Raw genomic sequence first — 144,179 nt, 5'->3', positions numbered from 1 at the left:
TGCTAGTGTTCATCACAAATAGCAAAAACCAAGAGAAGAAAAGAAGAACTTGACGGTCAAATCTCCTCCTTGCCTCTTGTTTCTCTATTTCTTGCACTAGACTATGAAAAACCTCCTCCCTCTTCCTTGGGCGAGCTTGAATTTATATAGGTTAAGTGAGTTTTCCTCCAGATTTCCAATTCTGCCCCTAAATAACTCTTCCCGGATTTTGGACTAGCGCAACCGCGCACCTGGACGCGCTAATTGGCTGAGGTTCTGTCATCGCGCTAAAAGTAGCGCGGTCGCGCATGTCCAGTTTTGTGTTTCATCACTTCTGTTCCTCGTCTTCAAGCGTACTCAGCTCTGAAGGGTCTTTCTTGCTCCAAAATGGTTCCAACCACAACTGTTTAAGGCATCACCTAGGCTCCTCATCCTACAATATATACAATTCATAATTAGAGCCTATTTTTCATCAATTAACCATATTATGATATTGGAATATAATCAAATGGGAGCATAAACAATCGCCAAATTACCTAGATTTAACCTATTATCACAAGCCCCACACTTACTTCATTGCTAGTCCTCGAGCAATCAAACTATACATTCTAAAGGTTCCTTCACTCAACCATTTCCCCTAACGCCCTACACCCAGAACAATTTACATACATTACGCCTAGCAATGAACAATCCTAGCCTCAAAAGTCGACTCTTCAAGTGCCATGCAATATTCATACTTCCTCAACGTACTCTACACAGAAGTCAAGACTTGCTTTTCCGTCACGAATCATATGCCCTCACAATCACATCAACGAAAATTGAATTCAATCTACACATTCGCATCATATGCTCACATATATCCAAGAAATCACTCACCCTCACAAAAGAAGTCACATGCATGCAATTGGTACCATAAGCTTGCCCTTAATGTAAATCTCTACTAATGTAGGCTTACTCGACCCAAAATCAATTAGGACTTTTCCTGGTTGTAATGTGGGCTAAGGGACGGGTAGAATATATTTCGGAATATGGACTAGCCCTCCTAAGCACTTTAACACATCACATGAGCAACTTTAGCGCAATTTCTTCAACCCACTTCACTTCCATAAACAATATCACCCTACAAATACTCCCTTCTTCTTTAATCACTATATTAATTCATATCCATTAGCTGGAACATGACACAATATATTCCTCTCTCTCTTTTTTCCAGTTTATTCTTCTTTTCACTCAATTTCCGCTAGTGGTGTATTAGTTTACAAAACAAATGCACCTTTCTTCATTTTATTGGTTCCACCAAAAGCCACCCCATACTTAGTTCCTTCTTACTTCTTTTAGCGCTCATCTCACAATTAAAGTGCTTTAAGAGGTAAAAGGATCAAAACAATGTCAATTAAGAACAAAAAGGGTATAGGCTCGTAATGCGGGTGTCAAACAAAAGTCCATAGGCTCAAAAGGGTTAACTAGGGACAAATTTTATTTGTGACAAGCAATTAAGCTCAAAAAGATCAAAGAAAGCCTAAAATCATTTTTCAAACCGAGCATCACCTAAAATTCCGCTTCAACTCACATACCGGGCAAGTTCTAGACACAAGTACAATACATGGACTACACAAAAACCTCACCACACATGGCATAAGACTCATTCCAGATCAGCTCATCAAGACGCTCCGTTACGAGCATTCAATTCAGCAACAAACATACAAATTAAGGCACTTTAGTTAAATTCAACAAATAAGACTAAGCGTTAGACTCTAGGGTCTATTGTGTTTAGGTGTGTCAACGCTATGGGTTCTCTTTTAATTCTCTAGTTTGTAGCCCATTAACCTAATCTACAAAATAAAAAGAAAACTACCTATACCCGGTTCAAGTTAAACCCTTGGAAAAGAACTGTGGCCTAAAGAAAAATCAAGGGGGAGTTGCTACACTATCTAAGAAAAAAAAAATCTTTTTGGTGTTTTCTCTAGACTAACTTCCCTCAAGAAAATTGTCTACAAGATCCGTCATCAGGAGGAGTCTACGTATTTGCCCCTTTTGTTTTCTCGACTCAGTCCCTCAAGAACCCCGTCGACAGGGATCCATCATCGGGACGAGCCATATAACTAATTTAAACCAACGATTCCTACTTAACAACATCAAAATTATCAAAGCAAAATGAAACAAAACAAAACCAACAGTCAATTGATACAATCACATACATACAATGAAGGAATCCCCACCCCACATTTAAAAATGAAGACATGTCCCCATGGCTTAAAATTTGAAAGAGCAGTGAGGTAAAGGAACTTCCCCGAAGGCTCCCTCCTGGTCGGAGACGGTGTCTGGGTTGACGTGGCACGCACGACCCAGAGCTCGCAACTAGCCCATGAATTTATTTTCCGACTTCACTTGTCGGTCAGCTACCGCGTCTACTTGAGTGCCCAAATCTGTCATGGAGGTTCGCAAACCAGCCATCTCCGCCTCCATCGCAGTAAAACAGGACACCCGGGCAACTCCTGAAGATGTTGCCATCCAAGATGGTCCTGCTGCTACCACATTTTGCTCTTGAGCCTGCGGTGCTGTCCCCATGTTCTCCTCAGCATCCTCTCCGTCATGAGAATCATCAGAGCTACTACTCGCAGACCGGCCACCTCTCGCCTCCTTCTCTACTACTCCCGGCTCCTTGCCCGTGGTCACATTATCAGCACGAAATTGGCCTTCCCTTTTCACCAACCCATCCACAGCTAGATTTTCGGGCACCTGAGCATCCCTGCATAGTTGAGTAACTAAAGAAGGGAAAAAGAACCCATACCTTTTGACTTGGTTACGGACGAATATCTCTTCATGCATCACTTTGGCCACGTTAAAGTCATGACCATTTACAAAGCACCAAATCAACGCAGCGCGAGACCCATTGACCTCTGTAGTATTGTGAGACGGAATCAAGCGGTTGTTTATGAGGTACAACCAACACTTCCCTTCAAAGGTGAGTGCTGAGGAGTGAAACTTCTCCCCATAGTTCATCTAGACCACTTCTTTCCCGGGTGCACAAATTGTCTCAAAGAATCGTGCCCATTTTTCGTTCGTTGGGTTGCGGTCGTATTCATAGAAGTCATCATAACCAACCGGAGGTGGAGGCAGCTGGTAGGCCATCTGTATCGCCTCAACAGAAGCACTCACTGCCCTTCGGCGCACCATGGCTACTCCATTATCATGCTCCGCCACATTCGCATAAAATTCCCGCACAACCATTGCATTGCCTTCACCGGGCTCATTGATGAATGTGTGCAACCCCCGCCTCACCAACTCCTCGTACATGTGAGGGCAGTGTCTTTGGAGCTGTCTGACGTTAATACCTCTCTCCAGAATTGGCATTTTACGAGCCTTTTCCCCAAAATGGGCCTGAGCATTGGCCGAAACAAATTTGGAACTATCAAAGGAGCGTGCAGGTGCAGCCCCTCATGACCTAGATGAACCAGCTTGGCTGCTCGACGAAGCCTTTGTGGCGCGTCATTTCCTAGATGGAGTCATGATGCCTGCAAAACGGAGACACATTAGCACAGCAATACAGAAATTTTGTGACTCAATGCGGTTACTCAGACTTCACACGCATAAGGGGTCACAAACTATATAATAATGATCATTGGGACCTTTCCACAAACACCTTGTGGGCATTAGCCTTCACAACCCCTTTTTAAACTTTTTAGAACAAGAATCACCCACTAACACTCACCAACATTACATATCAAGTGGGATTCCACCCTACACTTATCATCCACCAACACTACAATATTTTGCACCAATTTCTCTACACAATCTAAGTACAACTACTACAACATAGGCATAAGAATACAACCAAAAAATCTGAAAAAATAGAGAGAGAAATAAAAAAAGAAGAAAGAAACTAGGGCTCATACCTGTGGTGAAGGAGAATGGGGAAGATGCTAGTGAACTGGGGGGGTCGTGAGATGGGGGACGGGTGGGTTTGGGATTTGGGAGTGTTTGGAGGAAGGTTTTGTTTGTGTTTGAGTTGGAATGAGGGAGGGGTTTTCTTTTGTTGAATGGAGGGTTCAGGTACCGGGGGAGGGGGGCGTTTATTAGATGGGGAAAGGGGTAATTGAGTCTAAACAATAAACAAACAAAAAAAACAAAAAACTGAAAATACACTTGAAAACACCGGATTTGTTTTACGGAACTAGCGCGCCCAGATGCGCGAGCGCACTAGATTTAGCGCGTCCAATACAGAACCCAAGAGCTACTAGTGCGCACAGATGCGCATCCAGTAGCGCGGTCGCGCTAGTAGCGCGTTCAATAGCATGATCAGGTGTGCGGCCAAGGTAGAAACTTTGCAGTTTAGCGTGCCCAGTATCACGCACCTGGGCAATTTTTTTCTTCAACTTTTCACCTATTCTTACCCCGTTCGATGGCCTTAGCACCTGCCCTTTGTCACCTGCATTGGTTAGCTCTTCCTAAAACACAAAATTAACACTACTATCGTTGGGTTGCCTCCCAACCATCGCCTTATTTAACGCCGTGGCACGACGGTTACAACAATTCAATGGGTTGTCTCCCATCTAGCGTCTGATTTAACGTCGCGGCACGACTCAACACATTCTCAAGCATCCGTCAAGTTCACCGAGGTCTTGTGACGTGCAAAGTCACCACCCCAGTAATGTTTTATCCTTTGACCATTCACCAAGAAAATACCAGTTGAGCTCATATCCCGCAACTCCACAGCTCCATGAGGCTTCACACTTACCACAACAAAAGGGTCTGACCAACGAGATTTAAGCTTTCCTGGGAAAAACTTCAACCTTGAATTGAACAAAAGAACTTCTTGCCGTGGCTCAAACTCTCGATGTTGGATGTGCTTGTCATGCCACCTCTTAGTCTTCTCTTTATACAATTTGGCATTTTCATATGCGTGCAAACGAAACTCATCAAGCTCGTTGAGTTGCAACAACCTCTTCTCGCCAGTCAAGTCCCCATCCGTATTCAGCCTTTTAATTGCCCAATAGGCCTTGTGTTCAAGTTCGACGGGCAAGTGACATGCCTTCCCATAAACTTCCCATAAACTAACTTATACGGAGAAGTACCTATGGGATTTTTGTATGCAGTTCGATATGCCCACAATGCGTCTTCTAACTTCCTTGCCCAGTCTTTTCTATTTGCACTCACTGTTTTCTTAAGAATCCGCTTTACCTCTCTATTTGACACTTCCACTTGACCGCTCGTCTGGGGGTGATAGGCAGTGGAAACTTTGTGCTTGACTCCGTACTTTGCAAGAACATTATTCAGCAGTTTGTTGCAGAAATGCGTTCCTCCATCACTGATCAACACTTTGGGAGTTCCAAAGCGTGTGAAGATGTGCTTCTTAACAAAGCTTACCACAACCTTTGCATCATTAGTGGGAAGAGCAATGGCCTCCACCTACTTAGAGACATAATCGACTGCCACCAAGATGTACCTATGACCATTGGAGTATGGAAACGGTCATGAAGTCAATTCCCCAAACATCAAAAAGCTCCACTACCAGAATGTTTTGCAGTGGCATCTCGTGCTTCTTTGTGATCGTTCCGGTTCTTTGGCACCTGTCACACATTTTAACAAAGGCGTGTGCATCCCTAAATAATTTTGGCCAATAGAAACCTGATTGTAGCACTTTCTGGGCGGTCATGTCTCCACCATGATGACCTCCGTATGGTGAGGTGTGACCGCTATGAAGTATGGCATTCATCTCTTCCTCAGGAACACATCTTTGCACCAACTGATCTGCACAGAGCCTGTATAAGAATGGCTCATCCCACATATAAAGCCTCACATCATGCAGGAACCTTCTTCTATTATCGGGTGTTAATTCTGGTGGTGTCACCCCACTTGCAATAAAGTTCACATAATCTGCATACCACAGGGCTGTGCTTGAGGTGATTGCCAATAACTGCTCATCAGGGAATGTTTCTTTGATTGCACCCCCTTCAGCTACATGGTTCCGATTTTCTAATCTGGACAAGTGATCAGCCACTTGATTCTCTATTCCTTTGCGATCTCGGATCTCTAGGTTAAACTCTTGCAAGAGGAGGACCCACCAAATCAGTCTCGGCTTGGCGTCTTTCTTATTAAATAGGTATCTGATAGCTGAATGATCTGTGTAGACGATGACTTTGGTCCCCACTAGATATGACCTGAACTTGTCAAACGCCCACACCACGGCAAGCAACTCTTTTTTAGTGACTGTGTAGTTTATCTGAGCTGGATTCAGAGTTTTGCTCGCATAGTAGATGGAATGGAAGATTTTATTTCTCCTTTGCCCCAAAACAGCTCCAATAGCCAAGTCACTCGCATCGCACATCAACTCAAATGGCTGCTCCCAATCCGGAGCAATTATGATTGGTGCAGTCACCAACCTTCCTTTCAGCTCCTCAAATGCCTTCAGACAGACAACATCAAATTTGAAGGCGACATCCTTCTCAAGAAACTTGCACAAGGGAGAGGAAATTTTTGAGAAATCTTTAATGAAACGACGATAAAAACCTACATGGCCCAAGAAACTGTGAATGCCTTTGACAGATATCGGTGGGGGCAATTTTTCAATTGCTTCCACCTTTGCCTTGTCCACCTGCAAACCATCTTTGGATACCTTGCGCCCCAAAACTATACCTTCACGTACCATGAAATGGCACTTTTCCCAGTTTAGCACCAAGTTAGTTTCTTCACACCTAGCAAGTACTTTATCAAGGTTCATCAAGCAGTTATCAAAATAACATCCAAACACAGAAAAATCATCCATGAACACTTCCACAAACCTCTCAACCATGTCAATAAAAATGGCCATCATACACCTTTGAAAAGTCGTAGGTGTATTACAAAGACCGAAGGGCATTCTCTTGAACGCATATGTGCCATAAGGACACGTAAATATGGTCTTCTCTTGGTTCTTTGGGGCTATAGCAATCTGATTATACCCTGAGTAACCATCTAAGAAGCAGTAGTACTCCTGGCCAGCTAATCTATCAAGCATTTGGTCAATAAAGGGGAGGGGAAAATGGTCCTTCCAGGTGGCATTGTTCAATTTTCTATAATCAATGCAAATTCTCCACCCGGTGACAGTTCTTGTAGAGATTAAATCATTATTCTCATTAACTACTACAGTCATCCCCCCTTTCCTGGGTACACATTGAACTGGGCTTACCCATTTGCTGTCTGAGATAGGAAATACAATACATGCATCAAGCCACTTAATCACTTCTTTTCTTACAACCTCTTTCATAATTGGATTGAGTCGGCATTGTTGCTCTACACTGGGCTTGTGTCCGTCCTCCATGAGGATTTTGTGCATGCAAAAGGCTGGGATAATGCCCTTAATGTCAGACATCGTCCACCCAAATGCTCGCTTGAGCTCATGTAGCACTCTCAACAGCTTTTCTTCCTGCAATTTAAACAAGTCAGAAGAAATAATAATGGGTAAAGTGTCAGAGTCACCCAAATAAGCATATTATAGGTGAGGTGGAAGAGGTTTAAGCTCCAATTTTGGGGCTTCCTCAATTGACGGCTTTGGAGGAGGTCCCTCTGGATTATTCAAAGGCTCAAAGGGGTGTATCCCTTGTATGTACGCACAAGATGTATCTAGGATGTGCATCATCTCCTCAGCCTCCTCGTCAGCCCCCAGGCTATCAAGCAACATAAGTGCTTTATCTAGAGAATCGTCTAGATATACACTCGAATAATGAATCTGCTCATCAGCCTCAACAACAGATATCATTGAGAGCTCCTCATAGTGGCGGGGAAGTTGGATTGTTTTGTAGACATTAAAAACTGCTTCCTCATCATCTACCCTCAAAATCATCTTTCCCTCTCTCACTTTGATAATTGCATCACCAGTAGCTAAGAAAGGTCGCCCCAATATGATTGGAACCAGTTCATCAGCCTCATAATCGAGGATAATGAAATCAGCAGGGAAGATGAATTTCCCAATCTGCAGCAACACATCTTCAATCACCCCTTCAGGGTAAGCTATCGATCTATCAGCCAGCTGCAACGTCACAGTAGTGGGCCTTGGAGCTCCCAGGCCCAATTGTTTGAACAAAGACAAGGGCATCAGATTTATGCTCGCCCCCAAATCGCAAAGAGCATGACCCACATCAATATTACCAATGCGCACATGAATCGTGAAGCTTCCAGGATCCTTAAGCTTTTGAGGGAGCTTATTTTGGACCCTTGAAGTGCACTCCTCAGTAAGTGCCACTGTCTCAAATTCAGTTAATCTTCTCTTGTGAGCCACTATATCTTTTATGTACTTAACATACTTTGGAATTTCACGAAGCACATCAACAAGTGGTATATTCAATTGAACCTGGCTCAATATAGAGAAAAATTTTGTGAACATGCGATCATCATTTTTTTTCTGCAATCTCCGGAGGAAAGGTGGTGGTGGCCTTGGGGCCTCCACTGGCTCTGTAATTTCAGCAACATTCTTTGGCTCGTGAGTCACTTTGGGGATCAACTCTCCCTCAGGTATGGGCTTGTCTTTCTTTTTCTTTGGCACTTCCTCTAGCTCCCTCCCATTTCTAAGTGTAATTGCATTCACTTGAGGGTTCTTTTCTATATCACTGGGGAGAGCGCCTGCAAGTCTAGTGTTTTGATTTGTTGCTAACTGCCCCATTTGCCTCTCAAGATTTTTGAAGTCGGTCTTGAGTTGCTGATTGTCAATCAACAACTTCTTTAGCAAATCATTGGTACTTTCTTCCATTTGTTGGGGTGATCTCTGAGGCTGATTAAACTCCCCTAGGGTCTATGCTGATTCTAATTCTGCTGATTTCCACCCCATGAGAAGTTGGGATGATTCCTTCAATTTGGATTGTAAGAATTCCCGTATTGTGCATGCTGATTCGGTGGACCTCTATTTTGTTGCCCCACATAATAGATGGATTCTGGATTTTTGGGGCACTTATCACTCATATGACTGTCGCCATAGAGTTCGCAGTAAATAGTCCTTTGTTGTACATGTTGCATTGTCTGTGGCTGCTGCATTGTCATCCTAGTCATCTGATTGGCCGACTTTGAAATATCGGCTCTCATGGTTGATACTTCGTTGAGCTCAAGTAACCCAACTGATTTTTGCTTAACTGCCTTTCGTGAATACCATCACCTTGCCAGTTATTATCATTAGCAGTGAAGTTATTCAGCAAGATTTGGATTTCACTGTACGGTCTGGCCATGAAACTACCCCCACAAGCTGAATCAAGATTCATCTTTGAAGCATCATCTAACCCATCTACAAAAGTGTGACCCAATACCTCGTCCGTCTGGCAATGATGAGGACAGTCTCTAAGCATCTTCTTGTACCTTTCCCATGCTTGACGAAGTGTGTCGCCAGCTCGTTGTTCAAACCCAAGAATTTGACTCCTTAATATCTTTGTTTTCTTAGTGGGGAAAAACTTGATTAAGAATTTCCTTGCCAGATCATCCCAAGTGCGGATTGAATTCGCTGGCTTCTTATTCAACCACTCCTTAGCTTCCCCGATCAGTGAAAAGGGGAAAAGTGTCAGCCTGACATAGTCCTTCGAAACGTTCGGATAATTGTAAGTGTCCGTAATTTCCAAGAAATTCTGAATGTGCCTCTGCGGGTCTACATGAGGAAAGCCCACAAATATCCCTGTGGATTGGATCAGCTGCACCATGTATTGTTTTAGATCAAAGTTCCTAGTGATATCAGGCTTCACAATAGCCTGAGTCATATTAGCCAGACTGGGCCTTGCGGCTTCGATCACCGCGCGTTCCTTATTACCTGCCATCACAATTGGCTGTGGTTGAACTACGATGTCCAACTCTCTTTCAATTCTAGTTCTAGCGTCCACCTCCCTCCTCAATATGTGAAGTGTTCGTTCAATTTCGGGATTAAGAGGAAGGAGATTGTTTGCGCTTCTACTTCTTCGCATTCAAGAAAAGAAAACATGTATTGGCACAAACAAAGTGAATTGAAAATTAAAACTTGAATAAATAAATAATAAAAGCTCAACTCAGTCAAGTAGCTAATTTCTAAGTCCCCGACAACGACGCCAAAAGCTTGTTGCGACCAAAAACACTCACGCAAGTGTACGTGATTGTCAAGTAATAGAGTAGTGAGTAGAGTATCGTTCCCACGAAAACTTATGATTAACTGTTGACTAATTCAAACTCAATTAATTTGTCTATCCAAGAGGTTTTTCACAAAATAGAGATGTAATTGTTTTACTACCTAAACTACCAAGCAATAATCTAACTAGAACAATTAACCAAACAAATAACAATTTTGAGTAACAAACAGTAGGAGGGGATATTCCAGGGTCACGGGCTAGTTAACAATCGTGTTATGTTCTTAGCTTAAAATGACTAATCGATTTACCTGGATTGTTGATTGACAGGGTTAATGTTACTCATAAGAATCTGTCGAGTTCTTACTCGCCTATTCAAGTTAACTCAATGCCTATATGTCTATGGAATTACGATTAACAAGAATGCATTTACAATTCCTGTATTTCAACCAAGCAAGACAATTAGGTATATTTCTATCCCAATTGTTAATCCGTTCCCCAAGGCCCGGGTTCAACAACTTGCCCTATTTAATTCTATATGCAATCTAAAGTTCTCACTTTCGAGTTCAACTAAAGATTCGTAGATAGTATTTCACTGTTAGCTACTCAACAAAATAATTAAAAGCAGAATTAAATAAACAACCCAATATGATAAACCAACTTTGTCAAATTGAACTTCAAACAACAACATTCATGTTTTACCTATGACCCTAGAACAATGAGTTTTAGCTACTCATGCTAGTGTTCATCACAAATAGCAAAAAACCAAGAGAAGAAAAGAAGAACTTGATGGTCAAATCTCCTCCTTGCCTCTTGTCTCTCTATTTCTTGCACTAGACTATGAAAAACCTCCTCCCTCTTCCTTGGGCGAGCTTGACTTTATATAGGTTAAGTGAGTTTTCCTCCAGATTTCCAATTCTGCCCCTAAATAACTCTTCCCGGATTTTGGACTAGCGCGACCGCGCACCTGGACGCGTATTTGGCTGCGCTAATTGGCTGAGATTCTGTCATGGACGCGCTAAAAGTAGCGCGGTCGCGCACCTGGGCGCGCATGTCCAGTTCTGTGTTTCATCACTTCTGTTCCTCGTCTTCAAGCGTACTCAGCTCTGAGGGGCCTTTCTTGCTCCAAAATGGTTCCAATCACAACTGTTTAAGGCATCACCTAGGCTCCTCATCCTGCAATATATACAATTCACGATTAGAGCCTATCTTTCATCAATTAACCATATTATGATATTGGAATATAATCAAGTGGGAGCATAAACAATCGCCAAATTACCTAGATTTAACCTATTATCACAAGCTCATCCAAACGGCTCTATATTTTGCTTGCATAAGGAAAAAAAAACACAAAAAAAGGGAAGAAGGTTGGAATGGACGTTAGTTTTCATGTCATTAATAATACTTCTACCGTAGCTTCTCATGATTGATCACTATTCCTTTTTCATATGCATTTCTCAGTGAAAAACAAGAGCTTAAAGAACAAGTTGATATTAGGGCCATAACCAGCTAGCATCATGTTCTTGAGCAATCATAATGGTTTCGATTGATTATATTGGATTTGGTTATATTCCCAAGCCAAACAAATTTCCAATTGAAGCAAAATGGAATAACTTACAACATCACTTATAAGGCATGGAGTTCCCTTAACTCACAATTAACTTGTTTAAAAAGTATGTGCTCACACATCCAAGCTCCAAACTACCTCAATATTTAAGTTGGATGTACTTATTGGGCGTGCGTGAATAAAGTCCTATATGGAAAGTAGAAAAAAAAAAGCAGTTAACTTGTTAATGATGTAACCTAATTTTTGGGTTTTGTTAGACTCAATATCCATAAAATCGGATCCATCTCAATTCCTTATTTCACTGATGTTGGGCCTTCCAGCTGGCAAACCAAAGGGGGGGGGGGGGGGGGTGAGGCACGAGCATTTAAACTGTCATATCAAACCTGAAATGTTAATCCCAAAATTATAGCAAAAATTAAACTTGCTATAACCAATTAACTGACAGTCCAGCACTGATACCGTAAACAATTTTTATACTGTTGATTATATAACTTATTTTTTAAAGAAAAAAAATAAGAAACAAGAAAACGGCAAAAGAGAGAAGAGAGAAGCGCTCTCTCTTACATACACATTTATATATGTCAGCATGTGCACTTGTTTGTAAATGGAGTGCGGAACCATACTATTGTTAATTTTTACTAAAGTTACTAAAATAAGTGTAAAAAAAAAATGACCAAAGTATATATAGCGCTACTAATAGTGGCGCTATATAGTAACGTTAACTGTACCGTTACTGTATAGCGCCACTATTAGTGGCGTTATACTGAGAAACTTACATAGCGCCATTAATAGTGGCGCTATATGTCTTTTATCTGAAGACATAACGTCATTAATAGTGGCGCTATACCCTTTAATACAAATCCCTCATCTTCTTCTTCTTCGTTCCATCTCCGTCTTCCATCTCCCTCTTTTCACTTCTGGTCCCCCCCCCCACACACACACACCACCGATCTGCCCCAATTTTTTTTTAAAAAAAAATTTGGGTCTCCCGTCACATAAAAGTTTAATATTTGAGGTCCCACTGTCGAGTAGAGCTTCGTGTTTTAGTGGATTCATTCTTCCGGAGTCAAAATTTCGATCTATCTACATTTCAAAAATTCTAAATCGAGGTATTTCGATTTATTTTAAGTTGAAACTTTTATAACAATGCATATTACTTGATTTGTATGTGTTCTATTTCGGTTTGTGTTTATTTTTTCCGAAACTAGCATGTTAAATTTTATCCGAATTTAATTTTAGTGTTGTATAAAAATATGTAAATTAGTTTAAAAATGTATTTGTTAATATCCTCAAGTATATTTATGTGTTTTTATGCCGTTTAGTTTAGATTATTTTTTAGCGTAGTAAAATGTATACTTTATTAGCGTAGTAAAACGTAGACCCCTTTAGCGTAGTAAAACGTAGAGCCTTGTAGCATAGTATTGTGTAGTAATTGTTTAATTATATTATATTCTAGCACGAAACCCATATATATCTAATTATGGTGCCACTGGGCCACAGAAAATCTAGCACGAAACCCATAATTATAAATATAAATATATATATAATTGTTACAATTAAGTTATTAAAAAATATGAATTTAAATTATTAAAAAAACATAAGATTATTAATGATAGTTTTGTACCACTGGGCACGAAACCCATAAGTTTATATATAATTTTATACAATTAAGTTGTTAAAAAATATGAATTTAAATTATAAAAAACACACATAAATTTTAATGATAGTTATTAAAAATTATGAATTTTCAGTTGACGACATGGATGCACCTATACATCCCGGCCCTCGGACGTCGGAGCTACTACCCCTACAGCCCCAGCATAGATCCGAGCATATATGGGGGGGGAGAGTTGCTTACGCAGACTTTTCGGGGGAGGAGAGTGGATTTATTGTGGGATTTTTTGACTCCTCCCCGCGTTCTACATCCCCGTGTGGTCCATCACCTGGAGGAAATGGGATTATATAGGTATAACAACATATTATGAAATTCATGTAATCTATCCCTGTAGCTTTCCTGATAACATGGTTCCTCAGCCCATTCATCAAATTCACAAGTAGGTTCGTCGGGTTGCTTGTACAACTTGTTCATACAACACCAATAGCGGCGTCCAACATTAGCACCTTCCCACCCACAATCCATCATGCATGGTTTTCCACAAGAGCAAATTGGTGGACGACCATGTTGAGCCATTTGTGAACTATTTGCTTATAATAAAAACCTTACTTACTTTTAATGAAATATTTCTTGGGGAAATTTTTAGCACACAAAATAAATACAATGACCCCGTTATTTATAGGCTAAACAATACACATATAACGTCATATCTAATGGCGCTATATTAGATAGCGCCATATCTAATGGCGCTATATTACATAGCGCCATATGTAATGGCGCCATATCATGATGTTGACGAGACGACTTTATGTCAGCCGGTCACACATATCTAATGGCGCCATATCATGATATTTTCAGCTTTTTCAGTTCGACAAGACAAGACACACATAGCGCCATATATATAATTTGTGTATTAAATATCGTGATAGCGACAAGACAACACACATAATAAATATACCGATAATTAAGTATAAATTATTATTTAAATAGGTAAAAAGGGAAAGTACAAATCATAATTAACAAACAAAAAAATATTTTTTCATAAATACTTAAATCTTATACATAACAACTAATTATTACAACATGAACTCATGGGTAGTTAGGTACAATAGAAGAACACCCGCCCTGAGCTTGATTATTGTTGCCACCCAAAGGACATTTTCTACGGTCGTGGCCTGTTTGCGAGCATATACCACATTTGCGTGCATATACGATATCACTAACATCCATTTGGTTCCGTATACGCGTTCTCTTCTGCACCTGTCTTTTACGCAAATAGGACTTGTTACACACCATTTTAAATGGTTCTGGGGGCCAGTAATGCTCAGAACCCACTGGTTGCAGCTGACCACTATATGTGTTTACGTATTTGGAAACACTATATTGTTGATCAATATAGTTGGTCTCCGCATAACCAACACGTTGAAAACACTTGATGGCATGTGAACAAGGCATGTGGTATATTGACCATTTCCCACATGAGCATAACCTTGTGGATTCATTTACAGTATGTACATTATTACCCCGATTATTATGGATAGCGGTGCGAACTTCAAAAATACCTCGTTCGTTATCATATTGCAAAAAGGAATGCCAATGTGCTCGCCGTCTGTATTTCTCTAATCTCTTCATAGGCACTGGCATAAATTCAACACCCCTTTCCATCAATTCCGTTGCAGCTGCAGACCGTTGTACAAACCTCTCCGCCATCTGCTTAAACGACATACGCACCATGGCTGTGACGGGCAATCCTCTTGCCGACTTTAATAACCCGTTGAAGGATTCTGACACGTTTGTAGTAAGAATTCCCCAGCGTCTGCCACCATCTGCATGCAACGTCCACTTTTCAGGATCATGTCGCATTAACCAACGATATGCTGCATCGTCTTCTTGCCTGATAGAATCCATATGCCTCCGGAATTTATGTTGTTGGTGGTCTGTTGCTGCCATCCACATCAAATCATGTAGATCTTTTTTGGGATGTGCCTTCTTGAAATTGGCCTTAAAGTGCCTCACACAGTAACGGTGGTATGCATAAGGTTCTTGCCAGGCAGGAAGGTTCTCCACAGAACTTAATATACCCCCGTGCCGATCAGATATTAGACAAATACCTGAACGATGTTTGACAACGTGCTCTTTCAAGTGGTTCAAAAACATTGTCCACGTCTCTGTGCTTTCATTTGCACAAATAGCAAAGGCTAGAGGAAATATCTGTCCATTTGCATCCACAGCCACGGCTATCAATAGCTTGATATCGTACTTTCCATAGACATGAGTTCCGTCTATGGATATTACGGGCCGGCAATACGAAAAACCATCAATTGCTGGATTAAACGCCCAAAACACGTAATTGAATATATATTCTGGTTTACCCGGACTCCGCTCAAGCTTCCATTCAATAACTATTCCGGGGTTAAAGTGTTGCAGTGCAGCCATGTAGCTAGGCAGATCTGCAAATGACTTATCCCAGTTACCATAGACTATTTCAAACGCTCTTTTGCGCCCAAGATATGCCTTTCTTTTAGTAATTGTGTGGCCATATTCCTGGTAGACTGCTGTAATGCACTCTTTGATTTTATACCTGATGGACGCTTCGATGTGCGGAATAAGTACAAGAGATATCAAGTCAATATCCAAGTTGAAGTGATTCCCGTTGAAAGTGTCCATTTCGCATGTGTGGGTGGGAATGTATTTACCCACTTTCCACATACCTGTTTTCTTCTTCGACGCACGCAACATCCAATTACATGGCCAAAACCACCTGCGGCAAATAGCCTTGTATACCGTCGGACTTGACTCCGATACTTGCATTTCACGACACTGTTTAACATTGTGCATTTTACAAGCCCTGCTTACGCGTGCTTTATCAGGAAAAAGCATCCCCTTTGCAAGCACCGTTGGTCTAGACTCATCCCACATTGCTGTCCGGATTTCATCAAAATCTCGTGTGAGAGCTTCCACATCCGGTACGGCTGGCAAGTTATCAATATAAGGAATCTCCCTTGAATGAAACGGCACTTCAGACTCGTTCACTTTTCGTCTATGAGGGGCTCTCTTCAAATCCAGTTCTTCCTCCTCGTCCTCTTCATCACCATCCTCACGAGCAAATGGTGTCTCATCTCCCGATTCATCGGCATTGTTATCGTAATCGCTGTTCTCTTCCTCACTCTGTTCATCTGCCAGATCCTGATGTAATACGTCATTTTCGGGCAATTGAGTGAGTACGGGTAGTTCAACTTGCTCGTTTTCACTGCACATTTCAACAAAAATATAAGCTACTAAATTAATAAATGTTTTATATATGGTTGTAGTTTTTCACTTACAAGTTGTAATGTGATGACATTCCATGATGGACGTTTTCAGTTAGGTGATGACTACCGGATGGGTCACTTGTAAAATTCATATCCGGCCGGTACCCCCTATTAAATAAATGAGCGTTAAATTTTATTCAATACGCAAAAATATACATATTAACACAAATGAAAATTGTAGTTTACCTCTCTTCTTGTGAATTATGGATAGCAGGGTATAAATTATTTTCTCGCTGCTCATTCGCCGACGGTGATAAATTTAAATCAAGAAAAATTCTTTCATATGAAACATGTCCAGCAAAACCTGATCCAGAATAACCACCCGATGACTGGGGGTTATCTCTACTACGCACAACCTCATTTTTTGGAACGTCTTCGACCTTCACGTACATCTCCAACATTGTGATTACAAGAAATTCCCGGCATTCGTCCGGAGTCCTCAAGAAATCACTCAAAGTGTCATCATCGTCGATGTTAAACTCTGAGTAAAAAGCAACCCCTTGCGGCGTAACGGAATACGGTTATCTTCCGGTTACTTTGAGTATCACTGAACGTTTTCTCACACTCATTTTTTTGCATAACAACGACATCAATGTTTCGTACTCAATTGAAAGTGGCAATTTAACATTACACTTAGCAGGTAAACTGTAGCCCACAGAGTTATTCTCCATCACAACCTCACCCCCCAATATAATGATACTCTTATTCTACGTTCTTCAGACATAATGAAAAAATGCTGGAGAATTTAACAACAATAGAAAGCAAGAAGAGTTAAAAAATAAATTTTGAATGATGTAGGAGCGATTATAAGATGTTTATATAGAAAATGGCTAGCCGATTTTTTTTTTTTTTATATAGCGCCACAAAAAGTGGCGTTATACACATTTAAATTATTGAACCCGGACATTATTGGTGGGGTCAGGATAAAAGACATATAGCGCCACTATTAATGGCGCTATGTAAGTTTCTCAGTATAACGCCACTAATAGTGGCGCTATACAGTAACGGTACAGTTAACGTTACTATATAGCGCCACTATTAGTGGCATTATATATACTTTGGTAACTTCTTTTTTTTTTACATTTATTTTAGTAACTTTAGTAAAAATTAACAATAGTATGGTTCCGCACTCTTGTAAATGCAGTCTTGTAATGTATGGGTGAGATGATTAAAAATGCGTGGGGCTTACGAGCTATATATTTAAGCAATGAAAAGATGTTCTTATACATCCAAACGGCATATATGCCTTTTCTATTTTATCTAAAGAACTTGGACTATATATAACAAGTTTCCAAATAGACCCCCGACATCCTTCCCTCCAAAAACTTCCCACCTTGCTCTTGAGGAGACTCGAACTCACAACCTCTCGGTTGGAAGTGGGGGTTGCTTACCATCAGAGCAACCCCTCTTGGACTATATATAAGTGCAGGATATTTTTGAACAACTAAAAATTGCTACACATGGTGAAAAGGTCAAGACTAGTAATTACGCCACAGTGCCAAAAGTATAGACACTTTGATACGAAGAATTCTTGATTTGTCGCAGTGCTTGTTTTTTTTTTTGTTTATTTGTTTGGTTGCTTTATTTTTCGTCAAAGTCTTGAATCTTAGGTTGAGGATTGGTTAATTAGTAGCACTGATAGCTTGGAAGACCCAAAATGGATGTCAAAGGAGATGGGTGTGCTTACATCAGAAGTGATGGAATGCTTACACAAGCAGCCACACCAGTAAATCCAAGGGAAAACAAAAAATACAACATGGTCCTTAGCTTGGTGACACATAGATTTCCTAGATCATACTCCTTCGGGTGCGACCTTTACCGAACCTGCATGAACGCGGAATATTTTGTACACCAGACCGCCTTTCGTTAACCAAGAATTAGCTTCTTGGAATTACTCTTTACTCTTCTGATGTTCGGTATTTATATCATAAGTAAACGAGAGTATTTAAGGGAGTAATAATTTGTTTCGGAACCTAATGACTTGCTCCCAGATACAATAACTATCACGACCAAAAATTCACTAAAGGTCATAATGGCGCCTAACGCCACCGTCAAACAAGCCAACGGTGGTTGATGAACTTATTTGCTCATTTTATTTCCTTTGAAATTATAATTATCCTTGATTAAATAATATGTAATGAAATATACACGGCGAAATGATAATATTTACGTGAACTACAATAGTGAATAACTAGTAGGAACCCCCCGAAAATCCGGTGTCACAGGTGCATGTGCATCTACTAAGGAGAACAATAGTAATACAACATCCGTTTGGAATACAAGTGAGACAAAAGAATATAAATAACTCTGATGAAGACTCTATATGGTGTGAATCGTAACATGAAATGCAGTTCACCATAAAGTCACCGCAATAGCCACGCCTCTATACCTAGAGGACCATTGGAAACATATATCTACCTGCACAATAAGTGCAGTATGTGTAGCATGAGTACGTAAATCAACGCGTACTTAGTAAGTATCTAGTCTAATCCCAGAGAAGTAGTGACGAGGGTAGACATCGACACTTACTAGAGGTCCAATAAATCAAATACAGTAAGACGTAAACAGACGTGAGGCAGAGTAAACAAACGAAATAATCAAGTATAAATACGTAGTACAAATCCTCCTCTGAACAATGAACTCAAACTCTCAATTAGCAGTTCCCTCCTCAACCGAAGTATATATATAATGGACCTCACAAATAGGTGGTCACAATTCAAGTCGGGAGAACTCACAAATTCACTGGCTTCTTGTCAAATATTACGCACGATTCCATAAGAGTATTTATAAAAATGTTGAGGCGTACAACCTGATCCCATTATATTGTGTGCACTGTCGAGGGTTGAATGACACGAACCATAAATACATTTATTATGCTGCCGAGGAAAACGGCCCGCTCCCATTAAAGTGGGGTACATAATCCTGCCGATGTGAAAGACCAGATCTCATCATAATGTGCGCACTGCCGAGGTCGAACGACACAAACCATAGATGTATTATACTGTCGAGGCGAACAGGCCGATCCCATTAGAATAAGAAGCTTTAGCGGGTCCTTGACCCCACTCAGGAATAACCGTGTGAGTTATGGACTTTACGAAAGCTTTTCGATAAAATGCACAACACGGGAGAAATTCGTAAGAGGAGTTCAATTATTCTGTGGCTAGCCATGAATCCCGTCAAATCTCTACAACAGCAAGTTTATCACTCTACGCAAGTCTAGTCTCAAATCGTAATACGAAATAAAGGAATTAAATGAGCGAAGATAACTCTTACAGTACAATTATAGCATGGCGTAAACCTAAGTCTACCTGGACGATAACAAGAGTTTAGCTACGTACGGACTCTCGTTACCTCGTACGTACGTAGCCCCCGCAACAAGTAGCACATATCAAATACATCACCTAGGGGTAGTTTTCCCCTCACAAAGTTAGACATGAGGCTTACCTTGCTCCGAAGTTCCATAACCGGCTCCGATTCCACTCTAATTCCTCAAACTGATACACATCGCTCCAAAACTAGTCAAACAATGCACAAATAATTAAAAATATGCTCTAATAATCATAATAAATTAATTCATAATAATTTCCAACTCCGCTCGAAAAGTCAATAAAGTCAACTCTCGGGGCCACGTGCCCGAATTCCAAAAAATTTCGAAGATAATATTACCCATAATATTATGAACTCAAATATATAATTTATTCTCAATTCCATGTCCAATTTCGTGGTCAAAACCCAAAAATACCAAATTCTAGGTTTTCTTCAAAATCTCATAATTTCCACCAATTTTTATGTTCAAATCCATGTATTTAACTCACAATGTGAAGAAATCACTTACCTAGTCATGGGTGACTAAGAAACGCCTTAAAAAATCGCCCCAAGTTCAGCTCCCATGGAAGATTTGAGATAAAATAAGCCAAAACTCATTTTTGCAAACTTATACACTGCCCAGGCTACTTTCATCACGAAGGCGGCACTGCCCTCGCATTCGCGAAGCTCAACAAACTTTAGGCCCAGAATTCCTTCTCCGCGTACGCGGCAAGTCCCTCGTGTTCGCGAAGTACAACTTGTTTCATCCCCCAGTTCCTCTACGCGAATGCGTGACAGGGCCCGTGAACGTGAAGCTCTGCCAGCCAGCCCTTCGCGAACGTGTATGCCCAATCGCGAACGCATAGAGCAAAAAGGCCCAGTCCAAACTTCCTTCTTCGCGAACACGTGAGGCCCTTTGCGTTCGCGAAGAACAAAACCAGCACCAGCATCTCAACCAAAATTGGTCTGAAATCACCCCGAAACACACCCGAGGCCCCCGGGACCCCGTCCAATCACACCAACCAGTCCCAAAATATGAAACGAACCTGCTCGAAGCCTCAAATCACACCAAACAACATCAAAACTACGAATCAACGATCAAAATCCTTCTTTAACTTTAAAACTTCCAAACTTCGACGAACACGTCCGAATCATATTAAAACATTTCGGAATGATGCCAAACTTTGTGTGCACGTCACAATTCATGATACGAATCTATTCCAAGGCTCAGAACTCCAAACGGACATCGATAACACAAAAATACACTTCAAACCAAACTTATGAAGTTCTAACACTTTCAAAATACCAATCTTCCATAATGAGCGCCGAAATGCTCTCGGGCGACCCGGTACTCAACCCGAACATATGCCCAAGTCCGAAATTATTATGCGAACCTATTGGAACCTTCAAATTCCGATTCCGAGGTCGTTTAATCAAAAGTCAAACCTTGGTCAACTTTTCCAACTTAAAGAATCAACTCCGAACTTCCCGAAATTCAATTCCGACCATGCGTACAAGTCATAAAACATGAAGTGAAGCTACTCAAGGCCTCAAACCGCCGAACGACACGCTGAAGCTTAAAACGACCGGTTCTACAAGTGAAACCTCTCTATCCATCTCAATTATGTATTTTGGTGACATATATTTGATGCTTAATTTGCCAATATTTTGTATTCAAATAAAGATTTCTTTATTTGACTCTTGTTGCCATAAAATCACAATTTAAACTGCAATATTATGAATCGAATCACAATAACCTTCTACTATTACAATTTCATTAAATCTTTCATATATATTCTCTGTTAATTATGTAAAAATGTTAAAAAAGAAGTTTCTTTACTTAATATTTTCTGAACAATTCAACTCATTTTGGGATTTTTTTGAAATTACGACGAACGATTTACAAGGAAGGAGGGGGGGGGGGGGGGGGGTTGCGACAAAGAAAGAAAGCACTAGGCAATCACGATAATTTAGAGTTTTAGTCATGAGAATTAAGTACTACTTATAAATGTAGTATTTTATCTCTTTAACATATTATCCTGATACAAATGCATGTTCAAATTAATTGAGTAAGCAAATTTTGAATGTCATCGAATGCTAAAGAATAAAGAAAAACATAAAAGAAGGTAAGAGGAGATAAGAGAGCGAGGGTTACGTTGTTCAAGTAGCGCTAATAATTAGCATTCTTCACCTTCAACCCTAAAGTTGTGGGTTGAGTCACCAAGTGCAGAGTTTGGAAGCAACAGCGGAGCCAAAAGAACTGCCATTCCACGTATGGAATGGAGTCGCATGATTTTGATTCATTTATGTTACTTATTAGAGCTGTAAAATGGGTTTAGCCTGTGAGACCAGCCCAATCTAGCTCGCTAGTTAGGTAGGTTGGGCTAGGATTTTTAAGTCCATTTAAAATTGATGCTTATAAACCCGGCCCATGTCAGCCCGCTGGCCCCTTGAGGCTTGATCGAGGTTGGGTCTGGGCCAGCCCGTGGGCTAAAAATTAATAAATTAATTAACTATTTAATATTTAAAGATGTAAAGACTAAAAAAACTATTAATTATAATCCCCATTTCTCAACCCTAGATTGCTCATTTACCCTTTCATATTAACTAGAATTTACATTTTTGACATGCATGTAATATGGCAAAATTAGTTTTTCTTTTGCTTAATTAATAACGAACTCGAAAAGTTTTACTTGGCCAATAGTAATCAATTTTCAAAAGAAAATATTACTTTAAGTGGCCAATGATCAGTTTGGATTACTTTAATATATATACGATTAATATGTAAATTGCTCTTTAGTATAGAGAAAGATCATTTTTGAATACACACAAAAAAAAAATTGACCACTAGCAAATTTCAGAAATTTTTAAAAATTTATGGTCTATAATGATGAAATCAGCAAATGATAAGCATTTAAACTTATTGAAGCAATCCTTGAATCTGAGGAAAATGAAAGAAAAGCATTAAGAAAATATTCATGTAACTTTAAAAAAGAAGAATTAGAAATATAGAGAATTTGCATTTCAATTACGAGACTCCTCATCAATATCAAGTTTTTTTTACGCTCTAAGCAAACAGAATTTATTTACATGATTAATCGACTATGTCACGAAAAAACATTTAAAGAAATTCTTTTTTCTTAAAAATAATTGAAGGGCCGGCCCGACCTAGCCCGTGGCCCTCTTAGGGATGGGTTGGGCTGAGCATTTAAAGGCCCGTTCATGCAATGGGCCGGCCCGTCCAAGCCCTCCAAATTTAAAAACCCGCAAAACTTGGACTGGGCTGACCCGTTTTGACAACTCTATTACTTATTATATGCCATATGGTTGGTCATGACTCAGATTTCTGAATTTCTACCACGTGTCATAATTTCAACGTACTAAAAATGATTTTTTTTATGATTAATTACATAATACATTGAAATAATTCTTAAACAAATTTTTGTTCTGAATTAGAAACTGCACTATATATAAGAATTGTCATCCAACTAGAGTAAAGATATACATATATAAAGACATCGCATTGATGTTTATTTTGTTACATCAAATTTCGTTCACCGCGGAAATTAGCAAATAAACTTGGAAAGTACTATGATCGATTAATGCCCCCAAGTAAAGAAATTAAAGAAAGAGAGAAGAAAGCTAATCAACAAGTCTGAGTTTAATTAGAAAGCTAATCAACAAGTCTGAGTTTAATTAATTGACTAATGTGGCAAACTAATGTTATCATCATCAAGATCATCTAGTGAAAGGAATACTTCATCCAAACATGAAAGCTCCGCGCTATCATTTTCGTCATTGTCAGAGTTGCTTTCGTATACACGACAAATTACCCATTTACTATAGTACCCCTGAAGAAAAGCAACAAACACAAAAATAAGAATTTAACTTATAAGTATACATTTATAATACACTGATTTTTTTAGTATCATTTAATCTGTTATAATAGATTATCTGCTTAAATTTAAGGTAACTAGTTCCAACCATTTATTAATAGTTACCTACAGTTACTCTCGCTAATCGGCCATTTTAAAGGTCTTTTTAACCTAGCTTTTACATTTGGTCTAAAATAGATGTCATCTTAACATAAATATCAAGAAGACATTATTTTTTCCTTTCAGATTTACCCTTATTTTGATAAATGATCGGTATAACTTTCTGAAAATTCTTCTCATGTTTGAAGAGAAATAAATGGTAATTTTGTCAAATAATTTCTTATAATTAATGTTATTAACTAATTTTCTTAAAAGGCATGTTAAAACGTTAAAATGGACGGGAGTGAGTATCTTTTACGTGAGTTGCTATATAAAATTTTTAATACTTATATATCGTCTATAGAAATTAAACTCCAAAAATAATTAAATTTCATGAGCCACATTATTATTTAGTATGTCAAAGGGGACATACATTTGTGGAATGAGTTGTTGATGTTCTAGAGGATGATCTAGTTGCTGAAGCTGAAGAATGAGAAAGCCTGTATTCCTGCATTAGCCAATTGGTTTTATGGCCTTGTGGTGGCTCATCACCCATGTAAAATGCATAGTATTTCTTCGTCCCAATAACTTTGTGATTGGAACTTGACATTATTGATTCATCAACTCCTACAGGTTGCCAGTATCCATTCCCTGTGATTCTGGTCTCATTTGTTGCCCTACTATAGAAATACCATTTGTTTCCTTCTGCCATTGCTTTTCCTGCCAACACCATATCATGCATGAAAATTAAAATTATAAGAGTTTTAACTTGTATAAGGTAAATTATTTGCTAACAGGTTACGGTGAAAAATACTCTAATAGACGTGACAGTGTTAAACAATATTTTTTCGCAGGCACGTGTATACAAGCGTGCGCGCGCACATATATATATATATATATATATATATCCAATTAAAAACAAGTGTAGGAAGTATTTACCATCCAAATCCCAAGGATCATAGGGATAAAGATGAAGATCGGGAATGACATCAGGATGGCAAGGTAAGAGAGAAGCTTTGCGTTGGAGAAAATGAACAACCAGCTCCTCATCTGTTGGGCTGAACCTAAAGCCAGGTGGTAGGTTTACATTATTATCCCCCATTAATTCAACTATATATGCAACTCAATTAGTACGACGTTCGTGCTCGTCTTGGACTTGGCCGTGCCCTTTGGATTGGTCAGGCTCATGGGGCGCTGACGTCAAGAGGAAGTACTATTAGAAAATTAGAAAGAATGAAAGATTGATGTATATATATCTATGCAAATATATATGATGCAGGAAGAATACAAGAATAGTAGAAGGATATATATTGGAATATATGTCTAATAATGATAGGATTAACTGAGGACAAAGGAATGATTTTATAGTGAGATAATGGGAGGACAGAGAAAGAAGAGACTATTGACGTGAGAAAGAAGGTAAAGTTTAGGATCATCAACACCACCACCACCATACTGACCTCATTTCTCAAATTTCACGCACTCTCTCCATTATATTTTCTGCTAGCTTCAATGCAGGGTTTGCTTCGCTTTTGTTTACTTAAATGGTTATCGTTGGCTGGTGGCTATCTAAAGGTGAGGGGTGATATACCTTTTATATTAGGAGCACGGGTGTTAGGATTGAAATAATCTCGTGTCATGCAGAACTTAGTAAAGCAAACCTTGAACAACGATAAATCTGACAACAAAAGAGAAATATTACAAAAGAGACACAAATATTTAACGTGGTTCGGTCAATTGACCTACGTCCACTGCGGAGATGAGCCAATCCATTATATAAAAGAGAGTACAAAATATCAAGAGAACAACCTCAGGAAGAGGCAAACATAAGTGGCATACTAACACTTGTCCTGTAAAGTTCTCTCCCTAAATACGACTCTGAAACCCCATATGGCTACATTAATTGTGGATGCTGATGAATAAGAAGAAGCCCTCAATTTATAAAAGTACAAACATTTTCCTACAAGAAAAAGGACTAGCAAAACACGGAAGAATTATATTTTCCTTCTAGGAAAAAAAAATTCAATTATAGTAAACATGTTGCCCTATCCTTCAACAGATAGAAAAAACAAATATGGCAAGAAAATTGTGGCAAACACCTAACAATTCTCCCCCCTTGGCTTGAATTTTCTGACAAAATAAACTTGATCCACCTTCTTCTCATAATCTTCAACAAATCGCATCTCCAAATCTCCACCGCGAAGTTTGTCTCAACGTGAGTAGTACTCTGGTCAAATTTCTCATACAAAAATCATAATTATCGTCAATAGGTTATGGCTAGAACTAAACCAGGCAAGATAAACTTGTCTTGAACCTCGATCTGATACCACTTGTTAGGATCGAAATAATTAGGTATCATGCAAAAGTTAGTAAAGCAAACCTTGAACAACAATAAAATTTGTTGGGCACATGCCCATGTTGTCTAGCCAAATGTACAATGGCCTAATCCTATTCTCTTTTGGTTTCCATTCCTATTCGGAATTGAATTCGGTTTTTATTCATAATTAAAGTTGGTTTTGGCTTTAAGAGAAAGCAGTAGTCATTATCTATAAATAGGACAAACTTGGAGAATTATTCTATGCTCATTAGTACAAGTCTTTGAAAGACTTAAGCACATAAGAGTGGTTTTTGAGAGAGCATTCATCAATAGAGAAGAGAGAAGAAAAGTATTTGTTTTGCTGCAAATTCTGATTCCGACCAGCCAACTTCAAATCACGTTTTCCGATTCGCTAACTATTGGATCGGGCTGAAATTTTGACTGAGTGTTCGTAACATCTTGGTATTGGAATGGTGAAGATCGTATTTTGAGACTCGTAGCATCTGATTTCGAGTCCCGAATAGTAGCTATAGTCTTGTGACTTCTCCTCATTCTTCAATTGATTTGTCGTTGCTCATGTTGTTGTTGTTGTTTTGTGTTTTGCACTTGTTGTGTAGCCAAATTGGAGAATATTTGTAACCCTCTTATTGTTATAATGGAACTTTTTAGATCTTTGTGATCCCGTAGTTTTTACCTTCGATTTGAAGGATTTTCCACGTTAATATGAGCAATATGGTATGTTTAAATGGGAGAAATCATAATGTTTAGAGAAGCAAGATGAAAGATTTGTTATTCGTAAAGAAGATGTATCTACCCATTTTTGCAACTCATAAACCCAAGAGTATATCTGATGAAGATTGGGATTGCGAGCACCAACAAGTATGTGGATATATATGACAATGGGATGAAGACAATCTTCGCAACCATATTGTGAATAAGACACATGCGAGACGTTCTGGAAAAAGCTTGAGACTCTTTATGCTTCAAAAACTAGGAACAACAAGTTATTCCTACTAAAGCAATTGATGACCTTTAAATACAAGGAGGGCAGTCCTATCCTTGATCATATAAATAATTTTCAGGGTGTCTTTGATCAGCTGTCTGGATTGGGAGTTAATTTTGATGATGAGATACAAGGACTTTGGCTTCTTAATACTCTGCCAGACTCTTGGGAAACTCATTGTGTTTATTTAACAAATTCAGCTCCTGGAGGTAAGGTGACCATGGAATATGCCAAGAGTAGTGTATTGAACGAGGAAGTAAGGAGAAAATCTCAGGATTCGTCCTCACAAGTAGATATCTTGGTTACAGAAGACCGGGGAAGAGATAGAACAAGAGGTTCGAAGAATAGAGGTAAAAGAAGAAGTAAGTCAAGGTCCAAATACCATAATATTACATGCAACCACTGTGGCAAGAAAGGACATATCAAAAGGTTTTGCCACAAGTTGAAGCAAGACATTAGATAAGGAAAGAAAGTTGAAAATAATGAAAACAATGTTGTTGCTATTGTTCGAGATGACCTTCTTTTTGCGTATGATGAAAACATCATCAATTTGGTATCCCATGAGACGAGCTGGATAGTAGATTCTTGAACTACCTCACATGTCACACGAAGAAATGACTTTTTCTCATCTTATACTCCTATTGATTTTGGAGTATTAAAGATGGGCAATGCCAGTGAAGTTAAGGTGTTTGGTGTTGGCATAGTTTATTTGAAAACTAATAATAGTTCAACGTTAGTTCTTCAAAATGTCAAGCATGCTCCAGACCTTTTTTTCAATTTGATCTCCGCAGGAAAATTAGATGATGAAGGTTACCATAATACCCTCTTTAATGGCCAATGGAAGCTCACCAAGTGTTCATTAGTGTCACGTCCCAAAAATCGTGGAACGCGACCTGCGCTCAACCGAGTAAACCCGACTGAGCAAGCCTGTTAGATTTCATTATACCCAAGCTAGTTCATGAATAAAGAGGGAATGTTGTCCAATTTATCAAAACACTAAGCAATCTTCCATTAGCAACTTTCATTTCATTTCCGTTAATGACTTCATTCATAGTTTACAAAATATTACAAGTTTACAAGTTAATGGAAAACATGCTTATCAAGTACCAACTTTTCTAGTCTGGACTCTCAACATCAACCACCACCCACAAACAGTCTATAGAACCTCTAAATATAATAGAAGAGTAATAGGGAAATGCCGGCAACAAGGCTCCGGCTATACCTCAAAACGTGATGAGAAAATGAACAAAAGATACATGACATGACCCCGGGATGGAGTGGGACTCACCAAGACTTCTGGGAAGAGAGTACCGCTATCATTAGCCAATGCCGCTCGCTGTAGAATCACCTATATCATTAAAAGATACAGCGCCTCCGGTAAAAGGGAAGTTAGCACCGTCGAATAGCACTAGTATGTAAGGCTAAAAGTCCTCTTTGAGAACAGAATAACTATACAAGCAAAGAAACCACAAAACAGTAAGTCAAAAGCAACAATACACTAGCATCCAATTTGAAACATGTAAGTCCTCTAGTTTACGAAAATAATATATATAATTTTTGGTTGGGAGATCATTAGCACTGATATGAATTATACCACCGTCTTTGTTAGCACGGAGTCCGATCACAACCCGATCGGCTAGGTTGTCCCTTTGGAGACATATACCACAATCACGATTTCCAGTTTTGAATTCCCAGTTTTGATTCCCAGCACAATACCACCATGTGTGCGGCATGGCATCCGATCAAGGCCCGATTGACTAGGCTGCCTTCCCACATATGTCGTGTGGGTTGGCGTTACCAATTTACAAATGTTACCAAGTTCATCCCAATTAAGGGGAATAACCCCGATCCATCCCTACACCAGCACGTGTAGTTTCAGGTGTGAGCCTTATGACCCACCCTTCCTCGGTTTTGCTAATGATACTCCCAAAAATATTTTTGATTTGATTTGATATTACACACAATTGTAGTATAAATACAAGTATACAAATATAGCATAAACACCCATGCTTACCTCAATACCTTTCACATTTTATAGTTTTATTAATGTATTCAATCTCTCTCGATATCAGTATTTCTTTGGCCCTTTGGGCCTTTCACAAGATTCATCTTTTTCATGGCACGAAGGCCGCATTTGGTTTTCCACATTTCCATCTCCTTTAATTCCAAGGATCACCAACCAATATCAATGTACCGAATATTTCGGGAATCATATATTTTCGAGTCAATAGTGATAAAATCATCAAACACAAAGGATTCTTTCCAAAGGGGAACATGCCAACCAACAATTGAAATATACATTGAAGTCATAAGCAAGCAATCACCTCAACTATCCTTGAATTATCCCTTTTTCCATCGTGAAAAATGCACAATTTCAACATCGGAATGTGTAAGGACTAACATTACATTGAATGTATTTATAAGGCAAAGCATTATCTAAAACAGCCACTTATGGGCATAGTTCAGGTACAAGGCCTTTAGGCCATTCTATTTTTAAAGTTAGTTCATAAGAGATGAGTCGAGGCTTATTACCTAACTTGTTTCACATTTTCTCATTCGATTTATTTCCAAACATTTTTACAGTTTATCAACAAATAGTCACATTCAACCAAGGCATTTAGTATATATAAGAGCAACTAGGAGCATTAAACAGATCGAATTCTTCTCACATGATTAGTATACTAACCTTCATTTAAATTTTGACTCAAGGCTATACCATTTTGGTAGACAAACCACACTTAAACTTACAAAACAATATGGAATTCATTTCCGAGAGAGAAAGTTTAGCCTACATACCTCGATTGAGCTTTCCTTAAGTCCTACTATACTCAGTGACTCTTAGCAATGTCAATCTCTTAGGAACATGACAAATCGAACCACAAATTAGAGAAGTGATCATAGTTCTAGCTCATTTTAGCATATTTTCAAACACTAAGTGGGCGTTATGCTTTTAAAACTATTTGTGAAAGATCCTACCATCCCTCATCCCATCATTAGCTCAAAACCTCACCAAATACTTTAAGAACTCATGCATGATATCCACTCTCATCCTCATGGATTACCTTTCTAATGGTCTATCCTAGTTATATCTAGTAATTAAGAGCTTGTGTTATAGAACCTTACCTTTTAGGAAGAAGACCTAGGTGCCTTTCTTGACAAATCTTCAAGGTTTAAGCAAGATCTTAGGAGAAATGTTGATGAAGAACCCCTTCTCCCTCTAGGACCCTCTTTCTCTCTCTAAATATATCAGGAAATAGGCCTAAAATGAAGGGTAGCATATAATATATCGACATGGGGTCGGGTCAGAAAATTAGAAATTTGGAGCTCCGAAACAGATCTGCGATCGCATAATTGATATGCGGCCCACAAAAGGGACTGCGAAATAACTCCCAAAACATAAACAAACTGCTCGGGTATGCGACAAGAATGCGGTCCGCATACCTATTCTCGGTCGCATAATGCGCCGCAGAACTGACACTCGCAAAATTCCAAGGAGATTATTTGATGACTATGTGGCCCGCATATTGATTATGCGATCGCATAATTGGCCGCATAATTGACATCAAAATTAGCCAACATACTGTCTCACTCTGCGGCAGATATGCGGCCCGCATTGCTGTTATACGGTTTCATAATGGGTGGCAGAAATGCACCCTTCTAAAAAATATTTTCCTTAACTTTTTAATGCACAGATCAATCCAAAGGTTCCGAACCGCGGTGAGCTTTACGAATTTCTAACACATATTCCTAACTTGGCACTACGAGATCTCGGGTTTTGAGCAAAAATTTTCACGGGGCCTTACAATTAGAAATGGCTCAAGGAGTCAAGTCTTCTCAATTATAAGTGACACAGGGCTCTATTCTTAATGAATCCAAAAATTTGGTGGAAAGTTATACTTTATCAGAATTATAGCACAGAAGATTGAGGCATATGAGTGAGAGGGGGATTATGTGTTTAGCTAAAAAAGGTTTGCCTTTTGGAGTGAAACAAGCAAAACTAAAAAGGTGTATCCATTATTTAGCTTGCAAACAGAAAAGGATTTCTTTTCATATCCAATCCTCCTTCAAGAAAGCCCGATTTATTGGAGCTAGTCCATTTTGATTTGTGCGATCCTTTTAAAGTAAAGTCAAAAGATAGTGCACTTTACTTTGTGACCTTCATTGATTATCATTTTCGTACTCTGGGTGTATCCTTTGAAATCTAAATCAAAAACTTGGCATGTTTAAGGAATTTCAGGCCTTAGCTGAGAGATAGACGTGGAAGAAATTAATAATAATGGTGGTGAATATTGTGGTCCCTTTGATAACTATTGCAAGGAACAAGGAATTCGCCATTATAAAACTCCACTCAAGACACCTCAATTGAATGATTTGGCGGAGAGGATGAATAGAACTCTAGTTGAGATAGTTAGATTCTTGCTTTCAGAGGCTAAAGTTCCAAATACATTTTGGGCGGAACACTTAATGTTGTTGCTTATGTTATCAATTTGTCTTATGCTGTTGCTTTGGATGGTGATGTCCTAGATAGATATTGTTTGCTAAAGATGTTTCTTATGATCACCTATAGTTTTTGGGTATAAAGCTAGTGTGCATGTTGCTAAAGATGAGAGATCGAAACTAGATGTCAAAACTAAACAGTGCATCTTTATCGGTTATGGTCAAGATGAGTTTGGGTATCGTTTTTATGATCCATTGACAATAAACTTATTAGACATCGTGATGTAATATTATTTGAAGACCAGACTATTGAAGATATTGACAAATCTGAGAAGATAGATTCTCAGAGTAATGAAAGCTTAGTTTATATTGATCCAGTTCCTATTGTTAAGGCACCTATTGCACATGAAGGAACCTAAGACAATAATGAAGATAGTGATTAAGATAAAAATGATCATCATGGTGTAGGTGTTATGAATGCTCCAGTTGATGAAGTTATGGTTGATCAGCAACCAATTCCTGCTCAGGTAACTACTTCGAATGCTCCCGAAACCTCTCTTAAAAGATCTACAAGGGAGAAGTAAAAATCCATGTGTTATCCTCTTGATGAGTATGTACTTTTGACTGACAAGAGAGAACATGAGAACTATGATGAATCCATATAAGATACTCACAAAGATCAGTGGGTAGAAGTCACGGAAGATAAGATGAAGTCACTCCATGAGAATGCCACATATGAGTTAGTGAAATTGCCGAAAGATAAGAGAGCTTTATCTAACAAATGGATATCAGAATAAAGCAAGATAATCATACCTCTGCGTCTAGGTACAAGGCAATGTTAGTTGTTAAATATTTTGGCCAGAAGAAGGGAGTTAACTTTGATAAAATTTTCTCCCATGTTGTGAAGATGTCTTCTATTTGTGTGATTCTAGGCTTAACCGCGAGTCTAGATTTAGAGGTTGAGCAAATGAATGTAAAGATTGCTTTTCTTTATGGTGATTTAGATGAGAAAATTTATATGGAGTAGCCTGAGGACTTCGTAGTTAAGCTTGCAGATAAGCATGTGTTTTGCAGAAAATTGGCAGGCATGAAGCATGTCAATAGCTCATCTACTTGAAGACATATTTGGCCCCTTGGTTGGAGGGAGAGTTTGTTGGGCACATACCCATGTTGTCCAGCCAAAGGCCCAATGACCTAATCCTATTCTCTTTTGGTTTCCATTCCTATGCAAAATTGGATTCGATTTTTATTCTTATTTAAAGTTGGTTTTGTCTTTAAGAGAAAGCACTAGTCATTATCTATAAATAAGACAAACTTGGAAAATTATTCTATACTCATTGGTACAAGTATTTGAAAGACTTAAGCATATAAGAGGGATTTTTGAGAGAGCTTTCATCACTACGGGAAAATAAAGATACGATGAAATTTATTAAATGTCATATTAAACTTTTTAAATATCGCAAATTCGTTTATCGATATTTATTTTACATTTGCATCAAATGTCGTAAATTTCAATGTCGTTTATTTTTCGACATTTAGGTAAATGTCGTAAGAATTTTACAACATTTAGTTTACGACACTTAAGTAAATGTCGATAAGAAATTTACGACGTTTATTTTACGATATTTAGGTAAATGTCAGTAAGAAATTTATGATATTTACTTTTAACCTTTAAAAAATATTAGTAAGAAAATTTACGACATTTATGAAAATGTCGTATTTACATTTATATGACTGTCAAAAATGATTAGTGACATTTTCCACAACTTTTCAAAATGTCGTATTGAAAATTCCAACATTTAGATTAATGTGGGTACCAATTTTTTTTAAAAATGTTAATAATAATCCTCTATTTAGTTTTATCATAACGCTTTACATTCAATTTGTACATCCACAAATGTCAACCTTCAACTAACATGAAATATATATAAAACAAATGTCTTGTAATACTATAATCAAAGAGCAAAGTAACAATCTAAAAAGTACTTTGTACAAATAGATGATGCCAAATCAAATGATTTATTCTCACGTAAAACTCAAATCCAACTAAATCATAAAAGACAGTAATTTCAACATGTAACTACATTATTATCAACTTAGAATGAATTTCCTTAACTTCTAGACTAAATCCTGCAACAAAGTTTTTTGAAACCACCTCTCCATGAGTTAAGCTTTTCATTTCCAGTAATTCTCCTTCAAAAATACTGCACAAGAAGTCATACAAAAAAAATTATAACTATATAACTAAGGGAATTCTTTCCTTTTCGATTACAACAAATAAGGATACCAAAAATAACCGATTGGGATTCGAAAAAATAAACATTGTATAATGGGTATATAGCAACAACTGAAAAGAAAAAAAGAAAGAAAATAAGGCAAAAGAAAAGAGAGGAAAAGTATCTTAAAATTTTTCAACCTTACTCATTTTTTCTTTGTGCCTACTTCACTAATTTTAGTCTTCTTGATTGTGTTAACCTGAGGAGAAATATTAGATTGGTTACTTTGATAGTTTACAAAATTTAAAATTTTGCAAATTATAGAATACAAGATACAAAAATAAGACAAAACCGCATGAACTTCTACCTCAACCCTTTATCAAAATCCCTTTGTTAAGCTTGAGATTGTATAATGACAAAGGAAAAGTATAAAAAAAATAGAAAGGAAAAAGATACTTGATGCTCCAAGAATAGGTTTGCTTTATTAGAGCTCCAATAATTAACTCATGCACGTCATTGATCCTTTTCTACCCTGTTTGGACGTTTAGCTAAGCGCTTATTATCATTGTCGTATGGCTTATAACTGATTCTTTTTGCCTCATGCTTCCATTCTTTACATTTAGTCCCAACTGATATCATCAAAATATGTCTCATATCCTAAGTCGCATTAGTATTTTCCTGTAAACATAAACATATAAAACATACACACACAATATATATATATATATATATATATATATATATATATATATATATATATATATATATATATAAGCATAAAAGCAATAAGAATCTTAGTATGTAATTTTTTTCTTTTTTTAAGTACCTTAATATGAGCCCATATCCTGTTCTTAAACAGATCAGGCACAAGCCTCCAATCTTTATGATTTAATGGATCTAAAATGCCATTTCGTGCTATGATTAAGCAAAATCAAACTATAGAACACCAGAATTAACATATTGAGTAAATAAAACTTTCGAAAAACTAATTTCAAACTGATATTTGATTGAACTAAATTTAGGACTATTTTATATTGAACTACTAACTAAGATCATGTTAATCTAATCCTTTTCAAATAGCACCATTCCTTCTATACAGTAAGTTTAAGTTGAAACATAATCTGCAAGCAAACTTAAAAAGCGTAAATAACTAGGGAAGAACAAGCGTAGTGAGCACTTTCAGAACACCAACAATCTTATATTTGAAATACGGCAAAGACAAAACAAATTAAAGACCTACCGAAAAAAAAACTTTCATCCATCAATTAGTCAATTATGTATCAAAATATAGCAAATTAAAGTTGCCTATAAAAATCTATGTTCCTTGTGTTTTGTTTAATAAAATCCAAACAAGTATAAATAAGAAAAAAAATTGTTAACTAAACTAGGTACCTACAAAAACTCGAATATCACATGCACAAATTCTTTTAAAAAACTATTATCTAAAAAACCTAAAAAAAAATAAAGAAAACTATTATCTAAATTGGGTACCTGCAAATATTCAAATTTGCATAATTTTGTGGAGAATTAGCGGCACTGAAAGTAATCTGAAGAAAACAAATAAAATCCTTCAAAAGTCTCAACACCAAAACCTTCTCCTTCTCAAAGTAACTGCGATAACACAACGGAAGGCAAAAAATTAGGTCTTTCGAATAATTAGAACTAATAAAGGAAGCTATATTTTTTAGAATTTGGAGGAGGGAAGCCAAAATTCTTACCGCCAAAATCTTTTCCTTTTAAATCACAGATACACTCCATACAGCTTTTTTCGGTACACTAATTTGTGGTGGGGCAATATATTCAGAGACAAAAATCAAATTTGACTAAAATTGAATTGAGTTTGATTAGAGATTGAGCCAATTTGACAAATTCCAACATCTTAGGGTCTTGAGGTGCTTCTAACAGCCCAAGGAGTAGTACGGCGAAATCCCTAATCTTTGGGCCTTTAGTTGGAAATTGTGTCTCGGTCCTACATATAGTTTAATTTTGCATTTTTATCTTTAAATTCAACATCTAGTAAATAGTAGGAATAATATTTTTTATGGAACATTGAAATTTTAGTCAAATATTTTTAAATCGGCATCCTTAATTTTAAAGGATTAGTATTTTACTTAATACGGGAATCTTTAAATTTTTAAAAAATTATAAAAATAACATAATAAAATAATATAGAAAGTACATTAAAAATTTAAGAAAATTAAAAAAGATTAAAGAAACTCATAGAAAAATAAAATATCTAGAATTTTTTTATAAGTATAAATAACACTCCACCAAAGGATGTGATGCAGTGGATGAGACTGCTCTTTCTTTAACTAGAGGCCTCGAATTCAAGCCCCGGGTATGGAAAAATCCTTGGTAGGGAGCGGTTCCCCCCGAATGAGCCCTACTCGGCGCGAATCCGAATATAGTCGGGCTCCAATGTGGATACCGGACACCGAATGGGGAACCAAAAATAAAAACACAATAGTGTTAAATTTATTATATATGAATTATCAAATAATTAAAATACTAAATATTTTTTAAAAATATTAACAAACTACATATTTAATTACCTCTCAAAAAACAAATAATCAATAAACTTTATAAGTACAATAATTTAAATAATACTCCTTCATATATAAGTATAGTTGTAGTAAAAGAATAAAAGTCTCATAATTTTGGGAGAAATAAAGAGCATTAGAAAGTGAAGATATAAATTTCGGGCTATTCATTTTCAAAAGAAATATTCAAATGATATTTACCTTCACGATATTCTCACTCGAATAGTAAAAATGCAATAGTATGACTCGATATTTAGTTAATCTCTAAATAAATATATATAAATAGAACTTTTATCATTCATTTATTAAATTATTTTGAGGGTCAATATTACTAATTAGAAACTTTGATATATGATTTACGTAGTAACTCCCGAACGCTGAGGATAGGCGTGTTCAAGATGCACAACTAGACATTTGAGGCGTAAGCCTTACAAAACTAAGCCTCTCACACGAGTTGCCGCAACAAGTGCCTCGCCCAGGAATGACATGGATGAGTCCCAAAAAGATTTTAAGACATTAATCGACAATGGCATAACTCGTCTATTCGGAGGATAAATATCATAATATTTTTAAAATATTACAATATAAATAATCTTGTTTCGATTCTAGACAAAGAATAATTTAACAATTAAAAATTTCAACATTAGATGTACATGTTTGTAATTATCGACTAATAATATGATTTAAAGTAAAACTCATTTTTTTTTACATTTGTATCAAATGTCATAACTTTTACGATATTTCGTTCAAACATCATGTTTTAACTATATTTTGTATCAAATATCATTATTTTTTTACATTTGTATCAAATATCGTTGTTTTATTGACATCTTATATCAAATGTTATTTTTTGCAACATTTAGTATCAAATGTTGTAGTTTTTACGACATTTTTTCATAAATGTTGTTTTTACGATATTTTGTATCAAATGTCATTTTTTTACAACATTTAGTATCAAATGTCATTATTTTTATGACATTCTATATCAAATATCATAATTTTGACGATATTTCTTCATTAATGTCGTTGTAATTACGACATTTTGTATCAAATGTCATATTTTGATGACACTTAGTATCAAATGTAATTTTTTTTCCTGACATTTTGTATCAAATGTCGTAGTTTTTACGATATTTGTTCATAAATGACATGAATTTCACGTTTGCTCGACGTTTATTTCAAATGTCACTAAATAAATGTCGTCCTATCCTCACTTTCTTGTAGTGCATCAAGAGATAAGAGAAAAGAAAAGCATTTGTTTGGCTGCAGATTTTTATTCTGACTAGCCAACTTCAAATCACGTTTTCCGATTCATTAACCGTTGGATCGGGCTGAAATTTGGACTGAATGTTCATAACATCTTGCCTTTGATGTGAATGGTAAAGATCGGATTTAGAGACCCGTTGCATATGATTTTGAACCCCGAACAGTAGCTCCAGTCTTGTGACTTCTCTTCATTCTTCAATTGATTTGTTGTTGCTCTTGTTGCTATTGTTGCTTCGTGTTTGGCACTTGTTATGTAGCCAATTTGGAGAACTTTATAACTCTATTATTGTTATAGTGGAGTTTCTTAGATCTTTGTAATCCCGTGGTCTTTACCTTTGATTTGAAGGGTTTTTCACACTAATATTTGGTGTTCTTTATCTTTGTTATTTTCGGGTTTGCCTCTTCCTCGAAACAGGGGGATCTACAATGATACTTATAGGTTCCTCCTCAGGGAGGAAACAGAACCCTGCGGGAGACCTAAATCAAACAAAAGGGTAGGGTTAGCAACTTTTCTTATGTAGAAAAAGTCAGTTTACCATGGTTCTTGGCCCTCCACCCCTATTTGGGGGCCAACTCCTTCCACCAACAGGTTTCTGGCTTAGTGATGTCTAGAATCTTCTGAACCTATCGGTCCAGGCCTTCAACCTTTGGTGGCATCCATCGAGTAGCTGAAATAACGAAAGAAAAAGGGTTAACAATGACATGAGACAATCTTTTTCCGAGAAAGAGGTAGATTCATACATAAACGATTACAAGATTCAGAGAAAGATGGAGTTATGGTCGGATGATATCCTTGGTAGCAATGACTACAACCCGCTCCATCATCCACGGTCATTGTCATCATACATGCTAGTAAGCGAAGCATGGTGGCCATGCTTGTTGAAGTTTATTACTCTCACATGGAAGATTTTGTGGGAGTAGAGATCCATCATATATTCCAGGGTGAGGGGCTCTTTCGTTTCCAGGCATAACCGCCGTAGACAGAACACTGTTCCCCACACCGAAGGGCCCACCTGAGCAAAACAGACCTGGTACCAGTGGCACAACTTTAAAATTACGCGGTCAAGTCCCCCACTCAATGAGAATGGGCCCAAAGTGAAAGGGTATGTGTAAACGTACGTGAAACCCTTCTTAGTGAAGATTACCCGCTCTACCAGATCGGGAGCAATGAAGTTTAGAGCATGGAAGTCACAATCTTCCTTCACAGCAGGAATACTGGAAGGGCGAATAGAGGAAGGATATTTACCAACAGCGCAAGTTCGAGGGTTGGAACTGGGAATTTCTCTTTGAAATCTTTGGCAGTATTCAGATGCTTAGGTATGATGGTCCTCACTGTGAGAGGATCAGCATCAACATCAACCTATTTATCTTCGCTCCTCTTCGCCCCCTTCCCCCCCCCCCGCCAAAGAGAAACTAGAGTTCTTGAAAGAATTAGTAGAATAAGCCATAATGGTAAGAAGATGATAGAGTTTTCTGCAGAAGATTAAAGAGAGATGAAATCAGAAGAAATTTAAGTGTAAAGAAGTTACATAAGCTTATGAAGTTGTTTGAAGTGAAAAAAGAAGTATGATACGTATAAGTAAAGGTATATACGACTAAAATTGTGGTAATGATTACCTCGAGAACCGGCAAAATATTTCTAAATCGTGGGGTAACACGTGTTCGGGGTATTAAATGCAAAAAGATGTGCATCTTATCAAGCGTCAGAAACATTTCAGAAGGGTTCAGAAAATTTCCCCCGCAAGAAAGGAATCTTCACCAACTTTCCAATGACACAAATATGTGCCGCCAAAAATCAGGGGGACTATCTGTATAGGGTAAAATCGATTTATATTAAATGTTCGAATGATGGCATGCCATATGAAACTGGAGGCAGACGGAAGATGAATCAAGTGGAAACCAAGACCGATGATAATGGCTTCGGATGGTGCTGTGTAGACCCCGAAGGGAACACAATCAACAGAAGCAAACGAATGTTTGCCACCGGTTGGCATTTAATAAAATATATTCCTCAGTATTAAATATACGGTCTTTACAGAGAATTTTGGTATTCATGGCCTGCCGTTACATATTCATCCCCCATTTATTGTCATTTAAGAGGGGCTTGATCCTAGGATCTTGTTCCCAAGGTATAGCTATAAATAGTGGCTCCAACGACCATTGTAGGACACGAAATTTCTGACGAAACTTATGTTACACATTATTCTCAGCTAAATAATACTTTATTTTCTGTCTAATATTGTTCTTATCGTTGTCTTCGGAAGCCTTGCTCCCAGAACCAAGCTACATGCTGTTTATTTCGATTTCAACGCTAAAGTCTTACATTTCATTTAATTTATTTATCATTTTGGGATCAAATCAGTTCGCTTGTCTATAAATCACGTAACAAATTCAACTGTACCGTTTTACTCGTAAACAAAAGGATGCATTTACTAGTTGGTATGATATTCCTATCAACACGAACCTTTCCTATAGGAAGCTTATTACTCCATATATTCTATTTTATGTGAACCTATTACGATTAGGAGAGTCAAATAAAGTTTTTTTTTATCATAGTTTTTGTAATTATTTTTGTTTACATATTTTGAAATAATATTAATTATTGTGATTTATAATACTTTTGATGTAGTTTTTAAATATGTAATTTTATCTCAAAAAAATTTAAAAATAAATATCCCAATTCACACTGAAAGTTAATCAGTTTGACTCGGATATTCTGAAAGGGTTCACATAAACTGAACTAAGGAGTTATTAAGCCGATTTGGTGATGAAAGACCCATGAACACAAATTAGCATAGAAGTTGCAATCTCCTACAAAGATCTGAATGTGTTGCGGTAACACAAATTAAAGGAGATACTAGAAAAAGACCAAGAATTATTTGAAGAATAGATTTTTTGTCTTTCAAAGGAGCCTGAATATATAAGGTTGGTAGTTCCAGTTATTAGATTAAAGGTTGATACACTCTCCAGTACCAATATTCCAAGCAGTTCCAGCTTTGCGCGTATATATATATATAGAGAGGTTGAAATTTGGACTGGACTTAATAACTGCAAATGGACATGGTTAAGGATCAAGCCGACCACGGCACAAGGGCGAGGAGTCGTCGTAAGAGGGATTAGTGCCGAGGTCAAGCAAAAAGTGTACGGAGGCAACAGTAGAATAAGTCTAGAATAGAAAGAAAAAATATTCTATTGGATATTCTTTTTGTTGTACTTTTTAGGGTTTCTTAGGAATATTCCCTATAAATAGGAAGACATAAAGAACAAAAACGGGGATCTTCACTTTTCGGAGAAGAGCACATTGTAAAGGGTTGACTACAAAGAATATACAAAAGCTTGTCTTGTCCACTGATTACATTGTTCGATATACGCTTTTATTCACAAGATCCAAATATTCCTTGTCCAGCTTCATTTTCTATTACTCCACGTTGTTGTCAAGAAGGAGAACCATCCAAGTCATCTAACATTTGGGTGATAAATTCCTCATTATTATATTCATTGCCATTATCTACATTTATTTCATGCTTTTAGTACTACATTCATTGACAATCATTGAGCATTTGTAGTTGGTATACATCATTTTCGGATTCAGCCCTACATAATCAATACATCTAAAACGTTAGATTTAGTGTTTATTATATTTAATTAGGATTCACCCTCTATTTTCTCATTATTTTGTTTAAAGAAAAGGTTTAGCACTTTTTGGTAAAATAATTTGGCGCCGTCTGTGGGGAGGTTCTAGTTAAAATTTTAGTTTCTTCTAGATAAAAAAAAAACGACAACATTCATCTTTTTCTCATTTGCACGAACTAACAATGGCAGGAAAAGGAGATGAAAGACTGAAAGCAGTAGTGGACGTCACTGCCAACCTCGTGAACACCATCAATGAGGTTGATGGAGAAGACCAGGAGAATGTGACGCCGACTGCTACACCTAGGTGGAGAAACTCACCTCCCCCTCAGGGAAGTGTAACCGCTTCACTCGAAAAGGGAGCCTCTACGTCCACAAATGAGGAAGCATCACCAGCAGTAAAAAAAACTACCGGAGACGTGGTTGACAAGTACTCTAAACAACATACTCGACAAACCCATTCAAGGGGCGAATAGAAGCGCCGCACAAGCGGATACCACATCAACCGCCAACGAGAAACCTCTCCCAACAGGTAACACTCACACCGATGTTGACGCAGGTAATGACGCACTTGTGCCATTCTGAAGAAAATGGAAGAAATGGAGAACGAGAATAAAACGCTCTGCGACCAAATGAGGGAGCATCAAGAAAGGGTTGATAAGATATCGGGCGCCCCAAAACTGCTAACAAAATGGGCCGTCGGCCGGTTCGTTGAACAACTGTACAGCGAGGTAGGCAGCCCCACATACCATACTCAAGACCTTCAGAATGCCACCATATTTGAAGATATACGACGGCATAACAGACCCCGAAGAACACATCATTCATTACATCACAACAGTGAAAGGCAACAACCTCTCAAAAGAGCAGGTAACATCAGTGTCGTTGAAGAAGTTAGGTGAAACCCTAATATGGGGAGCCTTAACATGGTACTCACAATTACTAGCACGATCAATAATAACGTTCGAAGAAATGGACTACAAGTTCGTCACCGCCCACGCTGGGGCTAAGAAGGCGGAGGCTAGGGTGAATGATATATTCGCCGTCAGACAATCTCCTGGCAAGGGACTCAGGGACTTCCTTGCTATATGCAACAGAGTAAGAATGAGCTTGCCAAATGTATCAGAAGGGATGGCAGTGGCAGTTTTCCAAAACAGGTTGAACAGGAATGGGTTAAGGGCGACCAGAAAGTTGTTAAGCAGAGTTATGAAATACCCTCCCACCACTTGGGAAGAAATTCACAATGCCTATTGCGCAGGGGTGAGAGCAGACGAGGATGACCTCAATGGTACAACCCAATGACAAATGTCAGTCCAAACAGAGTCGAGGAAATACCTCCGTAATGACGGACAAAGAGACCATTCAGGCCCACATCCCAACCAGGACAAGCACCAACCAGATGTCAGAACGGCCATCCCACCCTCTCCTCACCATATCGAAGGGTCGTCCAGGCCACATACAAGGACTCAGCGAAATGAAAGAGGTATGCCTCCACTCTTATCTACTCGCAATTTTTGTGTTTCCCCTTCAGAAATAGTGTACGCACTAGAGAAGCTCGGTTGAAGGTGAAGTGGCCACAAAAGATGAAGTCCGACCCAAGTACCAGAAAGTCAAACGCCCTCTGTGAGTTTCATCACGAGCGAGGTCACAAGACCGAAGACTGCATAGCCCTGCGGCAAGAAGTGGTGAACATACTTCACCAAGGACACCTAAGGAAGCTGATGAGCGACCGAGGAAGAGCCAACTTTGGCCGCGAATGAGAGCAAAACCAAGGCCCTCCAAAGCCACCCTCCCCCGCCCGCCCCATTCAAATGATCATTGGCGGAGGCAACGAAACACCAATCAATCACGGGAAGTTCACCATCACACATAAACTAAAGCAGTCGATCACCCATGAACGGTATGATGACCTCGAAGACAATATCATCTTCGATAAGTCAGATACCCACGGTTTGACCCTTCCTCACTTCGACGCTCTTCTCATTACTTTAAGTATTTCAGATATTGATGTAAAAAGAATAATGGTAGAAGACGGGAGCAGCACGTGTATTATTAACCCTCGAGTTCTTGCACAAATGAGGCTCGAAGACAAGATAGTACCACGCTGCATAACGCTATCATGTTTTAACAATGCAGTTGAGCGAACCTCAGGAGAGATAACGCTGCCCATTCTGGTTGGGGGCATCACCCTAGAAACAACATTCCATGTCATGAACCAGGACGGAGCTTACAACGCCATCATAGGGCGACCTTGGATACATGCCATGAGGGCCATCCCGTCCAGCTTATATCAAGTAATCAGCTACTCCGTAGGGGATATTCAGCATCCCAAGCGAACAGCGCACAACCTAAGAATGCTACCGCATCGCCCAAGATTGTACATACACTCAACAATTAAAGGGAATAGGCTCGGGAGCATAGCAATTATCAAAATCAGGGCCCGAACTCAGCGAACAAAAAGACGTCATCAAAGATCTCGACATCGTGGAGGCCACAAGGTCAATAGTAGAAGACCTCGACCCCGTCCATATAGACAATAATGACCACAGTAAAAAGTCTTACATCGGCCATAAACTCTCAGAACCAGGTAAATTTCATAAATTTTTAATTGACAACGCCGATCTGTTTGCTTTCTCCCACGTATATATGCCAGGTATACCGAAAGACATTGCCACGCATAAGTTGAATGTCGACCCACTCTACCCGCCAGTACGACAAGTAAGAAGAAAATTCAATGCTGCAATTAATGAGGCCGTCAGTGATGAGGTGGATAAACTACTCGCTAACGACTCCATCCGAGAGTTGAAATACCCCCCAATGGGTCGCCAACGTGGTCATGGTGAAAAAGGAAAACGGAAAGTGGCGGATGTGTGTGGATTTCACAGACCTAAACAAGGCCTGCCCGAAAAGACTCCTTTCCGTTGCCTCACATCGATTAACTCATCGACGCAATAGCAGGGCACGAGTTGTTAAGATTATTGGATGCCTACTCAGGTTACAACCAAATCCTCATGGAGGAGGAGGACCAGGAAAAAACCACTTTTATCACCCATCAAGGGACGTACTGTTACAGAGCCATGCCATTCAGGTTGAAGAACGCAACGGTGACTTATCAAAGGCAGGTCACCAAGATGTTCAAGGACCAACTCAGTAAAACAATGGAAGTTTACATAGGCGATATGTTGGTCAAATCAAAAAGGAAGGAAGACCACATCGACCACCTGAAGGAAGCTTTCGATATACTAAGGCGATACGGTATGAAGCTAAACCCCGAAAAATGTGCCTTCGCCGTAGCTTCGGGAAAGTTCCTCGATTTTCTGGTGTCACAAAGAGGCATCGAGGTCAACCCCAACCAGATCAAAACCATCGAGGGAATACCGAAAGTGTTGACCAGCAAGAAATAGGTACAAAAATTGACAGGCCATATAGCTACCCTGTCGAGGTTCATCTCATGATCCTCTAACAAATGCCGCAAATTCTTCAACGTGCTTAAAAAGGACAACGGACTCCAGTGGAATTCAGAATGCATCGAGAACTTAAGAGAACTAAAGGCATATTTGTCCTCGCCCCCGCTACTCGCCAAAGCAGAACTCGGTGAGCTACTTGGCCATATCAGAGGTCGCAATAAGTGTAGTGTTGGTCCGTGAAAACAAAGGTAAGCAATATCCAATCTATTACATTAGCAAAACCCTGGTCGACGCCAAAACAAGGTACCTCCACCTCAAAAAGTTGGCCTTAGCATTGGTCATAGCTTCACAAAAGCTTAGACACTATTTTCAATGCCACCCCGTATCGGTGGTCACAACCTTCCCCCCCCCCAGGAGCATCCTATATAAACTTGAGTTGTCGAGGAGATTGAGCAAGCACGATATAACATATCATCCAGGAACAATAATAAAATCGCAGGTACTGGCCGACTTTGTCGCCGATTTCAGTGCCAAAATAATGCCCGAAGTCGAGCAGGAAACTTCTCGTACCTCTACCAGGTTACCCGACCTATGGGTCCTATACACCTATGGTGCTTACAACGTGTCAGGATCTGGATTGGGACTCGTACTCGAGGTCCCAACAAGCAAAGTCATCCTCCAGTCCATACGGTGCCCGATATGACTAATAACGAGGCCGAGCATGAGGTCATGATTGCAGGACTAAAGCTAGCTCTCAAGTATGGAGCACGACGAGTCGACCTCTGATGCGAATCACAACTCGTTGGCAACCAAGTTACAAGGACTTTCCAAATCAAAGAGTAGAGACTACAAAAGTACCAGGCAGAAATTCATAAACTACTACCGAAATTCGACAAATGTCAATTCAGCTAGATACCTCAAGCACAAAACATCGAGGCATATGGCCTCGCCAAGTTAGCAGCAACCACCAAAAACATGAGTAGAAAACAAAACATGGTTACCCTCTTCCACTCGTCAATAGATCAACGTGAGGTACACACTATAAATTTAACTTGGGACTACTATAACATATTTGCAGGAGGGAATACTCCTATCAGACAAAAAAGAAGCCAAAAAGCTTCGAATGCAGGCGGCAAGATATAGCATCATAACCATGACCTACATAATAGAATGCTTGGCGATCTTTTGGCGAAATGCCTAGGGCCAAGCCAAACAAAAGACGCGGCCTCGAGGAAATACATGAAGGCCACTGCGGTACCCATATCGGCAACCGAGCTCTCGTCAGATGCCTCATACGAGCAAGCTATTATTGTCCCACCACGAAGAAGGAAGTCGTCGACTTCATCAAGAAGTGTGAGCAGTGCCAGAAATACGCCCATATGATACACCAAGTGGGCGAGCACCTCCACTCAGTCACATCGCCATGGTCGTTCATCAAATAGGGGATGGACATCATCGGACCCCTTCTAGAAGGACGATGTAATATACGATTTCTTTTAGTTTTAACTGAGTATTTTTCCAAGTGGGTAGAAACATGTGCATTCGCCCAAATACGCGAACAAGAAGTTATCACATTCATATGGAAGAATATCATGTGCCACTTCGGTATCCCCAAAGAAATCAGTTGCGACAACGTACCTCGGTTCACTGGGAAAAAGACCACCGAGTTCTTTGAGAAATGGCACATCAAACGAATACTCTCCACGCCATATCACCCTGCAGGAAATGGCCAAGCCGAATCCTCCAAGAAAAAAATACTAAACATCATGAAGAAGAAACTCGAAGACGCCAAGGGACTATGGCCGGAACTACTACCAGAAGTGCTATGGGCATACCGTACCATGCCAAAAATAAGCACAGGAGAAATGCCATATTCACTGGTCTATAGGACTGACGTAGTGATACCAGTCGAGGTTAGGGAACCAAGTTTGAGATACTCTAATGAGAGTGGACCAAGCAACGACGAGAATAGAAAGCAAGACCTCGATGAAGCGGAGGAGCGAAAAGACATGGCTCACATAAGAATGATAGCCCAAAAACAACAAGCAGAACGGTGTTACAACAAAAAGGCCAAAGGAAGGCTACTCAAAGTTGGGGACTATGTACTCAAGGACTAAACAAAGGCGAGCAAAAACCCAAGATAAGGTAAAATAGGAACCAATTGGGAAGGGCCATACAAAAGCACGGCAGCAGCAAACAAAGGATCATTCCAACTAGAAACAATAGAGGGAAAGCTACTACCAAACAATTGGAATGTCGCCCACCTCAAATACTTCAACTTCTGAGGACGGACACCCTCCAAGTCGTACTTTTTTTCCCTCACCCGGGTTTTATCCCAATTGGATTTTATCAGGGAGATTTTTAATGAGGTGATGAAGGGGACGTCTCGAAGTTCAAGTATAATTCATCGCCCCACCTATCGACTACTCCAGGACGAGTGATGAAGGGACTAGGTAGACTGGAACTTCTCAAATGTATGTATAGAACAAACAAAAACATGTAACAGTCTCCAATGAATAAAATAAACAAAGCAGTATGCAACATCTTTGCACAACTCCAAATCATTTTACATCCTACATAATTACTTGACATTCAACCTCGCACGAATTACTATACATTCGACCTCGCTCAAATTACTTTACATTCGACTCGCCTGAATTACGTAACATTCGACCTTGCTCGAATTACTTTACATTCAACTCGCTCGAATTATGTGACATTTGACCTCGTTCGAATTATGTGACATTCGACCTCGCTTGGATTACGTGACATTCGACTTCGTTCGAATTACGTGACATTAAACCTCGCTCGAATTACTTTACATTTGACTTACTCGAACTACGTGACATTCGACCTCATTCGAATTACGTGACATTTGAACTCGCTCGAATTACTTTACATTCGACCTCGCTCGAATTACTTTACATTCGACCTCGCTCGAATTACTTTACATTTGACTCGCTCGAATTACGTGACGTTTGACCTCATTCGAATTACGTGACATTCGACCTCGCTCGAATTACTTTACATTCGACTCGCTCGAATTACTTGACATTCGACATCGCTCGAATTACTTTACATTCAACCTTGCTCAGATTACTTTATATCGGACTCACTCGAATTATTCGATATTCGACCTTGCTCGAACTACTTTACATTCGACCTCATTCGAACTATTTGATTTTCGACCTCGTTCGAATCAATCAAACCTCGACCTTGTTTTAGTTAACTAATACTCGGCCTCAAGTCAGTCTGTTCAATTCTGCCAAAATCAACATTACGTGCAAACGACCAAAAAATCAGGGACTTCCCCACATAGCAAAAAAAAGAGAACGGGAATCCGAAAATACATAGCATAAAGGCAATTGTTCTATTTCAATTGTTGGATTGCAGTACTTTTTACAAAAGGCTCGAGGACGCCCTCACAAAAATAGAAACCAACAAAAAACTAAGTACAAAAGCTTTACGCCACATCGTCCCCATCAGCATACTCATCATCATACCAAGGATCAGAGTCAAGCCCATCCGCGGCGTCGTCATCATCATCCCCTCCAGATGTACAAGGGTCGTAACCACAAGCTTCATGAGCTGCACATGCCTTAGCATGAACGCCCTTAAGCTCCACCTCGAAAACCATCCCGAAAGCCTTCAAATACTTGTACATGTCGCATGGACCCACATTTCATACAACTCTCGCGACACACCAGGATCGGCGAAAGTATGAGATAAGACGGTTGTGCCTACTGTTGTGTCTTCTTGGCCCTCAGGACAACGACTTGCTCATTTAACTCAAACAACTCCGCCTCCAAACCCATGATCCGCTCCTATAACCTTGCCTCATTGAGCACCGACGTCTCCGCCTCGTTAGCCCGCTCGGACCTGCAAACACGAAGGGCGTCATCTAGGGTCGCCCCCTCAGCCGCAGTGGCCATTCTGAGTTTCTCAACTCAACCTAACTCTTCGATCTTGGCACTCAATTCATCGCTCAAGTCGATGGCCCTTGCCTCCTTCTGCTCGAGTTCAATCGTTAAAGATGCCACATGCGCCAGAAGGTCAACATTCTTGGCCATCACTCCCCTACTCACCTCGAGCTCGTCTTCCTTAACCTTTAGCACTCCCTCAAGCACGCTGTACCTATTGATGGCCCCCAAACGTTCCCCATCCCTCTCCCTCAGCTCTTCATTTTTCTTCTTCAGCTCTTCGTTTTTATGCTTGAGCCCATCACGGAGCGACTGAAACTGGCCATCATGGCTAAGAAAGTCGGCTAGTGTTCGGTGCTTGGAACAGTACTCTCTGTACTTAGAGGTCATCTTCTTAAAAATGGTCGTCCTCCGCTCCTCCCGTCGGTCGCGCTCAATCTCCATAATAAGGGTCTGGCATGCAAAAAAAAAGAGGAGGTCAATGCAAGAAAGTTACACATACAAAACAAACTTAACCTAACATGGGAAAAGCGAACTTATTCGTAAGGCCATGCCAGATTTACCCAGCGACAGGTCCGCATCTCTCAACGTTTGTAGCGTCCTATTCTTGGAAGCCATGCACGAGGGAGCGAAGGCCGGCATCACACATTGTGAGTTGGCCAAGAGGTCGTAATCCACAGGAATGACTATATGCCGATTAGGACCCTCCGTCCTTATCTCCATGCGAGTAGTCCTCTCCATGAAGGTCCGTACCTCCTCAGGGTCGATGTTCGAGCCAGAGGCATCATCCCCGCAGGGACAGCTCTGCCTATCCCAGTCGCTGATGACGAGCCACCTTCAGCAGCCCGCGTAAGCTCTCCGCTACCACAAACCCCCTCAACCTCAGAGGGCATATTCTCCATGACGGCACCCGCCGCAGAAACAGCCTCGACGTCTGGTGTAGCACCGATTCCACTTCCAAAGCAATGAATCCCTTCGGCTAAACATCAACGACAATGGCCTTCCCGGTCTCCGCCATTCGTATTTTCCTCGGCGATGCCTCCGCGCAACAAGACGACTCGTCCACAAGGTTAAAGATTGGTTGACAAGAGATCTCATCCGGCATGGCAATAGTTTGAGGGGAAGAGTCCCTCATTGGCGTAACTTGAGTCCTACCTCCTCGAGCAGACTCAGCTAAAGCAAACTGCATTCCAGTCGACGCGATAGCCTAGCGAAATTCAGGCATTGGAACCTTTGCCTTTTTGGAAACTCGCTGACCTAACACCAAAAGAAGGTCGCATCAAAAGGTAATAGTGAATGGCAGTAAGTTAAGGTAGAAATAACACTTACTGGATGGATTCTTGGGTCCAAAGTGCTTGTGAAAGGATGCCCAGTCACGAATTCCCACGGTGTGGGGTAACACGCGAGCCACCCAATTTTCAATATCGAAGATGGGAGAAGGTGCACGCCTCTCAGATTAAAACAAGGAAGCCATGAGAGTTGAAAACGAAATAAGATGAGGAAGAAAGAAAATAACAAACATACGGCAAGATACTTACAATTATAGTTCCATTGCTCGGGAAACCTAGTCGGATTCGCCACCAGGTGCTCGGTCTTGATGAAGAAGTATTTATGCCAGAACCGCCGGTTCACCTTATCATCTATCCCGGTCACCAACCCTTTGATCTCACAATGTTGCAGATGAATCAACATACCTCTATAAAAGCTGGGCAAGAATGGCAAATATTGACCTTACAGCCGGCCAACTCTGCGTACTTCGCCAACATCAGGAAAACTTTGTATAAATAAGGGGAGAGCTGCGCCGGGAAGACGTTGTAAAAGCTTCAAAACTCCTCCTCTAATAGGGGGAGAGGAAGAGAATAACCAACTAGGAACGGGTAAACATAGAAAGCACAATATCCATGTCGGTGAACCTGTACTATGTTGTCTCCCGCCGGAATAATCTCGGTGTGAGAAGGAATATGATATTTGGACCGGAGGTCAGCTATTTGATGCAGCCCCGTCTCAGAAAGCTCCTGAGTTGGAGCGGGAGCAGGTTCCTTTGGGAAGTCCTTTCTGACCAAAGGATTCTTGGAAACCACCCCCTCCACGGTGGGGGAGCTTTCTCTCTCCTCAACCATGGATTCCTTACCACCATGAGGAATAGCCACCGATAAAGGAGTGGTATCGAAGACTCCATCATGAATATGAGGGGAATTTGACATATTTCCGTAGTAAAGTGTGTACAACAAAGTCGGAGAAAGAAGATATTAGCCGGGAAAGAAATCACAACAACAACCCAGGAAAATCCCACAAGTGGGGTCTGGGGAGGGTAGTATGTACGCAGACCTTACCCCTACCCCAAAGGGGTAGAGAGGCTGTTTCCGAAAGACCCTCAGCTCAAGATAATAAGAAAAACCAGAAAAACAAAAGGGGAGAATATTAGGTTCACCATAGAGATCATAGGAAAAATAGGAACCTAAAATGCATAAGAAAAATACAAGACAGAAATGATGGCTAGTAAATAGATCTAGCACCGAAAAGAGAAAATATTAAGACACGATAATGCCCCTAGTAATTTTCGATTAAAACCTTACCAGACTAGGCTCACAATGGAACAAAGTAACGCAAGACTCAACTAGCTCCTAGCCTACAACTGTAATACTCGACCTCCACAAATTTCTATCAAGTGTCATGTCTTCGAAAATCTGAAGTCTCGCCATATCCTGCCTGATCACTTCTCCCCAATACTTCTTAGGCCGCCCTCTACCTCTTCTCGTGCCCTACACAACCAGTCGCTCACACCTCCTCACTGGAGCATCTGGGCTTCTCCTCATTACATGCCCGAACCATCTGAGTCGCGTTTCTCGCATCTTGTCATCAATGGGAGCCACATGCACCTTCTCCCGAATATCATCATTTCTAATCTTGTCCATCCTGGTGTGCCCGCACATCCACCTCAACATTCTCATTTCAGCTACTTTCATCTTTTGGATATGTGAGATCTTAACAGGCCAACACTCTGCCCTATACATCATGTCCTGTCTAACCACCGCTTTATAGAACTTACCTTTGAGTATTGTTGGCACTCTTTTGTCACACAAAACTCCGGATGCTAACCTCCACTTCATCCATCCTACCCTAATACGGTGTGCGACATCTTCATCAATCTCCCTTCCCCCATGGATAAATGACCCAAGGTACTTGAAGCTTCCTCTACTTGGGATAACCTGTGATTCAAGCCTCACATCCACGCCCACTTCCCCCGGCTCAGTGCTGAAAATACACTCCAAGTATTCTGTCTTTGTTCTACTCAGCTTGAAACCTTTAGACTCAAGAGTATGTCTCCAAACTTCCAGTTTCTCGTTAACACTGGTTCGTGACTCATCGATCAGAACTATGTCATCGGCAAATAGCATGCACCATGGCACATCCCCCTGTATATGGTTTGTTAACGCATCCATCACCTGGGCGAATAAGAATGGACTGAGCGCAGAGCCTTGGTGTAACCCCATTTCAACCGAAAAGTGCTCAGAGTTGCCTCCTACCGTCCTAACCCGAGTCTTAGCCCCATCATACATGTCCATAATCGCCATAATATAGGGAATCGGCACACCTTTTGCCTCCAAGTATCTCCATAAAACTTCTCTAGGAACCTTGTCATACGCTTTCTCCAAGTCAATAAACACCATGTGCAGATCCTTCTTTCTCTCTCTGTACAGTTCCACCAACCTCCTAACAAGGTGTATAGCTTCTGTGGTTGAACGACCCGGCATGAACCCGAACTGGTTGTCTGATATAGACACTGTTATCCTCACCCTTGCTTCAACGACCCTCTCCCATACTTTTATGGTATGACTCAGTAATTTGATACCCCTATAATTATTACAACTCTGGATATCACCTTTGTTCTTGTACAATGGGACCACCGTACTCCACCTCCATTCGTCTGGACTGAAATCATGGACTGAAATTAAAGAAGTTGCAAGAAATCGGAGTGGAGATCAGAGAAGAAGATCAAAGAAAAACGATATGCATACAACAAGGGGAATGCTGAAAGTTTCGAAAATGAAACCCCTCTCCTCTACTTATAGGTTGGGTAACACCAAAATCGAGACAAAGAGCCGTAAACGGCACCAAAATCGAAGCGACAGCAGCACAGACACTGCATTAGAAAGATGCGTAATGATGATGCGCGTGGCATGACGTCATCCTACATCAGCCACACCAACCGCAGCCCCGCTGACATTGCCGTCAACTCGACCTCGGCCGATTCGATTCAAGCATCACGACCAAATTTCCTCTGAATGGTTGCAAACAGAATCCGCTCATCGAGGACGTCCATCATCACAACCTCAACAAGTGGAGGGACTAACTGTATTGGTCGAAATTTGGACTGGACTTAATAACTGCAAATGGACGTGGTCGAGGATCAAGCCGACCATGGCACAAGGGCGAGGAGTCGTCTTAAGAGGGATTAGTGTCGAGGTCAAGCAAAAAGTGTACGGAGGCAACGGTAGAAGAAATTTAGAATAGAAAGAAAGAATATTCTATTGGATATTCTTTCTGTTGTACTTTTTAGGGTTTCTTAGGAATATCCCCTATAAATAGGAAGAGATAAAAGAAGGATCTTCACTTTTCGGAGAAGAGCACATTGTAAAGGGTTGACTGATTACATTATTCGATATGCGCTTTTTTTTCGCAAGATCCAAAGATTCCTTGTCCATCTTCATTTTCTATTACTCCATGTTGTTGTTAGGAAGGAGAATCATCCAAGTCATCTAACATTTGGGTGATAAATTCCTCCTTATTGCATTCATTGCCATCATTGAGCATTTGTGGTTGGTTTACATCATTTTCGGATTCAGCCTTACATCATCAATACATCTAAAACATTAGATCTAGTGATTATTATATTTAACTAGGATTCACCCTCTATTTTCTCATTATTTCGTTTTAAGAAAAGGTTTAGCACTTTTATGGTAAAACAATATATATATATATAGTCTGCCTTATAAACACTTTTTCATCAAAAAGTTTAGGCAGCAAGCATACATTCTTTGTTGGAGAATGTTAGCACAAATTAAATGGTATATATTTTTATTTCTTTTAACCCTCCAGTTGAGGTTCGTAAGAGTAGCAAGGTATCTTGTGCCTTTGATTTTATTTATTAAGTCCAAGTCATCCATTCTTTTTAGGCATGGTGAGCGTGGTGCATCCTTTTCTCATTACTGGTAATACCCCACAGGCCTCAACAAATTGAATTCTTTGGAATCGATCAATTTGGAACCTCGTTTTCTGCAGGAAGAAGATTAACTTGCATATATAACATTATTATTAGAAACTTGATAATGTGGGTCATTATCACACTTTAGGATACATGCATGTTGGATCACCCTTAGGTTTATTTCCTTTTTTACGAGAAAAGTATCATTTATTTCTTAGGATATGGTCTTACGAGAAAAGTATCATTTATTTTACTCGGGTAATTCCTGATATAGATATTTATATGGTTTTTTTTCCTTTTCACATGTCATGTCATTAAACATAGTCAATCATTGTGGGAGTAATTCCCATACTAACTAAGGACTAATTAACCAACGGTAAAGTAAGAACCATCGAATCCTTATCTGAGTCCATTTCAATTCCAGGATGGATAATAATAAAGTACTACGTGGTTTTCCCTTGCACCTGCAATAAGTTTTTCCTTTTAAGTAAAACTTTTAGGTGGCGTTTTCTTTCTAAAAGTGCTATAAAAACATCTTCGTAAAGGTAACTGCAAAATCTGAAAACACCGAAAAACTTTTCTCTATTCAATTTGAGTTTTCTCTTGTTTAATGTAGGAGATTTAAACAAAAGTTCCAAGTACAAACTACTGACCAAGAGAGCACAAGGGTGATGTTATGGTAAGAGGCTTTCATGAACAATTGAAACACGGCAAATATCCAATTAAATTAACACAACTGAATTATACATACAAAATCATTATCTAGTTATAACAAATTTTACCTCTTGCAGCCTTAACAAAGTGAAAAAAACCAACTGAAGAGCATAACTCAAGGGATTACCTAGCTTAGTTCTGGTTAAATTAACAGCCATCAGATGTGAATACAAGGGAGCGAATCACAACAAAAGTTTCAAATAAATCATGTATAGGTTTCATGTTTGGCATTTTTTCTTTCACTATAATAAAGGAAACATGCGTAGAAAAGGCATAATTACAGAATATTACTCTTCCATTTAAAACTCTTCAGGTAGGAGACCACCAACAAACTGATAATAGCTACTGCCCAAACTTGGGCTGCTGAGAATTAAGTTGCTCGTGAATGTAGCGGAATTTCTCTTTAAGCTTTTGTACCTGCAAATTTTGACAAGGTTTAAGAAACCAAAATGGAGAAATAACTCCAAGATTGACGGTTACACAAGAAGGAGAATGGAAGGAGTGTGAGTATGTACCCTTTTCAGCTCAATTTCAGTTTGCCGCTTCTGTTGCCCCACAGAATGCCGCAGGTTGGTGATGTCGAAAACATTATCTAAATCATCTTCAAAAGCAGATTCTAAGTCCTCACGAAGCATTGCAGGCAGCTTGTCAACAACAGGCATGAGTAGAAAACAGTTGAACTGCAGATAACAAGTATTTCTTACAATACGAACAAAAAGAGAAATCAGAAGCAACCAAACTTAACATGAATTGATTTCGAATAAGCAAATGAAAGACATAATTGAATAGCTCCAATATTTAAAAGATAACGCGACCTCTGAGGATGGGGTCCAAGCTGGTGTCAATTCGCAAGATGGTGATATGACTAGAAATTTAATGGCAAGATATTTATGAACAATTATCTGGATGAAGGCCTAGGCTCCATTTTCTTTTTTAAAGATTTAGATGTCTGAATAATTATTAAGATATTGTTTCTAAATCTGAAAATGCATATAACTTATCTAAATTAATTAGATCTTACCCTATTAAATATTCTCTTATGTCATGAAATATTCAGTTCAGCTGAGAAAAGCGAACCTTTAGTTCTGTTGATGCCAGGAAATACTCTCTTATGCCATGAAATATTTGTTGAACCAAGGCATAAACAATTCTTTCCGAAGAAGGAGCAAGCCTCCTGTTCCAAAGTGTGCTATCTAAAAGGTCAGCTAGTCTTGTTTCTGTTGTCTGAGTACTTGTATTTGAATCATTCCCTGAAGCCAAATGACTAAGCTTTACATCTGTCCTGGGCTTAACATCCTGCTTGTTATCACTGGCTACAGATGCAGTTGATAAATCTTGAGAAAGACCAGTAGATGTGGAATTACCAATAATGGCAGACTGTTCGGATCCGCCAAATGAATCAAGAAATTGACGTAATCCGGCCCGATTCTGAAACGATAAACAGTACAAATGCAGATATATTAGACCAGCAAAGATTTTTAGGAGGAAAACAGTGAACAAGCTGTTACCAAAGCAAATGATGCATGGCAGTCACTAGGGACTCAGTAAGATCAGGCAGAGGGCAGTCCGGTGCACTAAGCTCCCGCTATGCGCGGCGTCCGGGGAAGGGATCAACGATGGAGTATGTAAAAGATGGAATATAATTCATGGATCAACGACTAGTAAATTTTAATTTGTATGCAGTAAGCAGACCTTATTGTGGAGGGACCATGTCACGTAGCGAGTGGTGCTCACTAAATCCTCCATGCACCTGGAACACGTATAGATACCAAAATACTATACATTAATCAAATGCTGAACTGAAAGCATTTGGCTCAGCATATCAGAAACGCACACAAGAAGTATCCTTCGTGAGCAAGAGAAAAAGCAGTTTCAGACTTCATGCTGCAACAAGGTTGGTAGATACAAAACCAAGAAAGCAGAATGGGCACTAGACCCGCTTAGGTTAATATAAAATTGAAAGGATAGAGATCTTGAATGGTTGTGAAGCCATTCTAATAAACTTCTGAGCTCACTGGGTTATCTGGAAGCACACAAGTTTTAGCATGACAATGACTGAAATTTAGGTGCCGGTATTAGCAAAAGAGAAAACAGAGATAAGAAGCTTACTAAGAAAATTCTTTTACACAAAGCTGACCACTGCCTTGTGTTTATGGAACATATAGTTACAAAATAAAACTGATAGAAAGAAAACTGGGGGAGTATGGGCGGAGCTAGGGGCCGGAAGGGGGACCCCTCTTCGTCGAAAAATCACATTGTGCATATAAGGTCAAATTTTATTTTTTAGTACAAATATCAGATAATGAACCCCATTAGTGAAAATCTTGCCTCCACCACTGGGGGGAATAGAAGAGGAAATTAAGCAACTTGTCGCCAATTGTTAAAGTCAGATATCTTAGACACAGTCAATGATAACCATCCAACAACTCATAGAAACTAAAATTAAAAGAGTAAAACAGGGTAGGATCATTTGGGTTTCCAGATAGTTGGAGCAAAAGAACCTTATGAACACTACAAGCTATTCTACACAACAATAATTGGCAAAAAATAATTTGAACATGAGAGTATAGATGCAGAAAAGCATTTACTTTTCACGGCATGATTTTTCGGTGGATTCTGCAAAATTGTTGAAAGCATCTGCTACACGCCTCAGAAATACATCATGGCCACTCAGGTATTCCCCTTCTTTCTGCAGAAACAAGTCAAACATCAGAGCATTAGTTTTCAGAGGAACATTATGACATTACTAGCATGAATCTTCAAATATTGCAAGGACAGAACAGGTAACAAGCAATACAAAAATAATTTGTACCTGAAGAAGATAAACAGCAATTGGAAGTAACCGTTTCAGAATGTGTAATAGTCTGCAACCCAACTGTATGTAAACGGTGGCAAACTTGGTTAACTTACATAAATATTGTAAAGTTAAGAAGAATGAAATGACGATAAAAAGCAAGAAAAATTACTTACATAAAATAGTTAATGTAGGGATCTATATCCACACGAACTCTACCCATATGGAGAGGGTGTTTTAAAAATGAGGTGGGTTAGAAGGATGGTGATGATTGCTTTTAAATAGCCAGTGCAAATATGAGTACTGTGAAGATTTATTTACGCAACCTAAGTAACCTACCTTACCTCTAAGGTATATAAGATATTTTACTTCATTAGATATAACTTTCGACCCACTGACATTTTTCATTGTGCCACGAATATTCTCTCGTCAATTCTACCCGCATGTTCTGGATAACATGCTGGGTAGGAGAGGGTTAGATTGAAATTATTGTACCTACCATAGGTATGAGTAGCACAAGAATAGAGAAATTTCAAAAGTGGAGGGGTAAGGGTCTTTTAAGACCCAATGCATAGCCTACCCATAAACATCTTCAGTTTAATGTGCCAATGTACAAATAAAGCTCAGTAGTCGATAGAGTTGTTCAGTTGGGGCAACCTATTCACCTATTATAGTTTTCTTCTTTCTTTCTTTTTTTTTTTTTTGACAACAACATATTATAGTCATAACTCCAACTTCTTATTTATTTTTATTTTTTTGGCAACTCATAACTCCCACATCTTATTTTCTAGACGAAACAACAAATCTCCGTCACTCTCTTGGATACAATCTCTCACAGAAAACTTAGCATATTTGCCCTACCCCACATCAAACTTAGCTGAGACTCGAGTTAATTTCACCACCTAGCATAAATCAATTACACATGATTTAACTGCATAACAGATGACAATAAGTAATGACAGCATATTCAGAAAATAATAATAAACGAACGCAACACTAAGTTACCTGATGAAGGAAAGGTTCAAATGTATCACGAGCCTTGGCAACAGCAATTACACAGGCTGTTCTAAATGCTCAATATTTCAAGACAAGGTGAAACAAGAAATTAGCGAACAGGAATCAGAAAATAAAAGGCGAACCTAGACAAAAATGTAAATCATGTTTTCACGTGTATACGCACCTAGAATAGTTAGTTCCATCATGAATGTCTTCAACTCCACATGCATTCACTATTTCTTCCCGTGTAATTGGAGGGCATTTAATTCCTCCAACAACAAAACGGAACTCAGCCATTGCACGATGATATTGGGCCCCTCCATAAAGACGCATGCCTGCATTCTGCAATGGATAACAATTTTGATTAAACTCCCGATAAAGCGTTTCACAGGAAGTCTAGCGGACTTGTCTTGGTCGATAACAGCAGAAAATCAAAGACATGTTGAAAGTGATTATCTCTCCTCTTTCAGCTTCAATTTAAACAAATACTCCTAGTAAACAGCTTAGAATATGAAAAGTTGAAAAACTTGTGTGAACAACTTAGGAACCAGCATCTAATATAACTAGGAAACAGCTAAACCAGTGTTTCAACGCTTTAAACAACACCTACAGAACAAATGATGTGGTTTAATGTATGCAATATGCTTTCCATCAGAATCAACTGTCGAAACCAATTAAAAGACTCAACCTCCCCTCTAGGATATAAGAATCACTGGCATAACAATATATGCTGTGCCTCAATCAGCTGTCACATGTGCATTGAGTGTCCTAGTATCCACTTCCCAAGTTCTCTTTTCTTTTTCCACCTAACCACAGGATCAAAAACTAATACTCCCTCCGTTTCAATTTATGTGAACCCATTTGACTGAGCACGGAGTTTAAGAAAAGAGAGAAGACTTTTGATCTTGTGGTGTAAAATGAGGCACATATATTTTGTGTGGCTATAAATCATTGTGTAAAGGTAAATTGTTTCTAAATAAGGAAAGGGGTCATTCTTTTTGGCACGGACTAAAAAGGAAATAGGTTCACATAAATTGAAACGGAGGGAGTAAAAATTTACAAATAGAGCAGTACTTACAGGTATCAGTTTGTGTGGAAACTGAAGACCATCAGATCCAATAAATGCCCCTCCATTGACCCTCTCATCTTGTAGGGTTTCACCTGCACCCAAACACAGAGTTGAGTTTGCTGAAACCGAAACATATAATAAGTAGGCTTCTGCCTCCAAAAATATTAGAATTTTTCATTTAGACTTAATCACAAAAATCACCTTTTTAGTTGGGTTAATTCAGTCAGTTTCACTTTGTTGTTACGGTTCACTTTCATCTTGTTAAATTACTTACAATACTGAAAACCCCAAATAAAATATTATAAGATAGAATAATACATCTATACAGAGTTTACAGGCACACATACATATGTGCATAGAATAACTAAGGCGGCAAGCAGCCCAGTAGGGTTTTGTTATTTCCAGCTCCATTTCTTTCTTTGGTTTCCTAGATGAAAGTTTCCATTTCCTTTTTATACAGTAATTTCACTCTGCCTCTTTAACTTTGTTTCTTTCATCTTTCAGATTTTCGGTCTTTGACTTCTTAGTTACAGTTTTTGTTTCATGCTGCTGCTGCTGCGCCTGCACTCTCTGCTAGGTACTCACCCTCATGGGCCTTGATCCTAGTGTCTAAGCCATCGGCTATGGAGCAATGGAAGCCGGCCAGCCGACCGGTCTTGTTTATTTTATGCATGCTTTTTATTTCTAATGTCACTTTCAAAATTCTTATTGCAACAAAATTGTAAAGAAAATGGATATGCTCAACCTCAAAGTTAGCTCTGTTAGATAGTTATGTGTAAATAGTCCTAGTCCCATATGTAGTAGGAGTAGAATATGTCCTAGTCCCATATATAGTAGGAGTAGAATATGTATTATATATAGGGCTCATTGTATCATTGTTAATAATAGATTTTTCTCTCGTGCATTCCCACATGGTATCAGAGCTTCAGTGAGAAAATTATCATTGTGCGTCATTCCAGCGACATCCAGGGAGAAAAATCTCATCGCCGTGCAATTTTCCGGCAACTTCGTCTTGTACTGTGCATATACCAGTACCACCATTTGAAACCCTTGTGCGACCAAACCCCAGAAATTTCAGTCCCATCGGAACAGAAAATTCAGTCACCGTGCGTCTTTCCGGTTGGTGACTCAAGATTGATTTGTGTTATCACCTCATAGGTAAGTGTTGTGTGTAAACCAATACTACCATTCTGTTCGCAAAAGTCAGGCGACAAAACCCCAGTCAATCGCTCCGGCAGAAAGTCCCTCACGCGCCTCCACTCACTGCCAAAACTAGGGTTCCGACGAGCTACAATAACTTTTCCGGCGTGCGTGAGCCATTTCGGCCACTTTTTGACAAAACTTCTTCAGGACAACTAACTCGTCCAGTGATTTCAAACCTACCCATATAAATTACATCAAATTCTGACAATTTTTATTTTTTTCGGTGTAAACAGTGCCCTTTTCCGGTGTGAAGTGATTCATGCGTGACTAGTAATTTCCAGAAAAGTTTCTGTGTTTCTGGTGGTGTTTTAGAACCTATTTTGTAGTGTGGAATTTGGCTTAGTCTCACTATTTTCAAATGTTTTCCTAACCTTTTGGCCAACTTCTGTTTATCAGCAACCACCTGATTTTGAGCACCTGGTTTTGTTGCTCAGGGGGAGTCTAGTGGCCTTGTATGTCGAATGATCAGCTTGCAGATATTTTCACCAAGTCCCTCACAGATCCTCGTATTAGTTACATATGTAACAAGCTCGGTACATGTGATTTGTATACACCGACTTGAAGGGGAGTGTTAGATAGTTATGTGTAAATAGTCCTAGTCCCATATGTAGTAGGAGTAGAATATGTCCTAGTGTGTTTTAAAACCTATTTTGTAGTGTGGAATTCGGCTTAGTCTCACTATTTTCAAATTTTTCCTGACTTTTCGGCCAACTTGTGTTTATCAGCAACCACCTAGATTTGACCACCTGGTTTTGTTGCTCAGAGGGAATCTAGTGGCCTTGTATGTCGAATGATCAGCTTGCAGATATTTTCACCAAGTCCCTCACTGATCCTCGTATTAGTTACATATGTAACAAGCTCGGTACATGTGATTTGTATGCATCGGCTTGAGGGGGAGTGTTAGATAGTTATGTGTAAATAGTCCTAGTCCCATATATAGTAGGAGTAGAATATGTCCTAGTCCCATATGTAGTAGGAGTAGAATATGTATTATATATAGGGCTCATTGTATCATTGTTAATAATAGAGTTTTCTCCCGTGCATTCTCACAAGCTCATCGGGAAATGATTGTCCAAGAGCATATAAAGAGACTACGGCTCATACCTTCAAAACTAAAACACAACCCCCCCACCCACCCAACCTCTTTGCACACTCAGGATTAGACACTCAGGAGTGGACAAAATAACATGGGGTCCAACTTTGGGTAACTTGATATCAAGGATGAGTCTGGCTCTAATACTATGTGAGTCCCACATTGGTTGAGGGTATGGACTGTCGGTCCCTTTATATGGTCATGGATAATTCTCATCTCATGAGCTAACTTTTAGGGTTAAGTCCAAGATCCATTCGTTTTACATGATCTCAAGGCAGGCAAAGGCCGTGAGTTCAAGTCACACTGTCACCCGTTATTGAAACAAATTTCTAAGTACTTAACTCATGAAAAGAATTAGACCCGCACGTGATGGGGCATATTGCACATCTAACATAAAGAAATAAATGAGTCCCCCTCTCTAACAGCGTAACCCTTAGATAAGATGGGTACACAATTCAACAAGAATTAAATTATATCCCCATCCATGGAACTTTTAACTCTGTATACTAAGTTGGCATCATAGTAAACTATCGTGTTTTATTTGCTCGTACATGTTCATTTAAGACCTTGATCATGATCGACCCCTCTTTGCTCCAACCTAGCAAGAGCTCAACAATTTATTTTGGCATGATCCAACTCATGCCCAGAATTACCAGAAACATATTCCACAGCTGCCTAGTGACCCTACAATGCAAGAAGAGGTGGCCAACTTCTTCCAAATGCTCTTCACACAATGGACATCTACTGCACAGTTGAAAGCCCCTCTTTTGGAGGTTCAATTGTGTGAGACAAGCCTCCCGAGCAACAATCCAAGAAAACAAGAAACCTTCAAAGGAGCCTTGCTTCTCCAAACCTTTTCCCAAGGACATAATACCTCGTCACTGCTAGAATCCAGCATGGATTTTATGGTTACTTTGTGATGTATTATTTTTATTTTGGTGTAGAAGTAGTTGGTCTTCGAGCTGGTATAGTTATTACACGTATTTTTCCTGTTCTCTGGGTAGGAATTAGTCGGTTGTAAAAACAAAAGTGACAAGACAATTACATTTTCAAACCCAAGAATTGCAAAGTGAAATTTGAGGCAACAACATAGAAGCTAGAAAAAGCAATCAAAACAAAACTAAATGGACCTAGCTAATACTGTCAAGTTTATGGATATTGAAAACTAAAAACTAGGTATTTAACTGAATAAGGGGACAGAAACGAAGAATGTGGTATTCGAAATAGAATAATGAATAATCCATATAGTCAGTTTAATTTGCATTTCCAACCTTCTTCATTGCTGAAAATCAACACATTTAAAATCTTCTATCTTTTGAAAATGGCATTCCAAGACGCAAAACTGCAGGCAAACTACTTTGCAGAATATGATTTGAACTTCCAATGAATTCCAGATAAAAGAATCACCTCTAAAGAAAGATAAATGATCATTGGAGAGCAGAAAAACGGAAGAGAACATATGGTCACTCTTGGACTCTTAGTTTATGTCAACACAGAAATTTTCATTTGCTAAAACTGAATACACCATCACGCAAAACTTTCAAAAGATACAGCGCCTTTATAAATCAGAAATATCAAGCATAATTTACCGAATTTGTCTGGTGGTGCAATAACCGTTCCTTTCAACAACAGTGACAGCTGAGAAATAATAAAAATTCAGTCAGGTGGCTTATCTAACAAAACGACGCAGTTCACTTTCAGAATGAGCTAACGGTAAGATAAAAGTGAACCAGTAAGAACCATTAAGCAAGCAAAAGAAACACGACTAGTGTAGAAACGACATGGGGACCACTTGAAGGACGATCTTTCCCTTAATCCATAAAAAGAAAAAGATATTATGCAATGAAGATAGAATTTCAGGCATATGTGGTGTGGGAAAAACTTTACACCTTGGTCAAAAATAGATCATGGAAAGTTCTTCCTTTCTCCTTCAGTTTTGCTTCATTCAAAGAGCTGGAACAGACAAATAGATATCAAATTGGAAAAGTATAAAAAGATTACAGAGATGCATAAAATGTTCTTGCCAGGACCAATGATAATAGATGAGTATAGATCCCTCTATGAACCGTAAAATAAAATACTCATCACTGCCATGTCAAATTATCCCTTCTTCATTATCCAGCCTAAAAGAGTAGCTGCATACCTGAGTTGTTGATCTAATTCACTCAGCTTTCTAGTGCTGCTCCGGTACTCTTTCTCGAGGAGGGGAATAATTGATGGCACACTGTCCATGTACCTGCGTAACAATACATTCGAAGGTTAAGTTTCAGAATCTAATGGCAAAAGAAATGAAAGACTTGAGGCATATAAAAAGGAGAAAAAAACAAAAAGAAAAAAGATTACCTTTTCAGGAGCAACTCCTCCAAGAATAGCCTAAGGCTGCTAACACCTATTCTGCTTCTTTCGTGCTTTGAAAGTGCTCTGCCCAACTTCTCCTCCAATGCTACTAAATCTTCCACCTCCCGTGATGAAATAGCCTGTCAATCGCAGCAGTAAAAATGTATTCCACAGGATATTGCAACCTAGCTCTATTCATCTACCTTCAACATGGAATCATAATGGTAAACCTGTCAAACAAATTCTTATGATATTTTTCCTTTTCATTTAATGATAATGGTACACCTTTAGCACATCAAGTCTTTTTGTCATTGATTCAGGCTCATGTACAAACCTTTGAACTGCAGCTAACGGGATCTAAGTAGCTCCTACAATAAGGTAATACACTTGAAGTGATACAGCAACCCTGAATTTGCTGGAACTCTAGAAGAAGGAAGAGAAGACGTAGGCCTGGGATGTTTCCCCACTAGCCATCATGTGGGCCTTGTGGAAAGAGAGAAATAAAAGAGCTTTTAAGGGGACAAAAATGATTTTGTACACTTGGAAAAGCCTTTTATTCTTAGTTACTTTTAGTGCACCAATGAAATTTCTGCCTGTATAGAAGATCGGGCGTCATTTGTAGAGAACCATACTATGTAGGTTATTTACTTTTCGGTATATGCCTTGTACATAGGAGATCTACCACATTACTAAAGCTACTTTATCAAAAAATTGCAGAAGACATTTTCCCGATAACATGCATTTGTGATATCACTACTATGTTATACAGAACCAATGGGTTTTTCCAGAATGTAATATCCCACATGCATTCTTTCTACAGATTTTCAAGTTATTGCACCACAGAACGGAAATCACACCAACATGAATGTAGATAACATACCTAGAGAATCTCTTCAAAGTAACACAAGCCACATCACAGGTTTAACATAAATGCTTGTTGTATTCCAGAAGAAATAGTTGAGATTGCATGTTAAGAGCTTTTGTGCTCTTTATTGGATTAGTTAATTGACCAACGGCATGCTCATCAATTCACAGATGTGCACTATGTTCTATATTCTGCTATAGACGATGTTATTGATACAATGAAGGAACTGAAAGTCAATTTTCCCGGTCATTGCTTTTGTAAAGAGCCAAAAAAAAAATATCAAAATCAAATGGCATAAGGTGAAATAGCGCAAGATCTCTACTAAATATTTAATCATCGATTTTTTACTCTTAGCATTCCCAACCACATGACAAGTAGTTGTTAACCTGAGGAAAGCCCGGTCACACTCACTAACTCTATGAAATGCCAAAATAAAGCGAGACTGAAATGCAATTTGTTTGGATTTCTTGCTTGTAATTCACTGAAAAAAGCAGTAGTACAAATTTCAACTAACTTTTCCCCCACTATCGTGATTTTCTCGTAGAAAAAAATAGGCATATGGCACATGGAGCTTGAGAGGTCATAAATTGAACCTGTTTGAACTCATCATTGGATCTGAAAACTGATTCAGGTCCAAAACCAACTCTCCCAGAAGGAACAGATGTAAAAAAGGGAGAATCACCCAACATAAATCCATCAAGTGTACTTGCTGGTGGTGAAAGGAAAACTTCAACATCAGAAGCTCGTGCGAACTGAGGTATTTTCGTATCAAGCTTCGTTGCAACAACTACAGTCCTTGAAAGCTCAGGATCAATCTGTATAAGGTTCAACATACCGAAAAAGTAAAGCATATGTACTAGTGGCAAAGCAAGGAATTTTTAAAAGAGGACTCAATAAAATACTAGAATGTCAAAATTGGGATTTAAACTTCTGATACCACGCAATTGTTGAATACCCTTTACCATTACACTAGATTTTTCCCGTGTCAAGGGGATTCAACAGTTTACATTTAACCAAGAAATACATTTTTACCATGTTTACACAGTACAATTTTTTAACAAAGGGGATGCAATTGAACCCCCTTCCCCTTGCTAGCTCAGCCCCTGATTCTACACAAAACTCAAGAGCACACAAACATCTGAACATGCTTTGTTTACAAGGTAACATCGAAAAGCATCTATCTTAGTTGTTTCAACCAGTTTGGCATATAAAGGGTTATTACCTTAATTTTTCCAGCACATCTCATAATATAGTCAAAACTTTGAGCAAACTTTAAGCTACAAGTTATCAGGAGCAAAAATTATAAGTAACAAACTAGGATTAAACAGGCAATACCTGCATTACGACCCTCCTCGTAGTTGCATTGCTCCAATCATTACAATCTTCCAGGCACAATATAATGAATTCCCTGTGCTGCATTTTCGCTCGCACCAATGACTCCACTGCACGAGCTTGAGCCTATATTTTATACGGTCTCAAGATTCAAATAATTATGTGTTTCCATATTTCGCAATTTTTAAAAAGATGCACAAGAATTGACCTGTAGAGCTCGATTTTTCCGACTAGGTGCTGGAGCAACAAGTCCTGGAGTGTCAATGATAGTAAGGTTGGGGCAATATTTGTATTCGATTCTGATGATTATCTCTTTTGCAGAAAACTGGCATGTTTCCTTCTCCAACCTCATGTTTTCAGCCTCAATATATGCCTACAAAAGACACAATATAATCAGTAAAAGTTTACTCCCCCTGTCCCAATGTTTGACAAGTCACAAAGTTTAAAGAAAAAAAGTTTGACACATAAACTAAATAATATGCGAAGTACCAAAATTTCCCTTACTATTGTTAGCTATAGAGTTCAACCTATATACATCGACAGTATAAAAAAGAATTACACTATTAGGTCAAATTTACCTATTATAGCAGGTAACTTGCCTAATTCGCAATATTATAAATCTCTCTTTTATGAAGGGTTACATATAGATATCTTTTGGCTGACAATGTAAAAGTTGTGTACACCATCGGTCTGTATAAGCTAAACTCTTAACTAAATAGCATGTCCTTTGATATTTTTCTCAAACTTTTATACTATGTTCTAGTTTATTTGGCACTATTTCCTTATTAGTCCCTTCCAAAAAGAATGACACATTTCTATATTTGAAAAGTTTTGACTTTAAACTTCTCATTTCACCCTTAAGAAGTTTTTATAGACACAAAAGTTATGGCACGTTCAAGACCACAAGTTTCAAAGTCTTTATTTCATTCTTAAACTCCCTGCCGATGTCACATAAATTGAAAGTAAAATGCATCAACTGTGACGATTTTTTTAGATGGGAGTATCAACTAGTCCAAAGCAGTCATCCCATTGAACGAATGATAAGATTAAATAGTTTTAAATATACAATTGTGACCATCTTTTTAGACTGATGACTAAAAAGGAAAATGCACCAATGCGACATAAAACGAAACGGAGCGATTATTAACTAGCATATGAATTTACTCAACGACTGGCATACATACAACACACATTCGTAACAACATAAGCATTTTTAATACCTGAATTTCTTGTAGCGATTTTTCATGAGAAACAGAGGGGTCAGAATCAGACAAGAGATGGCAAAGGGGAGAGTCACATTCGGGATTGTATTTCATGTGAAGAGTAATAGGGCGGCGAGTCTTGGTTCCACCACCGACGTGGTTGAATTGGAAGCCCATTAGTGCTTCCACCAGTGCGCTCTTCCCGTCCGTCTGGTGGCCCACTACCAGCACTGCTGGTGCGTCAAATGGAGTGTCGAATTCCTGAGCTAAACCGTGTAGCTCATTGTACGCCTCGTATAGCCTCCATTGCCCTTCTAAATCGTCCATCTTTTTGCTACCAGCCGCGGATTCTGGTGAACTTTCTTCGCCCGCCATTTTCAGAGAGTTGAACAGTAGAAAAAGCGTGCGAGCTCCAGGGGGCAGAAGCGGGTAGTGTGACTAGTGAGTGTGTGACTATTTGTAAAGCTTTTATCTCAAGTTTTTGGGTTGTTATGCTTTTCTTTTCTTGGATTTTGGAACCACGCAAATAATGCCGAATGGATTGGGATAAAGCCATGTTGTTTGGGCCGCGTTATTTTCAGTTGGGCCACTGAAAGAGAGTTTGTTTTGGATCTTTCCTTTTTCATTTTTTTCTTTTTTTTTTAATGGTTTTCTTCCTTTTTTTCCAAATTACATAAAAAAGGTAATGAAAAACAAATTATCCCCAAAACAAGCCACTCTTTTTCTCTTTTACTTCATGTAAACACATAGTAAGATTTTAACCTAACATCTAAGTTCTAACCTAAGTGATGTAGAGTGAAGTTGTAACCTAATATCAACAGAGGCAGATCCAGGATTTGAGGTTTATGGGTTTGTACCGTAATTTCAAATTAATATGCAATAATAACTGGGTTCACAGTCAGATATTTATCAATATTTAGTGAATTTTTTAATATAAATACAGGATCTACGCAAGAGTTACTGGGTTCCCGGGAACCCATAATCTATGCACTAGGTCCGCCTCTGAATATCAAAGTTTGTTCTAGCACATAAATTGTCATTTATGTCATGAATATGTATGTATGCAACTATGTATACATAGCTATTTCATTTGGTTAAAAACTAATCAAGCCTACAAATAATTTTTCTTGTTTTAGGTAATTACTGAAAATTGTATTTTAGTTTTTTCCTCTCACAAAGTGGGACGTATTCAAAAATATTTTCACGACCTTACACCATCTAGCACGCTCTAGTAAGAAAATTCTAAACACTCTACTCTATAATAGTAGGTTGAGCCGACTGTCTATTGGAAACAACCTCTTTATCCTCACAAAATAGCTACCCTCCCCAGACCTCACGGTGTGGGATAAGACTGGGTATGTTATTATTGTTGTTATACTACTATATGAACCAGAGTCCCTATCATCTAAGCACCTTCACCTTAACTGTGTGATGTTTGGTAAGTAATAAATTTGTTGCAGCTTGATATGGTTGACTTTTAAGTATTAGGGATCTAATTGGAAAGTTTTTGCATCAAACAGTTTTATAAAGTAGTAAATACTGGTAATATATAATTAAAATAATAGGAATCTTGCACCTGAACTTTTTATAGTATAGGCACGTTAAAACGAAAATTGGTGAGGCATGTCATGTATAGAAGATACCCGTATTGTGGGGTTCTTACTTTGGTAGCGAATTGGTTTTTGAGTAAATAAAACTTTGCCATCCTCCATTGCCATGCTTCTCTATTGATTCTGATGTTTTGGTGGTTGTAGTTCTTTTAGATTTGTTTTTCATATGCGACGAGAACATTGACATCTTGCTATTCTCTTCATTTTCTTTTCCTTGAGGAGGTAATCACTGTTTTCGTCTCAATTATCATAACTTTACAAACCATAAAAAGAGAAATTTCAAGAATTAGGATTACAGTCTAATAATTGTAACTCCGCTCTTTACATTAATTAAATGTAATATTCAAATTTTAAGAATGGTTTTTCCCTCTGCTTCCATCAGCGTTTCGCTATTCATGAGCCCACTCCTCCCATTAGAATTCAAAAAGGGAAAAGAAAGAGAAGGAGAAAAAAAAATAGGCATTCAGCTTAAACCAGAGCAATGAATCCTTAATCTTAGTCTAAACATTAGTAATAAGTATTAGCAATCGGTATGCAGCAACTAAATCATTTTTTTTTTTGAAATTAGTAATTTTTTTTGGTAATTAAATTTTATTATTATCAGGAAAAATATTAACAAGTATAGTAGCAACCCTATCAAATATTCACTTAGATTTGGACATGCAGCCCCAAATCTAGTGTCCTCGTTACTACACGACTACTTTGCTATAACAATCTAAAGGTAAAAATTGAAATCCTGTAATTTCCTAACTAGTTTAGAATTCAAAATTCCTCGACAATGCACCTCTTGAACTATCATTCTAGTCATCTCCACGCAGCTTCTTTGTTTTCCACGAAGTATTCGCTAGTTTCTTTCTTGCCAAATGTAGTACACAATGCAGGTTAGAAGGATTCTATATATTGTGGATATTTATTTCTTGCTTGTTGCATGCCTTACAGCCCATTGTATCTCTTCATTCCAACCCTTCACATCTTTTGTTATGCCCAGCCATTGTAGCAATTTCCTTTATATTGTTGTTGAATAATTGTATTTAAAGAAAAGGTGATCATGATTCTCTGATGCTCTTTCACATAACGAGCAATCTGAACTGACTGATATTCCCCAACCAAGGAGTCTGTCCCTCGTGTATAGTCTTCCAAGAATCGCCAAATACAAGATGAAAATCCATTTTGGGCTACTGGTGTTGTTACAAATTAGTCTCTTCCACTCAACTTTAGGTAATTCACCTATGAGTTTATCATATATGTACCTGATGGAATAGCTCTTCATATTCATCACCTCTTCCACTCTTATATTTGCTTCATTCAAGTATTTTGCAGCACCAAGAATTTTCCGAGAGAGCCAAGAAGCTTGTTTTACATTCACATTCCATATTACCTGTTGTTTGATATAGTATGTGTGTATCAACTGTATCCACAAGCGATCATTCTTCTTGTTCAGATTTCATAGTTTCTTGAGTAAAGCAGCTCTGTTCCATATTAGGATATCCGTTATGTTCAAACCACCTGCAGACTTTGGCCAACACAATTGCTTCCAGGATACTAAAGCTTTAGCCCTGCTTTCAGCTTCACCTGTCCAAAGGAATCTTTTACAAATTGTCTCAATTCCTTGAATACTCTTCTTTAGTAAAGGAAAGATTTGTGACCAAAACGATTGAATAGCAAACAATACACTCTTGATCAATTGCAACCTTCCTGCATACGATAGAAATTTTGTTGTCCAATACTTGATTCTGCCTAACGTCTTGTCCAATAGAGGTTAGCATTGAGTTATAGATAGCCTTAGTACTCAATGGAACCTCTAAATATCTGAAAGGTAGAGTGCATGTAGAGAAACTTAAGCATTAAATGATCTGTTGCTGGATTTCCTTTAAGACCCCTTCAAAGTAGATAAAGCTTTTGTCTTGGTTTGCAATCAGACCCGAGGATCTAGAAAATTGATCAAAACACTCATATAGCAGCTGAATGGATACCACATCACCCCTACAGAACAACAACAACCATTTGCAAAACTGATTTTGACTATATTCAGCTTCTCACACCTGGGATGGTAGTTAAAATCAGGTTTCTCCTTGAGAGTCTTTAAAATTATGGTTAGGTACTCCATGGCTAGAACAAAGAGATATGGTGACAATGGATCTCCTTGTCTAACTCCTCTTTTGGCATCAAAAGGACTTGTTGGCTTTCCATTGACAACTATAGAATAGGACACTGTAGTGACACATGTCATGATCCATGAGAGAAACTTTCCTGGAATACTCATTTTTGTGAGAACTTGCTCAAGAAAACTTCATTCTATAGAATCATACACTTTTTGCATATCAATCTTGACCATACATCTGGGTGGTACACCTTTTCTCCCATAACCTTTAACAAGCTCATTCCCCAATAGAATATTATCATTCAACACTCTACCTGGTACAAATGTTGCTTGACTCATATCTACTAGGGATCCCATTACTGGTTGTAGCCTGCTTGTGAGCATTTTGAAATAATATTATATATAATAGTACAACAGGATATTGGCCTGAACTGGTTGATAGAAGAAGGGTTCTTCACTTTAGGGATCAGAGTAATTGATGTACTGTTTACTGGCTTGTACGTTAATCCTTCATCAAAGAATTTCAACATAGCCTAAGTAATATCCTCACCAACTATGTGCCAAGTCATTTTGTAAAAATATGCATTAAAGTCATCCATACCTGGTGCCTTAGAATCTCCTATCCCATGCAGTGCTTGCTAGGGGTGGGCATCGGTCGGTTCGGTTCACTTATGAATCTTATTGGTTTTGCCTATCGGTTATCGGTTTACAAATATCATAACTTGATAACCAAACCGATAAGATATTAGTTATCAGTTATCGGTTAATCGGTTATCGATCATTATCGGTTTACCCGATAAGATAAAACAACTAAAACAGTTTCGCAATGTATAAAACCGTTTCGGTAAAATCAGTGTTCTTAAGATCTTCTTTGTTCAAACGACTAGCAGTAACTCTTTGTACATATATATCTATTTTTTTACTATAGTACAGAATTATGTATATAGATTAAAAAGTTTATTAGTTATGAAATACAAATTTTATAACAACTGACACAAGATAACTTTGTAACAGCTCAACAATTAAAGCACACGACAAATCTCACTTCAGCTTTCAAATAAACTAAGAAAAATCCAAAGCTAGAATGCTTTCAAACAAGCTAAGAAAAAAAATGAAGATGAAGCAACTAAAAACTTACACGAAGAATCAAGATAAAGCTGAAGAATACGGCGGAGAAATGCGCCTGAAGAGTGAAGTGAAGATGCGACTGAAGAATCTGATGGATCTGAGAAATGAAGTGAAGATGCAACTGAAGAGTGAAAGAAAGAAGCTGAGAAATACGACTGACGCTGGCCTGAGTCTTGACGGGCTGACTGGTGAGGGCGTGAGGCAGAGAAACTAAGAAAGAATAGGGAAATCAAAGAGTGAACTATGAATTATGAAACCTAGTATGTATATACTTAAGGGTAAACTAGTAAATTAGTTAATCCTTATTGGGTTATCGGTTTTACCCAATAACAGAATTACCAAACCAAGCCCGAACCGATAACCCAATATTAAAAAAAATTTAACCCGTTACCGAACCGTTAACTCAATAACCCAATACCGATAACCCAATAAATAATTAACGGTTCGGAGTATCGGTTTTACCCTATATATGCATACCCCTAGTGCTTGCAACACATCTTCTTTAGTGAAAGGAGCAATAAGTTGTAACTGCTGAGATCTTGTAAGCCCTGGTCCTTTCCTCATTATACTAGGATTAATAGCAGGTATGTTATTAGTTGATCTTCCTAGCAATCCTCTATAGAACCCCACTACTTCTTTCTCAATACCTTCTGGAGTGTTGATCAATCTACCATCTTCAGCTATTAGGAATTTGAGTTGATTCTGTGCTACTCTTCCTTTCATGCTTGCAAAGAAAAAGCTATATTGGAGTCTCCCAATTGGAGCCATTGAATTCTAGATCTTTGTATGTATATGCTCTCCTCTATCTTGCTCCATTTTTTCAATTGTTGTTTTGTGTTTCTCTCTATTTCAAACATGTCTTCAGGTGTTGTAGTGGTTCTCATCTGAGCTTGTATGTTAGCTAAAGTTTCCCTTAGTTGTTGCACCTTACTTGTTGTACTGACAAACTCCTTCCTGTTCAGAATTTTAAGAACCAGTTTGACATTCTTCAAATTGTACCAGGTACCTTTCATATTCCTGTTATCCTTGCCCCATCTGTCTCTATTTATATTTTCAAATCTGGATGATCGGCCAGGCAGTTGAAAAACTTGAAAGGTTTCCCTTTAGAATCCATTTCTGATCCAGCTCTATACACAATGGAGAGTGATCAGAAAATTTAGGATCCATCACATTAACTTGCATTGGTGGCATGCTCATCATCCAGTGTGCATTAACAATGGCTCTGTCAATTCTGCTATAGACATGGTTGTTTGTCCATGTATAGGATCTATCCACATTATTAAGTTCATTCAGTTTGCAATCCTACATCAGAGATCTGAAGTCCTTGATCTCATTTTCATGCACTATTGTACCATTTACCCTGTCCTCAATATCCATTACTGCATTAAAATCTCCCATGATTAACCAAAAGTTAGCCATCTGGGAGTCTATTCTCCTTAATGCTTCCCACATATCACACATGTGAGCAATTGTATGTAATCCATAAATAGCTGTAAAAGCAAACTGCTTGCTAGAACTGCTATTTTGAACTATGTCATGAATGTACTGAGTATGAGTCTGAATCAAAGTAAACTGAATACTATTTGGATCCCAAAGAATCCATATTCTTCCCTTATCACCTGCTGATCTATTTAAGCACTAATTCCACCCTAGTGCACATTTATTAATAATCTCTTTTTCTTTATTATCCTGCACTCTATGTTCTACTATTGCTATAAGACTAATTTTTTTTTATTTTTCAAGAAAATTTTCATCTCATTCTGCTTATATACCTTATTGAAACCCCTCACATTCCATATAACTATCTTCATATAGATTTTGGATTGGGTGGTGCTTTTCCTTCAACTGCTCCCATACTACTTCCAGCATTGTCTTCATCTGCCCATCTTGGATTTCCTTCCAGTGCTTCCTCTCTTAATGGAGAGAAACCATTGTTAGTAGTGCGAACTTGTTGAATTGGACTTGTCAGTCCTCCTCTACCTTTAGCTTTTGTCCACACTTGTTGATTACCTTTTAACTCCTGAAGTTCAATCTGCTGCACTTGAACTATTTGCTTACCTGTTTCCTTTCCTGCTTACTTTACTGGCCCTATTGCAACCCACTGAGCTGCTGGTTTTGCATTCTTTGCCTGCTGCATATTTTCATTTACGATATTACTTCTTCCTTGTTGTTTAAGCATTACTGGTCTTTGTTGTTGCTGTAAGCACGTGATTTTTGCCCTATATGAGAATTACTCCCAAAAAAAAAATTCAAAAATAAAATGAATTTTCTTGGTGTGCCATTTTGTGATATTTTGTGACATTTTGAATAATTATTTGTATTTGTTTATGCATGTTTATTTGCTAAATTAATAAAAAATACAAAAATATGTCACATTTGCATGTAGGATTTAATTCTATAATTGTTACTAATTAAATTTGTTTACAAAAAATTAAAAATTACAAAAATAGGCATCGTTTGCATTTTTAGCATTTAATGACCAAATATACAATTTTATGCTTAATTAATACTTAATTGTGCGTTAATTATTATTAGGAGTTAATTTGCGATTAATTTAGTTCTTAATAATAGTTTAAGTATTTTTATAATTTAGTTTTAGAAAAATAAAAGAAGAAAAGAGAGCGAAAATATAAAGAAAGTCGGAATTAGGCCTCTTCTTCAACTTCAAGCCACAGGCCCAAAAAATGGCCCAATCTTCCCTACGACCCAGTCCATTTCGAACTGGGTCGACCCAGTCCATAACCCAACACCCCTATTATTTTACAAACAAAATAAAACAAAAAAAAAAAAAAAAAAAAAACCCCTAAGCCCCCCCCCCCCCCCATTTCTCCTTCTTCTTCCTCAAAAAACTCCATTCCAACCATGGCTGCCCCTCTCCCATTCCCTTTATCCCCACATCACACTCACACACACACTCACCAAACACCTCCAAGCTGACCTCCCATGAACTGATGAACGACCTCAAACTCCATAAACGACCTCAAGAAAACTCCATCGCTGCTGTTTTTTTTTTTTTTTCTTCTTCTTCCTCCCCCTTGCGTCCCATGAACGACCATCTGTTGGATGACCTCATCGCCGGACAGAATCCCAGACGAACCCAGTCGCCAGGTTACCGCCCAGGCATGAGCTATTGCTGTCACGCGATATAGCTAGTCGCGAGCTACGTGAACTGCTGGCCGCGTATAACTTTGTTGTTATCTTCGTCGTCGTCACGTCCAAACGACCAGAGGCGTCCATGCTTCTTCAGCTCGTTTTGCTGCTGTTTCTTCTCCTCCGAGCTGCTGCTTCTCCGCCATGGACGAGCACGCACAGGTGCGTCGAACAGCTCTACGGTGAAGCGATGTTACTTCCTCCGTTTCTGCCGCGTCAACTACTGTTGCTGCTTCGGCGCGGCTTCATTTGTTCATGTTCGTCGTCGTTTGGTCAAGCTTTGATCGAGGTCTGTCAAAACAGTCCGTACACCTTCGTTTCAATCCGGTTGGTAGATTTTGAGTTTTATTTTATCCGTATTTTGTTTTGATATTTCTCGAATCTAAAAACGGCAAATGTTTGTTTTGTTCATGTCTATCGTTTGAATTAATTTTTTTAGTTTGTTCATATGTTTTGTTAAATTAATTTTTCAGATTTCAAATAAACGATTAATTAGTTGTTTTCATGTTTATTTCATGTTTGTATTATTGTTTAAGTGAATATTTGTTAGTTTGTTGTTTGTTAGATTCAAATTGAAATTTAATTAACTATTTCTTCAATTTGTTTCATGTGTTTATGAATTGTTAGAAATTGTTAGTATTGTTAAGTTCAAGTTTAAGTTAATAATTGTTTCTTCGTCGATCTTGTTATTTGTTTAAAGAATTTAGTTGTGTTAAAGGAATATATTGATTTAATCGTTTAATCCGTCATGTTTGTTGTGTTAAAATAGATTCACTCATGTTCATACTTTGTTTAGATGATCTTGAATCCGAATTTTGTATAGTTTGATTTCTTGTTTATCACTTATGATTATTTTTTTAAATTTGTCTCATAATCTTGTTTAAGTTTACTATAAGAATTGTTTGTTGTAATGTTGTTAGAGTTGATTTTAAGTTCAATATGATTGAATTTAGAAATCTTCATACTTTGTTTGTTGTTGGTGTTGAATCCGAAAATAGGATTGTTTGTTGCTAAAATATTGTTCAATCAAATTTTAGTTGTTCTTGGTTGTTCAATTTGTGTTCATGTGATTTGTTGTTGAAATGTTGTTAAAATCATGTTCATATGATATTGTTGTTATGATGTTCATCCGTGTTCATATTGTTGTTTGAACATTGTTAGAAATTGATCATATTGTCTATATTTTGGTTAAGTTTGATTAATTGATGTGTTATAGCTGATGGGTAGTTTGGTAAATTTGTAATACGTTCAGGGGTAGTTTGGTAATTTCAGTAAGGTCGGAAGGGGTAGTTTAGGAATTGTACATTTTGTAATTGTTTATTTGAAGCATGGGGGACAAAATGAAATGGGGTGGGTTGTGATATGATTATTTAATATAAAGGGGGGACAAGATTTAAATTAAAGGGGAATCTTGCATTATTTTAAATAAGGCATGGGGGACAAAATATAATGGGGTGGTGTGATATATTTATTTAATGTAATGGGGATGAGTGGGAAGATAATGGGTTTGGTAGAGAAAGGGATTGATTTTAATTGATTTATGGGATGGGATATATATATGTGAAGTCTTGAACACAAAAGGAAAAATACAGACAGAAAAAAAAGATTGAAAAAAAAGCTGAACATTTATTCCGAAAAAAAAAATTGAAACTCTCAAGAAAAGAAAAACATACAAAGAAAAAAAATTGAAAATTAGAAGAGAAAGTAGTACACACCTGATAAATATTCTGGTATACAGGTGTAGAAATTAAGGGTTGAAGATTAACTAGCCTGTCAAAAATCTGAAAATTTCCCTTGGTTTCTGTCCGTTATTTTCGGCATTCCTGGATTTTATTTTGAATTTTTCAAAGCTGTCACTGGGATTTTCGTTGACTGGTTATTGCTGGTTATTGTTGCTGTTGCTGTGTTACGTATTACGTTGCTGACTTTCTTCTTCTTATATTGACAATATCAGGTACACAACTGTAATTTTGGCATTTTGTAAGCTGAAATGAAGAATGGAGTGTTAAATTTTTAATTTAGTTTAATTTAATTTTTTGTATTGTATTTAGGTTATTCATGTATTATTATTCCGTAAATCACTGTCATCGGCATAACTAGGCATATTATAGCGACATATTAAATAACGTCTTTACCAGATTATTAGGAAATATATTTAAACCTGATTATTAATTAAAATTGTTTAATAAAAAAAAATAGAAGAAATAACGTAAAAATGACGTTATTGAATCAGTTTGGCAAAAATTAACTAAGTTCCTTATTCATAAGGTTTTTTCGTCAACGATAAGTTAATCTGAATCATGTAGTCAATTTCAGTTATAACATGAATTAGTTTGCAAACAAGTATTAGGACATGATGAATTAAAACAAAGTTAGTTAATGTTAAATTGTTTAATTTTTTAGAAATATGATTTAGTACTCAAGTTTTTATTTTTATTTCTTTCAATTTTCAGTATTTGTAAATAATTAGTTTCAATAAGCTTAAGTCTTACTAATAATTTGAATTTTAATCCAACTATGGGATAATTAGTTTTTTTTATTTTTTTTTACTTTTCAATAATTCCATGTTGTATCTATGATTATAATTTTATTACTTTCTGCTAATATTTGTTTTTCTCTTCTATTTAATATGTCATTTTCAAGAATGTAGATATTGATTTTATATTTATAAAAAAAACTTAGTAATAATAAAAAGGTAGTCATTAAAGGATATTATTAAAGGATTTCGCTAAAAATAAATAGATGTAAATAATACAAATGTATAGGATTCTCCAATCTCATTTATTTATTTAATTATTAAAAAAAATTACTTAGAATTTGGGATGGATTGTTTAGTGAATTTCACTTCCTTCCCCAAAGATAATGACGCGTTAAACTCTTTAGGCGCGATTTAATTAATTTTACCTTCTTAAACTCGGATGCGCATTTCATGCGACCCAAATCTAAATCCTAAAACATCAAATAAAATATGTTTCGTATTGTGGGTGCATTTCATGTGACACAATCCAAAGATATGTTTTAAGCGATGTTCACATTCCTAAAAAATAATAATTATAATAATAAAGCGGTAAAAGATAAAATTTGCACATGGTTCATAATTGTATTAAAAATCAGATAAATAAGCCGAATATAACAGTTGAGCGACCGTGCTAGAACCACGGAACTCGGGAATGCCTAACACCTTCTCCCGGGTTAACAGAATTCCTTATCCGGATTTCTGGTACGCAGACTGTAATATAGAGTCATTCTTTTCCTCGATTCGGGATTAAAATTGGTGACTTGGGACACCCTAAATCTCCCAAGTGGCGACTCTGAAATAATTAAACCAATCCCGTTTCGACTGTCCTTTAATTGGAAAAAACTCCCTACGCACCTCGCGGTGCCGGAAAAAGGAGGTGTGACAGCTCTGGCGACTCTGCTGGGGATATTTTAACCCAGAACCAGTGGTTCAGGGTTAGAAATTCGAGCTCATATAAATTGTTATATTTGGTTTTATCTGATTTTTACATGTTTGAGCCTAATGTGCTAAATGCTGCTTTTACCGCTTTGATATTACATGAACTGTGTATAAACTGTGCCGAAACCCATCTCCTCTCTGAGTCTTCTAAATCATGAAGAAGGGTGTACTTCGTACGACTTCTTTTCTGTATAGTGTAAAATCCCAATTTAGAACGAGGTTCGGACAAGTTGCTAAGCCGGTGAAGCTTCTGTATTCCCGGTACGCTACCCCCCTCGGCTCGAGCTGTCCGCTCGGGTAAGCCAGGTCTAGAACAAACACCCAGGTTCTGAACCTAGTATAACAAAACCACATGTCGGATCCCTAGTAGGAACGTTTGTTTGCATCACGTGCATCTGACTTTGGAGGCTCAACACAGGGGTTGGGTCTGTCTAGGACAGGTGCACCAAAAATGAAAATGACCATCCTGATGCATCTTATTTGTTTTATGTGCATTTATTTGCTCGGTCTTGCATGTTGACCGGCTTCTGAGTCTCGGGAGTGTAAAAAATAAAATAAAATAAAAATAGCAAGTGAAAAGTTATTTGATTAATTTAGAAAAATCAGTGTCCAAGTACTGTCGAAGTGCTGCCGAATTTTTTTTTAAAAAAAAACATATATATTTTTACTTTTAGAATTGTTGGTTTGCCTAGAAAGCAGAAAGTGTGTAGGAATAAGTCTTTTATTTTAATTTGCTTTATTTAAAAAAAAAATGAAAAAGGAAAATAGTTTTTTTTTTTGATATAAAAGGAAAAGGAAAAATTTGTTTGTTTTCAAAAAAAATTAGTTAGTTTATAGCCTGAACTACGCGGGTATGATTCTCACCGGATGTGAGATCAGAGGCAAACCTCTTTGGTTTCGGCTCACCATATTCAAAAAAAAAAAAAATCCAAAAATATTTAACATTACTCACTTCTTTAGAAAGTTTTTCTTTTAGACCTCAATTTTTTTTTTAAAAAAAAAAAATATATTTCCTTTTAATCTCAAAATCCCAATTATTTGTTTAAAAGATATTCAAAATAAAATTCAAAAATATTTTTTCTGTAGTATTTCTTTCATAAATTCAGAATATTGGTTCAAAAATATTTCCTTTCTCCTTAAAAGTTTTTTTTTCAAGAAAAAAAAATTATTAAAATCCAAAAAATATTTCTTTAGAATATAGATAGTTTTTAAGTCAAATAAAAGTTTTTCCTTCTTTAATCACTATAATAAATGTGCAGGATGAGCACAAGTCAAAATGAACCATTCTCAGTGTGTAGCGAGGTCCCTTCGCAACTCCACATGTGGTGGAATGATATGGGAAAGGATAGTATAAAGATAGTGGAAAGAGTTTTGGGAGGTTTTGTCGATCTGTTGAATATCAAGCCAAGGACAGATATCATCGAGGCTCTAATACCGTTCTGGGACCCAACACGCAACGTGTTTCGTTTTGCTGACTTTGAACTTTCACCTACACTAGAGGAAGTCGCCGGATATGCGGGGTTGAATGGGAAACTAAGAGGGCAGTATTTACTTTCACCAAGACCAGTATCTCCGCACGCGTTCTTGGATTTGCTAAGCATTAGTCGGAAGGTACAGAATGATGATTTGTCGAAGGGATGTTGTACTCTCCAATTCTTGTATCAACGGTACGGAATTCCTCAGGGTTTGGAAGAACCAAACCTCGGATTAATTCACACTGGGAACAGAATCAAGTGGGAAGCAAGACGTACTTTGGCATTTATCACAGCATTTCTGGGAGTTGTGGTCTGTCCCCGCAAAGATAAAAAAATAGAGATAGGCCTTGTAGGGATGGCCGATGTTGCAATCAAAAGAACCGACAGTACTGTGGTTCCTTTGATTTTGTCTGAAATCTACCGAGCTTTAACTATATGCCGAGAAGGAGGCAAGTTCTTTCAGGGATGCAATCTGTTACTCCAGCTGTGGATGCAAGAACACCTCCATCACCGAGTGGGATACATGAACCACGGGTTGACTGAGAAAAACTGCATTAGCGGCTTTGAGAAACGAATGACAGGCGTCATATTTCCCGAAGGCGTCGAAGCATGGCTTGCACAATTGAGGTCAACAACAGCCGACCAAGTTGAATGGGCATTTGGGTGGTTGAATGATACTGAGGTAATATACATGGCGGCCGAGGAATGTCATGTTCTTTTGATGGGACTTCGTAGCATCCAACCATATGCTCCTCATCGGGTACTGCGCCAACTAGGAAGATTTCAGGTAATTCCCACTGATGAGGATCTAAGCAAGCACGCCATTGAGTTGAGTCCAGGAGTCGTGTTCCCCGAAGGAAAAATTAGAAAGTTGTGGCACGAATGTAGATTCCTTGAACCCAAGACTATGGTTCGAGAGCTGGCTAAGGGTGAGGTAGACCCAAAATACGATGTTTGGTTCGGGAAAAGGTTCCAGATTCGTCAGAGGCCTGCCAAAAGAGCTCACGTCCAACAATTTACGGATGATTCGCAGGAACAGTGGGGCTGGTTAGTGAGAGAGGAAGGCTACCGGGTTGAAATCGGGCAGCTGAAGCGACAAATTGAAAGGCTTATGTTTGAAAACAACGTTCAAGTAGCCTCAGAGCAGGGTGAGAAGAACAAATTAGCCAAAGAAAACCAGGCACTGAAAGCCCGAATTCGCCGAGTCAGTAAGAGTGATAGCGACCGACAGAAACGTCTATCTGATGAAAGGTTGATAGCGGAATTGAGAAATCAAGTCAGCCAAAGCCGAGAAGACTTGGAGAGATCCCAGGCTTGTATAACAAGAATGCGGGTCAGATGGGCTACAGTTACAACATCACGGAGAGAGCACCTATGGCAAGTAAAAAGGGACTACGAAATGAGTGTCGCGACATTGAGAGAGATAAACTCCATTCTCAATAATCGGGTCCTCAAACAAGCCCAGGATGCTAGAACATATAGAGAACACTACCATGAGTCGATAGCCCGGATGGAAGAACAAATGGAGAGGTTCCAAGAGCAGCTCATTGACAATACTCGAATATTGGGACTAAAGAATCAACGGATAGAACAACTGTGCATAGAGAGGGATAGAATCAGGGGTAGGATCAATGATATAGGGCGCTATATCACCACAAAGTGCCTAACATGTGAAGAGATGCCTCGTGATGTCCTATTTGCCTCAATCATGGGTTATGTCCATCAGATCATGGAGGAACTAAAAAGCTTGCAAAGAAGCCTGGCCCCCAAGCCCGCGGAAAGGCCGAATGATGCCTCGCGGGCACCAAAATTCAAAGCTTTAATGTATCCCTAGTTCAATCTTGCACTTGTTTGATTTTCGAGTCTGTTGTCTACCCATATGTTTTTTTCCTTTTCTTCAAACATTCTCAAAAAAATATATATATATATATATATATATATATAAAGTCTGTATTTTTGTTTTTTTTTTGTGATGGCTTGTAATAGCATTATTTTGAGTAATAAAAAAATATATTTGGTCTTATGGCACGAACTACGCTTGGTATGATTCGTGCGGGGTCACGATACGTAGGCAGTCTCTATAGGATTCGACCGTAATTAAAAAAAAAAAAAAGAAAAAAAAAAGGAAGAATATATATTTGTCAGAGCAAAAATAAGCCGGGATGATGCATGCGGATCGGAGCAAAAGCATGTTAGAAATGATTAACTGCCTAGGAGCATTGCATCCCCCTAACGTGCAATTACAATATCTGTTAAGACTCTAACACTGACAAGTTTGTTGTTTTTCCAATCAATATCAGTTAGTTGTTAGAGCGTACTGGCACCGTACCATTATCAGACAAGATCAAAAGGTCCTATACCAGAAAGCATGACTGGGTCAGACAACAGCGTTGAGTCAGAAAAAACGGCCAATCAGATGCTGAAGGAAGCCCTGGAGAAAATGGAAAAAATGAGGCTAGAAATGAATGAAATGCAGATAGCCTTAGCTAGAGCCCAGAAGGGGCAAGAACTACCCGTTACTCCTACCCTCCAACCAACACACACGCCGGAATACCCCTCTCCCGGTCCTTCAACAAGTTTCCCAAGCCATCACTATTATCAGGGAAGAGAGGCTTATGATTCCCAAGCTCCACCACCCACTCAAAACCCTCCTCCACCAAATGTTCCCGTCTTTGTGGCACCTCCCCCAGCCCCATTGCACAGATCATCTAGTGAGCCACTGTTTCAGGCTCACGATACACAATACTACCCCCCTGAACTCACATTCAAAGCACCCGAGCCACATACCTATAATCCCCACTTTGAGGTCCCGGCGGAGATTGAAAAGCCGGCTAAGAGCCCAGAGCAGGACGAGGTGATGCGGAAATTTAAAAGCCTGGAGCAATCCTTCAGGAACATACACGGGTTAGGTAACCAGGTCAGCGTGGCTTACAAGGATCTATGCCCTTTCCCTGACGTTCAATTACCAGCAGGGTTCAAAATGCCCAAGTTCGATTTATACGAAGGGCATGGTGATCCTATGGCACATCTACGAGGTTTTTGTAGCAAAATGAGGGGAGCAGGGGGCAAAGATGAGCTATTAATAGCTTACTTTGGCCAGAGTTTGAGCGGGTCGGCGTTAGAGTGGTATACAAGACAAGATCCGAGCAGGTGGTACACCTGGGATGACTTGGCACAGGCTTTCGCAGGACATTTCCAATACAACCTTGAGATAGTCCCAGACCGTCTCACATTGCTAAAGCTCGAGAAGAAACCCGGAGAGAGCTTCCGGGAATTTGGGTTCCGATGGAGAGAACAGGCAGCCAGAGTTGATCCCCCAATGAGAGAAGGAGAAATGGTGGATTACTTCTTACAAACTCTCGAGCCAACTTACTTTGGTCACTTGGTGACGTCAGTTGGCAAATCATTTAATGAAGTTGTGAAAATGGGAGGTATGATAGAAGAGGGACTTAAGTCCAATAAGATCCTGAGTTATTCAGCAATTAAGGCAACAACTCAGGCCATTCAGAGCGGCACGGGAGGTGCGCTAGGGAAGAAAAGGAGAGAGGAGGTCACGACATTAGAGGCCGACAATTGGTCCAGATCTAGAGGTCCTTCCCCTCATTACCAACCCAGACCCCATCGTCTAAACTACCCACACATTCCAAATTACCCTCCACAACCCTACTACCAACCACAAGAACAACATTTCACCGTCCATCAAGCCCAGACATACACCCAACCTCCGGTTCGCCCACAATGGCGCACGCCGGTTCCCCACAATACATACCCACCTCCACATAACACATACCCACCTCCACATAACACATACCCACCACCACAAAACACCTATCCACCACCAAGAGCCTACAGGAACCCTCCAGGGATGGGTTTCAGGGGAAATCCGGCCGCCAGAAATGAAAGATTGCAGAGGCAAAGAACTTTTACTGAGTTGGGGGAAACTTATATTGCCTTGTTCCACAAATTGAGGCAGTTGGGTTTATTAAATCCTGTTGAGCCTAGATTACCAAATCCCTTACCCCAAAATATGGATCACTCGGTAAGATGTGAATATTGTTCGGGAGCTCCCGGACATGATACCGAGAAATGTTGGAGGCTGAAACATGCAATACAAGATCTTATTGATACCAACAAGATCGAGGTACAGGCACCGGAGGCACCTAACATTAACCAGAACCCATTGCCAAAGCACCCTGAAGCCCACATGATCGAGCTTGTGCACGAAGTAGGGGAGCCGAAGAAACCCCCACAGACAGTGATGATGATCCGTGCCACTCCAAAAGAAAAATCGATCAATGAGGAAGCAGGGGTAAAGTTGAAAGGGGAAGATGTCAAGCCAGTGGTGATATTGGGGAAGAATCCATCTGCCGCTACAAGGAAACCAGAACCAGCCAAGTTGGTAATAACGGGAGCATCATCTACACCCGTGGTTGTTGTGAAAGGGGTCTGCAGGGAACTGGTCATCATAAAACCAGTAGTCCAAACACCAATGATTGATAGCAAGGCTGTGCCTTGGAAGTATGAAAAGGCAGTGGTGATGTACAAGGGACAACAAGTGGAGGAGAATAGTTGTGAGGCGCAGGGACTGACTCGATCAGGACGGTGTTTTGCTCCGGCGGAATTGAGAAGACCCAATCCAGCTGCAATAAAGAAACCTGTGTCAGAAGAAGAAGCTGAGGATTTCTTAAAGAAGATGAAAGTGCAGGATTACTCCGTGGTCGAACAGTTGAAGAAAACACCGGCCCAGATCTCACTGCTATCATTATTAATCCATTCGGATGAACATCGTCGGGCCCTGATGAAGATACTGAATGAAGCTCATGTGCCCAATGAAATTTCTGTAAATCACCTGGAAACGATTGCCAACAAAATTTTCGAGGTGAACAGGGTAACATTTTCAGATGATGATCTGCCAGTGGAGGGCACGGAGCATAATAAAGCTCTCTACCTAACTGTCAAATGTGAAGATTCGGCAGTTACTCGGGCATTAGTGGATAACGGCTCAAGTGCCAATATTTGTCCATTATCCACCCTGAACCAATTGAAGATCGACCACGGAAGAATCCAAAAGAATAGCATTTGCGTCCGAGGATTTGACGGAAATGGAACAGCCACCGTGGGGGATATTATACTTGAGTTGACCATCGGTCCAGTCCAGTTTACCATGGAATTCCAGGTATTAGATGCTACGGTATCTTATAACTTTCTGTTGGGACGTCCGTGGATCCATGCAGCCAAAGCAGTGCCATCCACCTTGCATCAGATGGTCAAGTTCGAGTGGGATAGACAAGAGGTCGTATTGCACGGCGAGGACACTGCGTGCACCGTAGGAGGCGCCATTGTACCCTTCATAGAGACTAATGATGACAAAGGTCCCTGGGTCTACCAGATTTTTGATGCAGTGTCGGCAAACAAGATCCCCGAGGGTGAAATCATTCAGCATCCTAGGATAGCTTCCGCAACGGTTATGATGGTTTCAGAAATGCTAGGTAATGGGTTTATGCCAGGAAAAGGCTTGGGAGCTGAACTTCAGGGAATTGTTCAACCTGTTTCCTTGCCCAAGAATTTGGAGACCTTTGGGTTGGGGTTCAAACCGACTGCGGCAGATGTAAAACGAGCTCGGAAAATGAAGAAGAAAGTTTGGTTTCTTCCCAAACCTGTGCCACGTCTCTCAAGATCTTTTGTTAGAGCAAGCGCCAAGGGGTCACCAGTCCCGAAAGTTCTCGGGCGATTGATTGGGATTGACGGGGATCTGAATCAGAGTTTCGAAAGATTGTTCACTAATGTCAATATGGTAGAAGTCGGAGAGGGTTCCAGTGGAACAGACATACAGTTTATGGGGCCTGAAGCCAAAACCAACAATTGGACGGTTACTCCTCTTCCTACTCGGGGAGAGTCCTGGTAGTAGGCTTTGATTTTTGCTTTTTTATTTTTCGGATTATTCAGGGTGTAATCCAAATCTCATTTTATCTTGTAAAAGTGTGAACCCTGTTATCCCGCATTTTAATAAAACTCTTTTCTTGTCTCATTTTAATTTTGTTTTATTCTTTTCTCTTTCTGAACAGTTCTCTTTTTACTGGTTCTAATGACATGGCATGCACGACGGATCTTCGACCTAGTCTAATAAATCAATCTGACTCTGATTTAATGATACAAGAGATCGATTATGAGTCTGAATATGATGAGGATAAAGCCTTCGAGGAAATAAACCGAGAACTATGCCAATTTGAAGAGAAACCCAAGCCTAATCTGAATGACACCGAGGCTGTAAATCTAGGGGATGCGGATAATGTCCGAGAAACCAAAATCAGCATCCACATTGAGCCTGGCATCAGGGAAGAATTAATCAAAGCACTCATTGAGTTTAAAGATATTTTTGCATGGTCATATGACGACATGCCGGGTTTAAGCACCAAGCTAGTGGTTCACAAATTGCCCATTGACCCGGCCTGTCTTCCTGTCAAGCAGAAACTGAGGAAGTTCAAAACAGATATGAGTGTGAAGATTAAAGAAGAAGTAACCAAGCAGCTGCAAGCAAAGGTTATTCGGGTCTCTCGATATCCTGATTGGTTGGCTAATGTAGTGCCAGTACCAAAGAAAGATGGGAAGATCAGGGTATGCGTCGACTACCGTAATCTGAACAGGGCAAGCCCAAAGGATAACTTTCCATTGCCCAATATCCATATCTTGATCGACAATTGCGCCGGGAAAGAAATCGGCTCCTTTGTGGATTGCTACGCTGGGTATCATCAGATTTTGATGGATGAAGAAGATGCAGAGAAAACAGCTTTCATTACGCCATGGGGGACTTATTGTTATCGGGTAATGCCATTCGGTTTGAAGAACGCTGGGGCAACGTACATGAGAGCAATGACTACTGTGTTCCATGATATGATACACAAAGAGATCGAAGTGTACGTAGATGATGTGATCATCAAATCCAAGCGTCAGGAAGACCACGTAGCAGACCTTAGGAAGTTTTTCCAAAGACTTCGAAGGTACGACATTAAGCTCAACCCAGCCAAATGTGCATTTGGTGTTCCATCTGGAAAGCTGTTAGGATTTATCGTCAGTCGGCGAGGCATTGAGTTGGATCCGTCAAAGATCAAATCCATCCAGGAATTGCCGCCACCAAGGAATAAAACAGAAGTAATGAGTCTGTTGGGAAGATTGAACTATATCAGCAGATTCATCGCTCAGCTCACAACAACTTGTGAACCCATCTTTCGATTGCTGAGGAAAGATGCCGCGATAGAATGGACGGCAGAATGTCAGGAGGCATTTGACCAGATCAAAGGTTATTTATCCAATCCACCTGTATTGGTTCCACCTGAGTCGGGGAGGCCATTAATCCTTTATCTAACGGTCCTGGATCATTCGTTTGGTTGCGTGTTGGGTCAACACGACATCACAGGAAGAAAAGAGCAAGCCATCTATTATCTCAGCAAGAAGTTTACAGTCTATGAGAATAAGTACACTCAACTTGAGAAAACATGTTGTGCTCTAACTTGGGTAGCACAGAAGTTTAAGCATTATCTGTCGTCACATACTACTTACCTTATTTCACGTCTGGATCCATTAAAGTATATTTTCCAGAAGCCTATGCCCACAGGAAGATTGGCAAAATGGCAGATATTACTCACAGAGTTCGACATTGTCTATGTGACGAGGACGGCCATGAAAGCTCAAGCATTGGCCGATCACTTGGCTGAGAATCCTATTGATGAAGAATACGAGCCTTTGAGGACGTATTTTCCAGATGAAGAAGTGATACATATAGAGGAGTTAGAACTGAATGAGAAACCAGGGTGGAAGCTTTTCTTTGACGGGGCTGCTAATGCAAAAGGAGTTGGAGTAGGAGCAGTACTTATTTCAGAAACAGGACATCACTATCCTGTTACAGCTCAGCTACGTTTCTATTGTACCAACAACATGGCTGAATATGAGGCATGTATTTTGGGCCTACGATTGGCTGCAGACATGGATGTTCAGGACGTCTTGGTCTTGGGAGACTCGGACCTCCTAGTACATCAGATCCAGGGTGAATGGGAAACACGGGATTTGAAGCTTATACCATACCGACAATGTTTGCACGATTTGAGCAAGCGATTTCGATCAGTGGAGTTCAGACACATCCCGAGAGTTCACAATGAGGTTGCCGATGCTTTGGCCACTTTAGCATCGATGTTGCACCATCCAGACAAAATCCATGTTGACCCATTGTATATTCAGGTTCGTGATCAGCATGCCTACTGCAACATAATAGAAGAAGAAATGGATGGCGAGCCATGGTTTTATGATATCAAGGAATACCTCAGGATGGGGATATACCCGGAGCAGGCAACCGGAGATCAAAAGAGAGCCATTCGACGACTGGCAAATGGATTTTTCCTCAGTGGAGGAATGTTGTACAAAAGAACCCCAGATCTGGGATTGCTGAGATGTATTGATGCAGGTCAAGCCACGATAGTGATGACAGAGGTACATGCTGGAGTCTGTGGGCCCCATATGAGCGGATATGTGTTGGCAAAGAAGATTCTGCGAGCGGGATATTATTGGCTCACTATGGAGCATGATTGTATCAGTTTCGTACGAAAATGCCATCAGTGTCAGATACACGGAGATCTGATTCATTCTCCACCAACGGAATTGCATACAATGTCCGCACCATGGCCATTTGTAGCATGGGGCATGGATGTCATTGGGCCTATCGAGCCGGCAGCTTCGAACGGTCACAGGTTCATTCTGGTAGCCATCGATTATTTCACTAAGTGGGTTGAAGCCAAAACTTTTAAGTCTGTAACCAAGAAGGCAGTGGTGGATTTCGTCCATTCCCATATCATTTGTAGATTTGGGATCCCAAATATAATAATCACGGACAATGGTGCTAATCTTAACAGCAACTTGATGAGAGAAGTATGTGAACAGTTTAAGATTACACACCGTAATTCCACTCCGTATCGGCCCAAGGCGAATGGAGCAGTTGAGGCAGCCAACAAAAATATAAAGAAGATATTGAGGAAAATGATTGAAGGATCCAGACAATGGCATGAAAAGCTACCATTTGCGTTGTTAGGATACCGCACTACTGTTCGTACTTCAATAGGTGCGACTCCTTATTTGTTGGTATACGGAACCGAAGCAGTAATACCAGCAGAAGTTGAAATTCCTTCCCTTCGAATTATCGCTGAGGCCGGGATTGACGATGATGAATGGGTCAAAACCCGACTAGAGCAGCTGAGTTTAATGGATGAAAAAAGATTGGCAGCAGTATGTCATGGCCAGTTGTATCAAAAGAGAATGGCAAGAGCATACAATAAGAAGGTGCGCCCCAGAAAATTTGAAGTAGGGCAACAAGTATTGAAACGGATCCTCCCACATCAGATTGAGGCAAAAGGCAAGTTCGCCCCGAATTGGCAAGGGCCGTATATTGTGACCAGAGTATTATCCAATGGCGCTTTACGTCTGACGGATGTTGAAGGAAGATGCGTCGACATGGCTATCAATTCTGATGCAGTCAAAAGATATTATGTGTAATTTCTTTTGTTGTTTATTTGTTTGTTTATACTTAGTGCTTATCGGATAATGAAATGACGGAGGCAATTCTTTCTTCTATCCAAACACTTTTAACCTTTGCTTTACCCCTTTGAGCCATACTTATCTTTTTATACCCCTCTCTTGGAATCATTAATGAAAAAATGTATGAAAAAAAAAAACTTTTTGAAGGTCGCAAGAAAACAAAGGAGTCAGTGAACTACGTTCGACCTGATTCCTCAAAGAGGATACGTAGGCGCCTCACGGCTCGGTCATAAGGTAATAAAATAAAAAAAAAAAATCAAAAGAAAAATCCCCAAGTAAGAAAACTGGGGCAGAAATTATGTTTCTAAATTTTGAAAAAAAAAAAGAAAAAAAAAAGAGTTTGATTCCAAGAGTTGTAATACTTTACCCATCAAAGTTATTTTGAATTTTATATCCTTTTCTTCTAAAACCTATATTAATATCCAAAAAAGACCTCCCGATCAGTATCCGAGAGGTGTTAAGATAGGCAAATGAAAACCAAGAATAAAACATCGGTCCCTGACTGAATGAGGATCATGAATTGAAAGAATTTTTAGCCAAAAGAATTCCCGGCAGAGATAAATCTTATCGGCAACACTCCAATCCCAAGCTGAGAAAATAAGATGAGAGAGTCTTATCGGCGAAAACCTTCACAGGCGCCATAAGGCGACGTAAGCTGAGAAATACAAAATGAGAGAGTCTTATCGGTGAAAACCTTCACAGGCACCATAAGGCGACGGGAGTTGTGAGAAATGAGAGAGCCTTGTTAGTGAAAACCCCGCGAAGGGCACTATAAGGCGACAAGATAGATTGACGGAAAAGATCCGTATTTTGCGAAGAATTGGGCACCTATTTATCCCCAGCAAGTGAAGACATCAGAAAGTTTGATCGACACAAATAGACTGGGTTGATTAATCCGGAATGCACAACATGATCATTGGAATCGGTTGTATCACCCAGATAAGTTCATTTTTTTTGTTCAGAAAGATTTTCTCATTTTTCTATCTTTTCATTTCTTTGTTTAAAAGAATTTTTCTAGAAATTTATGTTTTAAGGAAGGTCTTTCAGAGCTTACTACCAGTTGCCAAAATGGTACAACATAAAAAGTGAAAAGGGCAGGCAAGAGACAAGGCAATAAGGCAAAAGACGTTGGTTGCTAGGCCGAATAATACTGTCCTAAAATGGCAAGGAAAGTACGGGGAAGAGCCGAAAAAAAACATGTTGAGGAAATTGTAAGCCAAGTTCCAAGACGATCCCCAGAGTACTTCGACCGAATATCGACCAAGCTACGAGGTGGTCGGACAACACAGAAGGGGAAGGGAAGAAAGGAAAATTCATCTTCGACAAAATAACCTCCAGAAATTTTTGAGATACAAAATGGTGAAGGGATAAATGGAAAAACCATCCCCAGTAGAATGTTATCCCCAGCAAATAACATCATCCCCAACAAGTTTTGAGAACGCCGAACAAGAATAAGGGAAAGGGAACAATCATCCCCTTCAGGAGTGACATGACCATTCGCCATATTTCAAAAAAAAAAAAAAAAAAAAAAAAAACTAACTAAATTTTCTTTGATTTGAACAGGAAAATAAAGTGTTGATGATGGCCTAAAGATACGCCATAAGAAAGATCGCCAGAATTGGGGCATAAAATTTTCTGCCACAAGTGGAAATTTTCTCGGAGAATCGAGGAAACAAATTCAAATTATTCTTTACCAGTTCTAGGTCGCCCACCAGTAAAATGCGGGAATACTTTTCAGTTCTAGGTCGCCCACCAGTAAAATGCGGGAATACTTTTCAGTTCTAGGTCGCCCACCAGTAAAATGCGGGAATACTTTTAAGTTCTAGGTCACCCACCAGTATAATGCGGGTATGCATTTATGTTTTCATTTCATGCTCTAGGTCACCCACCAGTATAATGCGGGAATACATTTAAGTTCTAGGTCGCCCACCAGTAAAATGCGGGAATACATTTAAGTTCTAGGTCGCCCACCAGTATAATGCGGGAATACTTTTAAGTTCTAGGTCGCCCACCAGTAAAATGCGGGAATACATTTAAGTTCTAGGTCGCCCACCAGTATAATGCGGGAATACTTTTAAGTTCTAGGTCGCCCACCAGTATAATGCGGGAATACATTTCTGTCTTTTCATTTCTGTTCTAGGTCACCCACCAGTATAATGCGGGTATGCATTTATGTTTTCATTTCATGTTCTAGGTCGCCCACCAGTATAATGCGGGAATACTTTTCAGTTCTAGGTCGCCCACCAGTAAAATGCGGGAATACATTTAAGTTCTAGGTCGCCCACCAGTAAAATGCGGGAATACATTTAAGTTCTAGGTTGCCCCCCAGTATAATGCGGGAATACATTTCAGTTCTAGGTCGCCCACCAGTATAATGAGGGAATACATTTTGTCTGTTCATTCCATATTCTAGGTCGCCCACCAGTATAATGCGGGCATACATTTCAGTTTTCCATTTCCAGGTCGCCCACCAGTATAATGCGGGCATACATTTCATTTTTCCATTTCCAGGTCGCCCACCAGTATAATGCGGGTATACATTTTCATTTCATGTCCAGGCGCCCACCTGTATAACGAGAGGAATACTTTTCAGTCTTATACTGCAGATTTTGAAGTCAGTAACCCCACCGGAAGGCAGAAGGTTACAACAAGAATCCCCAGCAGGAAACAATAAAAATCCCAACACCGGAAGGCAGAAGGTGGCAACAAGAAGTCCCAGCGCAAATTCAAGCGCATGAGTCAAAAGAAAGAAAAGACGCGTCTTGATGAATCTGATGAAGATAATCGTGTCCCAAGAGGAACAACCAAAAAGCTTAATGAAGAAAGCCATGTCCCCAGCGGACCGAACAAAATGACGAAAACTGGTATTTTAAAAAAAAAAAAAAAAAAAAAAACCAAGGGCCAGAAGTCTTGGTAAAAAGGCACCAGAGGAAACACAAACCGACAAAAAGCAAGGCAACCGGAGCAAGGGGGAAAACAGATAAGATTCTGTAATTTCTAGCTTAGTCTAGCTTCTTATTTTTTTTAGCATGGTGTAATAAGGAGGTCAGCAAACAGTAAAAGTAGCATGCAACAGCAGTAACTTTGCAGTCCCAACGGTAGTCCCAGCTACCAAAATTTCCCGAACTACATTGACCTGATTCCTGTTTAGCCCAGGATATGTAGGAAACCTTTGAAGCAAAGGTTCGGTCAAATCTTTTTCAAAAAAAATGCTTCAACGGAGTACGCGAATGGGCAAAAATCGCTCGCTTTATCTTTGCACGAAAACCCTTCGTGTATCCGGGCAAAGAGGGGCAGCTGTAAGCACGTGATTTTTGCCCTATATGAGAATTACTCCCAAAAAATTCAAAAATAAAATGATTTTTCTTGGTGTGCCATTTTGTGATATTTTGTGACATTTTGAATAATTATTTGTATTTGTTTATGCATGTTTATTTGCTAAATTAATAAAAAATACAAAAATATGTCACATTTGCATGTAGGATTTAATTCTATAATTGTTACTAATTAAATTTGTTTACAAAAAATTAAAAATTACAAAAATAGGCATCGTTTGCATTTTTAGCATTTAATGACCAAATATACAATTTTATGCTTAATTAATACTTAATTGTGCGTTAATTATTATTAGGAGTTAATTTGCGATTAATTTAGTTCTTAATAATAGTTTAAGTATTTTTATAATTTAGTTTTAGAAAAATAAAAGAAGAAAAGAGAGCGAAAATATAAAGAAAGTCGGAATTAGGCCTCTTCTTCAACTTCAAGCCACAGGCCCAAAAAATGGCCCAATCTTCCCTACGACCCAGTCCATTTCGAACTGGGTCGACCCAGTCCATAACCCAACACCCCTATTATTTTACAAACAAAATAAAACAAAAAAAAAAAAAAAAAAAACCCAAAAAATGCCTAAGCATCCGCCCCCCCCATTTCTCCTTCTTCTTCCTCAAAAAACTCCATTCCAACCATGGCTGCCCCTCTCCCATTCCCTTTATCCCCACATCACACTCACACACACACTCACCAAACACCTCCAAGCTGACCTCCCATGAACTGATGAACGACCTCAAACTCCATAAACGACCTCAAGAAAACTCCATCGCTGCTGTTTTTTTTTTTTTCTTCTTCTTCCTCCCCCTTGCGTCCCATGAACGACCATCTGTTGGATGACCTCATCGCCGGACAGAATCCCAGACGAACCCAGTCGCCAGGTTACCGCCCAGGCATGAGCTATTGCTGTCACGCGATATAGCTAGTCGCGAGCTACGTGAACTGCTGGCCGCGTATAACTTTGTTGTTATCTTCGTCGTCGTCACGTCCAAACGACCAGAGGCGTCCATGCTTCTTCAGCTCGTTTTGCTGCTGTTTCTTCTCCTCCGAGCTGCTGCTTCTCCGCCATGGACGAGCACGCACAGGTGCGTCGAACAGCTCTACGGTGAAGCGATGTTACTTCCTCCGTTTCTGCCGCGTCAACTACTGTTGCTGCTTCGGCGCGGCTTCATTTGTTCATGTTCGTCGTCGTTTGGTCAAGCTTTGATCGAGGTCTGTCAAAACAGTCCGTACACCTTCGTTTCAATCCGGTTGGTAGATTTTGAGTTTTATTTTATCCGTATTTTGTTTTGATATTTCTCGAATCTAAAAACGGCAAATGTTTGTTTTGTTCATGTCTATCGTTTGAATTAATTTTTTTAGTTTGTTCATATGTTTTGTTAAATTAATTTTTCAGATTTCAAATAAACGATTAATTAGTTGTTTTCATGTTTATTTCATGTTTGTATTATTGTTTAAGTGAATATTTGTTAGTTTGTTGTTTGTTAGATTCAAATTGAAATTTAATTAACTATTTCTTCAATTTGTTTCATGTGTTTATGAATTGTTAGAAATTGTTAGTATTGTTAAGTTCAAGTTTAAGTTAATAATTGTTTCTTCGTCGATCTTGTTATTTGTTTAAAGAATTTAGTTGTGTTAAAGGAATATATTGATTTAATCGTTTAATCCGTCATGTTTGTTGTGTTAAAATAGATTCACTCATGTTCATACTTTGTTTAGATGATCTTGAATCCGAATTTTGTATAGTTTGATTTCTTGTTTATCACTTATGATTATTTTTTTAAATTTGTCTCATAATCTTGTTTAAGTTTACTATAAGAATTGTTTGTTGTAATGTTGTTAGAGTTGATTTTAAGTTCAATATGATTGAATTTAGAAATCTTCATACTTTGTTTGTTGTTGGTGTTGAATCCGAAAATAGGATTGTTTGTTGCTAAAATATTGTTCAATCAAATTTTAGTTGTTCTTGGTTGTTCAATTTGTGTTCATGTGATTTGTTGTTGAAATGTTGTTAAAATCATGTTCATATGATATTGTTGTTATGATGTTCATCCGTGTTCATATTGTTGTTTGAACATTGTTAGAAATTGATCATATTGTCTATATTTTGGTTAAGTTTGATTAATTGATGTGTTATAGCTGATGGGTAGTTTGGTAAATTTGTAATACGTTCAGGGGTAGTTTGGTAATTTCAGTAAGGTCGGAAGGGGTAGTTTAGGAATTGTACATTTTGAAATTGTTTATTTGAAGCATGGGGGACAAAATGAAATGGGGTGGGTTGTGATATGATTATTTAATATAAAGGGGGGACAAGATTTAAATTAAAGGGGAATCTTGCATTATTTTAAATAAAGCATGGGGGACAAAATATAATGGGGTGGTGTGATATATTTATTTAATGTAATGGGGATGAGTGGGAAGATAATGGGTTTGGTAGAGAAAGGGATTGATTTTAATTGATTTATGGGATGAGATATATATATGTGAAGTCTTGAACACAAGAGGAAAAATACAGACAGAAAAAAAAGATTGAAAAAAAAGCTGAACATTTATTCCGAAAAAAAAAATTGAAACTCTCAAGAAAAGAAAAACATACAAAGAAAAAAAAATTGAAAATTAGAAGAGAAAGTAGTACACACCTGATAAATATTCTGGTATACAGGTGTAGAAATTAAGGGTTGAAGATTAACTAGCCTGTCAAAAATCTGAAAATTTCCCTTGGTTTCTGTCCGTTATTTTCGGCATTCCTGGATTTTATTTTGAATTTTTCAAAGCTGTCACTGGGATTTTCGTTGACTGGTTATTGCTGGTTATTGTTGCTGTTGCTGTGTTACGTATTACGTTGCTGACTTTCTTCTTCTTATATTGACAATATCAGGTACACAACTGTAATTTTGGCATTTTGTAAGCTGAAATGAAGAATGGAGTGTTAAATTTTTAATTTAGTTTAATTTAATTTTTTGTATTGTATTTAGGTTATTCATGTATTATTATTCCGTAAATCACTGTCATCGGCATAACTAGGCATATTATAGCGACATATTAAATAACGTCTTTACCAGATTATTAGGAAATATATTTAAACCTGATTATTAATTAAAATTGTTTAATAAAAAAAATAGAAGAAATAACGTAAAAATGACGTTATTGAATCAGTTTGGCAAAAATTAACTAAGTTCCTTATTCATAAGGTTTTTTCGTCAACGATAAGTTAATCTGAATCATGTAGTCAATTTCAGTTATAACATGAATTAGTTTGCAAACAAGTATTAGGACATGATGAATTAAAACAAAGTTAGTTAATGTTAAATTGTTTAATTTTTTAGAAATATGATTTAGTACTCAAGTTTTTATTTTTATTTCTTTCAATTTTCAGTATTTGTAAATAATTAGTTTCAATAAGCTTAAGTCTTACTAATAATTTGAATTTTAATCCAACTATGGGATAATTAGTTTTTTTTTATTTTTTTTACTTTTCGATAATTCCATGTTGTATCTATGATTATAATTTTATTACTTTCTGCTAATATTTGTTTTTCTCTTCTATTTAATATGTCATTTTCAAGAATGTAGATATTGATTTTATATTTATAAAAAAAACTTAGTAATAATAAAAAGGTAGTCATTAAAGGATATTATTAAAGGATTTCGCTAAAAATAAATAGATGTAAATAATACAAATGTATAGGATTCTCCAATCTCATTTATTTATTTAATTATTAAAAAAAATTACTTAGAATTTGGGATGGATTGTTTAGTGAATTTCACTTCCTTCCCCAAAGATAATGACGCGTTAAACTCTTTAGGCGCGATTTAATTAATTTTACCTTCTTAAACTCGGATGCGCATTTCATGCGACCCAAATCTAAATCCTAAAACATCAAATAAAATATGTTTCGTATTGTGGGTGCATTTCATGTGACACAATCCAAAGATATGTTTTAAGCGATGTTCACATTCCTAAAAAATAATAATTATAATAATAAAGCGGTAAAAGATAAAATTTGCACATGGTTCATAATTGTATTAAAAATCAGATAAATAAGCCGAATATAACAGTTGAGCGACCGTGCTAGAACCACGGAACTCGGGAATGCCTAACACCTTCTCCCGGGTTAACAGAATTCCTTATCCGGATTTCTGGTACGCAGACTGTAATATAGAGTCATTCTTTTCCTCGATTCGGGATTAAAATTGGTGACTTGGGACACCCTAAATCTCCCAAGTGGCGACTCTGAAATAATTAAACCAATCCCGTTTCGACTGTCCTTTAATTGGAAAAAACTCCCTACGCACCTCGCGGTGCCGGAAAAAGGAGGTGTGACAGCTCTGGCGACTCTGCTGGGGACTTAACCCAGAACCCCAGCTTTGCCTTGCTCTCCATCACAATCATGTCCCACCATCAAGCATTTCTTACAATATTGTGGCACCCAGTCATATTCCACCAACTATTCAAACTCCTTCCCTGCAGGATCTTGTATTTTAATACATTTAGGTAGCTCTTTACTGATATCCATTTCAATAAGGACTCGGGCATAAAAGATCTTGGATGTATTGGTTGTGCATTCATCAGCATAGATAGGGTAGCCCAATCCACTAGCAATTCTGCTTAGAGTCATCCTTCCCCAACAATTCAAAGGAAGATTAGGAAAACTAACCCATAATGGTATAGTCTTAAGAACTTCATCATACAAATTAAAATCTGTCGACCATGATTTTAGAATTAATGGCTTTACTCCCATGCTATGTGGCCCTGAATACAACACTTCATTCTTATCATCCATGCTATTGAATAATATAACAAAATACCCTTCGTTGTGATAAAATATTTTTGGTTTAGCAGCAAAGTTCCATTATGCTGCTATGAATCTCTCCATGGCTCCTATTGAAGCTGAATCTCCAATAACATACAAGATCATAGCCTTCTACCATTTCGCATTTTCCACCTCCATCTCCTCCTGTTGTAACTGCACTTTCTTTACTCCATCATGAATGGTAGGTGGTATGAACACTAGATCCATTCCTTTTGTAGCCGGTTTGTTGCTAGTGAATAGATTTGCCCAATTTTTCTCAGTTTTCCCCAACTCTGGTTTTACTGCCTCTTCACCTAGTGCCTTTGTAGTATTCTGATTCTTACCTTGTTGCTCCTCCATGTGCTTTGTGTTGCTTGTAGTACATGTATTACTTGATTTTGTTACTTCTTCTACTATTGTACTTTTCTCCTTTTGCTTCTTCACTGTTTCCATTAATGGAATAGTATCGACCAATGGAACAATGATTTCTTCTGAATTTCCCATACCAGTCTTCACAACAGCTGATTGAGGTGTAGAATTCCTCACATTAGGACTCAAACTCCCCAGATCATGCGTTAGCTTCGTCTGCATGGTGCTCAATCCTACAGAATTGGATGATATCACCGGTGTTCCTTTGCCGCAAGTTAGGGTTCCTAATTGTGAATCATTTCCACAGTTCCTTCCCAAATTCCTACTTCTACTACCTGATGCTATGAATTCTGCTAATTGAACCTTTGTTACATTCTTTTTTAGTCGTCCTCTCCCCTTTTTCGATCAGCGCAAGATAGCATGCACGCTCAACCGTGCGCCGAGAGAGAAAGTCTAGAGAGAGAATGTCAAGAGGCGGGGCCTTTTTACAACTACTAAATCATTTATTTATTATGTAGTTGCCTGAACCTCAAAAAAAATCATTCCAGCCACTTTGGTGACATAAAGTGCCATGCCATTTTACTGTGGTAAAAATTCAGGTTATTTTCGTTTCGTAGATTAAATATAGAAATTTCGACGCAGAGAAAAATAGGAAAATAAAAACATCAACTCCTCTTTCTCCTACCACCCGGCACTGGCGAAAACCAACGTCCAGACTTCCTTCCCCACTTGCAATCACCCCATCACGGTAGAAATTTGTTGAGCCAACCAATCTAATTGGTAGATGTGAGTGGAGATTCAGGTTCATCACAAATTATTGAACAGATGAGAATAATATTCCTTAAAAGGACACGTTAACTTGCTACGCACAACAGCGAAATTCAAATGCCTGATTCATAGATTGACTAAAACCAAGGCAAACACATAAAATCTGATCCTCTTTTTCCCATAAGTAAATAACTTTCAGAACTGTTTTGTAGCGAACACACCTTAAGGACGACCAGCATTTCTTTATAAACCTACGCGCTTGAGCTACTAAAACCAAGGAAATTTGATTTTATTATCAACACACTTTACAAATTTAGAGCTACAAGTGGTGAACCTTATACTGGTTCTCAAACACTAGCACGATAAATTTCTGCTAAGACATTAAAATGGTCAGGCTGTCACAATTCGAATAGAATTTAAATCCTTGTACTCTCTTTTATAGCCAAGACGTCAAAATTTGAATAATTTATTACGAATTTCAGTCCTAGTGTTATCCTGTACCTCGAGCAAGTTACTTCTCTCACCTATTTACTGGGTGAAATGAAAAATACTAGCACAACAAAAGAAACTGTATAATTGCGCGAAGTTATACCTAAAAACAATCATGGCAAGGATCAAGGCAAATTTAGTACCTCTCACTTTGATTGATTGGTAAAGTTGAACCTAATTGCCTTAAGCAAACAGTTCTCAGAGTATTCAGGGACTATCCGCTGCGATATGTAGGTGATGTTATGTTGATTTTTTATACAAAAGCTCAACATTCAGGAAGCAAATTTACAAAAAAGAATATCGAACATCTTGATTTTGGTAAACTGAGATCATTTGGGGCAAGACCCCTGCAACCCTGCACTTCATATCAGCTATTAGTATGTTTCCAGTTTTATTCTGTATCAGCCAAAAACACTAAGCAATTCAATGTTGTATGATCCATGTCCAATTGTCCATTCATATCCTAGATATTATTTGACAATAGTCTTTGTTATGATAGTACTACTCCAGAAGTTGTCAAATCTGCAACGCAACAAAAGCAGTTACAATCCTTTTGAAATTTGAAGGAAGTAACTAACAGCTCTTGATTACCTTATTGGTAGTTGATGGCAAGAAGGGAGACTTGGGAATATGGCACAGCTACTCCTCAGAAAATTCAACACATACTGGCAATCTCTTCCTTCCAGAAAGACCATAGAGAACAGTCTGTATATGAGCATCAACATCTTCCCTAGAAGGACATTTTTCACCAGAAGGCAAAGAAACTTCGATATTATCATCCAAGGGAGACCAGTCAGTGCCAGAGATACCAATTGTGGAGGTGGTGGAACTGGGGCTACTGTCGCTGCTTGGGGGCTCTTTGTCTTTAGTTGACACAATTTTTTTGACAGCAGTAGGCGTGGCCATTGCTGCTGATTCTGTTGAAGACGCGGCTGAGTGGACCTGGTGATGAGCAGATCGGCCCCTCGGTCCATATGCACATGATCCTGAACTGTATGACCTGCTGCTCGGTGCCTACAAACATAACCATGTGAAGATGATCACAATGATTTTTCACAATGAACTTTAATTGATACATTATAATCCTAAAAAAGATAAATTCAGCGGTAAATACATTTAGTTAAAATGTTAATACCTCAGAATGATTCCAGGTGGCGAAAGCAGTTGGGCGTAAATCTTCTTTTCCGTGCACAAACTGTTTAATTGAAGGGATAAATGTTTTGAGTTGTGCATTTTAGTAAAGTTGACTATGAATGAGAAAATTTGTGGTTGAGATCAATGTCAAAACTAGAAAGTTGATCTCAACCGTTCAATGAGTGCAAGAATATTCCAGAAGCATTGGATCATATTCCTTTGAGAAAGAGAGAGAAGAAAGAGAAGAGAGAGACCCGGCATTTGGAACCAAAGCGGCACGTGCCGGTATCCCCCCACCACCGACAAACTTCCGACATGTGAGAGCTATTTTCACTTCCTGATGTTGACGACGACCACCTTCCACCGGAATCTGACGTTGACGGCGAAGATTTAGCTCTTGCGCCATGTTTCGGCTCAACGAGAATGCCGTCCATGACTACCACATCCTCTTCGACTTTCACCGGAGTCCTGAACGCCGGCAGAATCTCGATATTCTCAATCGAAGCTAGAGGCGAACGGAAAACGCCGCCGCTGCCGGAACCGCTTCTGCTTCCGCTGCTAGTATTTACTAGAGAACGACGCTCCGGCGAATCGCTGGCAAACGACACCGGCGAGCTGGAATGAAGGTACCGGGCTAGCGGAGAGAGTACTCTATTGGAAGAACTACCAGAACTATCTGAAGACGTGTAAGGGTCGAGGATCCGAGTTTTTGGTCCAGGATAAAAACGGCCACGGCCGATGAAGTTTTGAGAGTTGATTGGTGAAACATCCAAGGACTGGACTTTGGAAGCTTGCGAATCGTTACTGTTACCGCAAAACAAATCCATGCTTTCTTCGAATTCTTCTGCAATCACAAACCACAAGCATATAAAATCAAAAGGAAACCCTAATTTAAATCGAATAGTATTAATTAAGCATCTTTACACTAAAGTTTGATCGCTCTGACTTTCGATCTCGATTTTTGAGTATGAGCTCCCGCCAAATTTTCAAACTTTATTGTTAGAAGAAATCAAGTCGGAATATTGGATAATATACATGAGAATGATAAATTCATGCGGAAATTTAGGATAAATACGATTAATTAAGAAGAGAACCTCAGTATTATCTGAGTTTTTCTAATCATTACCGCTACCGTAAGTTCATCCAAATTCAAGCAATCACAATTCAGAAGCACATAAAATTCAAAAAATTTAACTGATTAACAACAAGATAGAATGTCAAATGAACATATTAAAACCTAAAATCAGTTTGCTCACTTTCGAGATTTGAGTTTTGAGTTTTGAGTTTGACCTCTCACCAAATGTTCAAACTTTACTGAATCGGAATCGAGGCGTAAAAATCGGATAACATATATGAAAAAGAGAAATTAATGCGGAAATTAACGATAAATTCAATCAACTGAGAAGAGAACCTCAAAGAGATGTGAATGCATTCATGCAGATTCGTGAATGTTCTTCGAACTTTGAATGCGAAACCGTATGCGTGCGATTTCCGAGTATTTTGAACTTCAGAGAATGTTTGTGATGCGTATTTTCAGAGTTCGTCTAGGTGTAGAAGCAGAAGAGTTCTACTGATAGTGATTTTATGAACCCTAATTCTTAGTTATGAAGAAGACGTGGTATTTATAGGATCCGTCAACAGTCTTCTCTTTGGAGGGACACCGCCAAAACAGAGTCTTCATTTTCCGGTTACCTGCAATAGCTTCCCTATTTAGCCTTCGTCCTAATAATAACTACCCAAATGGACTACAGTGAATTTAAAATTTAAAACGTAATAACGCTATAGCCAAATTCAGTTATTATGTCAACTACTTTTATTCAAGTAATTATCCTTCACTTTAGAAAGCATGTGATTGTCTGAACAAACAAGTCCACGCTTAACCAATATTCCAAACTTGTCTTGTTACAAACAGTTCAAGGTATCTTTTCTGAAATTAAAGCTTTTATTTGTGTCGTTTCTTTCAATTCCCAGGCAAGAGGTCAGTGGCGGAGCTAGAAGGTCGAATGCTGGTTCGGCCGAACCCAGTAGCTTTTGCTCAAACAGTGTATTTATGTTAAAAAATTTATTAAATACGTACAAATATTAAATTTAGAACCCAATTAATAGCTCTTAAAATCGTTGTTCTGAAATCCAGAACCCATAAAGTTAAAATTCTGGCTCCGCTTCTGCAAGAGGTTCTGTCATCCTGCTTCTATGAATGCAAGGGACCGGAAGTAGATGATGAAACCTTCATCGACAAGAGAACCAATACCTGTATGTATGAGTCGTTGCCTTTTAGCGTACTTCTCGAGTGAATGAATTGAATCTGAGTCCATGTTTGCTAAGGAGGAAGAATGAGTCGCTGCCTTTTAGTGCATTAGTCGTTGCCTTTTAGTGCATCCTGGCAGCACACCTCTTCCCACCCCTGTGAGAAACACAAAAACTTGTGCCTCCATGTTCACTCTTGGGGCATATCCCACCACCATCAGAGAGACAATGGTTTCCACCACCATGGGCCTTGCAAAGAGGTGTGGTCGGTCCCATTAGCTCCTTTTTTGCAGCCAGCAAACATGCAACGTTTTTCACCACCATGGGCTTTGCAAAATAAGGTGTTTCCTCGTGCACTCTTTGAACAACTAGGGAATTGGCAACAATGTCCACCACCTAGAGATGTGCATAAGACAACTTGGCCCTCAATACTACGAGTGTATCCTTCTGCCTTGCATCTCTTAACCCCACCATACCTGATGCAAAGGCCTGATCGGCCACGTGCTTCTTTAGTGCAACCTCCAAAAAAATCACATCATTTTCCACCACATCAGTAGTTTGTCCTCCCTTTCGCACTTTTGGTACATCCCAGGTGCAGGCACCTCCTCCGCCTACCATGCGCTTTACAGTATACAGTCCTGCTCTCAGCACCTTTTTTATTGCAGCCAGGCTTCTGGCATCTCTATCCGCCCCCATGCCCAATACAAGGACTCTTTTCCCGGCCTCGGGCTCCTTTTGTACATCCTACAAACTCACATCTCTTGAAATTGCTAGTCCTATGCTCCGAGGATGTAGCCTTTGTAGTTGGCTCAGAGATGGTATTCCTTGAATAGTCAGAGATAACATAAGGTTTAGAGCTCAGCTCAGGGAAATGGCAACGTTTTGCATCCTTCTCTAACATATCTGCAGCTTGCAAGGATATAGAGTTGTTTCCCATTCTTGGTGCCAGAAGAAGTGATGGCATGTATCTACCTGACTTCTTTGCCGGTGTAGAACCTTTATCGACAATAGGAACTGTACGCCTATCATCTGAAGATAATTGATAAAAATGACTAGGTTGACCAGAATTACGCTGAGTGGCAGTAGAAAACTCAAGCATGTCAGAAATTTCATTAGTCCTCTCAGATAGCCCAAGTTTGAGAATTGAATCACCCTCAGATAGCAATCCCTGATTCAATGAAGTAGTAATCCCTTTATTTTTATTACCTCCAACAGGATAATAGTCATTAGATTACATAGTATGTGTTGGGCCCAAACCAAGAACCAACTTATACCCATTATCAATAACATTGTTGTGCATATCATGGTTTCCCTTTTTGGTTCCCCTACCTGTTAAAAGACCAACTCCAGCCTTTTGATTTTCAGTTTAACACTAAGTCTTTAGTTATTAGTCTGATATTTCCCTGTAACTAACCTGATTCTTAGCATGTAATGCCACTATTATTCTTAGTGGTCATGGGAAGTTAATCCTCGCAAGGTAGGGGTAAGGTGTGCGTACACACTAGCCTTCCCAGACCCCACGGTATGAGATAATATTGGGTATGTTGTTGTTGTTGTTGTTGGTCAGGGGAAGTTAGTAGAAGTAATTTTCAGTTTTATAGCTATTGGATTTGTTGTGTTAGTGGGCAAGTATGATGTAATATACATGGTCTTGGATGCCTATATAAAGGCCTCATCTACCTTGAATGTTACCTACTTCCAAGAAAATTTATTAGGTTTGTTTTGTCTCTGCTTTTACAGATATAATCTTGCTTTTGAGTATTTATTTTAGAACAAGAAAAGCTTCTATATCCTTTAGTAACAGCCTGAAAGATTGTTGTGTCTTAGCCCTTATGTTTTTCAATAGCTTTGGGAGATCATCTATTGTAGTTTCCTTTATTATGAGATTTTTTGTTGTCGACAAACTGTTGGCGGAATGAAAAAGCTCAACAACAGTAACTACAATACATGCTCAACTTGCATGATTGTCTTTTATGCAAGGGCAAGATATGTGGGAGGTGTTATTGGTAGCAAGGAACCAGAAGCAGAAGATGCAAACGGCACATTGAGGAAATGGAAGATAAAAGCGGGCAAAGGTATGTGTGCTTTGAAGGCGACGGCTGAAGAGGATGTGCTAGAGCATATGCGAGATGTCACCACCCCTAAGAAAGCTGGTGATACGTTCGCCAAGCTATTTTCAAAGAAAAATGATACGAGGCTTCAACTCTTAGAGAGTGAATTACTCTCGATAGCACAATACAACATGACATTTGCAGAATAATTTCATAAGGTAAATGTACTATGCTGAGAGATCTCAGAGTTAGGTACACAAGCTCCAATTGGAGAGACGAAGATGAAGCGGATCATCATCCATGGTCTAAAGCCTGAATACTGAGGCTTTGTTGCTTCTGTACAAGGATGGAAAAATGGCCATCACTTAGCTGATTTATTTGCATATTTTCCCGTATATGCTAGCTTGTTGTCTTAGCAACGCACTTTAAGAAAATTGTGTGCACCAAGATAGTTTTATCTGTGATTTCATGATTTGATCATATTATTGTTCTGTACTTGTTGGAATTTATGAATTGTGCAGGTGAATGACGAGTGTCATTTATAATTTTTGCTTCTATTATCTCGCCGAGGTTAGTTATGATACTTGCTGAGTACTTGGGGTCGGTTGTACTCATACTACACTTCTGCACCTTGTGTGCAGATCTTGGAGCTGAGATGATGTGGATGACGGGAGCTGGCACTGAAGATGTACTTGCTTTTCCGGATATAGCTATCATTTATCCTTGGTAGTTTTAGATTGTAATATGTTTATGTACATTCCAAACATATGTTGTATTTATTTCATACTAGCTTTGTAGATCTATATTTTAGTGGCTCATGACTTGTCCAACCAATCATTGGGTTATTGTGTAGAAATTCGGTTATTTCACTTATTAATTTCATAGGAGTTGTGTTGACTGTTATTTGGCTTAACTAGCGGGTTAAGTTAGGTGTCATCACGACTAGGTGAATTTTCGGTCGTGACAATTATTTTGGAGGGTAACTATACTATGTAGATTTATTTTGCCTCCTAAAGTTTGTTTAAATGCTAAAATGATCAATGTATTTGAGTACTGTCTCTTTATGAGCAGGGGCGAAGGTACATAGGCCTAAGGGTGGTCAGTTGACCATCCTTCGTCGAAAAATTACGCTGTATATATAGGTAAAATATTAGATTGTAATGATATATAACATATATTGAACACCCTATATCGGAGTTTTTGAGGTAACAATAATATATATGATATCTGGAAGAAATATACAAGAATTTGTAGATAGCTTCATTTCACTTCAAGATTTTGATTCCTCTAGTTAAGATTAATAAATCGGCAAAAAAACAAGAAACTTGTTACAGTTGTCTCAATTCATTCAATGTTTGGATTTTTTCATCTTGTCATATTTCTCTTTTTCTCTTTTGAGAGAAAAAGAAAATGAAGTTATCTTGAGTTCTTCAAATCCTCACAGTGAAGGAATGTTTCAAATCTCCTATATGAAGAACATGTTGTCCTAATGCAACTTTCTTATTTCCAAGCTCATCATGTACACTCAAATGCTTGCAAACATCTACATTGAACTTAACAACCCCTTCTTCTTGTGCTGTCAAATGGACTTTCTTAAACCCCAACAAATGCTTCTGAGGTGCATTATGGACTGAGGGAGGTGAATTGAATAAGAAAATTGTATGGCTTCCACTAATCTTCCCCATATTTTTAACTCTAAGATGAACATTAAATCCCACATTGCTGCAACTTTGCTCAACAGTATCAATAGACTTGCACTTTGTTGAACGACAAGTATGTTTTTCCTCGAGGGGGATGGATACAAATGTTGGCGCTTGATCTAGGCGGTGTTTGAACTGAGAGTAGCTTAGTCCATGACCAAATGTGAAAACAGTTGGACCGGTATAGAACCTATAAGTCCTGCCAGGGTAGTTTGTGGCAGGATCAGGCCTCATGTTCATAATAGTCATTGGAACCGCGTCTGCATATGATTGTGGATACCATGTCATTGGTAGTCTTCCACCTACAAGATTCAATAATTTAAGCTATTTAGTCAATATAGAGAAAATAGAGATCTTAATTTGATGTAACTTTCTTGAAAATGGAAATGAGAGGCAGACTTGGATTGTAATATCCAAATATGACGTCTGCTAAGGCAGCACCACCGGCTTCTCCAGGGAAACCAACCCAAAGAATGCTAGTTATCTTAGGATTATCGACTGCAAATTGTACGTCCATGCCACCTCCAGACATGATAACAAGAATTACAGGACCCTTGGCAACTTTAGCAACCTCTGCTATTAGAACTGATTGTTGTCCTGGAAGCGTTATATTAACTCTGTCCAGGCTTTCTCTTTCGATAGATTGATCAGATCCCATTACCATGACCACAGCATCAGCTGTGGATGCTATTTTCTTAGCATCGTCAAGTTGGGCAGTGTTGCAAGACACATCAGAACATCCAGGCTTGTAAATTGTGGCAACTGAGGCTGTTAGGCCTTGCAAGGGAGTTGTGTACTTGCATGGGGTTCCTGCAAAAGTCGGAAATGATTTGAGAAAAAACAAGACTTAGGAAGAGTCTAAGTTCTGTGCACTGACAGTGTAAAGAATATTTATAGCATCAAGTTAAATTGACCTATAATAACAGGTGAGTAACTCTTCATAGCAAGTCTGATATGTCAATGTACCTTCATAATTGCCAATCATGGTTTTGGTTACATTGGCATTAGGACCAATGACCGCTAAGGACTTGATGGCGGAGGGAGTTAAAGGTAGCGATCCAGCAGTGTTTTTCAGCAAGACAATCCCTTGCCTTGCAGCTTCACGAGCAAGCTCTTGGTTTTCCGGTGTGCAGACATCTTTAGGGCCAAGGTTTCCATAAATGTGGTTTCTTGGATTACCATCAAAGAATCCAAGTCTCATTAGTGTTGCAAAGTTGTTTGAGATAGCTCTGTCAATAACTGATTCATTCACAAGTTTTTGGTTAACAGCACCTTGAGTGTATTTACTCAGCCAAGATCCACAATTCAGGTCCACCCCTGTCACATTCAAGATACATACCACATTCTTGGCTTAGTAATATGAAGATCGAACCTCAGTAGAGGTCAATGGTACGATAATACTCCCTCCGTCCCAGTTTATGTCATGATGTTATACTGGACATGGAATTGTGACAGAAGGAACATATATATGATTGAAATGCATTATTCCCTAAACATAAAGAGATAGAAAATAGTTCACCTGAATTTAGACCCAAAGCTGCAGTCTCCTCTGGTGTTTTGGTGTAGTGTTGAGAATTAAATATCTCATTCAATGAATCACAATCCGTAACTATATATCTGTTTTAGGCATACTTGTATAAGTAGTATAGATTCTTCTAACTCATTTGAAAAGCAAAAAAATGAAGAAAACATAATATTATACCCATTTAAATTCCATTCTCCTCTGATAATCCCAGCAAGAAGGTCCGGATCACCGCATGTTGGCTTGCCATTAACTTGGTTATATGAACACATCACACTCGCGACATTTCCTTCAAGAACACAACTCTTGAATGGGGGTTGAAATGTATCATCCATATCTTGTTGTGTTACCTACTCACAAAGGAAGCAAAACATTTCACTTATGTACACTAAAGTGTAAAGAATGTTTACATCATTAGCATAATTGCAGCACTCATACTATTAAACTTGACCAAAAGATATGGCTAAATGACTAGATGTTTCAAGTGAAATAGCACAAGGAGAGAGAACTAACCACAGCATTGAAATTGTATCTTTGGATTCCTTTCCAATTATCAACATCATAAGCTGTGTAATGCTTACAACAAGCTGCAACCTTGAGCTTATCTTTGCTACCATCATCTGTTTGTTGCAAGCCTCTAACATAGGCTGCACCATACTTGCTGGTGAGTGTTGGATCTTCTCCTGGAGTTTCTTGGCCTCTTCCCCATCTCGGGTCGCGGAAAATATTGATATTGGGAGACCAATATGTCAATCCTGCTAAACCAACATTATACATTGCCCTAGCCTCGGTAGATACCACCTGCAAGCAGCGACGGATCCAGTATTTAATCTTTATTTGTTCAAAATTCTGAAGAGGAGTCTTGGTGTAACTATTAAAGCTGTTGCCATGGTTCGAGCCATGGAAACAACCTCTAGCAGAAATGCAAGGTAAGACTGCGTACAATATAATAGACCCTTGTGGTCCAGTCCTTCCAGGACCTCGCGTAGCGCGAGGTTAATATCACCGGGCTGCCCTTTTTGGTTCAAAATTCTGAATTTGTAAAAGATATAGGTTCTAATATAAATATTTATGCTATGTCTAAGAATTACTCACACATATACATCTATGGTCTATGTCGAAAATGATGGGTTCAATTAAATTCACTCCCAACACTCAAGGTCCATTTCTAATTAAGAATTAATTTGTTTGATATGTGATTCGCAATTGATTTCTATGAGATTTAAGTAATAAGTACAAGAAAATGTAACTAAAGCCTCATATTTCCTATCAAGAGTTTGATTTCACATAGAGAAAAGGAAAATTCTGCTGTACAAATTTTGAAAAATTAAATGTAGTAGCTTTTCTACTAATATCCCTGTCATTACCATTTGGTGAATGGGCTATTCAGGCATAACTGTTTAATAAATAACCGAAATGTTTGTTTCATGCATTTGACACTGATGGTCTGAAAGATTTAACCATCTTAACCAAAATTCAGAAGCTAATGCAATTTAACCTGACTAAGCAAACCACATTACAAGCTGGAATCATTCTGATATATACATTTGCATAAAGTTTAAGTTTTATATAATACTAGTATATAAGAAAATCTATACTATCAGATCACCTAAAAAATAAAAGTAGACTAATAATCTAGAATATAAGACATTACCTACTACAGCATGTTAAGATACATAGATAATGTAAACTTGCCATTTCACTATTTCTGTTTAATTAATAAAGAAACTAGCTCTGTTGATTAAGATTCCTTTAGCCAAAAAAGGCTACCTTAGTTCCAAAGTAAAATAATAATAATAATAATAATAATAATAATAATAATAATAATAATAATAATAATAATAATAATAATAATAATAATAATAATAATGTTTTTTGTGGCAATCAACTTAGCGTCGATAAGACGGAACCTAAGCATGCATTAGCCATAAAACTGGACAAAGGACTCTTTAATAGGAAAAAAGAAGAAGGTGGTTTTGAAAATAATGGTGCGTCGGCAACGTACGTCGAGAATTAAACTTCACTTTCTATCAACATTCATGAAAGAAATTTCATCCCTTTTTCCAAAAAAATCCAAACAGAATTCTAATCAATTTGAACTCCTTAAGAAAATACAGATTAAAAAAATACTCCTAATGTCTTTGGATAAAAATACTAGACAAAGAAACATATAGAAGGAAGATGGAGCTCAGTATCATCAGGGCGTACGCAGAATTTTTTGTAAGCGATATCGTATCTACATAAATAAATAGAAAATAATATTATTTAATATCATTTTTTCACAAGTTGAAGACCTTTGCCATTTAGTTGAATATAATTGCAAATGAGGTGTAAGTTCAATTCTCCTTAGCCTCAAATTTTTAACAAAAATATTCGCTCAAAGATATTCAAAAAAATAGAAAAGTAGGTCCTAATTCGAATCTACGAACTTTACAAGCCCAAATACGAGCTTCACCAGGGGACCAAGAAGTACTCTATGGCAAGAAGTGATGTCATTGCTATATCTTACTTCATTTTTACAGAATATTAGTAAACACATTTAATATTTTTTCCGGAACCCATGTGCATCCCCTGTGTGTCATCAAGAAACTAAAGATTTAAGTTACATGTACCGATAATGTAAAAAAAAATTATAGCAGGCCATTTGTCTTATTTTTTAGATAACTAATCCACTCATATCATAGTCGTAATCATAGGCGGATCTACATTATGATGGAACCAATAAACACTAGTTATTTATTATGAAAAACAAGAAATTTTTTACAAATATATTAACCGAGCACCCAGCCTTAGTAGCAATTTTGAGATAAAAATAATTAAGTATTTATGATTTAACAATCCTGGATCGTCGTAGTTATCTCTTATTTAAGCTGATTGTATAAAATATTAAAAGCTGAAGAAATGGAATCAAAGCAATCTAAGATTTACCTTTCCAATGGTTTCAAACAAGGTGACATTGAAAGAAGCAGCAGTTAGAATGACTTGAGGGAAACTAGTAGCACCAGGAACCAAACCAGAAAAATGTACTCCTGGACCAGTATATGAAACTCCATGTAATGCCTCTGACCACCACTCGTAGCGTGGAATCCCGAGCCTACTCACACCACCTGCACCACTCACTAAGAATCCAATCTTTTCAGACAATGTCAATCTCTGCACCAGATCACTCACCCTTGTTTCCACCGTCAAAGACGCGTCGCAGAATGTTAAATTCGCCAGTCCAGGATTGCTCGTGATATCACAAGCGAAAACGGGCGAATTCTGAGCCAAAACCGGCTTGAATTCTAACAGAGAATGACTAAACATGAAGCCAAGAATGTAGAAGAAACAGAGGAAAACAGAGTAGTGGCTATTTTTGCCATTACATGAAAAGGCCAGCCCTCTGTTCTTCATGACCTCTCTATAAAAATCTAAGAGAATACTAGAAGAAATATATGAAAAGAGAGGCAAATTTTAGTGTTAGAGGAGGGTGGTTTTTTATAGAGAGGAAACTTGCATAATTAGGGTGGAAGTAATTAAAAACAAATATTGTTTTGTAGTAACCCGTGATGGATAAATGCAAAGAAAAATCATTAATTGTGACTTGTTTTATTTACCATACAAGTACAAGAATCTGCCCACTTGAACACTTTCTCTTCTCCAATAAAATTCTGCAAGATGAGAAAATGGGGTCCGTGAAAGATTTCTACTTTTAGTGGCCTTTTTCTTGTTTTCGAATTTCTATAACAACTTTTTGTTTGTTTGGAAGTTCCTAACAGAGTCTGTAGACAGTGACTTTTTTAGTGCGTAAAACCATAAAAACATAAAGAATTGGATACACAATTTGCATGGATTGATTAGGAAGTTGATGTGTATGTGCATTATATAACAGTAATATTGAGCCAAGAGAGAGAGGTCAATGCGGTTTTGTATTATTTGAATCTGTAAGTCTCCTGAAAGATAGAGGGCGGCTCTTTTTTCGGCTTTGTAGTGGATATAAAATAGCCAAGCCATGGAGAATAAAATGATTGCTTTACACAAGGTCAAAGTGTAAATGAAGAAAGTAAAAAGTAAGAAAAACAAACACTTCCATCTCTTTTACACAATCAACATAATTTAATATGTTATTAGGGGTCTTTTTCTGTTTTAATTTAGATGATATAGTTTGACTTGACACAAAATTTAAGAAGAAAAAAAAAAGATTTTTGAAATATGTGGTCCTCAAAGCTTAAGGGGCAAAAGCTTTGTGAGGCCATGACATTTATATGACTATAAAAGCTTCTTATAAAAGATAAGAATGGTAAAATAAAAAGTTTAAAGTTGAATTATTTCCAAATATAAAAAATGTGTCATTGATTCTAAAACGGACTAATTACGAAAGTATGTCATTTAAATTGAAACGAAGGAAGTACATATTAAATAAGAGTTTCTTGAAAACTTAAACTTGCCGGTATATGATCTAATTAATTTCTATTTATACGTGATTTAGTTGCTAAAGAAGGTTTGACGAGAGGTTTTAGGTTTCTCGTGTAGCAACTTAGCCAAGAAGAAGAAAAATTTATTCGTCAGTCCGTCACTTTGTGAGTTTTCTATCATCCACAATTGAAGTGAAGAGTTCAAACTCGATCAATAGCGTAATATCTCTTTTTCCGTCTCTTTATGTGATAAAAGAATGTAACCAATAATCAAATGGGTCCCCACAATGTCCTAGTGTACTCCATATAATCCATGTAGGTTGATGACACTAAAAAGTACAAGTTGCACTAAGCTCCCTTTAGGTGTGGAATCAACAAAAAATCGGACCACAAAGATCTACGGTAAGTCGCTTTACAAAAGGCCCGTGAATTTGATTACGCTATGAGCTAACTCTGGTCATTTTCTTCACCCAGCGTTCAGTCCCTTATAAAGGAGCTTTTTTTTACCGCCACTAAATATATCCAATACGCGCCAGAATTGCAGCTGTTCAGCAATTGAATGGCTTTCGTCTAAACTCTCATTAATAGGCTGGTGTAGAGGCAACATTGCTTCGTCAAAAATTATAGTATTATATATATATATATATATATATATATATATATATATATATATATAATAATGTAAAGAAAATATCGATAAATATAAAAATGACATTGCTTGTTATATTATAATAATTTATTCATTTATTCACTTCTTTAAATATTGATATTATTTATGAAAAATCATGTGTACGTCACTGTGCTGGTATATCATTAACTGCAATAATTTACCTTAATAGCGTACGAAATTAATTTCTCCTATTTAACAAGTTATTTTCTTATTCATTCTCAGTTTATGACAAATAAAAAGAGTAGTAAATTCTCACGAATTTGTCCTCATGCAAATACTCCAAAAACTTGATATTCCCCTTTTATTGTGCAAAAATACTCCAAACTTATAACTTACAATATCAGATCCAAGACTTTCTCACGTCGCTCTATACTCACCATTCAGGACTCTCTCTAAAAACAGAAAAATTTGACTGCCGAGTGTTGCTACTACACTTTTATCAACAATTTCTGTACTCTTTTGTAAAATTGCAGTGTATAGGAACAACAATATGCAGGCGTATTATAAAAAAAAATTTATTGGAATAATTTAATCATTCCCGTCGAAAATTAGGATCCAGCTAAACTTTTCTTTTCGTCTTCCTCAGTTTCCTTTTTGTCATATATATCCTTGGAGTTCTTCCATATGTACTTATCTGCTTATCCGCATTAATATTCTTTCCCTTTTGTTTTATAGAATTAAAATCATTTGATGATCCTTATATATATTTTCGGAGTATTTATGCTGTTATTATTTATACTTCTTAAATGTTAATTGAGTTGTTTATGAAATTAAATTTGTTTATGAATTTAAGCTTTTGATGCACACCGCATTTGGCTTAGAGGTAACGCATGTATAACATTTAAAGATAAAGTTATTTTTGTTTTTTCTTTTAGAACTTTGTATTTGATAGAATTACACAAGAAAGTATTAGTGACAATTTTGAAACTCCAGTAGATATAAAAATTCTAGTAAAGTATGCTTTATATAATAAGCATCCCCATTCGATATCGGATTTTCTTATTGCAAGACCATGAATTTCAAGTTTAAATTCTATATATAAACCAAATTCGAATAATATATACGAGCGAAAGGTTCGACAATCGCTTAATTATACATTTGGCATTATCTACACTTGAGCTAAATTCTTTTGGCAGAACTGAATACGAGTCCCAATCTTTAATTTAGTGATCTTGCTGAAGTCATCTTTCGTATATATTGTCTAAAATTTTCATATCAGTCCAAAGTCATTATCAGAATACTGACCCCGAGAATTTGCTATGACTAATTAATATTATTGTTCACACAGCATCATGATTTGATGACAACATTTGAAAACCATCAATCTGACGAATATAATTGACAAAATTCATCGGATTAGGGAATGGTATGGGTCATAACAAGCACTAAAATATTCCTTATATCAAAGGGATTTAACAGTTTCTATATACACAAAATAATTATTATATTTATCTTATAATTTGTATAATATAAATTTTCGACTAAAGAGATTCAGCTGATATCATAAATTTTATTAGTGAGTTTATTAATTGACCATCTTAGTAGCGGTGCCACCCCTGAGATCATTGTAGCTAAGGGGCGCATGATGCTACGAGCCTTCAATTGAATTCCTTTAGCCGAACAATTATATTGTGCAAATTACGTAAATAATATATATATATATATATATATATATATATATATATAACTGTTCTTGTTCTTGATTTGGACTCGAGTAAGAAAACCAGAACATACTTTATATATGTATATATAGCAACAACAAAAATGATGTTCATTCGCTCCATCGTATATACCACGATTGAACTACACGATGATTTGAAACATCGTATTGATGGGAATTGAAGAATTTGTGTTGAGATTGAAGTTTCAGTTGCAATTTTGCACAATTGACGCAGGAGACAAATCTCACCAAAAATCCTTTCCTTTTCTACCATTCTTTAATTTTCCCACATTCATAGTTCAATCCAAAGAGAAAAAGGAAGAAATAAGTTCTGCGTTCATCTCATTTTACGTGAAGGTATTTAAGTATGCATGAAGTTTAAGAATAAAGAAAATGCTTAACACTCATACAACCAACATATATACAAAGTATCAAAATTATTCTTTTAAATGAGCGGTGGTGCAAATATGAGAATTCGGCATGATCTTTTCCCATTTTTCTGCTGCATATAAAATTTAAAAATATGAACTTTTATACCAAGTGGGTCCCGACAAGTCATGTCATTTTGTGTAAAATATGAATGTTAAGATCAGAAAGTTCCCAAATAACTAAAAATATCATTCTTTTTACCACAAACTAAAAAAAACAAACTGCGATAAAGGGAGCAATAGAGTAAAAGGAAGTAGTATTCATTAAGTCATTATTGTTTGAACATTATCGTTTTGAGAAAATAAAAAAGTGAACTCATTCTACAACATTTTCAGCAATAATGAGTCCTAATAATTACTTTCAGAAATAGTAGTTAAGCTGTTTTCTCACAAATAAAAATAATACCCTTTACATTCATTTGGAGAAGGAATAAACAAGAAAAAGAAACTAAAGAAGCTCGTGTGTCATTCTTGTTTAAACATTATCATTGTGAGAAAATGTAAGTTTAAAGCAACCAACAGCATTTTCAGCAAAGGACCCTAGTTACTTTCAGAAATATTGAGCTGGTTCTTTACGAAAAATGATATCCTCGGGATACCTTTTACTTTCATTTGGAGAGCGGCAATTTTGTACGTGAAATGCAAGCTATAATAATTTCCTATTTAATTTCATGCAGTGAAAATTATAAAGGCCAGAAATTAAGGGGATTCAATATAGAAGGCAATTCAATGAGCTAGGATCATGTGATGATCCGATAGGTCATTTTATGATTTAAAATAAAATTCTGTGTTCCGAGGCCTTTAAAACCTTATTTATCCCTCTTAGATTTGTGTGCACAGTCCGGGTGTATTTCCGAAAAGCTTTTGTGTTGAAAGTTAATAAAAATAAGAATTTTTGCTTAAAAACTTCATTTGAGTTGACTTCGGTCAACATTTTTGATAAACGGATCCGAATTCGTATTTTGACAGTCTCTGTAGGTCCGTTTCAAAACATGGGACCTGGGCGTATGCCCGGAATCGGATTCGGAGATCCCTAGCTCGAGTTATGAATTTTTAATGAAAATTGAAAGTCTAAAAATTTAATGGTTTTTAGGAAATTATTAATGTTTGATCTTTTTGGTATCGGGTCCATATTTTGGTTCCGAAGTCTGATACAGGCTCATTATAATATTTAAGACTTGTACATGAAATTTGGTGAGAAACAGAGTTGGTTTGTGGTGATTCGGACGTCTGGTTGTGAAAATAGGAATTTTAAAGTGTGCTTGAGAATTTCATTTGATTTGGTGCTAAATTCATAGTTCTACGTGTTATTTTCGCGATTTGATCGCACGAGCAAGTTCGTATGATGTCTTAAGACTTGTGTACATGTTTGGTTTGGAGCCACGAGGGCTCGGGTAAGTTTCAAATAGGCTACGAAGTAAAAATAGGACTTAGAACATTGCTGGTGCATCAGATTTTTGTTGCAGGCCTCAGACCTCGCAAATGTAAGGTCAAGCATCACATTTGCGACCACTGATGGGTTCACATTTGTGATCCACTCATCACATTTGCGAGGAGTGGCTGGGAAGGCCAGTATTCGCATTTGCGAATTGGGACGGGCCGGGGGAAGGCAGTGATCGCATTTGTGATCACATGATCGCATTTGCGGAAAGGGTCAGGCTCGCATTTGCGATGCAAGCAGGAATGAGGAGACCTTCGCATTTGCGATAGGTTCTTTGCATTTGCGGGGTTTGCATTTACGAACCCCAGGTCGCAAATGCGACACCTACAACTAATCAAAATGACTTTTGGACAAGATTTTTCTCCTATTCTTCAAAATTTCAAAACCTAAAACACAAGAGGTAATTTTCAAAAGAACCTTTCCTCCTCAAATCATAAGTAAGTGATTCTAAACTAGTTTTTTTTTAATCTTTTACTTCATTTTACAAGATTTCAACCTAGAATCTAAGGTTTTCATGGAATTGGGAATTTTTCGGTAGAAACTAGGGATTTTGAAATGTGAGGATTTAGACCTCAAATTGAGGTCGGATTCCAAAACTAATTGTATATCCGGACTCGGAAGTGAATGGGTAATCGGGTTTTGGTCGAAATTTCGAATTTAGACCAAGCGGTCCCGGGTATTGACTTTTGTTGACTTTTTCAATAATGACTTAAATCGAATTTTGTTATTGTGGGTGATTCCTAAGGCTTAATTTGAAATGTTTGGTTGGTAATTTTCTAGATAACGTTGGTTCGGAGGCTACTTTGAAGGGCAAGGCTGTGAATGAGCTTTGAGTGATATTTGGAGCGAGGTAAGTGTTATGTCTAACCTTGGCTTGAGGGAATTAGGGACCTTCGGACTATGTGTTATGTGAATTTCATGTGAGCGGCGGATATGCAAGGTGACGAGTGCTTATATGCCGCCGAATTATCTGTTTTCCCTAATTTACTGCTTTACTTTACCTGTTTCCTTCTCTGTCTTAATTGTTATATGCTCTAAATGTTTTTCATGCTTAACTGTTACGTGTTAATCAATATCTTCTTCTGTTAACCATGTTAGCTCTCTTCATAGTTTCCCCAATCCCCGCTATCTGCCTAATTTGACTTGTTTGCACCTTCTAACTGTAAATTGCTAGTTTGGTCTCGATGTGCAGTATTATTTGTGTAGATTCTATAATGAACAAGGTTTCTTTTTCTTGGTTCAATTTGGTATTTATTTATCATAAGGGCCTTGTGATTTAGATTGTTAATTTGACTGTGTACATTGAGTGTATGGTACTGATATGGTGGGATCGGGCTGCACACCGCAACAAGTGTATTAAGGGAGGATTGATATGGTGGAAGGTGAATATGTATATTTGGTGGGATCGAGTTACATGCCGCAACAGGTGGAATAATGGTGGATTGATATGGTGAATAATGGTGAATTATGATTTTGATATTGATATGGTGGGATCGGGTTGCGCGCCACAATAAATATATGTTATTTACTGATATTGTTATTAATACGGTGGAATAAGGGAGGATTATGTATTGTCTGGTGAGATTGGGTTGTGCGCCGCAATAATATACATATTTCTATTTCCTGAGCTGCGTTGTTTTTTAGATATACTTTTGTTTGAACTAGTAAAGATTGGCAATTCTGGGCAACACTGGTTTATTTTCGAGGATGTAGTTATCATTCTTTGTTGACTGTTTAAATTCTGTTCGGTATTTCCATTATTTCTATCATTATTATATATTGCGCACAAGTTATAGTGTAGGTGACGCACCTTAGCCTCGTCACTACTTCGTCGAGGTTAGGCTCGGCACTTATCAATACATGGGGTCGGTTGTACTGATACTACACTCTGCACACTATGTAGATTTTGGAGTCGGTCCTGGCGGTGGCTACTAGAGAGCTCGGATCGGACAGCTTACGGATACTTGAGGTACAGCTGCCCAGCGCTCGCAGCTCCTGAAGTCCCCTTCTTGTTCTTATTTAGTTTTGTATCTTCTTTTCGGACAGTTTTATGTTATTTCAGACCTTTGTATGTAGTATTCTAGCAGCTCGTGCACTTGTGACACTAGGTTCAGAGAATCTTAATAGACGTTTGGTAGTTTCATCTTCCGCATTGTTATTTCAGTTATTCCAATTATATTTCGTTGTTTATTTCAATTGTTAAAAATGGAGAACTGTTCTAACGTTGGCTTGCCTAGCAAGTGAAATGTTAGGCACTATCACAGTCCCGACGGTGGAAATTCTGGGTCGTGATAAATTTGTATCAAAGCACTAGAGGTGGAGGTCAGACCACTAGAGGTGGAGGTCAGGCACTAGAGGTGGAGGTCAGGCCATTAGATATGGAGGCCAGGCCGCTAGAGGTGGAGGCCAGCCAACAGGAGACCGTCCTAGAGATATGGTTCAGAGTGGTGGGGCCTAGCCCCGATGTTATGCTTTTCCAGTGAGGCGTGAGGTTGAGTCATCTGACGCGATTATCATAGGTACGGTTTCAATTTGCTGTAGAGATGCCTCAGTTCTATTTGATCTGGGTTCTACTTATTCCTACGTGTCATCCCATTTTGCTTCATATTTGGTTGTGCCTCGTGATTCTTTGAGTGCTCCCGTGTATATGTCCACCCCTGTGGGGGATGCTATTGTTGTAGATCACGTTTATCATTCATGTGTGGTTACCATTGGGAGTCCTGAGACCCGTGTAGATCTCCCACTTCTCGATATGGTCGATTTTGATGTCATTTTGGGGATGGATTGGTTGTCACCTTATCATGTTATATTAGACGGTCACATCAAGATAGTGACCTTAGCCTTGCTGGGGTTGCTCGATTAGATTGTAAAGGGATTCTAGGCCATTCTACCAGCAGGGTTATCTCATATGTGAATGATCGACATATGATCGAGAAGGGGTATTTATCTTATTTGGCTTATGTCTGTGATTCTAGTACGGAGGTTCCTTCTATGGATTATGTGCCAGTTGTTCATTAGTTTCCAGAGGTATTTCCTGTAGACTTGCCAGGGATACCACCCGATAGAGATATCGACTTCTGTATAGATTTGGCTCTGGGCACTCAACCCATTTCTATTCCTCCATACCGTATGGCCCCGCCAGAGTTGAAAGAATTGAAGGAGTAGTTGCAAGACTTGCTTGATAAGGGCTTCATTAGACCTAGTGTCTCGCCCTGGGGTACACCCGTGATGTTTGTAAAAAAGAAGGATGGATCGACGAGGATGTGAATAGATTATCGGTAGTTGAATAAAGTCAATATCAAGAACAAGTATCCACTGCCAAGGATTGATGATATATTTGATCAGCTTTAGAGTGCCAAAGTGTTTTCGAAGTTTGATTTGAGGTCTGGCTACCATCAGTTGAGGATTAGGGCATCCGATGTCCCTAAGACATCTTTTCAAACTCGGTATGGGCATTATGAGTTTCTAGTGATGTCATTTGGGCTAACCAATGCCCTAACAACATTCATGGATTTGATGAACCGGGTGTTCAAGCCCTATCTGGATTCCTTTATGATTGTGTTTATTGATGATATCTTGATCTACTCCCGCAGCCGAGAGGAGCATGAGCAACACCTTCGGATCGTTCTTCAAACTCTGTGAGTCAGCCAATTATATGCTAAGTTTTCAAAATACAAGTTTTAGTTGAGCTCAGTCACCTTCTTGGGGCACGTTGTATCAGTAGAGGGTATTCAGGTGGATCCTAAGAAGATTGAGGCAGTCAAGAACTAGCCTAGACCCACGTCAGCTACAGAGATCCAGAGTTTCTTGGGATTGGCGGGCTACTACCATCGGTTTGTGGAGGGGTTTTCATCTATAGCATCCTAGTTGACCAGGTTGACCTAGAAGGATGCCCCGTTCAGATGGTCAGACAATTGTGAGGCGAGCTTTCAGAAGCTCAAGACTGCTTTGACTACGGTACTAGTGTTGGTGTTACCCACATGTTCAGGGTCTTATACATTATATTGTGACGCATCTCGTATTGGACTTGGTGCGGTATTGATGCGGGGTGGCAAGGTAATTGTATATGCTTCACGGTAGCTGAAGGTTCACGAGAAGAATTACCCTGTTCATGACTTAGAGTTAGCAACCATTATTTATGCGCTGAAGATTTGGAGGCACTACCTTTATGGCATATCGTGTGAGGTATTCACAAATCATCAGAGTTTGCAGTATTTGTTCAAGCAAAAAGATCTCAATTTGAAGAAGAGGAGGTGGTTAGAGATATTGAAAGACTATGATATCACCATCTTATATCATCTTGGGAATGCCAATGTAGTGGCCGGTGCTTTGAGTAGGAAATCAGCTAATATGGAAAGTCTTGCGTATATTCTAGTCGGTGATATACCGTTTGCATTAGATGTTCAGACCTTGGCCAATCAGTTAATGAGGTTGGATGTTTATGAGCCCAGTTGTGTTCTACCTTATACAGTCTCTCGGTCTTCATTGTTTTGAGCGTATCAGGGCGCGGTAGTATGATGACCCTCATTTACTTGTCCTTAGGGATACAGTGCGAGATAGCGATGCCAAGCAGGTTACAGTTAGAGATGATGGATTTTTGAGAATGCAGGGTCGTGTTTATGTGCCTAATGTGAATGGACTTTGTGAGTTGATTCTAGAGGAGGCCCACAGTTCCCAGTATTCTATTCATCCGGGCACCGCCAAGATGTATCAGGATTTGTGGTAGCATTATTGGTGGAGAAGAATGAAGAAAGATATAGTGGCATATGTTGCTCGGTGTCTAAATTGTAGAGGTGTTTAACGGGCGGGCTGGGACGGGCTGAACAAAAAAAAACCAACCCGTTCGTTAACAGACTGGGTTGGTTAGTGGGCTGGGGATAATAGGTTGATAGCGGGTTGGGAATTTTCGGGTTTTTGTTGTCCCGTCCGGGTTCGGGCTTAACGGGCTCGGGCGGGCTGTGCTAATATTTTTTTTAATTAAATTTTTTTAGCAACGATGCGCAAATTAAAAAAAATTGCAAAAAATAAAATTTTTAACCCGTTAACGGGCTGAACCGGGCTGCAGCCTGTTAACAACCTATTAATGGGTTAGCGGGCTTAGCGGGTTTTGGTGCACCGGTATTCAAAATGTATTCATCTAAAACCCGCTCCCTGTATAACCCATCCCAGCCCGATTAACAGGTTTACTAAATTGTCAGCAAGTAAAGTACGAACATCAGAGACCTGGTAGTTTGCTTCAGAAGATAGAGATTCCTGAGTGGAAGTGGGAGCGTATCACTATGGATTTTGTTGTTGGACTCCCACGGACATAGATGAAGTTCGATGCAGTTTAGGTTATTGTGGATAAAACTGACCAAGTCAGCGCATTTCATCCCGGCGGCAGTTACCTATTTGTCAGAGCGGTTGACAGAGATTTATATTCGCGAAAATTGTTCGTCTTCACGGTATGCCCATGTCTATCATTTCTGATCGAGGTACGCGGTTTACCTCGCATTTCTTTTGGGTAGTGCAGCATGTGTTGGGCACGCGGGTTGAGCTAAGCACAACATTTCATCCTCAGACGGACGGACACTCTGAGCACACTATTCAAATATTAGAAGATATGCTTCGCGCTTGTCTTATTGACTTCGGAGGCTCATGGGATTAGTTCTTGTCACTAGCGGAGTTTGCCTACAACAACAACTATCAGTCAAGTATTTAGATGGCTCCCTATGAGGCATTATATGGTAGACGGTATCGATCGCCGGTTGGATGTTTTGAGCTGGGGGAGGCTCTGTTATTGGGTACATATTTGGTGCAGGATGCTTTAGATAAGGTTAAGATCATTCAGAATAGACTTCACGCAACTCAGTCCAGGTAGAAGAGTTATGCCAAGCGTAAGGTTCATGATGTTACATTCATAGTCGGAGAGAGAGTGTTGTTCCGTGTGTCACCCATGAAGGGTGTAATGAGGTTTGGAAAGAAGGGCAAGTCGAGCCCTAGGTACATCGGGCGTTTTGAGATTCTTGAGCGAGTGGGAGAGGTGGCTTACAGACTTGCGTTGCCACTTGGCTTATCATCAGTCCACCCAATATTCCATGTGTCCATGCTTCGGAAGTATCACGGAGATCCATCACACGTGTTAGACTTTAGCACTGTCCAGCTGGATAAGGATTTCACCTATGAGGAGGAGCCGATAGCTATTATAGACCTGCAGATTCGCCAGTTGAGATCGAAGAGTTATCCTTCAGTTCGAGTGCAGTGGAGAGGTCAGCCCGTTGAGGCAGCTACCTGGGAGTCCGAGTTCGATATGGAGAGTAGATATCCCCACCTTTTTCCAAGCTCAGGTACTTTTTTATGTCCGTTCGAGGACGAATGATTGTTTTAGAGGTGGAGAATGTGATGACCCGATAGGTAATCTTATGATTTAAAACAAAATTCTATGTTCTGAGAAAGTTCAAAACTCATTTTATCCCTCCTCAATTTGCGTGCGCAGTCCAGACGTATTTCCGGAAAGCTTTTGTGTTGAAATTTGATAAAAATAAGGATTTTGCTTAAAACTTCATTTGAGTTGACTTCGGTTAATATTTTTGGTAAACGAACCCGGATTCATATTTTAATAGTCCCAGTGGGTTCGTATGGAAATATGAGATCTGGGCGTATGCCCGGAATCGGATTCGGAGGTCCCTAGCTCGAGTTATGAATTTTTGATAAAAATTGAAAGTTTTAAAATTTAATGGGTTTTTAAGAAATTATAAATATTTGATCTTGTTGGTATCGAGTCCGTATTTTGGTTCTGGAGCCCGGTACAGGTTCATTATAATATTTAAGACTTGTACATGAAATTTGGTGAGAAACAGAGTTGGTTTGACGTAATTCGGACATCCGATTTTGAAAATAGGAATTTTAAAGTATTCTTGAGAATTTCATTTTATTTGGTGCTATATTTGTAGTTCTAGGTGTTATTTTATCAATTTGATCGCGCGAACAAGTTCCTATGATATTTTAAGACTTGTGTGCATGTTTGGTTTGGAGCCCTGATGGCTCGGGTGAGTTTCAGATAGGCTACAAAGTGAAAATAGGTCTTAGAACACTGCTGATGCATCAAATTTTTGTTGTAGGCCTCAAACCTTGCAAATGCGAGATCAAGCATCGCATTTGCGACCACAGTTGGGTTCACATTTGTGATCCACTCATCGCATTTGGGAAGGGTGGCTGGGAAGGCCAACATTCGCATTTGAGAACTGGGAAGTGGGAAGGCAGTGATCACATTTGCGATCACATGGTCGCATTTGCGAAAAGGGTCAGGCTAGCATTTGCGAGGTTTTCTTTGCATTTACAATGCAAGCAGGAATGGGGAGATGCGATAGGTTCTTCGCATTTGCGAACCACAGGTCACAAATACGGCACCAACAACCGATCAAAATGATTTTTAGATGGGATTTTTCTCCCATTCTTCAAAATTTCAAAACCTAAAACACAAGATATGATTTTCTAGAGAACCTTTCTTCCCCAAATCATAGGTAAGTAATTTTAAACTAGTTTCTTTCAATCTTTCACTTTATTTTACATGATTTCAACCTAGAATCTAAGGTTTTCATGGTGGAATTGGGGACTTTTGGGTAGAAACTAGGGATTTTAAAATTTGGGGATTTAGACCTCAAATTGAGGTCGGATCCCAAAACCAATTGTATATCCGGGCTCGGGGGTGAATGGGTAATTAGATTTTGGTCCGAATTTCGAATTTGGACCAAGCGGGCCCGGATGTTGACTTTTGTTGACTTTTTCAATAATGACCTAAATCGAATTTTTGTTATCGTGGGTGATTCCTAAGGCTTAATTTGAAATGTTTGGTTGGTAATTTGCTAGATATTGTTGGTTTGGAGGCTAATTTGAAGGGCAAGGCTATGATTGAGCTTTGCGTGATATTAGGAGCGAGGTAAGTGTTGTGTCTAACCTTAGCTTGAGGGAATTAGGGACCCTCGGACTATGTGTTATGTGAATTTCATGTGAGCGACATATATGCAAGGTGATGAGTGCTTATACGCCGCCGAATTATCTGTTCCCTAATTTACTGCTTTACCTTAACTATTTCTTTCCCTGTCTTAATTGTTATATGCTCTAAATGCTTTCCGTGCTTAACTACTACGTGTTAATCAATATCTTCTTTAGTTAACCATATTAGCTCTCTTCATAGTTCCCCCAATCCCTGCTATCTGCTTAATTTGACTTGTTTGCATCTTCTAACTGTAAATTACTTGTTTGATCTTGCTGTATAGTATTATTTGTGTAGATTCTATAATGAACAAGGTTTCCTTTTCTTGGTTCAGTTTGGTATTTATTTATCGTAAGAACCTTGCGATTTAGATTGTTGATTTGACTGTGTACATTGAGTATTTGGTACTGATATGGTGGGATCGGGCTGCACGCTGCAGCAAGTGTAATAAGGGAGGATTAATATGGTGGGATAAGGGTAAATATGTATATTTGGTGGGATCGGGTTGCCCGCCGCAATAAGTGGAATAAGGGTGGATTGATATGGTGAAATAAGGGTGAATTATGATTTTGATATTGATATGGTGGGATCAGATTCCGTGCCGCAACAAATATGTGTTATTTACTGATATTGTTATTGATATGGTGGAATAAGGGAGGATTATGTGTTGTCTGGTGGGATCGGGTCGCGCACCGCAACAATATACATATTTTTATTTCCTGAACTGCGTTGTTTTTCAGATATACTTTTATTTCTGCAACAATATACTGGTTTATTTTCGAGGATGTAGTTATCATTGTCTGGTGACTGTTTAAATTTTGTTCGGTATTTCCTTTATTTCTGTCATTATTATATATTACGCACAAGTTATAGTGTAGATGACCTGCCTTAGCCTCGCCATTACTTCGTCGAGGTTAGGCTCGGCATTTACTAGTACATGGGATCGGTTGTACTGATACTATACTCTGCACACTGTGCTGATTTTGGAGTCGGTCACAGCAGCGGCTACTAGAGAGCTCAGATCGGACAACTTACGGAGACTTGAGGTACAACTGCTCAGCTCTCGCAGTGTGTATCTTCTTTTCGAACAACTTTATGTTATTTCAGACTTTGTATGACATATTCTAACAGCTCGTGCACTTGTGACACCAGGTTCAGGGAATTGTAATAGACGTTTGGTAGTTCCATCTTCCGCATTGTTATTTTAGTTATTCAAGTTATATTTCATTGTTTATTTCAATTGTTAAAAATGGAGAACTGTTTTAACGTTGGCTTGCCTAATAAGTGAAATGTTAGGTGTCATCACGATTCCGACAGTGGAAATTCTGGATCGTGACAGATCACTATACTCAGCTTTTCGTTTTATTAAGCTTCCTGAGCTAATCAATTTTGTAATCCCAGGAAAAACAACAAGATGTCTGGGAAAACTATATTGAAACAATAAAGAGTAATGATACATCTGTTGGCCTAAGAACTTTAATACTTATGTTATTGTATGTTTATGTTATTGTTTTCATTTTTCGAACTTTTCTGCACCATGTATGAGATGGTAATTTAAAGGTTTATAGCATTTTATGGAAATAACTTTGAGAAGCTATCACAATAAAATTAGTTGATTGAAGATCAGCGTGTAAACAAAATGAAAGAAACAAAAGGATAAGGAATAGTATATTTTATGGAAAAGCCACTTTGACTGGATCATCTCATTGTGAATCTTAACTTTATTCAATAAAGGAAAAAAAAGGGAGCATATCAATATCATATATGCATGGCCTTGAAAAAAGATAAGGACCAACCTACACCTTTATTATCAATTAATTGTATGTAAAACTTTAAACGAATCAAGCAATTCCTATTTTTATTGAATTATCATTTATCTATAGATATTCAAATTTAAAAATTGTAAGTATACCCTGATTACAGTATATATATTAATGGAAGAAGGTTATCTAAATAAAACTTTTTCGAGATATAATATATAGGGTTAACTTCTTGGTTTAACAATGCTAGCTAGTCTCAACTCTTGGTTAACTTTTTCAAGATATAATATATAGGGTGGTTGTCCTTTATGAAGTGTAGAAAGGTAAAAAATTATCACAAAACAGTCAGATTAGGAAAATGCAAGGGAAAATAAGAACAGGTGAAATATCACATATAAATGTTCACACCTCTTTGCTAATTGCAACCTCAATTCTTTTTGTCCAACTAAGAATAGTTCACCTCATTTCTTCTTTCTTTCTTTCTTTAATTTCTTGGGATGAATGGTTTGTTAGCCAGTCAACTTCATTCTTTTGATATTCTTATTCATACCTATCGTTTGGTTGAAAGGGATTGGTTCAAATTCAGCCAACTAAAAATAAGGAATCTTAATGTATGTTCCAACTTTATGTATGTTCCAAGCAAAGGTCACTTCTTTTTTCATTGAAAATGGACCATGATATATAGTGGAGAGCCCGACTTCACTCTTCTTAGGCTGATTTACGCAAATGTCTCTTTTTTAAAAAGTTATGCAAATATAAGTGTTTACCCTAAAATTCGAGTAATAATTAAACTTACATTCTGGTTTTAAGGATATGTGATTTAATCCAATACTAATTGATAAATAAGGAATTAAATATATAAATTGAAGAATAAAATAAGTCAAATCAGTGCGCAAGCCAAATCTCGACCTCGAGCTATGACAATCTCAAGGTGGAATGTGGGAATAGCAAGTTACAAAGCAACTCTGATGAACAGTGAATAAAATAGCTAGAGAATAAAGTGTATGTATTATCTTATCAGTCAAAAAACGTGTCTTACAAATGAATGGGCTCCCCTTTATATAATAGGGGAGTCCTAAATAAGGTACACTTCTAATTACAGTAAGAAATTATATTTGACAGCTGTCTAACCACCAAGGGTCAATCCATTCCGCAATTTACGCCATGATCTTCGGGCCGTTGCGGGTGTCCCACTCTTTCTGTTACTAAATCATAACGGTATTATCTCGAGGTATGCCTTCTTTCGACCTCGATAAATGATTTCGACCTCAACCTCGATATTAGAAAGGAACCTCGACCCCGAGCTCGGCGTCCTGGCCTCTCGACGTGATGTCACCTTTTCCATCGAAGAACAAAATCGGGCAACCCCGATTTCCACCGTATACAGATAGTCCTCTCGTTTCTTAGAATAAAATAATAAGAAACGACTTGAACCTCAATTTTCTGGAGACTATGATGATGATATCATCCTTGTGACGTAAGCGCTCGAGGTGACCGAAACGTCCTATCGGTTCGTTTCCCCAAAACATTAAATGATTGCCAGTGGCGGTAGGCCACTAGCGTCGCCGAACCGTCACCGTGTGCCTATAAATACGGGGCTTCTTATTTGAATCAAAAACTTTGCTTCCACCTTCAAACTTCTCTAATCTCTTCCTATCTTCATCTCTCCCTTTCACTACCTGTTGATACAACCCTTTTAGCGCCAAAAAATACCAACTCCACCTCTTTCCGCTTTCTCTAACCTGAATCAATGGCAAAAACCTCCAAAACCGTTCCTCAAAAGGAGAAACCTTCCTCCTCTTCTTCCCGGCCGGCCGGTGATAAAGCGTCGGCCCTTCATGAGATTGTCCCCATCCCCTGTGTCATAAATAACGACTTCAAAGTCGAGAATCCCCCGGTGATCCCTGGCCGATGTGAGCACGTATCGAGATATATTTGCTCGATAATGGAGAAACACCTCGAGTCCATGAAGAGAGATTGTGGCTGGGGGGGGATGAGGTTGTGATACATATCCCCTCCCCTGAGGAGAGTATCACCACTTATGTGGAGGGGTTCCTAAGTGTCTACACTTACCTCTTCACACTAGGTCCCATTGATCCAATCGTAATCGATTTTTACAAGAGGTACCAGGTCACCCTCAGCCAGATCCATCCTTCTTTCTGGCGCATAGTAATCATGTTCTGTTTCTTTTCTAGCAAGGCCAAGGGTCTGGAGTAAGCCTGTTAATCAGGACGGGCTGACCCATTTTCAACCCGGTTCGGCCCAGGTCAGCCCGACACTGTAGCATATAAGGTGGGCTGGGATGGGTTGGACTGGGAGCGGGTTTAGACGAACACATTTTGGATACCGGTGCACCGGAACGCGCTAAGCCTGCTAACCTCGTTAACAGGCTGCAGCCCGGTTCAACTCGTTAACGGATTAATTTTTTTTTTAATTTGTGTACCGTTGCTAACAAAATTTAATTAAAAAAATTATCACAGCCCGCCCGAGCCCGTTAAGCCTGAACCCGAACGGGCCCACAAAAACTCGCAAATTCCGAACCCGCTATTAGCCTGCTATCCCCAATCCACTACCAACCCGCTCCGTTAATGAACGGTTTTTTTTTGTTCAGCTCGCCCGTTAAACACCTCTAGTCTGGAGTTCACCCTCAACCATCTCATTCGACTATATCGACCTCATCTTTTTCGAAGGTTGATCAAGCTCCAACATGGGGCGACCAAGGCCTTTTTTGCTAGCAACGACGAGGATAAAGATCGGGATTGGATGAGCCGGTTTGTGCGAGTGAGGACCTACGACATCATCCCAGTGGAGAAGATACCGTTCTCAGAGAAGTTGAACCCCAAACGTAACTGAAGTTTTTTACCCATTAGCCTTCGTACTCCGCTTTTGCATTATGTGATGCCTTCATCTATTTCACAGCGGTCACTTGGATGCCCCATGCGGTTACCGACCTCGAAGACTAGGTCCGAAGACAAGCCTCGACCTTATCATATAACGAGCGCCGCTGGCGTGACTTGGCGAGGGGCAGATGGGAAGTCAAACACCATGGTAAGCTCATCTTGTAAGCTTTTGATGCTTTCCTCTTTATCGGAGATGTCTCTTTACTCATACTTGATTCTCCTTCATGCAGGCATTGGAGATGTCTCTGAAATGAGGGCGGCCCCGTCTGGGAAAAAGACTGAGTCCCTGATTCCGAAATCGCGGAAAGATAATAAGAGGAAAAGGGTCTCGAAGCCCGAAGACCCCCAAGATAAAAAAGCTCCAGCTCGAAGACACAGGAGAAACCTCATTCCTATGGATATAGACTCGGTCTACCAGCTGAATGAAGAAGAAGAAGACGAGGGTGAAGATTCAGCACCGGCAGCTCGAGCCAGGAAGCCAGTTGAAGCTGCCAAGACCTTCGAGCCGGAGACCCTTCCTCGTGATGAGGAGGCTTCGATGAAAGATGCGGGCAAAACCCCTAATTCGCTCGAGGTCGAGATTGTTCCTCGACCATCGACAAGCACACCGGAGGGGGCAGGTTCCGAGATCCCCAGGGCTGAATAGAGCGCCCCGAATGATTTGCTCGGGGCCATGACAATAGGTCACTCTCCCTCTCTACCAGCTTATTCTAAGGAGGGCATAAGTGAGGCTTGGGCTCTGCAGATGCCTGACTTAGGCGGAGTCCCCAGTGAAGAGGATCCCTTCCGGGATTGCTTTACCAGGGTCGATGACGCCGCTGATCTCAACGATGCATCTACCCTTTTTGAAGAAGCTCAATGCCTTTTATCTCGAGTAAGCATTAATTCCTCGCATTGAAATTTTCTTTTCCTCATTCTCCCTTTACCCTAACTAGTATTTTTCTTTCTGTGTAGGCTTTCACCAAGTTTAGGGCCGACCTGAGCCAATGCGAGGTCGAGCTCCAGAAGACCTCGGATGAGAGGAACGCCTTGAAGCGTCTTTGCAGTCAAAAGGAGGAGGAGCTTAAGGACCTTCGGACAGATATGCTCGTAAGGATGAGGACGAGCTAGACAAGCAGGTAACTGTCATTTTGAAAGAGTATGGTCTACTCGACCCAACTATAGAGTATAATACTTCAGTGTCTCAGCTACAGCAAAAATTGGAGAGGATCGAGCTGCTTCGAGGGGAGGTCGATCTGATCAAGTCCGATTGCGACCGGTGGAAGGAGAACATGGAACGCCTTGCTGCAGAGAAAGAGGCTGCTTTGGCCAAACTGGCATCGGCCGAGGCTCAACTTCGGGGAGCTAAAGAGAAAAAATTGGCCCAGGTCAAAAGAATCGACGAGCTTGAGATCAAGCTTGCTGAGGCCAAGGCAGAGGTCGGGGAGACGAAGATCGCGGTCAACAAAACCATTGCTGTATATTTTGTCGATACTGAGGCTAATCAAACACAACTAAGGGAAGCCTCCGACCAAGAGCGGCGGAGCAATGATTTGGCTAAGTGCGAATCCCAGAGGGAGACCCTCGAGGAAATACACGCTCGAGGTTACGACCTCTCTGAAGAGATAGATCAAGCAAAGGCGCTTGAAGCTGATGCCAGATTTCTCGTCTCCTCCGATGATGATGATGAAGGCAGCCAAGGCGGGTCTGACAATGACGAGGGGTCCAAAGGAGAAGCCGCTCCCGATGGAGAAACCAGCCCCGAGCATAGTTAGGATTTTTTTTCTTTTTCTTTTTGTAAGACCTCTGTTGGTCTCTTGTACATATTTTCAAATATATTAAAGGAAGTTTCTCTTGAATGCTTTCTTGATCTTTATAAGCATGTTTTTCCTTGTAAATATTTATCACAATCTTATGCTTTGAATGGTGTATTCGAGACTTTGTCTCGGGTAGCTTCCTCAAAGTTACTATGGTCGATTTCGAGTAAGGTTCAAACTTTTAGGCATAGACACTTAAGGGTTTGTGTCGAATAACGGTGAGTCCCCGAGCCATAATCAAGTTGTTGTTTATTTGGGCTCGGGATAATCGGACCCTTGGGTTTGGACTGAGTGAGAATATGATCCCGAACTCTAAGTGTATTGTCCCTTAGGCTCTTTCAAATCGGATCGTTATGGCCTCTAAAAGATGGCAATTATTCCCCTCTTTTGGCTTAAAATACTTAATGAAAATTTCTTTATGCCTTAGCATGTATTTTTTACCCATTGGGTTTTTTGAGGGTTTGATGTTGATTGAAACCCTTCTATTTTTATGCCTTAGCACATTTGTGTTAAGATAAATTTGATACCTCTTAAGGTTTTTCGAGGGATAATTTTATCGAAGCCCTTTTATTATTTGCCGAGGGTTGCCTTTTATAACCATTTTTTCAAAGAACTTGAAGGCCTATTTTGATTGCGGGGTTCAGACATCTACAATCCGCATAATTTGGCCGTAGCCTTTGGGTATGCCTCTTGGGATTATTACCCAATAACACTTCGAACTTGTTCGAGTTGTTAGTCCCCGAGAAAGATGGACTTTGCCTATAGATCGACGGGCGCCTCATTGTGGTCTTATGAATTCGAGTTTAGATAACTCAAATATGTCGTTTGTCGATGACAGTCCCCGAGTGTTCGAGGTATATTCGTGCTTGGCCCTTGAGCCATTTTTCACAAAATCATAAGTATGAAGCTCGTATAGTAGCATATTTTCTTTGAGATACAAAGTGTTTGATATAAAAAGGATGCTTCTTTGAATAATTTATACATGCGTACATGTTTTGCCATTGGGGCTTGACTAATCTATGCGGACACGGTTTACTCGACCGTTTGGCCCATTACAAGGTTTCCTTATCAAGACCCTTTGACATAAAGTATTTTTCTCGAAAATATTACCTATGAGGATGATGCCCCTAGTATTCGAGGTTGATTGAAAAGAAGGCTTGGATACTATTGAATTTTCCTCAGGTAGCACATAATTGTTGCCTCGTTAAAAACCTTGCCAAAAAAACCCATTCGGAATAAAAACCGATCTGAGGGAAAAGAGTGCAACGCGTGCTTTAAAACCTAAGATCCTCGTGTTGAAGAGTTTTATTGAAGCCTTGATCGAACACATGTAATAAGTTAGTATCAAATACAAATGGAAAAGGAAGAAAGTCATACCTCAACAATAATATCATTTGAGTAGTAATACATTCCAATTGTTTGGCAATTATTCGCCCTCCATCGTACCAAGTTTGTAAGATCCCTTTCCGATGACACTGATGACTCGATATGGTCCTTCCCAATTTAGGCCTACTTTCCCTTCATTTGGGTCTCGAGTATTGAGGGTGACTTTCCTTAGAACTAAGTCCCTGATTCTGAAGTGGCGAAGGTTGGATCTTTTATTGTAATATCTCATGATTCTTTCTGTGCATCCATCCGAACAAGCACAACTTCTCATTTTTCATCCAATAGTTCAAGGCTAGTATTCATGCCTCGTGATTTGATTCCTTCGTTGCATGTTGAAATCTGGCGCTAGGTTCCTCGACCTCAACTAGAATTAAGGCCTCGGAGCCATATACTAAGGAGAACGGGGTTGCCCCCGTGCTGGACTTCGATGTCGTTCAATACGCCCAAAGAACTTTGGATAGAACTTCTCTCCATTTTCCCTTAGCGTCGCTCAACCTTTTCTTTAAGTTTTGAATGATAGTCTTGATCGTCGATTCGGCCTGTCCATTTCCACTTGGGTGATACGGCTTCGATAAGATCATTTTATTTTGTGTTCTTCGAGGAAGTCCGTTACCTTGCTACCGATGAATTGCTTTCCATTGTCGCATACGATTTCAGCAGGTATCCTGAATCGACACACGATGTGGTCTCAGATGAAGTCTATAACTTCTTTTTCTCTGACCTTCTTGAAGGCATGTGCTTCCACCCATTTAGAAAAGTAGTTAGTCATAAACAAAATGAATTTAGCTTTACCTGGGGCCATTGGTAGAGGGTCGACGATATCCATCCCCCATTTCATGAATGACCATGGGGATATGACTGAATAAAGTTGTTCTCCGGGTTGATGGATCATCGGTGCAAACCTTTGACATTTATCACATTTTTGAATAAACTCCTTAGTGTCATTTTCCATGCTATCCTAGTAGTACCCTGCTCTAATGATTTTGTGAATCAAAGATTCAGCGCTGGAGTGGTTCCCACAAGTGCCTTCACGGATCTATCGTAAAACATAATTGGTGTCCCCTGGCCCTAAGCATACCGCCAATGGTCCATCGAACGTCCTTCTATATAATGTTCCATCTTCATTCAATGTGAATCGAGCGGCTTTGGTTCGTAGGGCCCTAGACTCTTTAGGGTCTGATTGGAGCTTTTTGTTCTTTAGATATTCAATATATTTATTCCTCCAATCCCAGGTCAAGCTTGTAGAGTTTATCTCGGCATGACGTTCCTCGACCACAGATCTCGATAATTGGACGACAATCCCCGGGATAATATCGTCTTCCTCAACTGATGATCCCAAATTTGCAAGTGCATCGGCCTTGTTGTTTTGTTCTCGAGGTACGTGATATAGAGTTCACTCCTTGAAGCGGTGCAAAGTTACCTATAGCTTGTCCAAATACCTTTTGCATTCTATCCTCTCGAACTTTGAAGCTTTTGTTTACTTGGTTCACCACCAATAAAGAGTTGCAGTTGGCTTCATTTCTGCCCCCAAGATTTCAGCTAGCTCGAAGACCTGCAATCATGGCCTCATACTCGGCCTCATTGTTATCCAGCCTAGAAGTTTTGATAGACTGCCTAATAGTGCTACCTGTGGGTGGCTTCAAAACGATGCCTAGACCGGACCTCTTCATATTAGAAGCGTTGTCTGTGAAAAGGGTCCATACCCCCGATGATGTACCCGATTTTAACAAGAGTTCCTTTTCAACTTTGGGTACGAGGGTTGTCATGAAATTGGCCATAAAGTCCACTTAAATTTGAGACTTGATGGTCGTTCGGGGTTGATACTCGATATCGTACCCACTGAGTTCGACGACCCGTTTGTCCAATTGATTCAAAAGTTCGGGTTTGTGAAAAATATTACGAAGTGGGTAAGTGGTTAACACACATATGGGATGATATTGAAAGTATGGTTTCAACTTTCTGGAAGCGCTTATTAGTGCAAGTGCTAATTTCTCTAAGTGTGGATATCTAGTTTCTGCTTCCCCTAAGGTTAGACTTACATAGTAAAGAGGAAATTGCGTACCTTGGTCTTCTTGAACTAGGACACAACTTACCGTGATTTCCGACACTGCCAAGTATAAGTAAAGTTTCACATCTGCCTTCGGGGTGTGAAATAATGGTGGGCTCGATAGGTTTCGTTTTAATTTTTCTAATGCTTGTTAACACTCCGGGGTCCAAGTGAAATCGTTCTCCTTCTTGAGTAAAGAGAAAAGTCTGTGGCTTCGATACGGTGACCTTGAGATAAATCGGCCTAAATCAGTTATCCACCCAGTTATCCTCTGCACGGCTTTTATGTTGTCCACGACGGTGATTTCTTCGATGGCCTTGATTTTATCGGAGTTGATCTCGATACCCTAATTTGACACCATGAAGCCTAGAAACTTGCCCGAGTGACCCTGAAAGCACATTTCTCGGGGTTGAGTTTCATGTTATATTTCCTCAAAATCTCGAATGTTTCCTGCAAATGAGCCAAATGGTCCTCTGCGCTCAGGGACTTAACTAGTAGGTCATCAATATAAACATCCATTGACTTACCTATTTGTTCTTCAAACATCTTATTTGTCACACCTCCTTTTTTTTACCCCCGGAAAGGGGTAGAAGGGAGTTTTTTCTAATTTAAGTGACAATCGAAACGAGATTATTTTATTTAAAAATCAGAGTCGCCACTTGGGATGATTTATGGTGTCCCAAGTCATCGGTTTAAAATCTCGAATCGAGGAAATTGACTCTATTTACGGTCTGCAAACATAGAAATCCGGGTAAGGAATTCTGTTAACCCGGGAGAAGGTGTTAGGAATTTCCGGATTCTGTGGTTCTAGCACAGTCACTTTGATCATACTCGGCTTGTTAAATTGTCCAATTAATCATTTTAGAACATATGTGCATTGCCTCTTTTAATTAAGAAATTATCTTAAAACGGGTCACGCGCACGTGTACCATTTTGTTTGGCGCGTCAAAAATCATGTCACGCGAACATGTCCACAATTAATAACGCTTTATTATTATTAAGAATGTGTAGTCGAAATTGCGCGAACGCATACTCCGATTTTGTTTTTAAAAATTGTAACCACGTCACGAGGACATGTACGCGATCACGATAGATATATTAAGAACATGCCCAAAAGCATTCAAACGGTGTTCATTCTTCATAAACTTCAATACACAATCCATTTCCACACGGTCCATTTAAATTGCAACTTCAAACTTCTAGTCCGAGTGAAATACTATGAATTAATTTTAACCCCTATGTTAAAGGCTAAAAAAATTGAAACAACATTCACTACAAGATCGATTTTAATAATTATATCACATCCATAATATTCATAAAAAAACAGCATGATCCAAATGGCATTTAAAACCAAACAAAACAAATGGTAACAATGACATATTCCGGAAAAATCAATTATCCAAAGTAGCATAAAAGAAATAATGACAAGAGGAGAAGATGGAACCTTCACTAACATAGTTTTCCAAAAACAACAAAATGAGCCTTCATCTCAGGACCACAAAATGAGCCGGTTGACGGAACCTCACCGGCGACCTCTGACTTACCCGGATCTCAACTCAATGTAGATCCAAGATTTGAAGAAACAGACAATGATAGTAGTGGGCACATTATAGGTGAGATCTTTGAAACGGCGACTACAACAAACGACCAGAAAACTTGAACTAGATGTACGGGGATATCGAACCAAGACCGAAACTTGAATGATGGCGACGAACTCGACTTGATCCAGACAGAATACTGCCGCAAACAAACTTGACAAGGCCTATTTTATGACAGGTTTTGAAGAACGCCTATTGATGGTCGCTACTTTTCATTTTTGAGAGGAGGGAGCTTGGTGGCTATGGAGGAATTCCGACGAGTTTGGGTTGAATCGCCGGCTGGTTGTGTGTAGGGGTGTGGTGGGGACAACGTTAGGCTGCTGCTGCTTAGAGGTCTTGGTTGCTAAATGTTTGGTCAGTGAAAAGGGGTGGAGAAGAAGCAGCACCGATGGGGGGGGGGGAGGGGTAAAAAAGATGGATTTCAGGGGGGTAGGGTCTTCCATTGATGAAAAACGACACCTTAGAGTGTATTAGGCATCTAGGTCTAGGAAATTAGGTCCTCATATTTGTGTATTTGGTTGATGTCTTAGGGATCTAGGTTTTGTTTGTTGTCCAATCTGTATGGAAATGGCTGATCAGATCTCTAGGGGTCTAGGTTACTTTTGTAGGGTTTTTTAGGTTAAGGGGTATGAGCCTAGGAATTATGGGCTAGATCTAAAAATTAGGCTTAAAAATGGTTTTTTGAGCCCAAATTATATTCTTTCTCCGTGAACAAGATTAAAAATACGACCTCATTTACCAATTAATCTTACTTAAGTAAAATAACTATTAAGATAAGGCTAATCGTTAAAACAAACCCTTTTTGGTATTTTCAAATATCATATTATAATAAAAATAAGGTATTATTTTTTTAGTTTTACGAAAGGTATATAAACTAACAGAAACTAAAAAGAAGAAATATTTTTGCAATTTTTATTTTTTGATAAAATAAAGTAAAAGAGTCAAAACTAATTGAAATATCGATATTAGGCCTAAACTAAATATTTTACGCTAAAATGGGTGAAATTTCGGGGAGGGTCAAAAATCACATGTCTACAGTTGCCCCTCTTTGACTGGAAACATGAATTATTTTCAGATAAAGAATGACTAGACAGGTTTTTTGACCCGACCCTTATTTTGGGAGACCAAAAACTAAGAGAAAGGAGAATGTGACCGAACCTTGGTATCTGAGCTGCCTATATATCCTTGGCTATAAAGGAATCAGGCCACGTATAGTTCAGAAGTAGAAATAGTGATGGAGTATACTGAGGTAGAGAGACGGACGAGGTGCCGTTCCGCCGAGGTTCCAGTCCGCAATCCTGTTATTACATCAAAATCAAAAAATAAAAATGACTAACTAAGCCTGTCAACTATAAGTCACAAGATTCCTATCTATAAGTCTTCTAAAACTTGATCTTGAGTCTTGTATGGTTCTTCATGTAGACTTTAGATTTGAACCTTGATGCTTGCTAGCTGCAGGTGCTAGTTCATTCTTCTTCGGATCAAGACCGGACACACTGTGCTTGTGACTTCAGTCATGTCTTGAGCAATCCACCTCTTGTCTTAGCTTCTGCATTTTGGATTCACTTTCCTTTTCTTTTTTCTTTCTTTCTTTTTATTCTGGATTGTTACTTCTGTTGATCATCTCGGATTGTTGACTTGCATTCTTGCCGCGAGTTTCTGCTACTTTTAGCTTGAATGGAATTCTGAAATGACTTCCCTTGTTCTCCAGGTGGGCGCCTGCTACTGACTTGAAACTTGAGATAATTCCAAAACGAATTCCCTTGTTCTCCAGGTGGGTGCCTGCAATCAAAACAACAAAACAAACAAAATTTTCTTCCCCAGTTTGCACTCGAAAGATTTGTGAGTTGTTAGCAAAACTATAAACCACTTATGTTATTGATGCAATGATGAAAGTAAACTAAAGACTCGACTAGGATGTGCATCTCCTGTGAGTAAAGCCAAGAAACTTTGACCAGCAAATGCGTCTGCTAAAAATAAAAACCGAATGACCCAGATCAGGAAATGTGTCTCCTACAGGTGATACTTAAATGAACCAAACTAGGAAGTGCATCTCCTAGGGGAGGAATCTCAATTTAGGAAGTGCGTCTCCTAAAACAAAATATAACTTGAAAGACCCTGACTAGGAAATGCGTCTCCTAATGAGTAGAACTTAAATGACTCAAACTAGGAAGTGCGTCTCCTAGGGGTAAAATCTCAATTTAGGAAGTGTGTCTCCTAAAACAAAAATATAACCTGAAAGACCCGGACTAGGAAGTGCGTCTCCTAAGGGTGAAATCTCAATTTAGGAAGTGCGTCTCCTAGGGTGTATCCTGAAAAACCCGGACTAGGAAGTGCATCTCCTAAGGGTGAAATCTCAATTTAGGAAGTGCGTCTCCTAGGGTGTATACTGAAAGACCCAGACTAGGAAGTGCGTCTCCTAGGGGTGAAACTTCAATGACTCAAACAAACTAGGAAGTGTGTCTCCTATGAATGAACTCTCAATTTAGGAAGTACATCTCCTAAAAGTATATCCTGAAAGACCCAAACTAGGAAGTGTTTCTCTTAGTGGTGATGTGTGATTTTCTCAATAGCCTTTGCGTAGGCAGAATTGGGGCATTACACCTGAAAATTTCAAGCTTCCGAGCTTTGATATGAACATAGCTTTCGTCCCTGTTTCAGACAAAGAAAACTTGTGAGTTTAAACATGGTGGTTGGTTTGTAGCCTTGACTTTGAAGGCGATTGCTCCTTCACTTGCCATAATAACTTTGATTTCACCTTGAAAGACATAGCTTGCTTATTGACTAACCAATTTCTCTGTCACCCTTATCACAAAAAAATACCTCTGATTTATTCAAACTCAATATCCTCTATCCGTTGCATTTTGCTCATGAATTGACATTTATCGAACCTTTGTATTTCTCATGAATCCCAAAGTACGCCGATTGTTATCCATTCAGTGCGCCTATTGTTCTTTCCTGACTTATGCCACTTGATGTGCTGGCTAGACTCCGTTTTGTGCAATTGAAAAGCTGGTAGCAAATTTTGAAGTCAGTTCTCACTTGTTCTGACCAACAAACTCAGGAAGAGGGAGTAAACAAGACAAAAGGAATAGATTAAAGGACAATGGAAAGAGATGATTCCTAACAAGAAAACTACAAAGTAGAAACTTATCAGATGTGGATACCAACTCTAATGACCATGACATGCACCTTTGGATTAAGTGGCCTAATCTGTCAAGAAAGTCTAATGTTCAACTCTTGTTGTACCTCTTCGCCGTGAAACTGGGCTTCAATGCTCCGATTATCCCATTTGATTCACGGTCCTTATTCGACTTGTAGTGCCCGAAGGATTTTCACCATCAAGCCTCTCTCATTTTGTTCTTTCTCTCAACTTACAGTTGTCTTATGGTGCCTGTGAAGGTTTTCACCGATAAGACTCTCATTTTTTTCTTTTCTTCTTTTTTCCTCCGATTATGTAGATGACAAGGCATTGACCATAGTGAAAACATCATACGCTCCTGGCATGGCTAACTCAACACTCTCAAAGGTTATTTGGGAGGTCTTTTTGGACTGTAGTGTAGCTTTTGGACAAGGTTAGAAAGAGAGGATATCATAAAGGCTCAAAACAACTAAGATAACAGGGTTAATTTAATTACGACTTTTGGAATCCATTTCAAAACTTTGCCCCAATTTTTAAAACAAGAGAATTTGATCCCTTTTTTTCTTTTTTTTTTTGATATGGAATTTCTAAGAAAGACCGCCCCACTCTCAACTTCGTGGGATTATGAAATGTTATATTTGGTATGACCGAACCGTAAGGCTGCCTACGTATCTTCAAAATTGTTTCATTGCTTCATGATTAGGCTAACTTTTAAGACCAGGCCTAGAATTATGTGTGCATGTCATGTCACTAGAGTCAGCAGGAAAAGAACTATAAAAGGAAAAGAGAACAAAACAAACACTGGCTAGAAATAACAAAAAATAGGAAATTGCATTAGACAGATGTTGAAAGGGTTTGAACAACAAAACAAGTAAAATAAGCTGGGGTAAAACCCTGGAACAAAACTAGACAACACTAAATGAGCTACTACGACTAAACAAAATAGGCAAAATAAAAGGATAGAAGAGTTTGAGTCACAAGACAACATCCGGATTATAATCCTGAAAATAACATGGACAACAGAAATGACTACAAAATAAACTACCAAGACTCCTCCCCGGCTAGCAAAGAGATGGAGCGTCTTTCCAATTAACAAGCACGACATCTTAGCCACTGAGTTTCGCATCAACATTACTAGGACCTTCACAAGTCTCCATCACATTGACCTTAGCAAATTGCTTTTGGGTCCCTTTTGCCAACTCGTTCTTAAGATCAACTTCTGGAACCGAGACTGATAGCGCTGAAAATTTTACAGCAAGTGGCTTTCCAAGGAACTCAGAAGAGTTTTCATATTCATTTTTAACACAAATCATGCCCACCTTATGCGTCACATTATGAAAAGGCAATGGGCTTTGGCTAGTATATGCTGCATCTGGATTTTGCACGGTAATGTCACCAGCATCGACAAGCTTCTAGAATGCTCTTTTCAGATTCCAACACTTTTCTATGTTGTGCCCCGGGGCATTAGAGCAATATGCGCACCTTTGAGAATAATCAAAATTCTTTGGAAGAGGGTTCAACATTTTTATCTGAATCGGCTCAACATGTCCAATTGCCTCAACCTTTGGAACAGACTGGCATATGATTCACCAATAGGAGTGAAAGTCTTTTCTTTTTCCTTTTGCCTTTTCATTTTGTACTCTGGCCTCGGTTGGAACCTTTTGCAAGTAGGTGGTTGATATGCTTGAGGAGCCGGGTAAGATATTTGCGGAAATGGTGCAGGCCATCGCTGCTCTCGTGGGTGTGGAGCATATGGTGGTGCATTGTAGATAGAGTACTAGGAAGGTGAGGTATGACCTTGGGGATTTTGTGGAGGAAAGTAGCATTGGTGAGGATTGTATGGAGTACGAGGATATTCATGGGGTCGGTATTGACGCTGAGAGCGTTTAGCAGGAATGCCCACTGGATCTCGTCGTTGGCGGGGCTCAGCAACATCTTTTCTATCAATCAGAGAGCTGACCTAGCAACTTGTTCGTTCCATCTGAGCCAAAACTTCCCCCAGGTTTCTTTTCCATCTGAGATAGGGAGGAGCGGTTTGGGATAATGTCTAGATTGTACTGAAAGTGTCGAATAAAATCTTGAGCCATGTCATCCCATGTATGCCACTTATTGACATCTTGACGAGTATACCATTCCAAAGCTGCCCCAGTCAAGCTCTCACTGAAATACGCCATCAACAAATAGTCTTTCCCGCCAACACTTCTCATTTCACTGTAGTAACCTCTCAGATGGGCTACTGGATCTCCACGTCCATCATATAAATTAAGCTTTGGATTATACCCTTTCAGCTTTCTGGATAACTCATCTTTCTCCACTGTCTTAGCAGGCTTTACAGTTCACTGGTAGGCTCAAAATGAGGAGCGTAAGAATACGGACCCGAGGCCTTGAAAATTGGTTCTGGAGCACAGTGTTGGACATCGAGGACTTTGAACACAGTCTCGCTAGAGGATCGAGGAAGAGTAGCTGGAGGAGGAGATACAAGAGCATGAGTGGCCAAAGGAGCGGGATATGAGGTGGTTTTGGCGGGTAGAGTGTGAAAAGGTTGTGGGGATATATCAGCAGCAATGAGAATCTGGATTTGTGATAGTGGCAGGATAATTGCAGGGTTTTTAGTGTAGTTAGTGGAGAATGAAGGTGGAGGATTCCCCCTAATCCAAGACTAATACATTTTTGCCATCTGCTGTTTCAACATTTGAACCTCCCCTTTCAATTTAGACTTTGACTCCACAAACTCCCTCGATGGGTCAACAACTCTTGTGTCCAAGTCTTTGCTAGCCATGGTTACCTTGCTCTTTGAACTTGTGTTGTATGGAAGAGTTACCAGTTTAAGAACCACAAACCAACCACCCTTCTGCTCAATGAAGGTAACAAAAGGACAAAATGGGGACATCCTGTTAGCATTAGGGCATTTAACAGCTAAAATATCACACTGTGTGCAATGCACCTAGCAACAATTAACGGTTCTAGAATGACTTCTAGGGTCACAAGGTCACTTGGCATCATCCCAATTTTGTTCATTTCAATCTTCTCTTTTCTTTCTTTTCTAGCACTTCTTGGCTTGCTCATTTTCCTTCCCCCTTTTTTTCTTTCTAATTATCACTCTTTTCTTTCCTCTCATTTCTCACATCCCATAATTTCATCTCTTTTTTTTTTTTCTGTTTTTTTTCTTTTTTTTTCTCCTTTTCTTTTAATAATAAAAAAAATGATTCGATCGAACCCTATGTAGGTTGTTTACGTATCATGACGCCGCATGAATCAGATCTTTGCGTAATTCGGGAAGATCGAGAATAAAGTAAACAAACTAACATTCTCTTTTTCTTTTTCTTCTTTTATTTTTACCTTAATGACTACTCTGATGAGAAAAGAGAAACAAAAGAAGCAAATCTTCTTTTTTTTAAATTTTTTTTCTAAACTGAATATTCTATAACCTATTCTAAACTCAAGCTTAACGAGCATATATTTTTTTCTCTCCTTTTTTCTTTTTGAAATAAATACTCTATGGGAAATTATTAAGGAAAACCCCTAGAAGAGAAAAATATTTTTTGATTGTTTTTCTTCTTCTTTTTCTTTTTTTTAAGGAAGGAAATCTAAAGAATAAACCAAAGAAAAATATTCTGAATTTTCGTTTGATATCCTTGAAGAAATATTTTAAAACGAGAAATGAACAAGATAAAAAAATGTTTCTGGATTTCAGTTTTGATTACCTAAGGAAGAAACTCTAAAGATAAACAAAAGATAAAATATGTATTTTTTTTCTATGTACAATATCCTAAAGTTCTAGTGAAAATAAAAAGAATATTTTTTTCTTATATACATATATATATTTCCCAAAGAAGAACCTCAAAAAAAAAAATCTTTTTTTTTTGAATTTTGGAATTAATATCTTAAAGAAAACTTTTAAAGAGGTACTAAAAGATATTTTTTTTGAATTTTTAGTCTTAATATACTAAAGGAAATATAAAAGCAATCTTTTTTATTTTTATTTTGAGTTCTAGATATTAATATTCTAAAGAAAACTTCTAACGGAAATATAAAACGCAAAATCCCTTTTTTTTTGTTTTGGATTTTTGAGTTATAACAACTTTTTCAAATACAAAATAGAAAGTACAATAACAAAAGACTCGACATTACTGTACAAAATTAGAAGGTAAAAGATGAATGAGCGAGTCTGACAGGATGGTCCTAGGGCGTCTGTCATGCCCAAACTCCGGTGAGCAGATCCACACCTGTATGAGAAAATTAAGACCAAATAAAGTTAAAGACCTAGAACACTATGTGAGACAATAACACTTCATGTTGAACAACTGTCACGACCCAAAATCCCAACCCGGTCGTGATGGCACCTCCCGTGAGGACAAGGCCATCCAATCAACAAAACAGTACATCTCTTTATAATTACTTAGCATGCATAAGTCTAAATCATGGGCAATATAATCTTAAATGCGAAATAAACGTGATAGAACAAGGAAAATCATCCCAACTCAGCCCGAAATTGGGGTGTCACGAGTCATGAGCTACTACAGAGTTTAATAATATTTTACAAAGTCTGGAATTATCATAAATAACAAAGATAAGGGAGAAAACGGGGCTGCGGACGTCAACAGCTACCTCGTTACTCCTAGTCACCGCCGGGTCTGGAAAGAATCAGCGCTCAGGAGCGAACTCAGCTCTGCCTGTATCTGCACACATGGTGTAGGGAGTAATGTGAGTACTCCGACCCAGTGAGTAATAAAA

At 38.7% G+C, this 144,179-nt stretch overlaps 8 protein-coding genes across 11 annotated transcripts; all 8 read right to left on the bottom strand.

The window, feature by feature from the left end:
- Window positions 1-7,450: 7,450 nt before the first annotated feature.
- On the bottom strand, window positions 7,451-8,704 carry LOC104246699 (uncharacterized). The gene has a single exon (XM_070151906.1). It carries the CDS (start codon window positions 8,702-8,704, stop codon window positions 7,451-7,453), a length of 1,254 nt encoding a protein of 417 aa, XP_070008007.1.
- A 14,614-nt stretch (window positions 8,705-23,318) lies between these two features.
- On the bottom strand, window positions 23,319-25,135 carry LOC104249311 (NAC domain-containing protein 104-like). Its single transcript, XM_009805709.2, has 3 exons — window positions 24,741-25,135; window positions 24,235-24,521; window positions 23,319-23,678 (listed from the first exon to the last, which is right to left on the bottom strand). The coding sequence occupies exons 1-3, from the start codon at window positions 24,901-24,903 to the stop codon at window positions 23,532-23,534; spliced, it is 597 nt and encodes a 198-aa protein (XP_009804011.1). The 5' UTR covers window positions 24,904-25,135; the 3' UTR covers window positions 23,319-23,531.
- Window positions 25,136-54,572: 29,437 nt separating this feature from the next.
- On the bottom strand, window positions 54,573-67,803 carry LOC104246994 (dynamin-like protein ARC5). 2 transcript variants are annotated; one of them, XM_009802918.2, is made up of 18 exons: window positions 67,367-67,803; window positions 66,355-66,519; window positions 66,150-66,272; window positions 65,408-65,629; window positions 63,956-64,089; window positions 63,756-63,848; window positions 63,502-63,565; window positions 63,202-63,250; window positions 59,326-59,408; window positions 58,432-58,589; window positions 58,257-58,317; window positions 57,270-57,332; window positions 57,046-57,146; window positions 56,150-56,207; window positions 55,822-55,885; window positions 55,535-55,707; window positions 54,973-55,137; window positions 54,573-54,874 (listed from the first exon to the last, which is right to left on the bottom strand). In XM_009802918.2, the coding sequence occupies exons 1-18, from the start codon at window positions 67,721-67,723 to the stop codon at window positions 54,800-54,802; spliced, it is 2,208 nt and encodes a 735-aa protein (XP_009801220.1). In that variant the 5' UTR covers window positions 67,724-67,803; the 3' UTR covers window positions 54,573-54,799. The 2 variants fall into 2 exon arrangements, with proteins under 2 accessions (XP_009801220.1, XP_009801219.1); XM_009802917.2 differs by having other exon boundaries at window positions 55,535-55,885.
- A 5,103-nt stretch (window positions 67,804-72,906) lies between these two features.
- On the bottom strand, window positions 72,907-73,998 carry LOC138873434 (uncharacterized). The gene is made up of 4 exons (XM_070151905.1): window positions 73,960-73,998; window positions 73,547-73,744; window positions 73,260-73,489; window positions 72,907-73,141 (listed from the first exon to the last, which is right to left on the bottom strand). The coding sequence occupies exons 1-4, from the start codon at window positions 73,996-73,998 to the stop codon at window positions 72,907-72,909; spliced, it is 702 nt and encodes a 233-aa protein (XP_070008006.1).
- A 23,625-nt stretch (window positions 73,999-97,623) lies between these two features.
- LOC138873432 (uncharacterized) lies at window positions 97,624-97,959 on the bottom strand. Its single transcript, XM_070151904.1, has one exon. The coding sequence runs from the start codon at window positions 97,957-97,959 to the stop codon at window positions 97,624-97,626; it is 336 nt and encodes a 111-aa protein (XP_070008005.1).
- A 1,596-nt stretch (window positions 97,960-99,555) lies between these two features.
- On the bottom strand, window positions 99,556-102,425 carry LOC104246991 (uncharacterized). Of its 3 annotated transcripts, XM_009802916.2 has the most exons (5): window positions 102,140-102,425; window positions 100,983-101,572; window positions 100,730-100,789; window positions 100,186-100,608; window positions 99,556-100,116 (listed from the first exon to the last, which is right to left on the bottom strand). In XM_009802916.2, the coding sequence occupies exons 2-4, from the start codon at window positions 101,553-101,555 to the stop codon at window positions 100,234-100,236; spliced, it is 1,008 nt and encodes a 335-aa protein (XP_009801218.1). In that variant the 5' UTR covers window positions 101,556-101,572; window positions 102,140-102,425; the 3' UTR covers window positions 99,556-100,116; window positions 100,186-100,233. The 3 variants fall into 3 exon arrangements, with proteins under 3 accessions (XP_009801218.1, XP_009801217.1, XP_009801216.1); XM_009802915.2 differs by lacking the exon at window positions 102,140-102,425 and adding an exon at window positions 101,675-101,741 and having other exon boundaries at window positions 99,556-100,608; XM_009802914.2 differs by lacking the exon at window positions 102,140-102,425 and adding an exon at window positions 101,653-101,736 and having other exon boundaries at window positions 99,556-100,608.
- Window positions 102,426-103,098: 673 nt separating this feature from the next.
- Window positions 103,099-104,253, bottom strand: LOC138873431 (uncharacterized). The gene is made up of 4 exons (XM_070151903.1): window positions 104,250-104,253; window positions 103,732-104,166; window positions 103,452-103,586; window positions 103,099-103,343 (listed from the first exon to the last, which is right to left on the bottom strand). The coding sequence occupies exons 1-4, from the start codon at window positions 104,251-104,253 to the stop codon at window positions 103,099-103,101; spliced, it is 819 nt and encodes a 272-aa protein (XP_070008004.1).
- Window positions 104,254-106,217: 1,964 nt separating this feature from the next.
- On the bottom strand, window positions 106,218-111,715 carry LOC104246990 (beta-xylosidase/alpha-L-arabinofuranosidase 2-like). The gene is made up of 7 exons (XM_009802912.2): window positions 111,177-111,715; window positions 108,762-109,049; window positions 108,429-108,598; window positions 108,246-108,343; window positions 107,693-108,043; window positions 107,126-107,536; window positions 106,218-107,028 (listed from the first exon to the last, which is right to left on the bottom strand). The coding sequence occupies exons 1-7, from the start codon at window positions 111,639-111,641 to the stop codon at window positions 106,457-106,459; spliced, it is 2,355 nt and encodes a 784-aa protein (XP_009801214.1). The 5' UTR covers window positions 111,642-111,715; the 3' UTR covers window positions 106,218-106,456.
- Between the last annotated feature and the right edge of the window lie 32,464 nt (window positions 111,716-144,179).

The sequence above is a fragment of the Nicotiana sylvestris genome, chromosome 7 (genome assembly GCF_000393655.2).
Source record: "Nicotiana sylvestris chromosome 7, ASM39365v2, whole genome shotgun sequence".
Classification (NCBI taxonomy): domain Eukaryota; kingdom Viridiplantae; phylum Streptophyta; class Magnoliopsida; order Solanales; family Solanaceae; genus Nicotiana; species Nicotiana sylvestris.
Note: the sequence above shows the minus strand (reverse complement) of the source record. Positions and strands in the feature narration are given on the sequence as shown.

Coding starts and splice junctions, on each gene's coding strand:
- LOC104246699 (XM_070151906.1), bottom strand. CDS start 8,704: ATGGAAGAAAGTACCAATGATTTGCTAAAGAAGTTGTTGATTGACAAT.
- LOC104249311 (XM_009805709.2), bottom strand. CDS start 24,903: ATGGGGGATAATAATGTAAACCTACCACCTGGCTTTAGGTTCAGCCCA. Junction 24,522..24,740: donor TGATCCTTGGGATTTGGATG/GTAAATACTTCC, acceptor TGGTGTTGGCAG/GAAAAGCAATGGCAGAAGGA. Junction 23,679..24,234: donor CAACAACTCATTCCACAAAT/GTATGTCCCCTT, acceptor GCTTTTCTTCAG/GGGTACTATAGTAAATGGGT.
- LOC104246994 (XM_009802917.2), bottom strand. CDS start 67,723: ATGGCGGGCGAAGAAAGTTCACCAGAATCCGCGGCTGGTAGCAAAAAG. Junction 57,147..57,269: donor TTGCTGTTTATCTTCTTCAG/GTACAAATTATT, acceptor TTGTTTCTGCAG/AAAGAAGGGGAATACCTGAG. Junction 54,875..54,972: donor CTGAAATTGAGCTGAAAAGG/GTACATACTCAC, acceptor CAAAATTTGCAG/GTACAAAAGCTTAAAGAGAA.
- LOC138873434 (XM_070151905.1), bottom strand. CDS start 73,998: ATGAAGATAGTTATATGGAATGTGAGGGGTTTCAATAAG. Junction 73,490..73,546: donor TAATGGATATTGAGGACAGG/GTAAATGGTACA, acceptor TCTCTGATGTAG/GATTGCAAACTGAATGAACT. Junction 73,142..73,259: donor TCAAGTTTTTCAACTGCCTG/GCCGATCATCCA, acceptor AATTCTGAACAG/GAAGGAGTTTGTCAGTACAA.
- LOC138873432 (XM_070151904.1), bottom strand. CDS start 97,959: ATGGATGATAAGAATGAAGTGTTGTATTCAGGGCCACATAGCATGGGA.
- LOC104246991 (XM_009802916.2), bottom strand. CDS start 101,555: ATGGATTTGTTTTGCGGTAACAGTAACGATTCGCAAGCTTCCAAAGTC. Junction 100,790..100,982: donor GCTTTGGTTCCAAATGCCGG/GTCTCTCTCTTC, acceptor TCAATTAAACAG/TTTGTGCACGGAAAAGAAGA. Junction 100,609..100,729: donor CCACCTGGAATCATTCTGAG/GTATTAACATTT, acceptor TTATGTTTGTAG/GCACCGAGCAGCAGGTCATA.
- LOC138873431 (XM_070151903.1), bottom strand. Junction 103,587..103,731: donor GACTAGCAATTTCAAGAGAT/GTGAGTTTGTAG, acceptor AGCGCATGGTAG/GCGGAGGAGGTGCCTGCACC. Junction 103,344..103,451: donor CGATCAGGCCTTTGCATCAG/GTATGGTGGGGT, acceptor CCAATTCCCTAG/TTGTTCAAAGAGTGCACGAG.
- LOC104246990 (XM_009802912.2), bottom strand. CDS start 111,641: ATGAAGAACAGAGGGCTGGCCTTTTCATGTAATGGCAAAAATAGCCAC. Junction 109,050..111,176: donor TGTTTGAAACCATTGGAAAG/GTAAATCTTAGA, acceptor CGCTGCTTGCAG/GTGGTATCTACCGAGGCTAG. Junction 108,599..108,761: donor GATACAATTTCAATGCTGTG/GTTAGTTCTCTC, acceptor CTTTGTGAGTAG/GTAACACAACAAGATATGGA.